At 39.5% G+C, this 144,179-nt stretch overlaps 4 protein-coding genes across 8 annotated transcripts; all 4 read right to left on the bottom strand.

Annotated features, from left to right (window-relative positions):
• Positions 1-53,215: 53,215 nt before the first annotated feature.
• adra2a (adrenoceptor alpha 2A) lies at positions 53,216-69,533 on the bottom strand. Of its 3 annotated transcripts, none has more exons than XM_058063133.1 (3): positions 69,207-69,533; positions 64,062-64,332; positions 53,216-57,363 (listed from the first exon to the last, which is right to left on the bottom strand). In XM_058063133.1, exon 3 carries the CDS (start codon positions 57,341-57,343, stop codon positions 56,060-56,062), a length of 1,284 nt encoding a protein of 427 aa, XP_057919116.1. In that variant the 5' UTR covers positions 57,344-57,363; positions 64,062-64,332; positions 69,207-69,533; the 3' UTR covers positions 53,216-56,059. The 3 variants fall into 3 exon arrangements, with proteins under 3 accessions (XP_057919116.1, XP_057919203.1, XP_057919025.1); XM_058063220.1 differs by lacking the exon at positions 69,207-69,533 and having other exon boundaries at positions 64,062-64,122; positions 64,243-64,265; XM_058063042.1 differs by lacking the exons at positions 64,062-64,332; positions 69,207-69,533 and adding an exon at positions 58,127-58,623.
• A 1,064-nt stretch (positions 69,534-70,597) lies between these two features.
• Positions 70,598-84,420, bottom strand: shoc2 (SHOC2 leucine rich repeat scaffold protein). Its single transcript, XM_058062626.1, is given in 10 exon segments — positions 70,598-71,686; positions 72,812-72,929; positions 74,040-74,177; positions 74,655-74,777; positions 76,644-76,832; positions 77,259-77,389; positions 77,807-77,944; positions 78,098-78,130; positions 78,133-79,132; positions 84,291-84,420. Coding segments are annotated over 9 exon segments (1,746 nt in total). The 5' UTR covers positions 78,800-79,132; positions 84,291-84,420; the 3' UTR covers positions 70,598-71,477.
• A 2,031-nt stretch (positions 84,421-86,451) lies between these two features.
• Positions 86,452-95,957, bottom strand: pdcd4b (programmed cell death 4b). Of its 3 annotated transcripts, none has more exons than XM_058062818.1 (12): positions 95,870-95,957; positions 95,359-95,454; positions 94,127-94,444; positions 92,020-92,114; positions 90,560-90,673; positions 90,269-90,490; positions 88,489-88,586; positions 87,601-87,715; positions 87,359-87,466; positions 87,173-87,283; positions 86,957-87,096; positions 86,452-86,864 (listed from the first exon to the last, which is right to left on the bottom strand). In XM_058062818.1, exons 2-12 carry the CDS (start codon positions 95,399-95,401, stop codon positions 86,807-86,809), a joined length of 1,422 nt encoding a protein of 473 aa, XP_057918801.1. In that variant the 5' UTR covers positions 95,402-95,454; positions 95,870-95,957; the 3' UTR covers positions 86,452-86,806. The 3 variants fall into 3 exon arrangements, with proteins under 3 accessions (XP_057918801.1, XP_057918725.1, XP_057918891.1); XM_058062742.1 differs by having other exon boundaries at positions 86,961-87,096; XM_058062908.1 differs by lacking the exon at positions 95,359-95,454 and having other exon boundaries at positions 86,961-87,096; positions 95,870-95,947.
• Positions 95,958-96,642: 685 nt separating this feature from the next.
• rbm20 (RNA binding motif protein 20) lies at positions 96,643-127,056 on the bottom strand. The gene is made up of 15 exons (XM_058084640.1): positions 127,036-127,056; positions 126,495-126,637; positions 118,096-119,101; positions 117,477-117,541; positions 117,111-117,220; positions 115,959-116,059; positions 106,641-106,787; positions 105,631-105,762; positions 104,286-104,365; positions 103,355-104,030; positions 103,186-103,269; positions 102,540-103,125; positions 101,072-101,137; positions 98,975-99,096; positions 96,643-97,298 (listed from the first exon to the last, which is right to left on the bottom strand). Exons 1-15 carry the CDS (start codon positions 127,054-127,056, stop codon positions 97,239-97,241), a joined length of 3,399 nt encoding a protein of 1,132 aa, XP_057940623.1. The 3' UTR covers positions 96,643-97,238.
• Positions 127,057-144,179: the final 17,123 nt, after the last annotated feature.

Below are 144,179 nucleotides of genomic sequence, written 5' to 3'. Positions count from 1 at the left end.
TGATAACATAGGAAGACGTAATGGACTCAGTCCTTCAGTGGCCTGCCATTATCCACTCGTTAGTCCTCACATGCCTGATGTAAGTCATGTTTTTGTGTGCGCTTGTTTGTTCTGCACATGTTGGCGTGCTGCTCAAATAGATCACTGAGTGGAGGTGTTAATGGGGAGCTCAGGTTAAGAACAGCCGCCTCCAGCACATTACATGACAGAGGCGCAGATGCTCTCTTTTGACATGCCCACTTATTCGACCGATAAAAAGCATCCGGCTTTATATTACCATTTTGATCATACTTCATTTGACTTCCTCAAAATGAATTATTATATCTAAAAAAAATGCGGAATTCACCCAATGTACCTATGTACCCAATGTAACTATTTTTTCCATTCCTTTAATCCCATTTTCTCACAATACTTTTCATTTCAGTTGATAACTAATATCTTCTGTTCAAAACAGTTTTGTCTGTAACGTCTGCTTAGGGTCCTGCACAAAAACAATACCGTTAGCATTAGAAAAAGGCTTTAAATGGTGGTTTCAAATTATGGGGTTAAGGGATAGCAGCTCTTTGTTGTCATAGTAACCATTCACCTATAGGAACAATCACTGTCACTATCATGCATAAAGCTTGATTTTTTTTTTTAAAGAGAATGTGCTTCCCTTTTGATGATTCTTATGTCATCTTAGTTTCATGAAGACTACAGTACTTAGCAATGGGATTGGTAAATCATCTTACGTACCCCTCCAGATCAATGGAAAAATTGACAGACTTAGATTTTGCATTGTTGGATCTTACAGAATTTCTGTAAAAGTATTATACTATCAGCTGTATGTTCTTATGTTCCTTTTTTTAGGAGCACTTTAAACATCAGAGCACATCAAATTCATTCATTCATTCATTTTCCACCGCTTTTTCCTCACGAGGGTCGCGGGGGGTGCTGGAGCCTATCCCAACTGTCTTTGGGCGAGAGGCGGGGTACACCCTGGACTGGTGGCCAGCCAATCACAGGGCACATATAGACAAACAACCATTCACACTCACATTCATACCTATGGACAATTTGGAGTCGCCAATTAACCTAGCATGTTTTTGGAATGTGGGAGGAAACCGGAGTACCCGGAGAAAACCCACGCATGCACGGGGAGAACATGCAAACTCCACACAGAGATGGCCGAGGGTGGGGAAAGACAAAATAAGTAACCAAAAAGTTACCACTTCCACACAAAATAGGAGGAGAATCATTCATTAATTTTCTACCGCTTTTCCTCACGAGGGTCGCGGGGGTGCTGGGGCCTATCCCAGCTGTCTTCGGTTGAGAGGCGGGGTACACCCTGGACTGGTCGCCAGCCAATCACAGGGCACATATAGAAAAACAACCATTCACACTCACATTCATACCTATGGACAATTTAGAGTCGCTAATTAACCTAGCATGTTTTTGGAATGTGGGAGGAAACCGGAGTACCCGGAGAAAACCCACGCATGCACGGGGAGAACATGCAAACTCCACACAGAGATGGCCGAGGGTGGGGAAAGACAAAATAAGTAACCAAAAAGTTACCACTTCCACACAAAATAGGAGGAGAATCATTCATTAATTTTCTACCGCTTTTCCTCACGAGGGTCGCGGGGGGTGCTGGAGCCTATCCCAGCTGTCTTCGGTTGAGAGGCGGGGTACACCCTGGACTGGTGGCCAGCCAATCACAGGGCACATATAGACAAACAACCATTCACACTCACATTCATACCTATGGACAATTTGGAGTCGCCAATTAACCTAGCATGTTTTTGGAATGTGGGAGGAAACTGGAGTACCCGGAGAAAACCCATGCATGCACGGGGAGAACATGCAAACTCCACACAGAGATGCCCAAGGGGGGAATCGAACCCCAGTCTGGTCTGGCCCGGGGTTCGTGCTAACCACTTTTCCCACAGTCTACTTAATTTCTTATTTTCAGACAATTGTATGTAAATATGTATGGCCGAGGGTGGAATTGAACCCTGGTGTCCTAGCTGTGAGGTCTGCGTGCTAACCACTCGTCCACCATGCCGCCCACCACATCAAATTACGACATTGAATTTTTCTTTTTTTTTTTTTTTTTCATCCGACTTGCAGGTCATGTTGCCAGCTAGTATTTACAAAGTTGAAATACTTAGAAAGCAACTGGCGGGCTGTATTCAAACGCTTGGTGGCCTGCATGTGGCCCCCGGGTCGTAGTTTGCCCACCCCTGACTTAGACCCCCTTATCTAGACTTTTTTCTGACTTTTTCTCCAACTTGTCTTAAAATTTTGATCAGGAGTGTGCGTACGTGCGCTGATGCAAATCTGCAGGTGTCATACTCTTCTACTAAAGTGATCCATCTCTTAAAAAAAATCTTCTCATAAACATGCATCCAGAGTGGCAGACGTGTCAGCCAGCTGTTCCACTGCCAAGAAGAAGTGTTGGTTAATTACATTTCATGTGTTTATGTAAAACACTCGGCAGTTGCAGCAGAATAATACATTTAGCAACAAGTGTTTCCTAAACAGCAGTGGGTTATTCAACACATGCAATAAAGCCGATACAGACATTTTAATTTGCACACATTTCTGGAAAATGCTTGATCCTCACTCAAATCTTTGCATAGAAACCAATTCCTTCTCTCACTTATTAGTGCGTCTTCCTCTCAAACGCTTGCAGAAGGAGACGTGTTATTACATGAAAAGGAAAAGTACCAAGACCCTGTGATGAATATAGCAATCCTGCTGAGAATGTAAATAGGTTTCATTCTTTCAGTTGGTAAAAGTTAAACACAGACTTCCCAGCATCCGCTGGTAAATGCCTTTCTCCACCAATCACAACAAAAGCCGATCACCTGTGGCTTGGACTATTGCAGCCGCTTTAATTCAATACGGCATTTGAAGAACAATCCTGTGACAGAATATGGCGAGTTTTCCAGGCTCACTGAGTGATCATCAGTTTAACGGCAGTTGGTGCAGCCAAGTGAACACTCGCCAGTATATGCGCGTGGAAATCAGAAGGCTAGGCAAATAAAAATAAAATAATTAAAAAATAATAAAATGAAAAATAAATATAATAAAAACAATACAAATAATAAAAATAATAAAAAATAATAAAAATAATAAAAACAATAAAAATAATAAAAATAATAAAAATAATAAAAATAATAAAAATAATAAAAATAATAAAAATAATAAAAATAATAAAAATAATTTAAAAAACTCCACACATCTCTGTGTGGAGTTTGCATTTTTGGAAAAAATGGCACATTTTCAAGAAAATAAAATACATTCCCTAGTTTTGGTTTTCCATGTACCAAACACCCAAAAATGTGAAAAAATATAAATTTTTATAGACAACAATTACAGTTTTGAATAATTATTCTAAATGAATAGATGAAACTACACATCTCTGTGTGGAGTTTGCATGTTCTCCCCGTGCATGTGTGGGTTTTCTCCGGGTACTCCGGTTTCCTCCCACATTAAAAAAAAAAACATGCTAGGTTAATTGGCCACTCCAAATTGTCCATAGGTATGAATGTGAGTGTGAATGGTTGTTTGTCTATATGTGCCCTGTGATTGGCTGGCCACCAGTCCAGGGTGTACCATGCCTCCTGCCTGAAAACAGCTGGGATAGGCTCCAGCTCCTCTACTCAACATCTTTGCTATCTTGCAGGCAAAACTAAATTGCTTGGCTTCTTTTTATTGTCAGCATCACATGTGTCAGAGCACTTCGGCCTCAACTAGACCTCATTGGGCTCAAGCATGACTCCTCCATTTGCCAATGAAAATAACTGACCTACGTATAGCAGCCATGCCAAATATGGGCTGCCTAGATAATTAAATGTCAACATAATATACTTTACATTATCCGTTGCCATTAATGCACAGTCACCACTGATTTTATAGTTAGGTTTTTGGAGTAATTTATTCAGTGTGCTCCTGCCATCTCTCCCTAGCCTTTATGGAGCATGGTGACCTCTACCCTAAGTTACCAAGGAAACAATATTGGCATGCTTTTTTTAAAATGTTTTTGTGGCACAAAAGATAGTGTATTGTGCCTGCAGCAAGGTCGCTTGTAAACATGCAATGTTACTAGGAGAAAGAGATAGTACTGTGTAGCGTTGATATACATAAAGTACATTGCTGCTTCAGGTAGGTAGCTATTCATGCAGCCGATATACATCATGTAGATTATTATTGTCTGGATGTTGGTTTAGTACGTTACTTTCAGGAGAGCAAATGCAGCTATTTTTATAATACTATAATTATATACACATGATACATACATTATAAGAATATACTGTATGTTATATAATATTATAATAATATATAATGGAAAATAATAGAATTAAATACAGTATTAATTTAAACTCAAAACTTATTTTTTGCAGTGTTCAATCACCGCCACATGTTTTTAAAAAAAAGTTCATGAGAGATAGTACCAAATAAAACCTTGGACTCCAAACATGCATGTCAGTTATAATAATCGTGATGATTGGACACCATAGGATTTTTAAACTAATACATATTTAATGTAATAATATTTTATTAATATTTTATAATGTAACTTGGCCTAATAACTACAGACGAGCCTCAAGCTTTGTAGCAAGAAGCAAAACAATGCGCTCAAAGGTTATGTTACGTTTGTTATTGGGTTTACAAAGTTCTTGTACTTGGTCAGTATTATCATCAATAACCATTTTACAGGATGCAATTTCAATTACTATCGGAGCCACTAAGAAAAATAATATGATCATGAATCATGAATCAAGAAATGAGAAAGATTAATTTCCATTGCACTTATAACTAACATTTTCAAAATAGAATAAATGGTCCTTGTTAGGATTTCTGCAGGTTTGGAGAACATCTGATAAAATTTTCTAAAAAAGTCCAAATCTTCCAACTGTGATTATGACCCAGATGGAGAAGCAACAAGATACTGGTTACAGGTGCTTGATGTTGAAACCTGGCATTGCATTCAGGGGCACACACACAACTGCACTCTCCATCCAGACACAGATGGCACTAAGGTTTTTTACTTGAGGAGTCGAGAGGACATGACCGCCCATCTAGATAGCGGCCAGACGTTTGTGAGCAGACGTGAGGAGAGAAAGAAGAAGGCGGTCGGCATTGACAGATGCTTCCAATTAGGCCTATTGGGAAGGGCTTTCTTGTCAGGGCTGCCAGAGTCTTTTGGAATTGTTTGCTGTCAAGGTGTTGGAAGTGATGCCAGAGTGGCCTCACACTGACAGATCACCTCGGGGAAACAAAACACATGATGAGCTAGCTCCACCGCAAGTCTAATTGTCTGCAATTTAAATAATGAATAACTGTCATGAAATGAAGTTTTTTAGTTGTCGCATACTTGATACCGATGAGGTGTAAGCAAGCGACAAAAAACAGCCAATTGGATGTCATTGCTCCTAAAGTGGTTTCAAGGTAGAAAATGCATGACCCTCTTAAGGCTGCCAAGGTCAAGTGGCGCGAGCGTGCATCGTGAATAACTGACATCCGTTTGTCATTGTGACGGATGGCATGTTGTTCTCCTCCTATATCGCATTCACATGACAGATGACTTCTTAAAATGTAGACAGTAAATCTGTTTATCGTTGTCAGGTTTAGACAGGTGTAAACAGTAGTGACAAGACTGCTTAAAGCAACGATATGTGCAAGTGTTACGTTACCTTTGGTTCTGTGTTTATTAGTTATAAACTATAAAAAGTCAACGCAACAGGAGCGCGGCAGACATCGCACACATTCCTCATATTGGAATTTGTGTCAAGTTTTCAGGTGGTGAAAAAGATTTTTTTTTAATGCTCTGGATTCAAAGTACCTCCATATTACTGCTTATTCCTCGACTGTTAACTTCAATTGAGCCTCCAGGCTTTTGCTCCGCCCCTCATCCATCATTCATGCAGGCATGAGGGAGATATAGTTCAAATCCAGTCTATATCGATATCAACGATATGGTTGGTTTTGATTAGTGCTTAAAGTCAATATCAATACTGTAAAATATACATTTTCCCACCGCACGCTTCTCTTTGATTATTTATGAACCACATACTGCAGTACATTTCCAATAAAACACTAGCATCAAACCATAGTTGTCAGTACATGTATTAGGAATATGGAAAACAGTGTAATACTGTGCTCAGTTGTTGTCACGTCTTTTAAAAATGTCAAAATTCCTATGAAGCACTGATTGCCTTAATTTGTCATTCTCTTGAGTCCTTTCCAAAATAAAAAAAAATGTTTTAAAAAACAAGAAATATCACAAATAAGCAATATTTAGAATGGATAAAAAATCTAATCAAGCATTCACATGTCCAACCTGCGATTAATCACAATTAATCGTGATTAATCGCAATTAATCACGATTAATCACATGCCTTGTTCTTTTGGGAGCCTCTGTGAGTGGCTGCCTTTCAAGCAACTATCTATATCATCACACATTTAAATCGCGATTAATCATGATTAATCACATACCTTATTTTTTTTAAAGCCTCTGTGAGTGGCTGCCTTTCAAGCAACTATCTATATCATCACATATTTAAATCACGATTAATCACGATTAATCACAGACCTTATTCTTTTTTTTAAAGCCTCTGTGAGTGGCTGCCTTTCAAGCAACTATCTATATCATGACACATTTACCTTGGGTTTAATTAAGTAGACTTTCATCCAAAGGAATACAACAATTGGCTTGAATTTTGTTTTGAGATAAAAGTAGTACAGGCTTGCTGTTTGAATAAAGTATATATATATATATATATATATATATATATATATATATATATATATATATATATATATATAATAATATTTAACAAGCCAGCATTTTAAAAGTGTAACAGCTATATAAAGACACACATAAAGACAATACAACGTCTATTTGCTGAGCAATGCATGTGAGCGACAAGCTCACAACAAGCGCTCGTATGGTAGACTCCTGGCTGCTGTAATCATATTTCAAGCACCATCTGCCCCTATAGTGGGAACCTTGTCCATTATCCCCCACTCCTTGGCAACATCAAGAGACTGACGAGCACATGCTTCGGCGAAAATGTCTTTCTTCCGATTTCACTACACCTGGCGCAAATGAGTGCAGCGCCCAACTATCATCAATCGGAAATGCTGTTACCACAAGGTGGTAATGATTGCTTCCTGTCTGTCAGTGAAACAAATGAAGCTTTAGCCAGCTGGTCCAATCGTTGTATCGTTTTGGTCAAACTTACACTATGTCCACACTGCAGGACAATGACAATTTTGTGACTTTTATCTGACTTGCAACTCAAGCCTCATGCGTATGTGGATATAAATCAAATATGTATGCAACTACAGTATGAACTATCAGGTTGCTTATATCGAACCTATATGTCATCGAAAGACATGTAATGTCATGAGAAAAACGTGACGAATGGAATCATTGGCATCCCAAAAATGATGCTCATACCTTCATATGGATAGTATTTCAACCTACTAATTTCAGCTTATCCCTGTCCATCAACGATGCCGAATACTGCTCATTAAGTTTAGCTTGTACCTGCCCTTTGGCGATACCCAATGCTAAAATTCAAAGTCAGCTAGTACCTGCCTATGACTAGCATCTAAATCCGAAAACTAATTTCAGCTTCTACCAAGATGGTACTGAATCTTGCTCATTAATTTTAGCCTCCACCTGGTAACATATTCCATGAAAACTCTATTGAATAATACAAACCCTCATGTATATTAAACCAGTGTACTCCGCACTGACAACTAGTATCAGCCTCTTGCAGCCTCCCTGTATTGTGCATGGGAGATATTACGTGTTTAATGCTAACCAATGTCAAAAGTAGTATTTGTTTCAGTATTTTCACAGCATAAAAGACGGAGTTCTACTCTCATAAGAAATGGTCTCTCCTGGCCGCTCAGGCCAACAAATCTCTGAATGTCAGGGAAGGAGAGGCAGGAGAAGAAAAAAAAAAAATCCATGATGATCAGTCACAGTCCGCCACAGCTCCAGATGCAATCAACCAAGGATTCCCACTTCTGACACCAACTTGTTGTGGAAAACATTTCATCCCATCTAAAAAAAAAAAAAATCTCTGAAATCAAGCCAGAGCCGTCAGACAAGCCAACGGGTCAGACAAGCCAACGGGTCAGACAAGCCAACGGGTCAGACAACATCCAAAACGTGTAGCGGTTGGTAAATGTCTGACTGGAACCCTTATACTTCATTGCATGCAAATGAATTACACCATTTTTCCGACCCTTAGGTGTCAATGTATGTTTCCCGGACCACCTATTAGCTTTTGTTAGGACAGCATCTAAGGGGCTATGTATATGGAAACGTTTTCAGGTCAAACGTTTCAGCTTCGGCTTACAGAAGCCGAAGCTGAAACAATGACGTCACCGATCAGTCACATGACCAGAAATGAGCTTTTATGACAAGCCAACATCTGAATATTTCGCCAGATATGACGCATTCCAGTCGTCTTTTGCTCCAAAATGACTGGTAGAGGTAAGTCTATAAGACTATACGTTCTTTCTTCTTCTATGGTTTGGTGTGTCACCAAACCAAACCATTATGCTCTTGGTACAGTTTCCCCCAGCTTGTAGGAAGTCAAATATTTTGCCATTGAAGAGACATTTCATGAATTATTAATGTGTACTATAAGGGCCCTGGACATCTGGTGGCCCTAAGCAATATTTGGCCTGGGGGCCTTCGCTATAATGAAGATTTTTTTTGTTCCACACACAAACAGACATCCGTCCATTTTCCATACCGCTTATCCTCACTAGGGGCACTTCAACAAATCAAACCTTATCAGACACCTGAAACACTACCATTGCTACAACACCCAGAGCCCGGGGCTTGTTCCTACCACTGTGGCATTTGAAAAGTGCAAAAAAGCTTTCCAGAGACGACCCGCAAGCTAAAGTGATCTGTGATTTCAGCATGGAAGCAATGTGGCTAAATGACTGGTTGGCTAGTAAACGTCTTGGAACCTCGGTCTGTACTCCGGAGTCTACTTTATACTAGAGTACTGGTGTCAGAGTAGTGGTGTTAGGTTAGTACAAATCTACAGGTACAGTTTGTGGAATCCAACACTCTTTGGGTTGATGTCAACTCCAAGTGTGCACAAACTACACTTCAATTTGAATTTTAAAATACTTTACTGTATACTTGTGTGAAAAATATTTGTTGTGAATGAAGAATGAAGGCAATTCCATCCACACTTGATTATTATCAGAGGACGTGTTGCCTTTTTGTGGCTGTCAAAAAGCAAAAATAAATCCACAAGCACGCCCCATCGAGAAATAACGCCATGTGTGCAGACATAAGAAAGATCTAAACTCTGTTTTCTCATTTGCTGCACAGCTCCTTCACATATGAGTGAAAAGTCATGAATAAGTGAATAAGTGGATAAGTGGAGTTTTACGGCTGCAAGGACAAGGTCCTTTTCATACGAAGGCTGTCTTTTTTGCTTTTAATAGAGATTACTTCACATTTGCATCAGTAATACGCTAGCTTTAACGCAAATAAAAAGGTATATGCCAACAGGATGAGTCTATAACACATTGTGATATCATGTCATGATCGATAACAAATGTACATGAGATACTCCCAGTACTGTAATTGAGTAGTATATACAGTTTCTGTTTCAAATGTATCCTACAGGGCCAAATATTATTATGCTACGTATTTAAATCAAATACCAAGGGTACAAAACCACAGTGGAAAGCTACCTAGTTGTAAAATAATGTAACTTTTCTAAAGTCTACTCAAGGTTGAAGTATCAAGTACTTGGTCTCTGGTCAATACTTGATTGGTGTTGATAAATGCTTCACTAAATTCGGATGAAAAAAAGCCACTTTAATGCATCCATTTGATGTTTATTTAGTTTGATTTATTTTAGTTTTATTTAGTTTATTTAGTTTGATGTTTATTTTAGTTTTATTTAATTTATTTAGTTATTTAGTATTCTGATATTTCGAAAAGAACAACTTTTACACTTGATTTGTGTGTTTACATGGTTTGAAGCTTGTCGTTATCCTGTGAGTCCATAGTTATCGTGCTGTCATCTTTATGTTCTTGTTTTGTTGTTTTTCTGTGTTACGGTTTGTGTGTTTCTGTGGTTTGATGAGGTCTCAGTCGTCCACCATTTTGAAATTTTTCCATTGTTTTTTCCAAGATAAAATTGGCTGATATCCCAAAGATTTTTTTCAGCTTTTTAACAGTTTGTGTGTGATATATGAATGGTATTGTGTTTTGTTTATTACATCATTACAACACATCTAATGGTGAACCGAGCACTGCATTGTGATATTATGGATTATCAAATGTGGTGTGTTTTTTAGAACCTAAAGTGAGGACTGACACCAACTTGTGTGAAATCCATGGGAACTTCCCCGCCTAGTTTAAACTTGGTTTATGCGTGTGGGATTTTTCAAAGACATGCAAAATCTGTCGGTGATGTGTGTGTTGTTTGTCTGTGATGAAAATATTCCTACTTGGACATGCATGAAAGCCACTTTTCTATTAGCACCTGCATATTAACAAATCCTGCAGGTGTTGGGAAATAATAAATACCATATATTAAAAACACATTACTGCCATTTGTGGAGTTGTCATTGAGTAAATTGCTGAACAAGACACTGAAGCAAAAAAAAAAAAACAGTCCAAAACTCCCTCTTGTCTCCCCCCCATCTGTTCTCAGGTGACGGTAACCAAGCAACTGAGGTGAATGTCTGTCATATGGTAATAGATAAACAATTCAGTGCATATTTTGATAAGAAAGGCTGAGTTCAACACACAGAATATGGTCAGTATTATGCGAGAATGACAGCAAATATAATTTTCTGTCATTTTCTGCCTCTGATAGCCCGCTTGTTCATGTAAACATGATGTGTCGGGGTAGTTTTGACAAACACCATCATTGCTACACTGGAATATTTTTGTGACAGAGAATGTCATATGGGCTGATGTATCATTGTGGCGCAGTGGTTTTCACCTTTGACCCATTCTAATAGCTCTGTGTGTCGGTCGGTGCGGTAGCGGTGCATTGTGCCTTATATTTATCCCACAAGGGGAATAATTCCCTAAACAACAAACACCATAAAGAGCAAATTGTTCCTGTACAGAAAAATTCTGTTGAAACTTTATACTCAGTGACACTGACTCTATTGTAATGCAGATGTACTCAATGACAGCTCTGTTTCTTGGAAAGAGAAAATTGCACATTTAACATTATTGCTTGCCAGATTTTTTGATTGATGTCCTCACAAGGACAGGGGAGCTTCGCGTTAGAGATGAGAGAAGATCTTTCAGTGCACTGCTTTGATTCATGGCTTGTATTTTCCAAACATAAAAACTCTTCCTGAAGATGCGTTCAAGGCCACAATGACTTTTATGACGGATATGATGGAAGAGGGTCAGATCCTTTCAAGAGTGCAATGACGACAACATGAGCATTTTAGATGAATCTTATTAAATTCTCATGAGAATACAACAAGCCGCTTTGTTTAAACAGAACATTCCACTGTATTTAACACAGCAGTCACAGCCGGACTAGGAAGTTTGTCTTCAGAATCCATGTGATCAGCTCATGTTTTCACAATTATTACAGTGGTATGAAAAAGTTTGGGCACCCCTGAACCAACTGGTTGTCGGGAATATTTCAGTTAAATATATCATATAGCAGACGGACACATTGATAGATGAGAAATTAAGTTTATAGGATTTACAGAAAGTGTGCAATAATTATTTAAACAAAATTATGCAGGTACCGAAATTTGGGCACCCTTGTTGTTTTATTGATTTGACTAGCTTTAGCACTAAATATTGGAACACAAAATTTGTTTTTGTAAGCTCCCTGAGCTTTGGCCTAAATATACAAGTGAAGCTAATCACGAGAAAGGGTATTTGAAAAGGGCAATTGCAACATGGTAGCCTCAAAACAACTGTCAAATGACTTGAAAGCAAAGATCGTTCGACATCATGGTTTAGGGGCAGGATACAAAAGCTAGGTCAGGTTTTACACTTTCTGTAAATCCTATAAATTTTATTTCACTTCTCATCTATCACTGTGTTGGTCTCCTGTATGATATATTTAACTGAAATTGATGATTCCAACAACCAGCCATTTATAGGAAAGGAAACTCGTAAATTTATAAGGGGTGCCCACATTATTTTCATACAACTGCATGTGTCAGAATTACTTTTATCCCATTAGGATTGCACAGTTGAATAAATACTTTTTTCCTATGTAATGGTACACAGAGGGATAGTGGGTCAAGTCAAGCGAAATGGGGGATATTCATTTTATAATATTTGTTTTGAACTGTCACGGGAGGAAATTGATTCTTCCTATCAGCGTCACCTTCCCACAACCCCTCTTCTCCCCGTCTCTCGTGTCAGCGAGCTGATCAGGCCCGTGAAGTTGACTCAAGAGAAGAAGTTCAAATAGAATTAGCCTCATTCTGCCTCATTAGGTGATATCTCAATATTCCAGCCCACTCTGCAACACTGTATAGCCACATTTCCTAGGTCGACAGATGTAGGTAACCATGGAGATGTCTGATTTGATTTCTGTAAACAGACACTCGTCCTTCATTAACAACATGCCAATATGTGTGGAGATTTTTCCTGTTCCCATATTGGCTTGTTAAGAACAGGGCAAGGCTCAAATAGTGGGCCTTCCTCCTCACCCCCCACCCCCCATGGGGGCAGGGTGAGGTGTCTGTATTTTCAATCTTTTAGTGATAAAATGGTCTGGAAGATATACAAAGGCCATCATGGGTTCCCGTACAGATGAAGTTGGACGTGGACATCTTGACACTTGAATGTCTGATTTAGGAGGCCAGAGCTCACTCTAAATGTCATTCTTTAGGAGTCGTCCATGTGACGCTGGGACAGGCTGGTCTGTTTACCGGGTGTCTTATTTCTTGGGATTTAGTCGTCTGTTGTACTTTAGGTACTGCGGTCTTTAAGGTACCGCTGATAATTGGATTCTATGAACGGTGTGTTGGCAGCTTGCATTTGATTTCACTCTTTTCTTATGTAATAGTGGAACGTTTCCATTTACTGTAACACACAAATTATCTACATGACATAACAAGGTCCAGTGACACAGTGGAACGGTTATTGCATTTTGGTTGACAGAGCGCTTGTACGTGCTATTTCACACCATTTATCTTATTGTGTTTACTCTGGTTAACTTCACTCTGCTGTCGAGAAGGTTTAATCACAGTTCCCATGGAGGCTTGCCAGCAAGGATGGTTGTGTCTATTACTGTGACTATTATTTCCCGTCCAGCCCATTCCAAGAGGTGTGTGTGCATGTCTTCAATTTTGTAATCAGCCTTTTTTTTCCTCCTCCTGAGCAGGTCATTTTCTTCACATTCTTCTCCATGTCCTCATCATGCACTCTTACATACAGGTTGAAACTATTCATCTTCTCCGCGGTCCTTCTCATTCTCTTGACATTTTTACCAGACGACACAAATTACACCTAGTGGTAACGGTGAAGATGTGTCTTTTTTTCCCCCCACCCTCCTCAAAAACCCTAGACTTGTCAAAAAACGAAAATAATATGGCCAGTTTCTCGAGTTTCTTTTCCGACTGCTTTCTCTTGCTGGCTGCTGAACTGAAATAAGCAGAATATAAAACATGGAAAAGCTGCTAAACACAAGCTTGTTAATGGTCAAAAGCAGCAGTAATTTCACTCATGATGTTGCATATTTCAGCATCTCTGTAAGCCTTTATTGAGTAAAGTGAGTCTTCAAAATGGATCACACGCTAAAGCTGAAACATTAATCTCATCCAATAAGCAAAGAAAAGGTGATAGGAGTGTAACACTATATAAAAAAAAACTATTCTTGTCAGTGATGGTAATGATAATGAAAAAATGTCATTTCATTATCATTTAACACACTCATGACTATAAATACAAATAGTGTGTTTTTGAAAAGTACAAAGACCAAGTGGTTAGCATGTTGATCACACATCTCTGTGTGGGATAGGTTCCTCCTGATACCACTATTAGCACATCACGGTTATCCAAACCTACAAATCATACAAAATGAATTCAAAAGCATAAATCATACTCACCACTCATTCATAAGCCTTATGAGAAATAAGACTTACAGTGGATGTCGGGAAACAAACTCAGAGCTGAGACTTGTGCGCTAGCCAGTTCTGGGTTCCGAAGTCTTGTTTATCTGGAAACGTTTGCTTTTAAAGTGGATTTTTAAGCATGTCCAACACCGAGTCGATGATATATCGATGATATATCTATCAATATTTTTTCCATAAACCAAATTCAGACAAAAGCCAAAGCCAAATATGAGTGCAAAGTTACATTATTAAAATGTAAACAATAGTATCGAAAAATAGCCCCTGAAATTCAATAGTATATTGTCTTTTATCTTTTTTAAAAATAAATATAGAAAAAGTTAAATATAATGTTCATCATGCTGCACTCACGCTAGTCTCTCCGCAGCAGGGTTAGCGCCGTTAGCGCTTCCATCTCACGTTCCCCATGACGACAGATGGTAAACATGGTTGATGCCATCTTTTAAGACCTTTATACTGTCTTTTTCACTGTTCACTCCCACTATGCAGCTTCTACATCTCCATATTTCTGCGGGGAATCCGATCATTGGACGTAACTAAGGGATGCTAACAGCTGCAATGGTGCAAGCGGCAAGCTACAAACCTAATAAGATAAACATCCATAGCTGCACATTTGATTAAGGGGTCGGTATGGCACAAAAACAATAAGGAAGTAGTAAATAAAGCACTATTAAACAATAAAAAGGAGACACAGAGCTGTCGTAACTAGCTTACACTTGGGTGGTGCCATCTTGAATCATGAGACCTCCTCATCAAATCCAGTCTATAGCAATATGAATGATATGCTTGTTTTTGATATCGAAGACAGAAATATTGATATATTTGTTTTAAATATAGATATATCGCCCAGCCCTACTGACTGGTATTTATTTCAGTGTGAAATGTCGTTTTTTTTTTTTGCTCGCTGGCAATCAAGCAACTCCAACCACTTCTGCTTGATGCTTGTTAGACCCAAATAAACAGTTTGTGGGAGTCATTGCTAACAGAGAGAAACAGATCTCTGGGGCGGGAGTGAGGGGGGGGGGGGGGGTGTACAGCGTATCTGGACATGCCCATATAAGGACGTCCAGATTGCATTGACGTCACAAAGCTCGGAGTTAGGAAAACTCACTGAAACCATCCCAAAGTGCTCACTTCGTCACTCTTTATCTGAAAGTTTGGCATCAAAAATGCAACATTCTAACTGTAGTTATATGTCAGAAAAAGTTGAAAAAGCCCAATAGGTATCATTTAAATGTGGATTCAGATCATCATTTTATTTACTTGTCGCCATGTCCAACTTTTAATTGGTTCGTTGTAATAACATTGTGTGACGCTTTGGTTGCCAGAGATGTGAAGTGTTTACCACACACCTACGAGCACCACATTGATGAGTCATGGAGCCACGGGGTGATAACTTTTAATGTCACAATTCTTTTTACACAAATAAAGGCATGTTTTGTTTTGATGAACCTGATGATGCCCGGAGCCAGTGTGCACATGTGTCTATGAAGCACTAAGATGGACTGAATTAGACCCAAAATCACAGCACACATCTGCTCACACACTCAGTTGAAGCATCCTTAAACTGTTGAACAGATGCCGTGCTATTTCAGTCACTACCGTTTTTAAAAAAAAATATATATAAAAACACTTTAAAAAATGAGAAGATTTGATTTCAGACCACTTCACCAGCAGAAGGAGCATAAGGATAGACATGTGGTGTACGTCATGTTTGACAGGAAGAGGCTGACAGATAGGGAAGGATATAGAGAAGTAGCTGAACATCTGCTTCATGAACATTGACAGGCATATAATTTTTTTTTTATCATTTATATGAGTTATATGCGAATGCATGAAATAAAACTTGACGATTTGCCTTCCAGATCCCAGTTTCAAAACAAAATATGCCTCCGGTTACTTACTTTACAACATTTATTTACAAAGTTATGCCCAAAACGGCCAAATTGTGAATAAAGTGTATTTTTATTCATTGAATGAGTATCTTCTGGCTGGAAATGACGTATGAAAGTGTAGAAGTTTGTGGTAATAGAAATGAATGAAAACTAGGGATGTTGCAATCAGGATTTTATGCTGCCGATACCGATCCTGATAATCCATGAGTATATATTAGGGGTCATATTATATATTTATGTATATATTAAGGTTTTTTCTTTTGAGATCCACTTTTACAAAATGAAAACGGCCGCCAAGAGCTACACATTTTACTTCCATTTATTTTCATAGATTATTTCAAGCCAATATGCTTATTTTACCCTGTATTCATGCAGATGACTCCAAATTGTCCATAGGTATGAATGTGAGTGTGAATGGTTGTTTGTCTATATGTGCCCTGTGATTGACTGGCCACCATTCCAGGGTGTACCCCGCCTCTCGCCCGAAGACAGCTGGTTTAGGCTCCAGCACCCCTGCGACCCTAATGAGTATAAGCTCCATATATGTGTGCCCCCAAAGTCTCATACATGTTTGAAACCCAGTAATACATATTACTACACCACACTCTACTATAATAATAATAATACATTTTATTTGTATAGCACTTTTCAAAATACTCAGACACTTTACAGAAGAATGGAGTTGAATAAAAGCAAGTAAACAGAGTAGAAGACACACCAAAATACAACATTAATTTGTTTATACACAGTTAAAACATGAGTAAAAGCGGGGCGGGGCACAGCAGTCAGATATAAAAAGTTAGACATTAAAAACAGATTTAAAGAGGTGTGTTTTTAGTTGTTTTTTGAAACTGGGAAAGTCAGGGCAGGCACTCCGTGAATGGGGCAAAGAGTTCCAGAGGGTGGGGGGCAGCGATGGAGAAGGCTCTGTCTCCCCAGGTTCGGAACTAGACATCATCTGGAGCAGTTCGGAATCAATAACATGGCAAAAAAAATACATATTCTTACCAGAGATGTCAATTTCCCCTCTTCTGTCAGCCGTTGTGGCCATAACTTGGCTTATGAAATGGTTTTGTTCTGATCAACCAATCAGAGAACAGAAAAATGTTGACGTTATTGTGGGCTAGCTGGCTGGCTGGCCCTTTGAGGCAAGTCTGAAATCTGATTGGTTAAACCCCTTGCTAATAGTGACGTTCAAAAAATGACACATACGCCACTGGAAGCAGTGTAGCCAAGAGACATGAATACAAACAATGGAACTGGGTACTAGGTACCAGGATTTAAGCTGTAAATGTACGCCGGAGCTAGTGCTTAGGCCAGCAGGAAAAGCTTTGCTGGCCCTGATGGTGCACCACCCATGTAGAGCATTCCCATCAATTGTCTGTACTTTATTATGTGCATTGAGAAGTATGTTTTCCCACTTTAATTTTAATAAGAATGAGGGTGCTTTAAATGTATATATTGACGTTTACCATCAATTTATCATGGACAGTTTGACAATTAGCCGGATTGAATATAATTAGAATTATATATATATAATAAATATAATATATATATATATTATAAATATATTATATATATATATAATTATATTATAATATAATATTATATTATAATAATATATTATATAATAATAATAATTATTATTATTATTATATAATTATAATTATTATAATTATAATTATATAATAATTGAAAATACCTCTCTAGGCAATTAGTGTGTTATATTTGATATCAAGGAAAACCTTACCACTGCTGCTCTTTACAAATAACCAAGTGTAAAAAAAAAAAGCATGCAACCTGATATAAAAACAAGTAAAGTGAATATAAATCTTATCTTAAATGAGCCTGCAGCAAAGGTAGACCATTCTACACTTCTGCTCACACAGCGTAAAAGCAATCAAGAGGAGTTTATTGACAGGAGGTGGAGGAGGAAAAATATCGAAAACCTGGCATTGAAGCGCTCTCAAAAAAAAAAAAAGCATCATTGTCATGGAAACCGCCTCAAATAAATGTAGCAAAAAGGTATGGAAATGCTCCTCCGGGTTGTTGAAGCCTTTTTGTGCAAACACTTTTGAGTTTGATTCATCTGAATGTTAAAGCCGCAGCTTGAAAAATCAATTTTCAAGCTGTGAGAGCAACAGGGAGAGCGACTGTTTTCATGACAATGTTGTATTAAATCAGCGAGCATCACACCCTACAAAAATGACCCGGAGTGCGACTGGGGCTGTTTGTTGATAAAATTTCAATCAAGAAACACCAAACTAATAACTTATAAAAAAAAATGAGTGGCTGCCCACGGTCTGAAGATTCTATTGTATCGCCAACAACATGAGAGAACATTTTTTTTTTTAGAAATATCTCAGTATTATGCATGAAGCTACAAAGGAGTACGACAAGAAAAAACTTAATAATGAACTTGCAAGATTTTAATCATAAATATATACCTTAGTATGAGCATTGTTGAAGTGTTTACCTGATATTACCTGATGAATATAATGGTACATCTATACGCAAATATTTCATCACTGTTGATTTTTTCTTTGCAGTTTGGTCCTAATACTCATGATTTTTTTTTTCTTTTGACATGTCTCCACCTTGCCTTTGAAAGGTTAACAACCCCATAGATGAGTTTGGCATGTCTCATTGGATGTGCTGCATGGACTATTAGATGCATAAAGGCTTAGTCATCTGCCATATTTATGCTAATTAACCTTTGGCTCCTGTCAGTTTCCAGAGGTCCAGTTTTGAACTTGCATGAGAATGAGCGGTTAAGGGGACGTGGGAAGGAGGAAATTAAAGACCTGGAGAGGATATCAGTACTCCTAACTTGTAAGGAGGGCAAGACCCTCATCTGCATGTGATTCGCAGGCTACATGCTGACAAGGGGTCATTCCTTTAGGTCAGGGGTGCCCAAACTTTTTCCACCAAGGGGGACAAATTCGGAAAAATGAAAGGATGCAAGAATTACAACTTTGTGATTTTGTTTGTAAAAAAAAAAAAAACTTTGCTGCTACTAAAATAACATTTTTCCTCATCATAGTCCATGATTTTTGTAATCAGCAAAAATCCGAACCCAAAAATTTGATGTAGATGTACAAAACCACAAAGCTGTGATTCTTATTAATTCTAAATTTTCAAGGTAATAACGTACTGTATCTAATTAATTAAGGTTTGGAGAGGTGAAAAAGATTAAATACATTTGCTCGTAGCAAAATCCACTGTTCATTTTCTGCAAAATATTTACTTTTTTACTCCTTGTCCTTTCTCGATAATAAACCACTGTTTCATTAATATACCAATTGCTACGGGCTGTAAGATTAATATTTTTGAAGAGTGACCACGCAACCTTAATAATTAATCCCAGCTTCTGTTCAACAAAAGTAGATTTCAGGGATGTTTGATACTGTTTACTTCAGTGCAGCATGAGTTCAAGATACTCTCAAAGTAACTGTCAAAGCCTATGAAGCCTGCTCTTATCTGAGTGGCCATCTTTTAAACTATTCGAATACAGTGGCAGTCTAGAAATAAATGTAAACATGCAATAAAACGACTTATTCCTACTGTAATACAAAGATGAATCAAAACAAATGGAAGCAGCCTCATAAACTGCCTTTGTAAACATTTTAGTAGATATTCTTCTTCTGCATGACAGGAAACTCCTGTGCTTTGAGTGATTGCATCCATTTAGTGGCACAACATTACCAACGAGACAGACGAACCCCTGGCAATAATCAGCCATGAATAATCCAGACTGCAGTAATGACATCAGAGGCTTGTGGTGTTTTTTTTTTTTTTTTTTTCAAAACTACGCCATACATGTATAATGAGTCTCACAAAATTCAAATTATACCCACATTAGCTGGATTTGTTGGCAATACTAGGGGGCACAAGCATACTGGAAAACTGTAGTATCGTCGTATTGTCTTGCAAAAAACGATGTGCTCGCTTATTCAACTGGCAGGCACGGAGCAGAAATAATATTCAGCACTGTCTCAGTCCATGTTATGAAGTAAGTGATAAAAAATCAAATAATATTTGATGAATGACTTCATCATACTTTAGAATTGCTACAGGCACCTTTGACATGACTTGTTTCTTTAATACAGTCAGCACTGTCATCCTATTGTATTGGCCAATACCTGCTAACATTTGCATTGGAAAAAATGGCACATTCATTCATTCATTTTCTACCGCTTTTCCTCACAAGGGTCACGGGGGTGCTGGAGCCTATCCCAGCTGTCTTTGGGCGAGAGGCGAGGTACACCCTGGACTGGTCGCCAGCCAATCGCAGGACACATATAGACAAACAACCATTCACACTCACATTCATACCTATGGACAATTTGGAGTCGCCAATTAACCTAGCATGTTTTTGGAATGTGGGAGGAAACCGGAGTACCCGGAAAAAACCCACGCATGCACGGGGAGAACATGCAAACTCCACACAGAGATAGCTGAGGGTGGATTTGAACCCTGGTCTACTAGCTGTGAGGTCTGCGCGCTAACCACTCGACCGCCGCGCCGAAAAATGGCACATTTTCAAGAAAACAAAATACATTCCCTAGTTTTGGTTTTCCACGTACCAAACACCCAAAAATGCGAAAAAATATACATTTTTATAGACAACAATTACAGTTTTGAATAATAATTCTAAATGAATAGATGGAACTTCATTTCTGTGTGGAGTTTGCATGTTCTCCCCGTGCATGCGTGGATTTTCTCTGGGTATTCCGGTTTCCTCCCACATTCCGAAAACATGCTAGGTTAATTGGTGACTCCAAATTTTCCATAGGTGAGTGAGTGTGAATGGTTGTTTGTCTCGCCCAAAGACAGCTGGGATAGATGAATGGATGGATGGATGGATGGATGGATGGATGGATGAATGGATGGATAGATGGAATTTATGAGGATGTTGATGTGGATTGATGCGGAATCCTGACGCTTTGTCTATATGTGCCGTGATTGGCTGGCGACCTCTCGCCCAAAGATAGTTGGGATAGATGAATGGATGAATGGATAGATGGATGGATGGATGGATGGATGGATGGATGGATGGATGGATAGATGGAACTTATGATGATTTTGATGTGGATTGATGTGGAATCCTGACACTCGATAGTGTTTCTCACCTTCTTTATCCGACTGCTGGCCGAGTAGTGGATTATTTAGCAGTCACACTCAATAAAAAATACACAGACAGTACAGGGCATACAGACTAGTTTGTTACAGAATGTGAAAACGAAACTCAGAAATCTTTGACAAAAAAGCGATCATTTGTGTAGGTGTATGGTCGTATTTACTGAAGGGGTAGGTCAACATCAACACATTCATAGTTTGCTATTAATAAGTAACAGTTAAGACAATGCAGGTGGATGAATCAATGCAAGAGGATACAATGCAAATAACAGTAGGTAATTATGACCATGGGCTGTGCAAATGGGCTACATATGGAAAGCAATGAGGCGTTTATGGACCATTAGTGCCATAATAAAAGGGATGGGGGGTAAAATGTCCATGATTGGGAGGCATTATTTATTTATTTTTTTAAGTTTTTGATACATTTTCTTGTATTGGGTGCCATGTGTACCTCAAATGACACATATAACTTTACAATATTGAGTCCCGAAACGTGGTCTTTCCTGAATTGTGAATAATAATGTTATGAAAATATTCAGGAGCAGTAAAATAATATTCATTGAAACTGTTTTAAACTCAGAGTCTATTTGAATATGGACCCAGGGGGGGACCGAGGTGTCGACTGTGAGCATTCTCCTGCCTCATTATGGCTCGGGTTCAGTCAGAGCATGGACACCTAATGCAAGGTTAATGCACTGCACAGAAGATACGCCGTTTTGATACGTGATTCGATACACATTTTCAGTGTTCTCTCGTCTCAGGCTGACCACAGATTATGAATTCATGATCGTAAAACAAAAAAGTGTTCCAGAAAAAGGGTTTGTGGAGCACCCAACAGCAAAACATCACCTCTTGCTCCTCCCAAAATAATGTGCAAAAACAGTTTTTTGTCGACAGACCATCTGTGTTGAACCTGGTTCTGCACAAGTAGGCTCCTCTTTTAATGTGGTAGTTTAGTTTAGTCAGTTGTTTTAATGTCTCCAAAAACTGGAGTCATTTCCTTAAAATTATGTTGCCAGATGTTTCAACAGGGTGGCCCCGGTGGCCCGTGTCCGGGTGAGGGAAAATTAGGTCCTTTGTTTTTGGTCTTCATTAGGGTCTGGTTGAGCCACACTTTGTCTGGTCCCTCCCTCCAAGGGACCCGTTTGTCATGGGTGCCCCTACCTGGGGCGTACAAGCCTGGGTTTGAATATCAGCTACTCCTGTTTCATTCATTCATTCATTTTCTACCGCTTATCCTCATGAGGGTCGCGGGGGTGCTGGAGCCTATCCCAGCTGTCTTCGGGCGAGAGGGCGGGGTACACCCTGGACTGGTCGCCAGCCAATCACAGGGCACATATAGACAAACAACCATTCACACTCACATTCATATGCCAATTAACCCAACATGTTTTTGGAATGTGGGAGGAAACCGGAGTCCCCGGAGAAAATGGAGAGACGGCCGAAGGTGGAATTGAACTCAGGTCTCCTAGCTGTGAGGTCTGCGCGCTAACCACTCGACCGTCATGCAGCCTCACTCCTGTTTCCTCATAGTTTAATTGCAGACTCTAAATCAGGGGTCTCAAACTCGCGGCCCACGGGCCAAATGCGGCCCGCAAGACGCTAGTTTGAGGCCCCCACCTTGATACCAAAATTTAATGTTGAAATGACAGCTTAAAGCTGTGTGCACACCGGACACAATTAGCATGATTTTGCCCCGCCCATAATGTTACCCTACCCTGTTACCCCGCCCTGTTTTGCTTTGGATTAGCAATGAAGCTAAAGGCTTATGACGCTGGGTACAAATAAATGCAGGAAATGATTTGGAATAAAAACGGAAAATACACGTCAAGATAAAGCATCTCATCAAACATGTTGTTAAAGTTACAACGCTGCTCCCAGATGGAACTGAGTACGATGCTAACTTGCTAATTGGGTAAAGTTATTAAGTTTCATTAATGTTCATGTTAAAGGTTAAATAACTGTTAATATTGTACATTTGAATCTGAAAAAAAATATTTCTCTACCAACTGTATGTGGTTTCTTACGTTTTTCTTATTTGCTGTTTTATTATTATTTTACTTATTTATTACTGATTGATTTATTGTCTTTATTCTTAATTTGTTTATTTATTTTTTTAATCTTATTTTGTGTATAGAAAAATAAAAATAAAAATATTTGAGAACAGTGGAATGTTTTATCAGATATTTTGGTGTGGAAAACCGGAACCAAAGTACTGAAAAAGTGTAGGGTATAGCAGAAGCAAAAGCATTGAAGATAGTTTTTTTTATTGATTTTTTTCCCAGTTTTTAATAAATGCGTTTGTTTTTTTTTTTTGAAAACCTGATGCGGCCCGGCTTCACTCAGAACCTAGCTCCGGTGGTTGAACAGTCATGTGGGTGCGTTTGCGAGGCTACTGTATTTCCTGTTAAATTTGAGCAATTGTGTTTCATTTTCCTTGACGTAATGACAACCATCAATTCTCCTGTGGAAAAGACGGGGAATGAGATTCGGTTGTGCTATCTGTGCATGGCTACTAAGGGAATTAAATAGCGTAGCTCGGTATGTGATTAAATATTTCATTTGGCAAACACAATTACAGAATGCTAGCAGAAATTGTAGCTCGGAAGAGCAGAAAATACAATCTGATGCTGCACTGACGGGTTTAAAGCATCTGCCTGCAGGTAAATCGAAGATGTGACTTCCATATTTCACCATTAAACACAGATTTGAAAAAAAAAACATGCCATTTAAAGCACGTTTTGATTTTGTTTCGATGATTTGAGAGCTTCTTCATATTAAGAAATGCAGGAATTCAAATGAGAGCAATAAACCCTCCACAGGGGAAGTTGCGATAAAGAAGAAGGTGGTAAATTAATGAGAGTAAAGACAGTAAAAAAAAAAAAAAAAAACCCAAACAAAGGAGTTTGAGTTGAGTGGAGGAAAAAAAGAACAAAGTGAGCCCTCGTGAGTGTTAAAACAAATGCAAATAGCCTGTGCAGCCACCTACACCTGATGAGAAAACAGCATTGTTTGTGACAGATGGAGAGCAGAACGAGCAAACAATGCCAGAACATAATAAAATCAACACAAAATGACAAAGCATTAATCACTAATTAAAGCTGCTAAGCTTTTGCGACAGTCCACAAACCATTCCAGCTGCCAATATGTCTATTTGTTTACAAAACTAATTGTGTGAACGCTGAGATACTCCAGCTAGCTTGTGACCCTCAACATGATAAGCGGTAAAATATGAATGAATATTGGAAGTTTTCTGCAAAAACTACTAATTATGCTACAGCATCTCTGAAACAGCATAGCATAATAGTGTGCTCTGATGTTATAGGCCAGGGGTGGGCAAACTACGGCCCGGGGGCCACATCCAGCCCGCCAAGTGTTTGAATACGGCCCGCCCAATCTTTCAAAAGTATTTAATTTAAACTCAACACACAACCTGGCATCATGGCCTGAGCCAACCTTTTGATGGTTGTATCAATTCCGTTGTTTGACATGGTCTGTTGTTTACAAAGTGCTCCTGAAAAAAGAGACACAAGCACATAATAATAATAAAAATTAAAATAATAATTATTATATTATTATTATAACTATTATGATTATTATATTTATTATATTAATGCTAATTATTATATTAATTATATATAATAATATTGTTATATTTGCATATTTTACATAATAATAATATAATAATTATTATTTTTATTTTATTTTAATTATTATAATATTTTATTATTTTTAAAATATTTAAATATAAATATAAAATACTAAATAATAATAGCAGATTGCATGACAATTTTACAGATACAATAATACCAGGTGGACTGTTACGTGTAAAATATATAGTCTGCCCCCCCCCCCGGAAATTTTGTTATATCAATGCGAGTCAAAAAGTTTGCCCACCCCTGTTATAGGCTATCTGGTTCATAATAATGCAAAATATAGCACACAATATTTGTAATGCCAGGAGGCATTGGCGGAACCAACAATAGTCCTATTGTTGTACTAAATACCCATCATTCAAAACAGAGATATCATCCTAGCCCAGTAGATTTAATACTAACCCTATGTTGTCTATGCATTAATTAATCGCACTAAATGCCAGTAGCTGCTGGCAACGATACAGAAGGTTAAAGACGGCCATTTTTAAACCGCTTTTGAATCTGATAAGGGCAATTAGCCCACAAGCTGGTGCAGAAAATCAATGCAAAACAAAAGACGAGACCTCCCGGAGATTCCTGGGAACAAGAGAAGACTGGTGAGATTAACAGAAATTGTATGCGTCTGTCGGAAGCCATGAGTTGAAACATAATACACAGCAGTGACATGCTGTGAGGTTCATGGCTGGTGAGGCGCTCACTGACCTTTTACTGTATCTGTATATGAAGGACATGCACCCTATTCTTCTCCAGGAAAGGATCTGATACTGTACAACAGGGGTCTCAAACACGCGGCCCGCGGGCCAAATGTGGCCCGCAGGACACTAGTTTGAGGCCCCCGCCTTGAAATGAAAGTTTAATGTCAGTGCGGCCCGCGCAAGTTTGATATGGATGCTGTATGGTATCATGTACCCAGAAAAAATTATTACGTTTGATTAATGTTCATGTTAAAGGTTAAATAACTGTTAATAGTTATCCTCCCTATCCGTGTGGAAGTGGTAAGTTTTGGCTTTTTAAGTTTAAAGGAAATAACTTGGAGGCTACCGTTTAGGTCGCTAGCTCTCTAGTTTGCGAGTTAGCATGTGTCTCAAGACCCTGCAGTTGCGTAATATGTTGTAAATAAAAAGAGTATAAATGTGACTATAGTCGTGTTTTGTCATGTCTACAGGGCTCTAATAATGCTTTGTTCATTTTAATCTGAAAAAAATAATTTGTCTACCCACCAACTATATGTGGTTTCTTAATTTTTAATTATTTGCCGTTTTATTATTATTATATTTATTTATTACTGATTGATTGATTTTCTTTATTCTTGATCTTATTTTGTGTAGAAAAATAAAAATGAAGATATTTGAGAACAGTGGAATGTTTTATCAGAGCTTTTCTTATAGAAAATCGGAACCAAGGCAAAGTTTATTAATTTTTCAGTTTTTAATAAATGAAAATAAAACTGTCTTCCACCTTTCAATGTCCCATGTTTGATGCTGTCATGCAAATTCCAAACAGGCAATGTTGTGGCATTTGAAGGATGGGGACCATTCTGAGGACCATTCTGCGTGTTCTTCTGATCGAAATCAAATATAACATTTCGGGATGGATGGCATGGGAAGTTTACCTGGAACAACAATCGCACTATCCATCCATTTTCAGTGCCGTTTAATCCTCAACATTCCCGCTAGCCCCCTGGAAACATCAGGCATGCCCAAGGCAACTTTTGAGGTGATTAACAAGAACGGCACAGCTTAGTCCTTTTTTGAACATTTTGAAATTGTCTATTTTAGTGGGCTCTCAGTGTTCCTTTGAATTAAGGTTTCAAACTTGTGATCAGCTGCTGAACAGCCTATTCCAGTTTGATGATTGTTTGAAATAAATCGCTTACTATTCTTTTGTGTCACTCCCTTTCTTCTTACATTTTGAAGCTCTACTTAGAAGTGCAAAATATAAATTCTTGCAATTTGGTCTCAGAATTTGGATTGAGAGCATATTACAACCTTTGGTGCCCATAGAAGCTTCTTTTCAGTGCTGGATGTGTAATCACATGATTTAGATTCAACTGCAGCTGACCATCATTCGCTCCCAATAGTGAAAAGTCAAGTAAGGTAGTGAAAAATGACAGCCATCCTTGCAAATTCATCCTGGAGAGAACTCATCTGGTCTGATGCTCTATTGACACAACTCCACTGTGTGTGGCTCTGCTTCTGTGTACTTTGGCGAGGTCGGCCTCGGATCAAAGTCAAAGTCAGACGTAGGAACAAGCGTACAAAGCTCAAGCCAGCTGAAACGTGAAGTCATGACAACAAGCAAAGCATTACGAGCAACATTTTTTTTTATTTAGCATGTTTTCTGCTTGAGTCCTCGCCACCACCCGGTCCCAGGAAGCGGGGTCCGGCCTGCCCCGGGCAACCCCAAGACTGACCATCGACACAGGGCCGCCCCACCTGACACAGAAGAGGCAAGGCCCCGCTACCCCATGGAAGCCCAGGTGGCAGAAATGGAATACCCAGCGCCAGTCCCCGCAGAGTCCACCCCCATGCACCCCTATTAACAAAAACAAAAATTGGCAAATACTTAATAAAGGTAATGGTAATGGTAATGGTAATGGTAATGGTAATGGTAATGGTAATGGTAATGGTTTTATTTCATTTGAACATGCATCAGATTACAATTGAATGCATCACATAACCAGTTCACAGTTCCACATGTCCAAAAGGAGTAGGAAGAAGCAAAGCTTATTAAATCCTACCCCTCCATCTGGTACTTTTACAATCAGTTACTGTTACATTTGTTCACTTCCTGCTTTCCATAATACAGTTTAAGGTTTTTTTTATTTTATTTTTATTTTTTTAATAATGCACCTCGTACCGAAGTACGAGGTGATATGAGCATCCAATGACATAATGGGTACCATAGTAAGTGTCAATATAGTGATATATATAGCACATCATGACTGGTGTGCTATATATGTATATCACTACAATATATCACTTGTGTCACACAAGCCTTACCATAGTACAGTTGGCAAAAAGAAAACAAAACTCTAAATGCCCATTTGGTTCAATAATGTCACTGTTTTTGCTTAAAAAATATTATTTTCCATATAATAAATGTTAGTGGGCTAATGTGGACCCAATATTGGGCTGGTTAGCTAACAAAGACTAACATAAAATTTGCAGTAAAATTGTTATATTATTATAATATTTATATATAAATTATATAACTATTATTTTAAATAATAATAAACAATTATATAAATTATAATAAATATATATTAATATAATAATATTTTTTTGCATGGTCAGATTCCAAATTTTCCACCCTTTCGGGTACTGAGACAACAGAAAAAGTCTACTCCGGAAAACTGCTTAAAAACAGAACAGATGAACATTTATTGTAGTTTCCTGATAAGGTTTGATGTGTTGAAGCTTGATGTTTTTCTTCGCTTATCCTCACCATGATTGCAGCTATGCAACCATCACATCGCCAGCCAATCACAGGGCACATATAGACAAACGAAACATCTTCCTCTGAAACACCCACACGATCTATTTACTATATTTCGGGGAAGCTACGGCAGGAAAGGAGCGCTTGATTTGCTCATTCATAGTTCCTCCTATCGGCCTGATAAAATTAACGGCCCAATAATTGTGATTATATCAGAAGCCGGGACAACAAGACAATGCGAGGACACCAATTTGCTGTTATATGCCTTAGCATCAGTCACCCTGGAGATGTTTGCCAATAAAATGAACAACATGAATAAAGCGGGAGGAGCAAAGTCAGCCTCCATAGAAGAAAAGGATAAAAGCAAAAATGCAAAGCTGTCAACCTGAAAATGAACTGCCCAAAAAGGTACTCAACACTGCTAAGCAAAGACAAAACGTACACGAGATGTACAGACCAGTAATGTACACATGATGTTCTCAGGTAAACCCATCTATGAAAGAACAAAGTACACTCGGACAGGACAACAGCACAAGGTCAGAGGTCACTGGAGGAGACAACAGGTGAAACTCTAATTAAAATTAAACACGAGCACAACGGCCTGTGTTACGTATAAATCTTGTAAAAAATGCTGCTACATTTCAGTCTATACCAGGGGTGGGCAAACTTTTTGACTCGCGGGCCGCAATAATTTAACAAAATTGATGTGGGGGGGCAGACTATATAGTATTTTACACGTAACAGTCCTATTTTTACGCATATTTTACATGTAAAAGTGTCATGCAATCTTCTATATGTGCACTTCGAAATCATTTATTGATGTAAAGTGTGTTAGAAATTAAATGTATTATTATTATTGTTATTATTATTATTATTTTGTTATTATTTTTATTGTGTTTATTATTATTATTATTATTATTATTATTATTATTATTATTATTATTATTATTATTATTATTATTATTATTATTATTATTATTATGTTATTATTATTATGATGTTATTATTATTATTATTATTATGTTATTATTATTATTATTATTATTATTATGTTATTATTATTATTATTATTATTATTATTATTATTGTTATTATTATTATTATTATGTGCTTGTGTCCCTTTTTACAGGAGCATTTTGTAACAGACCACATCAAATAACGAAATTGATAATGCAGCTACCTCAACCATCAAAAAATTGGCCCAAGCCACGATGCCAGGTTGTATGTTGAGTTCAAATGAAATATTTGGAAAAAACAGGCGGGCCATATTGAAACACTTGGCGGGCCGGATGTGGCCCCCGGGCCGTAGTTTGCCCACCCCTGGTCTATACTTTAAATGAAAATGCTATATATTGATAAAATAACTGCCAATCCCATTATAAAAAGAGACACTATTTCAAACATCCTGACAACTATTGGTTCGTTCCATTATACATAAAAGGTGTTCTATTAGTGCGTCCTGTGTAGAGAGTGTGGAGGGCTCCAAATACAATCCCCCTCCAGGGAGCAATGAATGAAACACGATATACAAAGAACAGGGAGACCGTAGAGCCGCCAAGGTGTCATATGAGGAAGTCGATGCTGCAAATTAGATTTTAAATCATCTACGGTGGGGAACTACTACAGAGAGAAGTGCTAATGTCGATTTACTGCAGGGAGTCGCGTGAGAACGATGTTAAATATTCTTGTCAACACAACCGCTCGATGCATTAGACAACTGTCTGAATCACATTAACCAGAAATATAACAATACATCTCAGAAAAACACGCGTGTCCGAATCAGCTACTATAGGATATGAAGTCGCAAAACCTTCATTATTCATTTATATGAAAGAATAAGTTCTTTAGTTTGAAGAAGTCATTTATCATTCCTCATCCTAACAGAATGAACTCACGCTGATATTACACTCTGTCGTCTTCAAGACACATTTTTAAAAATCCAATTGTCATTTTTATTACACTCATTTTTTAATCCCTCAAAGGGAAATTACATTCACTATTCTACACTGAAGAGTTTTAAGATCACCGTTTGGTTAATTCTCGGTGCAGTAACGGAACAAAATACAAAACATAAAACAGTTTGAGGAATTTTTGACATTTTGAAATAATGTTTATAATTTATATAATCTGCAATAACCGTACTCTAGTCACTTCATTGCAATACTGTACATATTACTGTTATTATATATTGTCACATCCATACTGTTTATAATCTGTATAATGTACAATAGCCATATTATAGTCATTTATATCCCTGTACATATCCTCACTGTATTATAGTCATTGCCTGTTATAGTTTTTTTTTTACAGAGATCTGTCCATTTTTTTTCTACATTTACTTACTACAGTAAACCTCAGATATATCGGATTCAATTGTTCCCACTGGTTTTGTCCGATATAATTGAAATCCGTTATATGCATATACCGGAAAATGTCAGTTTTACGCATATATCGGATTTATATCCGGTATATGCGTAAATCGGATTTTATCCGTTATAAAAAGGCACTTCCTTGACTATGTTTCCAATGTACCTGGACGCGCAGGCAACGCTGCAAACGCTGCAAACGCTGCAAATGACGTCGTATAGCGGCCTGTCACGATTCGGCGAATCGGAGCGCCACGATGCGGCCATCCGATATATGCGAGGGAAATTTAATGGAAATGCATTGGAACGGGACTGGAGATTTTGTCCGGAATAGGCGAAATCTGTTATAAAAAATCCGATATATGCAATGAATTTTTATTGGAAATGCATTACAGAAAAATCGGTTCTTTTTTATCTGTCCGTTGTGAGCGAATTTCCGATATATCCGAGTCCGATATATCTGAGGTTTACTGTACTAAGGTACTTATAAAATTGCACTTCTGGTTGGATGCTAACTGCATTTTGTTGCCCTGTACCAGTGACATGAGCAATAACAATAAAGTTGAATCTAATCTAATCTAATCTAAAGCAGAACCTTGTCGGAGAGACAAAAAAAGCAAGTAAAAACACCTTCATTTAGAACTACAACTGAACTTCATCACTTCATCAAAAAAAAAAAAAACAATGTCAATATTTTATCTCCGCCAGCATCGAGACAGCGTAATTATTCCATCCGGACTCTCCTCCATGCAGCGTCCGCCTTTCATCTTGTAATTAGGACTACTTGTTTCATTTATCACACATCATTGATCACACGTCTACCATCACACGTTCTGACATGCTGTCAGGTAAGCCGGTCCGAATGAGGCTTGAGTGTAATGAGTCGTAATTTAATGAGGATGAAGGACAATTTGACATCAACAAAGCAAGAATCAAGTGTATTTGTGGTTCTAAATGTAATCTAAGTGCTTTTTTGTGTCTCTCTTATGAGATTCTGCTTTTTCCTACAGAATTTTATAGCATCATATGTAAATTAGATTATTACATCTAGTGACTTCTAGTTCATCCAATAGCTACTTTTCTTACTGAAAAGTTGGCAACAGCTAGTACAAGCTCAATTAAGAGAAGACGCTAACTTTGGATCGCTCCTTATTATTTCCCCGTCACGTTTATTGGCTATACAGAGCTCCCTAGCCATATTCCGCCAGGTCCGGTGCCAGTAACACATGCGTGTCTGTTTTCCTTGTTTTTGGCCTCCAAACAGGCAGCAAAATGATTCACTCTGTGAAATTTCAACACCTAGATCAAAATGATGCGACAGAGTACGTAGTTTGATAGAAAAAAAATGTTGCTCTTTCATACAGTTTAAAGAGAAAGAAATCCTGCAAACATTTTACAGACTGTAGGAATTGCCTGTGAGAACATGGCAAACAGCCATTCTACAACTCTCCAATAGAGAGAAAGAGAACATACATGCATTGTATTATTATGACATTTTATTCATAGGACTGTCTAGTCGCGATTAATTCTTCATGATTAGTTACAATAGTCAACTCACAATTAATATATAATACATATATAATATATAAGTTAAGATGTATTTACTGTATTTTTTCCCTTTTTCTTTCACCTCGTAGTATATTATTCAGTATATTATTATTAAATGTTGATACTATGTGGGAATGCATAAAGACTACTGACACAGTAACTTTTATTATTACATATTATTATAACATTTGTGGGTTATTTGGTCTAAAAAATGCTAACAATAATCCCTTTAGCATGGAAGACACTGAAAAAAGGTCACTGAAAAAAAAGTTATCCCAACGCTAATTCATTATTATAAGATGAAAAGTCGAAATTATGAGATAAGAAGTCAAAATTATGAGATAAAATTTAAAATAATGAGATACAAAAATCAAAATTCTGAGATTAAAAAGTCATAACTATGAGTGGAAGTCAAAATTATAAGATAAAAAGTCGTAATTATGAGATAAAAAGTAAAAAATATGAGCTAAAATTTCAAAATAATGAGATAAGAGAGTAAAAATTATGAGATGAAAAGTCAAAATGATGAGATTAAAAAGTAAAAAAAAGAGTCATAACTCAAAATTATGAGGTAAAATTTCAAAATAATGAGACAAGAGAGTAAAAATTATGAGATAAAAAGTCATAATTATGAGATAAAAAGTCAAAATTATGAAGTAAAGTTTCCAAATACTGAGATAAGAGAGTAAAAATTATGAGATAAATGGTCAAAATTATCAGGTAAAATTTCAAAATAATGAAACAAGAGAGTAAAAATTATGAGATAAAAAGCCATAATTATGAGATAAAATTTAAAATAATGAGATACAAAAATCAAAATTCTGAGATTAAAAAGTCATAACTATGAGTTGAAGTCAAAATTATAAGATAAAAAGTCGTAATTATGAGATAAAAAGTAAAAAATATGAGGTAAAATTTCAAAATAATGAGATAAGAGAGTAAAAATTATGAGATAAAAGTCACAATTAAGAGATAAAAAGTCAAAATTCTGAGATTAAAAAGTCATAACTATGAGTGGAAGTCAAAATTATAAGATAAAAAGTCGTAATTATGAGATAAAAAGTAAAAAATATGAGCTAAAATTTCAAAATAATGAGATAAGAGAGTAAAAATTATGAGATGAAAAGTCAAAATGATGAGATTAAAAAGTAAAAAAAAGAGTCATAACTCAAAATTATGAGGTAAAATTTCAAAATAATGAGACAAGAGAGTAAAAATTATGAGATAAAAAGTCATAATTATGAGATAAAAAGTCAAAATTATGAAGTAAAGTTTCCAAATACTGAGATAAGAGAGTAAAAATTATGAGATAAATGGTCAAAATTATCAGGTAAAATTTCAAAATAATGAAACAAGAGAGTAAAAATTATGAGATAAAAAGCCATAATTATGAGATAAAATTTAAAATAATGAGATACAAAAATCAAAATTCTGAGATTAAAAAGTCATAACTATGAGTTGAAGTCAAAATTATAAGATAAAAAGTCGTAATTATGAGATAAAAAGTAAAAAATATGAGGTAAAATTTCAAAATAATGAGATAAGAGAGTAAAAATTATGAGATAAAAGTCACAATTAAGAGATAAAAAGTCAAAATTATGAGATTAAAAAGTCAAAATTATGAGGTAAAATTTCAAAATAATGAGACAAGAGAGTAAAAATTATTAGATAAAATCATAATTATGAGATAAAAAGTCAAAATTACGAGGTAAAATTTCAAAATAATGAGATAAGAGAGTAAAAATTATGAGATAAAAAGTCGAAATTATGAGGTAAAATTTCAAAATAATTAGACAATAGAGTAAAAATTATGAGATAAAAAGTCAAAATTATGAGGTAAAATTTCAAAATAATGAGATAAGAGAGAGTAAAATTTTTGAGATAAAAGTAATAATTATGAGATAAAAAGTCAAAATTATGAGATAAAAAGTCCTAATTATGAGATACAAACTACGCATGGGCCGTGGTGCCGCCTTCTTCACTTGGCAAAAATGGCGACACAATTGTAAGCAAGGTGGGTATCCTACTGAACAAGAATGTAACCGCAGACAACTCATTACACATGTAACATGTACACATAATTGTGACTTTGTATCTCATAAGTATGACTTTTTAATCTTATAGTTTCAACTTTTTATTTCATAATTATGACTTACCATTGGATAACTTTTTTTTTCAGCGCCTTCCATCCTTTAGCTTCGATTTGTGGGATAACTTTTATTATTATATAACATTATTATATCATAACATTAGTAGGTTATTTGGTCTAAAAATGCTGATAATATATCCCTTTGGTATGGAAGCCCATTTTGGTCACTGAAAAAAAAAATTATCCCAATGCTAGTTCATTATTATAAGATAAAAAGCCGAAATTCTGAGATAAGAAGTCAAAATTATGAGATAAAATTTTAAATAATGAGATACAAAAATCAAAATTCTGAGATAAAAAGTCATAACTATGAGTTGAAGTCAAAATTATAAGATAAAAAGTCGTAATTATGAGATAAAAAGTAAAAAAATATGAGGTAAAATTTCAAAATAATGAGACAAGAGAGTAAAAATTATGAGGTAAAATTTCAAAATGATGAGACAAGAGAGTAAAAATTATGAGATAAAAAGTCAAAATTATGAGGTAAAGTTTCCAAATACTGAGATAAGAGAGTAAAAATTATGAGATAAATGGTCAAAATTATCAGGTAAAATTTCAAAATAATGAAACAAGAGAGTAAAAATTATGAGATAAAAAGTCATAGTTATGAGATAAAAAGTCAAAATTATGAGGTAAAATTTCAAAGTAATGAGACAAGAGAGTAAAAATTATGCGATAAAAAGTCATAATTATGAGATAAAAAGTAAAAATTATGAGGTAAATTTCCAAATACTGAGATAAGAGAGTAAAAATTACAAGATAAATGGTCAAAATTATCAGGTAAAATTTCAAAATAATGAAACAAGAGAGTAAAAATTATGAGATTAAAAAGTCATAATTATGAGATAAAAAGTCAAAATTATGAGGTAAAATTTCAAAATAATTAGATAAGAGAGTAAAAATTACGAGATAAAAAGTCATAATTATGAGATAAAAAGTGAAAATTATGTGATAAAAAGTCGTAACTATGGGATAAAAAGTCATAATTATGAGATACAAACTGCGCATGATAACTTTTTTTTCAGTGGCTTCCATACTTTAGCTTCAAATTGTGGGATAGTAAACAACTCAAAACATTGTTTTGTGACTCAGTTAAATATAAGGCTTTGTTTGTCCAGTCCTAATTTTCATTGTACTTTTCTTAATATTTATGTTGGAACCATTCTGGTGGACCCATTCTTATGCACGGTCTCGTCTGGTGAGTTGGGTGACACCCCTCATACATGACCAGAACTGACACCACCTTTAAGGTTAAACAGTGGAAGAAAATTGTTGTAGACTGTAGATTGTATATTATTCCAACAATACACACAAATGCCAGCAGACATAATGCTCCTCGCTATACACTCACTCAAGCAATGAGCTATTGTTAGATGATTGACAGGCCTGTCTGTATGGAAATATTCTGAAGAAATATCCAAAATTGCCATGACATATGCATACCCTGCTGAAAAACAGGAGAAATGATCATTTCTCTATTATTTCTTTGTCACCTACATAGAACTATTGTGTCTTCCTGTGTGTAAGACATGTTCGACTCCCATCCTATAACTACATTGACAACGATACCATCATGGGAGTACGGAGACGATACCTCCGGGAGAAGCCTGCAGTGTGTCAATTATCAGCAGTTAGCAGCCATGTCCCGCTGCCTTGTGTCTGCCTTGTTGTTTTCATATTTCTGCTGCAAGTTCCCACTTAATCTAAAGGTCGCTGGGGAGGAGAGGTCACCAGATTCAAGGGGAGGAAGAGGAGAGAGTGGGAATGACTTTTAAAGGACTTTTACAGGACTATGCTTGGGAGGGAGGTGAAAAGGTGGAAATGACCAAAGAAAAGGTTTGCGTAACGTAAAAGGGAATGAGAATCGCTTACTTGAGAAAGGAGAGTGAAATAAAATGACAAAGGAGGAGAAAAGACAAGAAGATGGAAGTCGGAGTAAAGAAAAAAAACATGCAGAGGAGAAGAGGAAGATGAGCGGGGGAGAGCAGTACTAGAATAAACTTTGCTGTTTATTTTTTAATTCCCGTGTGTGTGTGTGGGGGTCTGGAGAGGGGGGGCGGGTGTTGAAATCCTGTGAGAACTGACTACTGTGGAACCAGGATCCTTGCGGACACACACACACACACACACACACACAGTCAGCTGCGTTTACAACTCAGCGGGGCGCTAAGTGTTACAAACTGTTACACAGCAGTTTGCCACAGCTCAGTCAACATTTTGACCGCAGACATATTCCAAAAATATGTTCCGATCATGAGTTTAATTTGGAGCCATTTTATTCTTCTCATGCTGTCTCAATGTTAATAATGGATGATTGTGCCTGATAGCGTCAGTGTAAACATCCGACTGCGAGGCTCAGACGTAGACGACGTGTCGTGCGTACGTACCGCATGACGATGTTTGAGCATCATGTCACGTAACTTATAAATAAATAAATGTCTGACCATGTGCTGGGAACAACTCTCTAATTCCTCAACATGCTATGAGAGATTGATGTCTGTGTTTCCTTCACTCCACTCCAGCATGCCCCCCCCCCAACAACAACTCCCTAAGAAACAAACAAGAAGACGAAAAACGTGACGGGAGTGAGTGACCGAGCCAGATGTTTGCTTTTTCCCCAAAGCTCATCTTGCACTTTGTGTTCTCCAACACTGCTTGGATTTTACATGCAAAAAAAAAAACAACAAAACAAATGATTAAAGCATCAGCATTCAGCACCAGGCTATCTCCCAAAGCCATTGGTAGCCAGGCGGTCTTATTTTTTTCAGTTTGCACATCTCTTTTCCAGTCCAACTCCCAGTTGTAAGAGAGGCTCGATGTTGTATTAATGCTATGTTATGCAAAATGAAGCCCCTTTGGAACTACTTTAAAATACATGTAGAATAATTTGGAAAAGAAGAACGATGGAGTGAAAACATACAAATATCTAAAAAAAAAAAAAAAGCACATTTTTTTTAACACCAAAATTGCTTAACTCCCCAAGAACATTTTCAATGGTGGAAATAGATGGGGGCCACTGGAGCTAGGGTCTGGGCAAGGCTGGGCCGCATCAGGTTTTCCAAAAAAAAAACAAAAAAAAAAAACGCATTTATTAAAAACAGAAAAATATACAAACTTTTTCAGTGCTTTGGTTCCGATTTTCTACAATAAAAGTTCTGATAAAACATTCCACTGTTCTCAAATATCTTAATTTTTCTGCACAAAATAAGATGAAAAAAAAAATAAACTAATCAAGAATAAAGAAAATCAATCAATCAGTAATAAATAAATATAATAATAATAAAACAGCAAATAATAAAAACTTAAGAAACCACATATATTAGTTGGTGGGTAGACAAATTATTTTTTTCAGATTAAAATGAACAAAGCATTATTAGAGCCCTGTAGACATGACAAAACACGACTATAGTCACATTTATACTTTTTTTATATACAACATATTGCGCAACTGCAGGGTCTTGAGACACATGCTAACTCGCAAACTAGAGAACTAGCGACCTAAACGGTAGCCTTCAAGTTATTTCCTTTCAACTTAAATAGCCAAAAACTTACCACTTCCACACGGATAGGGAGGATAACTATGAACAGTTATTTAACCTTTAACATGAACATTAATCAAACGTAATAATTTTTTCTGGGTACATGATACCATATGGCATCCATATCAAACTTGCGCGGGCCGCACTAACATTAAACTTTCATATCAAGGCGGGGGCCTCAAACTAGTGTCCTGCGGGCCACATTCGGCCCGTGGGCCGCGTGTTTGAGACCCCTGCTCTATGGCAATTGGCGTACCCCATTTCGGGAACCACTGCACCAGGACATTCGTAACCTGTTAAAATTGGGCGCCTCCTGCCAAATCTACCATTTTTGCTGTCTCTTTAGCAAAATATTTCCAATATGCATCCTTTATTTATTAAACTCACTCTGAGGGTGTGAGAAGCCATGCAATAAGTTGTTTTTTTTTTTGTTTGTTTTTTTTTGGTAAATGATCCTCTCTGGTTTTGTATTGAAGGAAATGAAGGCGGTCAGGGCAGCACAGATGCACTGGCACTCACTGGGTGTGACACACAATGAGCAGCTGTTATTTTTTAATTATGCACAATGTTGGGGTATTGTCTGCTTCCAAAATCCATTTGCTCCCATCCGCTCCAGTGATTCATGCCCACATCACTTGTCTGCTGCGTCCATATTGGCTGGTATCATTCCAGAGAGAACACTGGTGGTTTTCCTCCATTTGTTTTTGCCAGCCACATAACCCATTTTGGTCATAAATATGGGCCATCATGTCCATTTTCCAAGGCTGGGCTTCAGCCTAATTTACCACTGGCATTGATGTGAAAGATTAGTCTTGTCTCAAGGAAATCGGATTATTCTTACTGATGGGAAGAGGTGGAGTCACATTGGCTTGTATAAAAAGTGGACTGCCAGTTGTGAGGAAGGGGGCGACAAAGCTTTTTGGGGAGGATGTCATTCTGTTTTTAAATAAAACTTTTTATTAGGGAGAAAAAAATCCAAACCTATATGGTCCTGTGTGAAAAAGTGATTCCTCCAATGCCGGGCTCACACTGACTGCGGTGCAGGTTGTTGACCCGCTGCAGAACCCAAGTTGGTTTCAGCTTGAGGTCAGGAACCGATCAGGATTTTTTGGTAGAATTCATGGTTCCATTTATCGCAGTAAGTCTTCCAGAACACCCGCAGACCATCACACTACCACCACCAAATTTTACCAATAGTATCATGTTAATGTAATGGGACGCACACCTTCCAAAAACTTTGGTTTCGTCGGACTACTGAGTATTTTCCAAAGGATTGAGAATCATTAAGATGTTTTCTGGCAAAATTGAGACCTTAATGTTCTTTTTGTTGAGCAGCTTGTTTGTCTTAGAACTCGGCCATGCAGGCAGTTTTTACCAAGTGTCTTTCTTTGGTGGAGTCATGAACACTGACCTTTAAGTGAGGCAAGTGATACCTACAGTTCTTTGGATGTTATTGTGGGGTCTTTTGTGACCTCATGGGGTCAATTACCCTCTTGGGGTAATTTTGGTTGGCCAGCCACTGCTGGGAAGGTTCACAACTGTTCCAGGTTTTCACCATTTGTGGATCATTGCTCTCCCCGTGCCTTGTGATTGGCTGGCGACCAGTCCAGGGTGTACCCCGCATCTCGCCCCAAGACAGCTGGGATAGGCTCCAGCACCCCCGCAACCCTTGTGAGGAAAAAGCGGTAGAAAATGAATGAATGAATGAATGGCTCTCCCCGTGGTTTGCTGGAGTCCCACAGCTTTAGAAATGGCTTTATAACCTTTGACTGATAGATCTCAGGTGTAACAGGAGGAGCAATCACTTTTTCACACAGAGCCGTGTGGGTTTGGATGATGTTATTGTGGGGTCTTTTGTGACCTCTTGAGGCCAATTACCCTTTTAGGGTAATTGTGGTTGGCCAGCCACTGCTGGGAAGGTTCACAACTGTTCCAGGTTTTCACCATTTGTGGATCATGGCTCTCCCCGTGCCCTGTGATTGGCTGGCGACCAGTCCAGGGTGTACCCGCATCTCGCCCTAAGACAGCTGGGATAGGCTCCAGCACCCCCGCAACCCTTGTGAGGAAAAAGCGATAGAAAATGAATGAATGGCTCTCCCCGTGGTTTGCTGGAGTCCCACAGCTTTATAAATGGCTTTATAACCTTTGACTGATAGATCTCAGGTGTAACAGGAAGAGCAATCACTTTTTCACACAGGGCTATATGGGTTTGGATTTTGTTTTCTCCCTTAATAATAAAAGTTCCCTTTAAAACTGCATTTTGTGTGCAGTTGTGTTGTCATTGACTAATATTTAAATGTGTTTGATGATCTCAAACATTATGAAACATGCAAAAAATAAGAAATCAGGAAGGGGGCAAATACTTTTTCAGTTCAGGTTGTTTCCAAACAATGTGCAAATAGAATGGAAAGGCTTTAGCATATAGATGAGATAGACTTTGTGCTCCCACCAAAGTAGTTGGTGTACTCACTTCAAAGCTCTCAGCCACTCTCTTTCAGCTGCATAAAACACACCTGCGGCCTGTGGATCTCAACCCCTTTGGCTCTTGTCTCAATTAGCAGTTTGTTTTCACAATATCAAATCAGGCCCATGACTTTCCTGTTGCTGTTTTGTCGCACACAGTCTCTTTCTGTTGCCATCTTCCTTCTCCATTGTCTCCTGTATATCATTAGAATCCCACTAACATTCTCATCCACCTGCCTCCCATGAAACAGAAAGGATGTGATAATAACACCCACACTATCCGAGGCAGTTCACTCCTTACACACTGTGTAAGGAATTGTGTGACTGTTGAGGCAAGTTTCCAAATGACTTTATATTCTTTTGTTTGTTAAAAAAAAACACTTATTTTGTGAATGCTGAACACATTGTAGTCGGACATTTTTATCTATTTCTTCCACCTCTTCTTCTTCTTCTTCCTACTTCCTATTCCGCCTAATTTTTTGTTCACTAACTAACACTTTTCCGAAGGATCAATTTTTGGCCTTTTCTCTAATCTGTGGCTGTCGGAAAATCAAGCTTTTTCCAGGCAGGTCCGGAAAGTGGAACCAGACCAACCCAATGAAGACATCGAACGTCCCTTTTTTGACAGGTCACTCTTTGGCCATTTTTTCGGGCCCGCGACTGTCCCGAAAAAGCATTTTTTTCAATTTGCTGAAACAAAACTTTGGTTCCGGAGGTGAACCAAACCCCCATATTCATCAGGGCTCTAGTAGGACCCAAATATGGCAAAAAAACCCTCAAATTTTCCATCCATTTTCCATCCATTCCAATTTTTTCCCCATCATGATCTGGGGTGCTTTTTCTTTTAATGGAACAATGGGCCAAAGAGTACTTTCAATGTTACTGCAGACCTACCAACATGTACACATTTACAGTACTCAACATGCAATTTGATTCATGAATACGCTTGTATGCTGGCCACTTTGTTGCATCTTCCTGGTTTCAGTTTCAAGTGAACTCTATTATTAGTTTCTGTAATATTACAAATTTGGGACATGTGAAAACATTTCTGGCCCTTGGGGGAGGGGCATGACAGAAAATAATCGAGAACCACTGCCGTAATCTAAATCCAATTGAGAACATTTGGGCATGAGCTCCAAAAACGGACATTTCCAAACAATGTATCCACTACATCAAACCAACTCTACCACTTGGACAACGTTCTCACTTGTCTCCTGGAAACACTGGCATCAAGCAAGCCCAAACTAATTTCTGTAGTGATTTAGAATGGCGCAGCGATTCGTTATTCAGTCCTTTGGGGAGGGGTTTTGAGCAATAGTCTTAAACTATTGATCAGTGGATGAATTATCTATTTCAATTTAATGGAAATGCAAATAAATGGCTTTTTAAATTTCAAAAATGATTATTTACATTTTAAACTGTAGTGTTTTTGTATTCTTGTTAAAACTTTTTTGCTGATTTTCCTTCTCCTCTATGTAACAAATCAAAAATTTATTTATTCCGTCATGACACCCTACTCCGCATAACCTTCAGCATGTCAAGAAGTCCAACTTTTTGTGTAATGGTTAGCGTCTTACTCTGCCTTTTGGCTGCAGAACGTGCATAAAACTAGCCAAATTCACTTGTCTTGATTTATGCTTGTAATTTCAAGCTATAATTTCTATGCAGGTACGGGATTACCATAATACTTTACTTTCATTCTTGACAACATCATGTTGTCAAGAATGGGAGTCATTTGCGAGGAAAGAGTTACAGTAAGAGTGAGGTCAGGTGGGGAACAATATCATCTTACAGCTACTGGAAGTGATTGAGGAAATAATGGCTTAGCTCACACAGTAAATACATTGCTTTGAAAAAAAAAAAAACTCCATTTGGACCAGCACATCACTTAGTGAGGGACAATTGCAAAAGAAGTGTGTACAAACAAAAAGGATTGTACTCCAGAAGCAGAAATACAAAAACAGATTACAAAATATCTTCATTTTTGCTCTAGGAGATCTTTTTATATTAAAAGTGAACAAGTGCAAGTATTGTATTTTAAAAATTATTTCACATTTTCCAATTAAACATTTAATTCTATGCATATGTTCTATCAATTTTTGTCTGTTTATCTTTTAGAAAGCAGAAAGTAAGTATTAATGGGGTCTATTTGCAATACCAATCATACTTAATGGAACCACACCTACGTCATCCTAACATAGAAGATGACTCAGAATTAAAACATTCATTTATTATTCCCATTATCTTTAAAGACCACATTAGAATAAAACATTGGCAGTAAGTAAAAAAAAAAAAAAAAACAGTCGTTGTTTTAAATGGTCTTACAGGAGTGGGCGGACTCATTCATTCTTTTGCACTTTTTAGTCTGCTTCTTTGAAGTTATCTCTGAAGTTTGGGGGAACAATTTTAAGTTTCCCACCATTAAAGGAGTCGTATTCCCGTGTTAAATAATGCCAAAGTTTCAGATAATGAGGTTTGCGCATTTGGTAGTGAGCCCTGAAAGACGTTTTAGATGGCTCTGCACGCTTGGTTTTATTAAGCCTTTCTGTTAACCCTATTAACCCTTTCATCTGTTATTATTATTATTATATACTATATTTATTATGACTGTTGACTCTTATTTTAACACATCGTTACACCATCTTATCATTTATGTATTTAAAATTGACAAAGAGTACATTTAAGACACAGGAAGAAAATTATATTGTAACTAATGTGAAAACAACAGCGGTCAAGTGGTTAGCGTGCAGACCTCACAGCTAGGAGACCAGGGTTCAAATCCACCCTCATCCATCTCTGTGTGGAGTTTGCATGCGTGGGTTTTCTCCGGGTACTCCGGTTTCCTCCCACATTCCAAAAACATGCTAGGTTAATTAGCGACTCCAAATTGTCCATAGGTATGAATGTGAGTGTGAATGGTTGTTTGTCTATATGTGCCCTGTGATTGGCTGGCGACCAGTCCAGGGTGTACCCCGCCTCTCGCCCAAAAAGACAGCTGGGATAGGCTCCAGCACCCCCCGTTAGAAAAGCGTTAGAAAATGAATGAATGAATGAATGATGTGAAAACAGTGAGGTAGGATGAAATAAGCTTTGCTTCTTCCTACTCCTTTTTGGACATACTGTGAATTGTACTATGTGATGTATTTCAAGGTAATGTTTACAATAAATTCAACCATTATCATCACTCTTACATACATGCTTCCAGCGTAAAGCTATTTACACAGCATTAAAACATGCACACTGTGACTTCCTGTTCAGTGTAAAGTAGGCTTCAAAATAAAAGCGTGGCACTATCGTGGATTCTAGATTTGACTACAAATTGTTAGCCACCATAAGAAAGATTTGCGCATGTACATAGCTTTATTGGAGGAAAAGGATCCTTTATCACACATTTTCCTATTGTGTTGACAACCGCTTATGTCGAGGTGAGTCACTCAGTCTGAGTTGCGTTGACAAATGGGTTTGACTTGTACTATACAATAATGAGCCTTTGTTTGACGGCTGCCTCATATTTTTTTCATAAATGTTGAATGTTCCCGGGAGGACTTCATAAAAAATTAAATTATGTATGATATACATGTGGAAAATACTTGTACTTAAAGTACTAAAAAAAGAAGCAAGCATGCGGTGTTTGGAGGAATATTACTACATTACTGGCGATAACCAGTTGGCCCCAAAGGTGTTTGGTGGGTTTGAGGTCGGGGTTCTGGGGTTTTTCCCTACAAAACTGTATGATATACCTGTGGCAAATACTTGTACTAAAAGTACTAAAAACAGAAGCAAGTATGCAGTGTTTGGAGTGTTTTATCGGCGATAACCAGTTGGCCTCAAAAGGTGTTTGGTGGGTTTGAGGTCGGGGTTCTGAGGTTCTTCCCTACAAAACTGTATGATATACATGTGGCAAATACTTGTACTTAAAGTACTAAAATCAGAAGCAAGTATGCAGTGTTTGGAGGAATATTACTACATTAATCAAGAAGTTGGCGATAACTAGTTTGCCTCAAAGGTGTTTGGTGGGTTTGAGGTCGGGGTTCTGAGGTTCTTCCCTACAAAACTGTATGATATACATGTGGCAAATACTTGTACTTAAAGTACTAAAAACAGAAGCAAGTATGCAGTGTTTGGAGGAATATTACTACATTAATCAAGAAGTCGGCAATAACCAGGTGGCCTCAAACGTATTTGGTGGGTTTGAGGTCGGGGTTCTGGGGTTCTTCCCTACAAAACTGTATGATATACATGTGGAAAATACTTGTACTTAAAGTACTAAAAACAGAAGCAAGTATGCAGTGTTTGGAGTGTTTTATCGGCGATAACCAGTTGGCCTCAAAAGGTGTTTGGTGGGTTTGAGGTCAGGGTTCTGAGGTTCTTCCCTACAAAACTGTATGATATACATGTGGCAAATACTTGTACTTAAAGTACTAAAATCAGAAGCAAGTATGCAGTGTTTGGAGGAATATTACTACATTAATCAAGAAGTTGGCGATAACCAGTTTGCCTCAAAGGTGTTTGGTGGGTTTGAGGTCAGGGTTCTGAGGTTCTTCCCTACAAAACTGTATGATATACATGTTGCAAATACTTGTACTTAAAGTACTAAAAACAGAAGCAAGTATGCAGTGTTTGGAGGAATATTACTACATTAATCAAGAAGTCGGCATTAACCAGTTGGCCCCAAAGGTGTTTGGTGGGTTTGAGGTCGGGGTTCTGAGGTTCTTCCCTACAAAACTGTATGATATACATGTGGCAAATACTTGTACTTAAAGTACTAAAAACAGAAGCAAGTATGCAGTGTTTGGAGGAATATTACTACATTAATCAAGAAGTCGGCAATAACCAGGTGGCCTCAAACGTATTTGGTGGGTTTGAGGTCGGGGTTCTGAGGTTCTTCCCTACAAAACTGTATGATATACATGTGGCAAATACTTGTACTTAAAGTACTAAAAACAGAAGCAAGTATGCAGTGTTTGGAGTGTTTTATCGGTGATAACCAGTTGGCCTCAAAAGGTGTTTGGTGGGTTTGAGGTCGGGGTTCTGAGGTTCTTCCCTACAAAACTGTATGATATACATGTGGCAAATACTTGTACTTAAAGTACTAAAAACAGAAGCAAGTATGCAGTGTTTGGAGGAATATTACTACATTAATCAAGAAGTCGGCAATAACCAGGTGGCCTCAAACGTATTTGGTGGGTTTGAGGTCGGGGTTCTGGGGTTCTTCCCTATAAAATAGAACCCAGTTTGCCTTTATGAACCTTGCTTTGTGCACTGGAGCACAATAAATGGACAATGGATACAAATGTATATAAACATGGAACAGACATGCATAGCAAACACGGTGATAGGTCCGGTCTTTACACATGAAGCAAACATCATTAAGAGCTGCAGCAGGGGGTGGGGGGTGAGGGGAAAGAGGTTAGTACTCAGGTGTGCTAAGCTCCTTCAAACGCCCACCGGCCAGCCCATCAGCGCACACTAGACAGCCATTACAGACACTAGAGCTTCCCACTTGTACTGCCCTCTCCTGCACGCTCACCCCTGCTGGACTCACCCTGACAAACCTAACTATTCTTCTAGTCTGTCCGTCATCTGTTGGAGAGAGCAGTGAAAAAGAGTTCTACGCTTTGATCTGTGATCATTGCCGAGCTACGCAGTACGCCGCTGTGCTCTGGACGGGATGTTTTTTTAATCTTCCACCTCTGTTAAAAAGTTCTCATGAAACTCTTCAACATTGCCGTGTCAGAAAAGCCCTTGGATGTGTCATTTGTTGGATTCCTGATTGATGTCAGGCATAGAGAGAGAGTTAGAGAGAATGTGTGAGGTTCAAGTGCACCAGGGTTTTTCCACTTTTATTATAGATTTATTGATCCTATGTCTCCTATGGATTTGAAGTAGTTTTGATGCACTGTGCATACACTTAGCAATGTGAGTGGAGTATGAGTGTGTACATGAATTACTAGTACACATTTACTGTACACATGTACTATTTGTGTAAAAGTACCACCATGAGATGTGTTTGGACCAAAATAGTGGGATTAGCGATACTGCAAATCCACGCGCTACCGAGTAAATACCGGGCCAGTATTGCTGATATTTTTCAAGATTATTGAATTATTTTGAGATGTTCTGCCCCCCACAGCCTTGGTGTGTTCAAAGACTTATTCCAAACAATATAATCATCTTTCTCTCTCTCTCTGTATATATATATATGGTTATATATACACATTTAAAATGTAAAAATATACAATACATTTACAGACAGTATACTGTATTGGTATATTGATAAAAACAACACACAGAAATAATAGATCTGAATGAATGAAATATTCTTATAAATACTTATTGTTCTTAATTTTTTGTAATTTTTTTAATTAATTAATTCAATATGTTGACAACAAAGCCACACAAAAATGATCAATGGAAATCCAAGTTATTTGATTTAGTAGAATTGCAAAAAAATGACCCGGTCAGGTTGTTTTCTTGAAATATCTTCGTAATGAATTTTTAAAATCATTTCATATTCCTGGTATTCCTCAAAAAACATATTTTTGATATCATGCCGTTCACATTTTTTACTTATCTTTTATACATTTTAAGAAATTTTTGTTTTTGTGTTACTACCCCAACCTTCCATAAGTGGGTCAAAAATGACCCGGTCAGGTTGTTTTCTTGAAATATCTTCATAATGAAAAATCTTTATAATTTCATATTCCAGGTATTCCTCAAAAAACATGTTTTTGATATCATGCCGTTCACATTTTTAACTTATCTTTTATACATTTTAAGAAATTTTTGTTTTTGTGTTACTACCCCAACCTTCCATAAGTGGGTCAAAAATGACCCGGTCAGGTTGTTTTCTTGAAATATCTTCGTAATGAAAAAATTTTATTTCATATTCCAGGTATTCCTCAAAAAACATATTTTTGATATGATGCCATTCACATTTTTAACATATCTTTTATACATTTTAAGAAATTTTTGTTTTTGTGTTACTACCCCAACCTTCCAAAAGTGGGTCAAAAATGACCCGGTCAGGTTGTTTTCTTGAAATATCTTCGTATTAAAAAATTGTTATCATTTCATATTCCAGGTATTCCTCAAAAAACATATTTTTGATATCATGCCATTCACATTTTTAACTTACCTTTATGCAACACACAATGGATCCTCACATTTTCTATTGTTGTACGGGGTCATTTTCTCTTTCAAAGATGGAAAAAAGTGAAAAATTAAGATGTTTCTAACATGAAATTATTCTTGTGTGGTCCTAAATATAATACTAAATATCATACAAGTGATTATTCCTAACCAAAATGGCAAAATTTGCATAAAAACGCATTGATTCTAGTATGGGTCATTTTTGACCCACTTATGGAAGAGTATAGGGTCCAGTCTCGTGCATCTAAGGGTTAAAACAATAAACAATGTGACAGAATTGAGTGTGACACAATCCATCTTGCATGCTAGGTGAAATAAAATAATGTACATGGCCTTTTTGACACATCCTTCCAGGTATATATTTCCTTACGCTCTTACCTGAATTAAAGCAAGAATATAGATGAGATTTAATTTACATAGCGAGTGAAAGTGAGAAACAAATTCAACATTCACATACCACACGTCAGCTGGTCGGACGTCACCCGTGGAGGAGGAACGTGCCATGAAAGCAGAGGACGGACTAAGTGACTAAGCGAGTAGGCTTATTTCATTTCTGATGAAATCAAAGTAAACAGCATGTAGAAGTTTACAGTGCTGCTTATTAATATCATGCCATCTTTTCTCCCAGATGGGAAGCTGCCTACATTGAAACCAAAAAGTCTCTCTGCAAAAAAAAAAAATATTTTAGGCATAAAACTGACCTATTTTGAAAATTGAGACCCTGCTGCTCCAACTTTGAAAATAATTTCAAAGCGGGACATCAACGTCTTCCTCCTTACGCTGGAATGAATTGCCTCACAGGTCTAATAATCACGTTGCATAATGCAACATGGTCTCCGGGACAATCAGAGCTGATTGCGCTCCATCATAATGAGTTCCATGAAAATAGATTTGTCTAGACAAATTATTTTCCAGGGAAATATCTACTGGGCCCGGCATTGTTTTGCACTTCCAATCATACCCACAGGCTTGACAGCTAATCAGCTCCTCTTAATGAGACTGGGATCCCATTTGAAATGATATCTCGGAGACACTTTTTAAAAGTCCTCTCTGACAGCCAGCAGTGATGCTGCTGCCGCTTGGAAATGTTCTTGGATGTCGCTGGATCATGCAGACAGACCTGGGAAATTGGCACATTCAAGAGCGACAAATAAGTAGGAAAAAAAAAAAAAACAAGAGTGAGTCATCTGTGACTCTGTAAATAGGCATATTGAAGCCACCCCAAATGGGCGGATGTCACTCTGGAAAAACAGATGTACAGTTTGTCGTATGTGGGTGCCACACTCAGCACTCATCATCACTGTGTCCTTTTCACCCCTAACACCTACGAAGCGTTTTGAAAAAAAAAAAAAAAAAAAAAAAGGCGACACGCCCCATCCTCCCACATCCAGGGGGTGGTTTTAGATGTGTTACAAATGAAACGTTCCTTCTTACTTGTCTTGTCCTTGGCTACAAATGACTGTTTGTCCTCTAAGTTTTTCACACCTGCTGACATTGTGTCCCCGTCTCTTTGAATTGTAGCTGCACTCAACCACCAAGCTCAGCCTTCTGGTGACGGATATGCACTCTAACCTGATGATCCATGCTTCCATTCCATTCCCAGAGGCAAAGTGTGCATGTGTGCACGTGTGTGTGTATATGTGTGTGTGTGGGGGGGGTTTCTTACTTCAACAGCTGGCTTGCTCCAATAAGCTCTCTGTAAGTAATCACTGTTGCTTGGTGATGACTGCGTTACAAAGATGCAAACAGATAATGACGGAAAGGAAGGAAAGTAGCAAAGAAAATATACACATAGCATGAAGGAATATCAACAATAAAATGACTTTTTTTTCACAGTTTTAAATGTTTTCATGTTTTGTCTCCAAGCAATAAGCTTAAAATATAATTAATAAAATATAACTTCCATGAATAATTGCCTTAGGACAAAAACAACACAGGCAACATAGGAGTTGAAGGGAAAGTACGTGCAGTCAATATGTAATATTAAAAAATATTTAAAAAAAAATTATATACTGTCGTCAAAGAAGGCAACAGAAGAATTATGTGTTACAAGTGATTAAAGATTAAAGATTAAGATTAGACTAGATTAAATAGGGGATCCAAGCAAGATAGATGACATTTTTTTTACAACTAATATTGGTACTTGCCTAGTATATTTCTTAGCTACCCTTTGGGTGTTAAGTTGCTGTGTGATGATTTTAGCCCTCTATCTAAAATTACACTGCGAGTTCTTATACATCATTATAGTCTCATGTCAAATAAAGTGCTGCCTGGTCCTCACAGACTTGTGTGACCTTTTGTGCGTCTTATATATGTACAAATGTGGTACAAATGTGGTACAGCAAACCTCGGATATATCGGACTCGGATATATCGGAAATTCGCTCACAACGGACAGATAAAAAAGAACCAATTTTTCTGTAATGCATTTCCAATAAAAATTCATTGCATATATCGGATTTTTTATAACGGATTTCGCCTATTTCGGACAAAATCTCCAGTCCCGTTCCAATGCATTTCCATTAAATTTCCCTCGCATATATCGGATGGCCGCATCGTGGCGCTCCGATTCGCCGAATCGTGACAGGCCGCTATACGACGTCATTTGCAGCGTTGCCTGCGCGTCCAGGTACATTGGAAACATAGTCAAGGAAGTGCCTTTTTATAACGGATAAAATCCGATTTACGCATATACCGGATATAAATCCGATATATGCGTAAAACGGACATTTTCCGGTATACGCATATAACGGATTTCGCTTATATCGGACAAAACCAGTGGGAACAATTGAATCCGATATATCCGAGGTTTACTGTACAATTATGTTTTTCCTCTTTAAATTCAACGGGTGCAGCTGCAACACAGGTTCTTTTCATACACTTCAAATTATAACTATTTTATCCAACCCCCAATCATCAGTGATGTGCCCATGAAGAACACAAATTAGTCTTGTACCTGCACCTGTCACAGAAACAGTTCAACATTATGGGCAAGACCAAAGAGCTGCCAAAGGACCTCGGGCGAGATTATAGACCCGCACAAGACTGGAATGGACACAGAGACCATGACGAAAAAACTTGATGAGAAAGAGACCGCTATTGGGGCAATAATTAAGAAATTAGAGAAATAAAACATTTCTTAGCTACCCTTTGGGTGTTAAGTTGCTGTGTGATGATTTTAGCTCTCTATCTAAAATTACACCGTGAGTTCTCATACATCATGATAGTCTCATGCTGCCTGGTCCTCACAGACATGTGTGACCTTTTATGCGTCTTATATATGTACAAATGTGGTACAATCATGTTTTTACTCTTTAAATTCAATGGGCAGCTGCAACACAGGTTCTTTTCATACACTTCAAATTATGATAACTATTTTATCCAACCCCCAATCATCGGTGATGTGCCCATGAAGCACTCAAATTAGTCTTGTACCTTGAGTACTATAGTACTTAGGTCAAATCATGATGTAGATAAAAGGCACCTGTCACAGAAACAGTTCACCATTATGGGCAAGACCAAAGAGCTGCCAAAGGACCTCGGGCGAGATTGTTGGAATGGACACAGAGACCATGACCAAAAAGCTTGACGAGAAAGAGACCGCTATTGGGGCAATAATTAAGAAATTAGAGAAATAAAACATTTCTTAGCTACCCCTTGGGTGTTAAGTTGCTGTGTGATGATTTTAGCCCTCTATCTAAAATTACACAGTGAGTTCTCATAGATCATGATTGTCTCATGTGAAATAAAGTGCTGCCTGGTCCTCACAGACTTGTGTGACCTTTTATGCGTCTTATATATGTACAAATGTGGTACAATCATGTTTTTCCTCTTTAAATTCAATGGGTGCAGCTGCAACACAGGTTCTTTTCATACACTTCAAATTATGATAACTATTTTATACAACCACCAAGCCTTCCGACCCCCAATCATCAGTGATGTGCCCATGAAGCACTCAAATTAGTCTTGTACCTTAAGTACTCCTTTAGTACTTAGGTCAAATCATGATGTAGATAACAGGCACCTGTCACAGAAACAGTTCACCATTATGGGCAAGACCAAAGAGCTGCCAAAGGACCTCGGGTGAGATTATAGACCTGCACAAGACTGGAATGGACACAGAGACCATGACCAAAAAGCTTGATGAGAAAGAGACCGCTATTGGGGCAATAATTAAGAAATTAGAGAAATAAAACATATCGATTTTACCTCGTGGGTAAGACCCTGAATTACAAAAGATGAGCATGATAATGATCTCAGTGGAGTTGGGACCGCAGTCACTAAGAAAACCATTAGTAACTCATTTTGTTGTAATGGATGGAGATTGTGGAGTGCCTGCTAGGTTCTCTTGCTAAAGAAGACACATGTACGGACCCCTTTGAAGTTTGCCAATAAACACCTAAATAATTCAGACAAGGCTTGGGGGAACTGGGTGTGGTCAGATGAGACCAAAATGGAGATCTTTGGCATCAACTCCATTTGACATTTGAAGGCAAAGAAATGTCCTGAAGTCAGCAAGGGTTTTTCCGCCAAGTACTCAGTCCTGTTTCGAATTGGGATTTATTCCGTGTTGAATACGGAATACGGTGTTTTCAGCAACAATAGCTCGAACCGAACGAGCCGAATAACCATCACGGAATTGAACACTTATTCCTGTTGTCGCAGTATCAGTACCTCTGCATTTGTTCTGTAAGGGATGAGGAAATTCTGAAGATGGAAATTAAATGACACATTTCCAACCCATTTTTGCAATGACCGGAATTGAGTCCTGTAGCGTCACATAGTATTTAGAGACAATGCAAAATTTTTGTGTTCTCTCGCAAAACCTTGCAAAAATATGTCTTTTTTTTTTTTTAACCATCATTTTTTTTCTCCATGTCCCCTCCAGGGCTCTGCATAAATAAAATCAGCCGCTTCAGTGGTGTAATCCAAAGGAGCTGAGGTGAGTACTAAGAAGACAAACAAACGTATTGGATCGTAATGACTACTTCAAAAATATCCTAAGGCTGGAAGTATTTTGAAATTGTTAAAAATGACTCCAAAAAGTGAAGTGCAACTTGTATCAGCAGCTTTTTACATCCATTTTTTTTATACCGCTTGTCCTCACTAGCGTCACAGGTATGCTAGAGCCTATCCTAGCTGTCTTCTGGGGAGAGGCGGGGTACACCACATATCACGCCACAACCACACAATCACTGGATCATCATTGAACATCATGAAGGTGAGGCTGTTACACCACCTTCGCTTTTTGATGTGTGCTGACAGCGACCATGTTTGTCTTGTTTTCAGTGTGACTAAATAAACAAAGGTACTGTTGCTGCACAGCTAACATTTGTTTTCTTTAAGGTGAAATGAGTTGCGAATTGGATCTGTTTGTCAGGATCGTCATTAGCTAAGCTAACCATTTGAATCTTGACTGACTATGGACACAAGCTAACATAAGCATAATTCATTCATTCATTCATGGACTGGTCCCCAGCCAATCACAGGGCACATATAGACAAACAACCATTCACACTCACATTCATACCTATGGACAATTTGGAGTCACCAATTAACCTAGCATGTTTTTGGAATGTGGGAGGAAACCGGAGTACCCGGAGAAAACCCACGCATGCACGGGGAGAACATGCAAACTCCACACAGAGATGGCCGAGGGTGGAATTGAACCCTGGTGTCCTAGCTGTGAGGTCTGTGCGCTAACCACTTAACCAACGTGCCGCATAATAAGATTGAAAGCATATTCATTCATTCATTCATTTTCTACCGCTTTTCCTCACGAGGGTCGCGGGGGGTGCTGGAGCCTATCCCAGCTGTTTTCGGGCGAGAGGCAGGGTACACCCTGGACTGGTCGCCAGCCAATCACAGGGCACATATAGACAAACAACCATTCACACTCACATTCATACCTATGGACAATTTGGAGTCGCTAATTAACCTAGCATGTTTTTTGGAATGTGGGAGGAAACCGGAGAAAACCCACACATGCACGGGGAGAACATGCAAACTCCACACAGAGATGGCCGAGGGTGGAATTGAACCCTGGTCTCCTAGCTGTGAGGTCTGCGCGCTAACCACTCATCCACCGTGCAGCATATTTTTGTGGTTTATTCGCCACCCCAAACTTCATGACTGATTGAGTCATTCTGTGCTACATTATTGATGGCCAACTTCCTCCCCCGACTGTTTACATGTTCAAATACACATTCTCACACACCCCTCCCTCTTTCTCACAGACCCGCACACTTGCAAGTGGTGTAAACGTGCAGGGAGACACTCCACTCCACACACACACACACACACACACACCAGCCTCTGGTGTACAAGACACTGGATGGATTAGCAGAGAAACTGAAGGAAGCATCGTTGATCTCGCCGCCGACAGGTTGTTAAAAAGCCTGCCAGACCGCCTGGCTTGGCTGTCAGAAGGAAGACTTTAACTTACACTCCCTCTGCTGGAAAAAAATGAATTTTCTGTACCCGGCTATCGCTCTTTTGTTTTATCCACCAGCCGTGACAGAGTCAGGAGGGACAAGGAGAGGGGGAGACATTCTGGTTTGACAGGCTTGTCACCGTGTGACACATTCCACCACAACACAAAAGTGCAAATGAACCATTACCTCTGTGATTTCTTACTTCCTGTTATCATATTCATCACATACTTTGGAGTTGTTAAGATCAACCCTGAAGCTTCACTGATGATGAAAACTAAACAACCTCCATCTAATCCCAAACGTGATTAATTCAGGGCCCACTGAATATTTACACATGTTTCATAAAGACTCATTAGGAAGACTCTTTTTTTTTTTAATTGCTTGCAAAGGTCAGACTCACTGCTGGGTTTGCTTTTTTTCCTCTTAGATTACGACTGAAAGGTCACTCGTGGTCTCTCATTTACATTTATTCATGAAAAAGCGGAGACACGATAGAGATAAAACATCAGCTTCAATTTCTGGATCTCCGTTACACCGTCAGTGCAGTTTTTGAAATAAATTTATAACATCGAATGTTATGAGTGCTTATCTTTTAAAGTATGATGACATCACCATATTGATACTACAACCTGCTCAGGAAATGGATTTTATTCAAGTGGCGGCATTTTCCTTGTATTTTTGATCACTATCGTTACCAACCAATTTTTATATTGTACAAAATGGCACAATACAGTATCCATGACAATAATGAGGCATGTTTTCGACATCAAACGGCAGTGAAATAAAAGAAACGCAATTGACTTAACTGCGTCTTTATATTAAAAAAAAACAAATAAATGTACAATAAAGTTACTGCCGAGTGTTATTGGGCTCTGTGCTGAAGCGGTTGGAGATGTTTTTTTCCAAATCAATCGCAATCGAGCTAATGGTGCATGTGAAGCTCATTTTGCAAAAGCCTCTCCAACCGTAGCGTAGCATGGCGTAGCATGGCGGGAGAAGTGAGAAGGTTCCGTCACCCCCCGGGTGCAAAGCTTTACAGTTCACGAGATGTAATAAACCATATATATTTAAGCAGTAATTGTAGAAGCAGTGATGAGGATTTATAAAAGTTTTAAGTGGTACTGACAGCGATGGCTGCATCCCTCCTTTGTGACTACAACCCTTACACATTTGACAGCCATGACAGTCTTTAAATTAAATGCAAATTGCAAAGGCCAAAAGCCATAATACTTCAAATACTTCTTTTGTGTCACACTGCCAAACATAAGCTTGGAGTACGGTGGCCCAAAAGGGTAAAAAGGCTAAGAAGGACCGGTTAGATGCAAAGATTGAACTGGTACCCCACGCTACGCCAGTTCCATCCAACCAGTCCCACCAGGATGATTCATTCATTCATTCATTTTCTACTGCTTTTTCCTCACGAGGGTCGCTGGGGTGCTGGAGCCTATCCCAGCTGTCTTTTGGGCGAGAGGCGGGTACACCCTGGACTAGTCGCCAGCCAATCACAGGGCACATATAGACAAACAACCATTCACACTCATATTCATACTTATGGACAATTTGGAGTCGCCAATTAACCTAGCATGTTTTTGGAATGTGGGGGGAAACCGTAGAAAATCCATGCATGCACGGGGAGAACATGCAAACTCCATACAGAGATGGCCGAGGGTGGAATTGAACCCTGGTCTCCTAGCTGTGAGGTCTGCGCGCTAACCACTTAACCGCCGTGCCGCCACCAGGATGATTCATTCATTCATTCATTTTCTACCGCTTTTTCCTTACGAGGGTCGCGGGGGATGCTGGAGCCTATCCCAGCTGTCTTTTGGGCGAGAGGCGGGGTACACCCTGGACTGGTCGCCAGCCAATCACAGGGCACATACGTATAGACAAACAACCATTCACACTCACATTCATACCTATGGACAATTTGGAGTCGCCAATTAACCTAGCATGTTTTTGGAATGTGGGAGGAAACCGGAGTACCCGGAGAAAACCCACGCATGCACGGGGAGAACATGCAAACTCCACACAGAGATGGCCGAGGGTGGAATTTAACCCTGGTCTCCTAGCTGTGAGGTCTGCGCGCTAACCACTTAACCGCCGTGCCGCCACCAGAATGATATTTATAGCAAAATATTGATATTTACAGAAGCAGCAGTCCCATCAGCCATATCTTCTCATGTCCCTCCTGCAAAGTATCTTCTTGAAGGACCTGCGGAAGTCATTATTGAAGATGGTGTAGATGATGGGGTTGAGCGCGCTGTTGCAATAGCCGAACCAGAAGAAGAACTTGAACAGTGTGGCTGGGACGGTACACGACTCGCAGAGCGTCATCAGCATATACGTGAAGAAGAAGGGGAACCAGCAGATGACAAAGACGCCGATGACCACCGCCAGCACAAAGGTGAAACGTTTCTCTCGGTTCTGACGACCCTTCCAACGGCTTCCTTTGGTGCTCTTCTTCTGCACTTCGCCGTCACCTGGTTTGACTTTGCTTTTCCCCTTGGATGATTTCTTCTTCATGGAGCAGGGATTATTGACTTTATGGTCAGAAGAGGACGACTCCTCAATGTCCACTCCATTGATCTCACCTTCTTTGCCTCCTACTCCTTCTCTCAACTCAATGTCCCCCTGGTCCTTAAGTTTGTCCGCCTCACCTGCAGCCAGGCCGTTCTCTTTCTGGTTAGATGGAGCCATGGCGTCTGACTTGTCCTTGCGTTTCCGGTCTCCTGGTGGAGCACGTGTCCTCTTTTTGGCAATCTGGTAGATCCTAACATAAACCAGCACCATGATGACACACGGAAGGAAGAAGGAGCCAATGCAGGAGGAGATGACGTACCACTTGTCATTATTGATCTTACAAACCGGGTCCTCTTTGCTGTTTTCCTTCTCCATGGTGATGAGAGGCGGAAAGGAGATAACAGCGGCGATGACCCAAACGATGAAGATAATGCACTTGATGCGGCGTGGGGTCCTCTTCAGGTTGTACTCTATCGCCTGCGTGATGGACCAGTAGCGGTCCAAGCTGATTGCACAGAGGTGAGCGATGGAGGCGGTGCAGAAAAGAACATCGAGAGCCAGATAGATCTCACACCACACCTCCCCAAAGTACCAATATCCCATCAGCTCGTTGGCCAAGGAGAAGGGCATCACTAAGGTGGCCACAAGTATGTCCGCTGATGCCAGAGATACCAGAAATAAGTTCTGTGGAGCCTTCAGGGCCCGGCTCGTAAACACAGCTATGACCACCAGGACGTTTCCAAATACTGTGAGCAGGATCATGATGCTCACCAGCACCGTGAGCGGCAGGGAGATGTTCAGGCTCATGGGGGTCACCCCTGGGAGCGTCTGGTTGGTCTTGTTGTCAAACCCCATGGAGGCAGATTGTCCCACTTCCTGTGTTAGTTCACACCAGGAGGAAGTACTCATGGTAAACTTACTTGTCATTTACCAGGATTCTTGTCCATCTGAAAATAACAAGAAAAAATCTATTTTTAATGCTTTTACTTGACTTTATTTCATTAAAACTACTATGCACGGTATAATAATCATACAGGCATTTCACACACACACACACACACACACACACACACACAGTAGGGGCAGTGCAACAGTGTCGCATCCACGAGCGTGTGTGTGCCTTGCTTAAGGATACCTCAAAAAGAAGACCCACCGCCATTCAGCCTCATTTTTCCACCCATAACCCTCCGTTCCTGGTCACTATTCATATATTTATTATCCACCATATAATTGCTACTATCAGAATGAATGAATAAATCAAAATTACATTTCCCTCACAATATTAATAATGCGGTATTTTAATAAGTACTCTTTTAACTCAGATATTGTGTATAGGACTAATGAGTTTTTTTTCACACTGTACTGGCATTCAAATCACAATCTTAAGTATGATATTAGGAAATATATTAGTAAAGATACAAATATAAACAGTTTGGATAGGATGAAATTGCCATTATATGTCCTTTTATTCACTGTTTTAGTGTCAAAATGACTGCATTGATTAAAACAAAGCGAGTGATGACTTAATTTACACATTAATTACAAATTTATTTGAAGTGCAGACACAGTTTTTCATTGGTATTATATTAAAATCCATATATATGGGAAATATATGATTGGAAATATATGATTAAATTACAATATTTGCAAAAGTCATCTTTTCCCCCCCGCAAATGAGCATTAAAGCATTAAAGTGCAAACAAACGTTACCTGAAGCAGTAGTGATCGTCCCGGTGGCGGAGTGACATTAACAACTGTCAGCGTGTAACTTCTTCAAGCGGATTGTTAGAAAGCCAAGATCCATCCAAGAGGCGGCCATCAAGTCCTTCCTCGTCGGGCCATCCTCGATGGGCATGCGGCATGCACTTGCAGGCAGCATCAGAGCCACTAATGCAGCGGTCATGTTAAAATGTCAGCGATAATTGCACTACGTGTGTGTGTGTATGTGTGTGTGTGTGTGTCTTGCTTCCACTGCTTACTAGCTTGACGCCGCCACTCCCTCGCTTTATATCCCGCACGCTGCAAGAAGTGACGAGCTGACAGTGGTGTGCCACACACTGTTACAAATAATATGAAAAAAAAAAAATAAAACACGCGGTCCGTGCACACAATAACAAGAGCAGCTGCAAGTGTGTGGATTTTTTTTGTACAGTGTGTGTGTTTTTTAGTATGTTTATCACCATGACTCCTTGGAGCAGAGGGCAAACACTGGTAGAAGTAATGGCATTAATGGACGTGTTGTTCCTGCCCCCCCCCCCCCCCCCCCCCCCAACTAATATGTTTACTCTCCCATACAGACAACAACTCCCAAATCTCAAAGTGCACATTTGTGGTCATTTTTCAGACAATAATTATTTATTGGATTATTATGGATTATTTATTTATTCTATTAAACTATTTTAGTATACCTGTAGGAGCTATTTATTGGTGTGTTCCTAGGTTTTTGATATCTGTTGATTTATTTTTTGTTGTTGTTGTTTTGTTTGGATTACTTGATAATATTTTCTTGTTATTTATTTTGTTTGTCTATCATATTTTGTTGGGGTTAATTAGTAGTTGATTTGTGGGTTTGTTTCATTGGATGGCACCCTGGGCACCTGCAATATATTTGGGTAGGCGGTGCTCACAGGACCAGCATGCACCGGGATGGGCCTATGGTTTTGTACCAGAGCAAGAGAGGCAATAGGAAAAGGCCCTTGTTCCTTTTTTATTTTGTTTGCTTGCTTGGTAATAAAAGGAAAGAAGAAACGGAACAGGATAGTTTGGACAATGACTCTTTTGCCTGCGTGAAACAAAACCCATGGTGCATCAGTGGCCGCTTGATTATAAGTTACGTTTATTATTTTAGAGAAGGACAAATAGCCACTACAATACCCATTCTGTGTTATTTTATTTACCTATTGGAAAATGGTAGCATGAGACGTTAAAAACTTTTTAAAAATTCATTCATTCATTCATTTTCTACCGCTTTTTCCTCACAAGGGTCGCGGGGGTGCTGGAGCCTATCCCAGCTGTCTTTGGGCAAGAGGCGGGGTCCATACCTATGGACAATTTGGAGTGGCCAATGAACCTAGCATGTTTTTGGAATGTGGGAGGAAACCGGAGTACCCGAAGTAAACCCACACATGCACGGGGAGAACATGCAAACTCCACACAGAGATGGCCGAGGGTGGAATTGAACCCTGGTCTCCTTGCCGTGAGGTTTGCGCGCTAACCACTCCACCGCCGTGCCGCCCTATTTATTTGATTATTATGGATTATTTATTTATTCTATGAAACTATTTTAGTATGCCCATTAGTGTTATTTTATTTCCCTATTGGAAAATGGTAGCATGAGATGTTAAAAACTTTTTAAAAATTAATTATTTTTCTACCGCTTTTTCCTCACGAGGGTCGCGGGGGATGCTGGAGCCTATCCCAGCTGTCTTCGGGCGAGAGGCGGGGTACACCCTGGACTGGTCGCCAGCCAATCACAGGGCACATATAGACAAACAACCATTCACACTCACATTCATACCTATGGACAATTTGGAGTCACCAATTAACCTAGCATGTTTTTGGAATGTGGGAGGAAACCGGAGTACCCGGAGAAAACCCACGCATGCACGGGGAGAACATGCAAACTCCACACAAAGATGACCGAGGGTGGAATTGAACCCTGGTCTCCTAGCTGTGAGGTTTGCGCGCTAACCACAAATTTAAAGTGAATATTTAAGTGTACACATGCACTGTTTCGTCGTATAACTTGTTCAAAAAAGTACAATTCATGTTATTATCCTGTCCCAGGGTTGTCAAAGATGTTGTCTAGGGCCATTGTGGCCCGCGGTTAATTTTTTATTGCCCCACTGCACATTGGAGAACTAAAATTAAACCCCCAAAAAAGACAAAAATATGATGGTTAAGAAATGCAAATCACAGTGGACTAGTGGTTTGCCACTTGTTGGCCACACAGTCAGATGATCCGGAAGGCTTGTATATCTCCTTTTGGCGTCTGTGTGAGGTTTGCATGTTTTCCGTGAACACAGGAAAAACTAATTTTCATTTCAGAAAACACATGAGCAAAACACAAAACAAATAAAAGTACTGCAAAATAGAATGGGAATGTACCAAAGCCTATGCAGATTGACAGAAATGGACGCATGTCGTTGAAGCAATTAGCTCTGAACGTGTGAGTAGTGTGTTGCATAACGACATGAAATATTTAAAAACAAGGCAGTTAAGTTCTAATCTTATGACATCTTCTTTACTTAAGAACTACTAATTGTTTAAATACTGTGCCGCTCGAGTCAGTGAGGAGACAGTATAACAATATAACGGTCTGAGTCAATTTAACACTGAAAAGTTAAATCTAAAAAAAAATATACAAACATGTACCAATTCGAGTTAAAAACACAATTCTTTTTAAGTTTTCCCATAATGCAGGACTTCTGAGCAACACATTGACACATTGGGGTGCTGCAATGACATCAGCCTCCCTCTGGGCTCCGGGCACCATTTCAGCACCATCCATCCATTTTCTATGATGCTTGTCCTCCAATGAAATGCTTTGCTCCAAAAAATATATATTATGGGAAAACTTAAATTTGTATTATTACATGTTTGTATATTTATTAGGTATACCTTTTGTGTATTAAGTTGTGTGATGAGTTATTGTTTCTAAGATGACAACGTGAGACAAACTGTTATATTGAATAATGACCTCCTGCAATTTCCAATGGGTTGACAAGCTCGTTTTTTCATAGCTCGTAATTGGCTCCGGTCGAAAGAAGAGCCATACCACAATATGTCATGTCCGGCTTATAGTCCGGCATGGCTTATATATGTGCAAATGTGTTTTTTCTCTAAATGTAGTGGATGTGGCTCATATACTAGTGCATCTTATACACTGGAATTTACGGTAAATTCAATCACACTGGTATTGAAATCAGAGGAACAACCGGTATGTGTGTCTCTATCTATAAGAGTTTATGAACAAAGAACCCACTCCATATACTCTAATACTCTGTATTACAATTCCAAATGCTCCGTGATGAGGAAACAAACCCGCAACCTTCAACACATCAAACCTCATCAGCCACCTGAAAAGCCCGCATTGCTATGATGCCTGGGGCATCGAAGCAAAAACATTTTTTTTTTTTTTGCCTTTTTACAAAATTAAAAATATTAAAGTGACTCCCGCATCCTTTGATTTTATATAGTATGCGGAAAAGGTTTGGGTACCCACTGTGTAACTGTCAAAAATAATATCTAGCCAGTCCTGATCAAGAGGTTCAGTTTGTTGTTTGCTAGAGTTCTAAGGAATGGTCGTGCTGCAGTGCATCCATGCAACCTTGGCTTTGTTGCCAAATAAGATTAGTGTTTGAATCCCTCAGCAGTAGAAGAAACAGTTCACATCTTTAAAGCTAGAGGGCTTTTAGTTTTGGAAAAAGATGATATACAGCATAACAAAAAGTTAATGAAAGTTTAAAATACAACGGAATATGGTGTTATCAAAATTCAGGAAGTGTTGTTTTAAATCTGAGGTCTAATTATTGTTGGTGTATATACATACTGTACATTCTGTACATATGCAGGGATTTACAGGATATTTCAATGACTTTGTGCCAACAGGAGCAATAGAAACAATTGTATTGTTTATACTTCAGACTGTTCTCTTGGGAATTTGATAACCAAAAGGGTTGCATAAAAATGAATAGAACATGTGCATAAATCAGGATTTCTTGATGAGCCATTCATTCATTCATTCATTCATTCATTTTCTACCGCTTTTTCCTCACGAGGGTCGCGGGGGTGCTGGAGCCTATCCCAGCTGTCTTCGGGCGAGAGGCGGGGTCAGGATTGCTTCAACAATCTTTATTGTTAATTCATTTTAGAAAAACTAATTGTTGTACCCAGAGGCGGGGCATGCCAACAGGCAAATCTGGCATTTGGGGGGGGGGTGCCCTGAGAGACTGAGTGCCCCAAGTGCTAATACATGTACTGCACAGAAACAACAACAATGGGAATTTACTATGCAATTATGAAATAATGATGCAGCAAACCCCCTTGGGGGTGCACAGATGGGGGTGGTGGCCCCTTGAACATCTTGCTTTGAGCCCCCCAAGGACCCTTGCCCCGCTGCTGGTTAGAACCCACTGTTTTTCAAAGCGAGAGTTGGGGTCTACTTTGGGAGGCACCGAAAGACTTCAGTGAAGGTGAAGCAGCTAGAAAAAAATCAAGAAAAAGTAGTCATAAAACCTGTAATGCTGATTTTACAATGGTAGAAACACAGCCTAGACTGAGTGGAATAGGCATTTTATAGGCCATTATTATTATTATATTTAATTACAGGTTTGTGAAGGGTGGCACGCAGGACTAAATGATACCTAAGCAATGATTCAAGGATTCTTAAATCATTCCCTTAAGAGCATATTTTGTCTAAAAGCAAGTCCCCCCACAGTGGTAGCAATTTCTTACAGTGTGCAGCTGGGTTGCTTAGCAGCAGCAGGGGCTTCACAGTGTGTGTGTGTGTGTGTGTATGTGTGTGTGCATCGAATATATCACCATCAGGATGTTGATTATGCCACTACTTCATTCATTTACACACATTCTATTTATGACAGGTGCAGTGTGGAGACTTCACATATGCACCATCTTGCTTGTCAGACAAGAGAAGCCTCACACTCCGTCATCGGGGTCCTCAAACACATCAAGACTCATAAGTACTCATAAGTGTTTGGGCTCATCAGCATGTTGGAAAACTGACACACGGCACTGTTTCCCAAACGTATGCTCTTCTTACAATGTGACAGTCCATGTTGGAATTCATGTTTACGTTCAGGAACCGCAGCTCCCACAGTAGCAGGGGTGCTCATGCGGCCTCAGATGCTATCACTATTTAGTCAAAAATGCCTTTCTTTTGTATCATTTTCAGCAGATAGTAAATATATGCTAATGTACAAGCTGAACCCTGACTACACTAAAGTAAATCCAAGTTCCATTTGCATACTATTGTCCATTTTAAGTAATGAAACAATACAAATAAAATAAGAAATATAATACAAGTACACAATATAATTCAATATAAGTATATATAATTCAATAATAAAAATAGTTGCTGAAACGTGAGGGGTGTGAACTACTAAAGAAACAATTGCTTGTGTTTCCAATGATAAGCGAGGTGTAACAGTCAAATATTGAAACATGAACAACACCTATTTGCCTGCGCCACTTCAGCGTATCAAACGTTGTGTTCCAATGTACATTGCGTCTGCGAAACAAAACACATCGAGCATGTGGCAGCACAACCATATCAGGAATCGAGTTCTAAACCAAACAAGCTGATTAGACTACATTCCTTTAACACAAATATGAAGGAGTGATGATTGCAATGCAACACTGTTGCTAAATGACATGGCGTATTTCCAGTGATTCAAAATGTGTTTTAGCCATTTAACGCCCATGAAAGCAGGAGTGTTTATATTTTTTCAATTGGCCAAAAATGTTAAATCCAATCCATGCAAGGTCAAGAAATGAAATATATTTGCCTTTTCTCCTTCATAATGTTTGTTTGTGTTTTATTTTCATATTAATGACAAACAACAGACAAGACTTGCTGCATATAAAGTACTTAAAGAAACCATTTCCATCCAACTTCAGCTCCTACCTGATCAGAAGACAGCCCAGCAAGATCTTCTCCATGGGGAAGTTTCATACAGTCCCACACTCTGCATGGAAAAGAAGCCTCTCATTACCACAAAACTAGACTACCGTCGCAGACTACAAATCCCTCTAGAGTCATTAGATGAGAGAAACTTCTTGAGAAACTGTGGGAGAACTTAACTTACTCAAAATGTGGTCAGGTTCTTTCCATGAATCGACTCCAAGGACCTTCTGCATGCAGCATAATGATGGAGTGAAGGGTAGACTCCCATGTGCTATTGTTATTTGGGGAGAATCATCATGGAGAAAGGAATTAAATAGTTCAATTTCAAAAAAAGGGCTGCACGGCGGTTGAGTGGTTAGCGCGCAGACCTCACAGCAAGGAGACCCGAGTTAAATCCCACCCTCGGCTATCTCTGTGTGGAGTTTGCATGTCTCCGGGTATTCCGGTTTCCTCCCACATTCCAAAAACATGCTAGGTTAATTGGCGACTCCAAATTGTCCATAGGTATGAATGTGAGTGTGAATGGTTGTTTGTCTATATGTGCCCTGTGATTGGCTGACCACCAGTCCAGGGTGTACCCCGCCTCTCGCCCGAAGACAGCTGGGATAGGCTCCAGCACCTCTGCGACCCTCGTGAGGAAAAAGTGTTGGAAAATGAATGAATTTCAAAAAAGGGCTGCACGGCGGTCGAGTGGTTAGCGCGCAGACCTCACAGCTAGGAGACTCGAGTTCAATCCCACCCTCGGCCGTCTCTGTATGGAGTTTGCATGTCTCCGGGTACTCCGGTTTCCTCCCACATTCCAAAAACATGCTAGGTTAATTGGCGACTCCAAATTGTCCATAGCAGCTGGGATAGGCTCCAGCACCCCTTGTGAGGATAAGAAAATGAATGAATTTTTAAAAAGACATAATGACACAACTGCAAACCACTTTCGAAGCAGTTTTAAGCCATAAAAACGACCACAAGATGGCAGAAGTTCCTTTGATAAGAGCTTGGATTGCGTCATTCCCTTGTAAAAACACACTCGACAGCGAGGAGGAAGTGGAAGAGCACGGAGGAGTGTAGTGTGCAGAAGGTTGTGCATTGTAGGGAAATGATCTGTCACAAATGCAAATTGTGTCAAAGTGTCAAAGTTATGCTTGAAATGAATCTTTTCACAAAAAGCCGCTTTTCTTCGTTTTGTAGTTGGGAACCAATATTTACTTACCTTGTGTCATCTTGTACACATATTTCTATCCTACTTATGATATTAAAAATAAAGGCTTGTACAGTAGATGTGATACCAAAAACTAGCAAATTTGTAAAAAAAAAAAAAAAAAAACAAACAGATAAATATAAGTCAAGCACACCGTTCAAAATTACATTCATGCAATTTGATTTTAGAGTGGAAATAATGACACACTATGATCACTGTGTGCAGCTCCCTGGTGTGTGACCAAGATATAATGATAGCTCAGTGAAGTCTCTCTCGCTGTCTTTCTCACATGCAAACAAACAAGCACTACATTACAGTATGTGACAAAGTAAGTAGTTGATACTGTATGCTCACTGTAAGGTGGCAATTTGTGACCTGGCCTGCTGTGTTGCTTAAGAGTAGAGAAGCTGAAGTGAACTCACTGGTATTTTGGGCTAAACAGTCATCAGTTGTGACGCTGCTACTCCATACATGGGGGCAGAGATCAACTGATACAGTGACATCTGTCGTCTGCTACAGCACGTCCAGCTTTCAGCAGCAACTTGTGTATTTGCGCATGTGACATCCAATAGAATCCAGGATAATAATAAGGCTGAAATACTGGAATACTGGAAAAACAGTACAGATGCCTGTAGTTTGCATTGCTGAAGTCTGTATTGGCTTTAAAATTGTTCTTTTCATTGACCAGCAGAGGGCAGTGTTACACAGGTACATGGCTTCACCTCATAATGCTGTGGATTACACTACAATAAATCGTGACAGCATGTGACTTGGAATAATCATTAGAATTATTTGAGTGTCTATTGCTGTAATGGGTTTTAAATTAAAATACTGAGTAAGAAGATTAGTGATGGCCAGTACTTGTAGGTGCAGGAATGTACTGTATGCATTATTCTCATCTACTGTATTTATTTGAGCTTTAAATGACAGAATAAATATGCACCACCTTTGAATAACGAAATAATACATTTAAGATGTTAGTTTATTTTAGGTGGTCAACATAAACCTTTTAGAGAGGTTTCAAAATTGGATAAGACACTCGCAAAAGTGGAAGAGATTCTTCTTTAGTGAGTTTATGAAAATGTTTGTGTGTAATCCTGCAAATTGTCCTTCTAGTAATTATTTTAGTGTGTCAAAAATGATTGTATTAAAAAAGTTAATTAAAGCAATACAAGTGGCTGCTAAATTACTTTATATTAAAACAAATATATCTGACATCTACGGTCCGACTCATGGTGTTTTCTTACAAATAACACTAAACTCAACACACATCAATGTAACACACACAAAATTGTAACATTTATACCTATTAAAAACAAAATTAAATACAACATTTAAAGTTGTCCCATAATCGTTACAGTGAAGCATTTGATTGGAGAACAAGTAGCATAGAAAATGGATGGTTGGTGCTGCTACCTCTGTCCATTAAAAGGCGCCAGGAGCCCAGAGGGAGACTGACGTCATTGCAGCGCCTCAATAAATGCAATGCGTCTGAGCATGCAGTCATTGAAAACTTGGGAAAACTTCAAAAGAGTTTTTCATTTTAAACTTGTATTGGTATATTTATCAGGTATACCTTTTGAGTGTTAAGCTGCTGTGTGATGAGTTCACTACTCTTAGTAAGATGACACCTTGAGTGTATACTGTTATATACAATGACCTCCTGCAATTGACAAGCTCGTTGTGAGTGCACTCATGCACTTGTGATTGGCTCCTGCCAAAGAAAGAGATAGTATTTCCTCACTGACTTATAAGTGGCAGAGTATTTAAACACTTAGGAGTAGTTCTGAAGTAAAGGATGAGTCATGAGATTATAACTTAGTCATAAACTAGTTGCACTGTGTGAGCTGCAGGAGTCAAAGTTCAAGATATATTAGAATTTACGGTACTATGCAAAACTACACATCCAAATATCACATTAAGTACTTCTGCAGCATTTAGGATTTTCTGTCAGCTAATTTGTCCCTGTTTAAGACACTTATTCTGTGTGCATGGACTGATCTACTATAAAGCTCTAACCGCAGATTTTCAATTTGGCGAGTGACTGCGGGGGCCATTCCAAAACCTTCTGCTTGCATCCCTCAGGGTAGTACATGGTGGATTACCAATATGTTTGGGATCATTATCCATGCTGTAAGAGGGTGATATTGGATTTTGGGATGAGGAAATAGAAGAGCTTTGCGTAGACTGAGTGCCCGAAGGTTGTGTTTGTCAATGTGTCAGCGCACTGTGGTACACAGCGTCACCACTCTTGGGGGCAGTATTTCTCTCTGTGGTTTTAAAAAGGCAATCAAATGGGAGTTTTGTCACCACTCCGGCAGGCAGTGAAGTGTGCACCTGCTGATACATGCTGGTTAAGATGTCGTAAAAAGAATGGGAGGCCATCCGTAACAAAGTATAAATAAGAAATTTCATGGTCAGTATGACGAGGAGGGGTCGTCAAAGCAAATGTATTATTGCACATATGCACCTGGGGCCATACCTGTAAAACTGAGTGGAAATCTGACTGAAAGTCTGCGTACCCAGAAATCCAAAATGTACGTACAGACATAGGTAAGGGAGGTAAGGGCCCTGATCTTCTAAAGCTCATCATGCAATTATGTTAAATCCTCTCTATGGGAGGTGTTACTATGCTAAATAGCCATTTTACAAGAAAAAATATATATCTGAAAATGTATGAATAGTAGTGATGAATTTGCAAGTCAGCTCTTTGAAGTGAATGAGGAGTCTTGATTTTCTTGTCTGTTTTCCTGATAAAGTCACACATGATTGGTCAATTTTCCAGTTTTGATAGTTATAAATATTTCTCTCATACTGTATATTTAGCAATATTTGGATGTCAGTTAACAGTTTCATTTGAACTGACTTAATAATTGGAGCTACTTTTTTGGTAGAATACAATACAATGATACAATACAATGTCATAAACAACTGGAAGATGCCTGGGAGATGCATTATGGTTGGATGACTTTCCCATTACCCGTAAGAAAAGTAACACTTAAGGGAGGTCATTATGGCTGTCTGTCATTGTGCACTTAAAAGAATTATTGTGGCAAATTCATTTGACATGCTTTGCATCGTACTCAAGGGCAGCATTTGTAAACATGCTCAATGGCCACTAAAGCGAAGTCATGGTTCATATGAATTCTGTAAACCGGGCGTGTCCAAAGTTGTCCATGCATGTCGTATAGAAATAAAATTAAGAAACAAAAACCCCTAAAACCAACCACCACCCTGGAAAACAAAGCAAAAAGGCACAATGTAAAGAGAATGCTTAAATGCTGATAATACTAACAAAGCTTGTCTTTAAATAATCTCCACCATGCCTGTCTAAAATATAGTTGGCAATTTTCTGTCACTGAATATTTACCCAAAAAACACAACTTTACTACCTTAATCTAGCACAATGAAACCTGGTCGCGGGTATGGTGGCACCGCAGATGTCCTTTTCAGCGAGAGGCAGGGTACACCCTGTACTGGTCCCTAAAAGTCATAAAATTTGGAATTCAACCAATGTCAAAAACCTTGTCTCAAAATTCACACAAAAGCTTGTACAGAACGACATCATGTTATTTTTAATTGTTGTATTTTATTGACAATCTTGTACCCTGCGATTGGCTGGTAACCAGTCCAGGGTAGAGCCTGGCTCAGGGGTGGGATAGGCTCCGGAATACCCCGTAAACTTAGGCATGATAAGCGGCATAGAAAATGGACCGATGGATGATATATAGATTAGTCAATAGCAAGACTCAGTGAGCATCTAAAATAAGCAAAAATGTACAAAATAAAGTTTTAACTGTTGCACAATAACCCTTTAATTCAGACATTATGCCTGTATTTAATGACAAAATGCCATTAAAAAATCAGAAAGACAAGGACCACAGTTTGAAGTGATCCGCTTTGTAAATAAAGTCTAATTTAAATGTTGCCAGTCATAAATAAAAACTCACCTGTCCTCTCTTTCCATCAAAGCAGCTCACATAGTGATGAAAGGTGGAGACCCCCAGTCTAAGAGATTAAGTCCCCGTTTTGCTTTTTCTTTGGCTTGTGACGACACCAATGAAGGCCAGGACCACTGTACAGGCAGGGATTAATTATCTCACACAGTTGTGGTATCCAATAGAACAGTCCCCTAGCACTCCATTTTTGTCCCGCTCACCTCCTCTCTCACTGCCTGCTGCCATTCACCACCTTGTCAGATGTACAGTAGCAGCTTGACAAAAATAAGGAAAATCATGGTCTTCACACATGCTAAGCTAACTTCGGAATTCCTTACCAGATTAGATTCTCTCAGCGGAGACTCACTGTGCCACACTTCAACAATTCCTGAATCAGAGCATTGTTTCTTCCTTCTTCTGTTTCCTAGACATAGTCAGCCGGGGGGGAGGTGGGGGGGATACAAAGACACCCTCAATGCAAAACAAAAAAAATTGTGTTTGATTACCATTGTTGGTATTTTTAATGTACAGTCACTTGAAATAATACTAAGTGAATACACATATCATTTAGAAAAAAACATTCAATGATATAAAATAAAAACGCCAAGCAGAACAAGTCATTTCACTTGCCATGAAGAAAGAAGAAGCAGGATATGGGAACTTTTGCAGTTCAATAGTTCCTTTTAACATTGACAGGATAAAACCACAACAGAGTGTTCTGACTCAGTTCTATCCAAGTGATGCAAATTTATAAGATAAAATACTTCTTAATGAAACAAAATGCCCCCATTCAAAAATAACAGATGAGAGGCTACTGCGTTTGTTTTCAACAGAGGATGCCAATGTATTTATTCCAAAAAAGTGCATAAGAGCAGCAGCATTACTGGGACAGTGTGGGACAAAATATCATATAAAAAATTAAGTTAAAAGGGAACTTTGTTTTTAAGGGAACTCTGTCAAAAACAAAAGAAAAATCAAGGATTTGAATATAAAAAGGTGTTAAGTAGGGGTTACCTGCCAATGTTTTGTGATCAAATCTTTTTTTTTTGAGGCTCCGATACACTCGCCAACTTAAGTCCTGTAAAAATGTTTGATATGTTGGTCAATGATCAATGGATGACAGCGATGTAGCCCAACACTGAAGAGAATATCAAACAAGTAAACTGAAGTAAAATTGCACTCAAGGCAACAACCAGGATTTGTATACATATATAAAAACGCCTCCCATCATTTATCCCGTCACCTATGTATCTTTTAGCACACGATAACAGATGGGGGGGCAGGGTCACACGGCACCACCCACACTGGAGGAAAGTCCAACTTGCTTTTTTTTTGATTGGTATTTCTCATATGTATACATTACTAGTTTTACATTTTACAACTACTGCTGCTATTTCTTAAAAAAAAAAAAAAAACACACCACCAATCACCCTATTTCCTAAGTGATGATATCGCTGGAACAGTTAAATCCAACAGCAACACAAAAGTTAAAAACAGCAGTAATAAAAAAAAAAAAGAATAATAATTTATGTCTTTGTATTCTCATGGACAATAGTGTTTAGAAATGAACCACTGGATCATTCTAAACATAGGCACAGTTTAGAAAAAAAATAAATTGTAAAAAAAGAACAAAAAGAAAACAAAAAACCCCAAAAAGTACAAAAAATTATACACAAGCCATCATTAGACCTTTGTTCATTATGGTGGAGAAGTAATCAACACAAGTTATCTCCAGGGAGAAAGGATGATGTAAAAAATAAAATATATATAAAAAAAGATGACACGTTAAATTATGGCAGCAGCAGTAAATGTGAAGTTCCAAAGACTTTTGTTTGTTTTTGCATATAGCTGTATCCTCGCTCACATAGTAGATGCTTGTAATTACTGTAAATACATTGGCAATGAGAGCACGCTTATGATTAAAAGACTTGCCACTTAGCTCACAGTTACTCAATATATATAAATTCATATATCTTCAGTTTTGGCAAAGAGATGGAAATATTTTCCTCCTGTACGATTCGGAATGAAAAGATGAGTGGGGACTGCAGGGTCCGAGAATGACCGTAATAAAGTGGAGCAATGCAGAGTCTCCATTGTTTCTCCTCGTATCTGCCCTAAGACTGTGAGAGAAAGAGTCTCTTTTCCGCCCACCACTTCTTCTTCTTCTTCGCCCCCCCGACACTGGTCGTGGGCGAAACGACTACTTTACAGTGTATGATACACAAAATGGGGCGGGCAGGCAGGCGTGAGGGTGCAGAGCAAGCGGAGGGGCAGGCTCTGGCCTCAAACCATAGCACGGTACGGTCCCTGCATCTTGAGGAACTGGATGATGAAGGAGGGGCCCCCGGCCACAATCTGGGGCGGCAGGTGGCTGAGGGGACAGTTCTCGATGCTCATGATGGACAGCTTGCTGCACAAGGCCAGCTCAAATGGGAGGCTGTGCAGGTTGGGGTTGTCATTGAGGTACAATTCCTCCAGGTTCTCCAGTGTGCCTGAGAGTGGAGACCACTGTGTTAAAATAAACATGTACACACCTATGGAAAAAACATACCTCAGAGTGACAACAACAATAGACTTTCAGGAATAAAAAGAAACCGATAGATGCTGACATCCCGTGTAAATTAATTTATCAAAATGGCGATTTTGATTATAAATTTATAAAGTGATTATATTGCAATCTTTTTTACATATCCTCTGTCAAAACTATTTATCCAAGGTAGAATTCAAGTAACACTATTAAGACAAATATCTAATATACATCTAGCTTTAGATTGGTGCAGGAGGAACTTTAGTTTTGTGCGGGGCTGAGTCCATGGTGGGTGCAAGTCAGTGCCTGCACTGTCCAATGAGCACGCACAGCTTGCGTGGATCATGACGAGTGAGAGTTTGCGCCGCGCTTGTGTACAATGCAGTAGTGCTTATATCAAAACAATAAAAAAAAACTAGCTTTTGATAGCTTATTAACTACATGACTGGCACCCACCCGGCACTGAGGGCTTCGGTTTTATCTTTTTGGTCAACGAAAACTTGCACCAAAGTCGTCAAAGACCCATCTCTAGCTTTTCATGTCTCGTTGTCATCTTGCGTTGTCAACAAAAACAATACTGGTTTCAAACATTAACCCCAACAGGCCTACTACCAACACACTGTATCTTTAAGCCAATGCAAACCCAGTCTCAATGCAATGCTAACACCTACAGCTCCCTCCTCCACCCATGTTAATCTGTGGCTTAGCACACAACTTCAGCAGTAACTAGCCAACACCAATTGAGCACTGGAGGGGTCAAAAGTGGAACAAATAGTGGACTGATAATCTCTCAAACTCTACTGGTTAACTCTAATGTCGATGTAGATTTAAGTGTGGCATTGTTTGCTGATAAAGAGCCACAGACAAAGTTGATTCTAGGTTCCAGCCAGTGACAGAACATGTAGCAATATGAGCAGCTCTGAGTACCATTTCCACATCAGACATGTGTCCAATTTGGAGTTGAAATGTCAAGCAAAATTCAACCCAACAGTAAATCATTGACCCCTATAAAGCAGTGGATATTTATGTGCAAAAATATAAGTGTTCATGAACACTTTGTACATTTGCAGTACAATTAAGATGGCTTTACCAATCTCTTCAGGAAGATGTTGCAGCAGATTCTCCCCCAAACCAAGATGAGTCAGGTTGGTGAGGTGGCCAATTCCTCTGGGTAACGTCGTCAGCTGGTTATTTGTCAACACCAATTTCTAATGACAATGAGAGGGCAAGTCGGTTACTAATTGGCTATCCTCAATCAGTTTAAGTAGTGTAAAGGTAGCTCTGCTGCACATTGGAAACTCATTACAAGTATAAAAAAATATATATATATATAAATTCCACTTTGCACTTTACCTTATAATGTATTTTCCTCACAATAAGGTGCACATAAAAAGCCTTACATTTTCTCAAAAATCGACGGTGCGCCTGATGCGTGTAAAAATGCTGTGCGACTTTGGTGAGGGTTATGCTTGACTGAGAGACCATTTCCGACTGAGACAGGGATGTAATACGTACGGTGGCAGCAATAAACCAATCAGAGAACAATACACAATACGTACAGTACATACGCTGACACCGAGAACATGTAATACGTACAGTACGTACACTTAACCTTCGCCACACCTCTGGTAAGTATACTACTGGTATGCAGCAAAACAACATTGCGCCCATTTCTCCACTATTGTGAAAAACCAAGTGAAGCAAATGAATTTGGAGATTGCCATCATCCAGGAGGAGTACCAAAACAACTCCAATCGACACTGGTGTAAACAGTGTGTTATGAAGCTGCAAGCGGCGTGGCAGCGATGAGTGAAAGACGGCGAACACGGAGGCAGCAACAGTTGAGTTACGGCATCATATGTGAATGGATTGTGGATGCTTGGGATAAAGTATCTGCTTTAACTGTTGTCCGAGCTTTGGCGAAAACCAGCATCATTGCTGACCCGGACAACAAGACACCCGACAATGATGAGAGGGAACACGGCATGTTTGATGGCGAAACTGCCCGGCAATTCAGATACAGAAGATGAAGACTTTGATGGATTTCTGGGAGAAGATCAATTAAAAAAATATGACGAGTGTATTGTTCAATAGTAGAATAAAGTTCAACTAAACTCACAGTTTTGCTTCTGTTGCCTTTTTATAGACCGTATGTATGTGTTAGCATGCGCCTTATAATACGGTGCGTCTTGCATACGGGTCAAGTACAGAAACAGACCCTGTAATTATAATCCGGTGCGCCTTATGGTACAGAAAATACGGTACTTCTCATAGTCTTTGATTGCGACTCAACACGGAACAAGCATCAACCAACTTGCCTGTAAATCTTTGAGATAAGCAATTTCATTGGGGAGCGATTCCAACTTGTTTTCCTCCAAGTCAAGCTCTCGGAGCTTTCTCAAATTGCCAATACCGTGTGGTAACTTCTTCAGAAGGTTATTTGACAATATTAACACCTGTGAAGAAAAGAACAACAGTGACATTGGTCTCATGGCATAATCATTGTACCATTTTGGACATGGCATTAAAATGTTGACATGATGTCTTGCCTTGACATTAAAAAGGGACTGATTGCAGCAGATTCAGACATACTGCATGCAATATATCCCGCTGTCTTCCTGCTTGACTAAGTGAGCTACGCCAACGAAACATACACACCCACACTGGTTATGTTGGTTATCTGTTAATAATGGTGATGTGGCCAGGTTTAGCTACTAAAGTTGGACAGTTGGGATCTCGAGCCAGTTGCAATCAGTCTCTTCAAGCTAATAACACAGAGATCACAATCTTCATGCCAAGAGGAAAATGTTACTTTTTAATGACCATGTCAATGGCAAATTTAAGCCTTCCACCATGAAATGTAGACCCTGAGATTGGAATAGATACACTACATTTTTATTATACGGAGTCTATGCGTCACATTTGTGGCTCACCTCCAGAGACACCAGGCCACAGACATCCTCTGGGATCTTAGTCAGCTGATTGGTGGCTAGGTTAAGCTCCACCATGCTGATCCATGTTCCGAAGTCCAATGGCAGAGAAGTTAACTGGTTGTCCTGAGGAAGGCAAAGGCATGAATTAATTAGTTAAATGCAAGACCACTCCGAAGGTCAATACAAGGAGCGCACTGTTGTGTGCACTTCGGTAACTGTGTTAGCTGGAAGCAAAATAACTTTTTACAGAATTAAATCCAAACGGAAGCTAGTGTAGGATGTGCCTGTAAACAACGTCAATATCGACTGAGACCTCGGTAGAATAGTTGTTCGCATAAACTGGGAAATAAATTATTGGAAATAAAAAGGAATTGTATTTACATGTGCAACATTTACTTCAGGATTACTGTGCCAATGAGGAATTTCTCACCTTCCTCCATGTTGTGTAACCAGTAGAGGAAAAAAAATCATATACATTATTCTTGTACTTTTTTTTTTTAAATACTTGTTATTCTTTTGGCTTTGTTCTGATTAGCTGTGTGAATACATAAACTTTGATGATGAATTACAGTAAAGCAAATCCGTTTCATGTGCGGTTAAGCCTGACAAAAACGGGACTTTCCACCAGATTCACATTTCATACAACTTATGAATTGAGTCAATCAAAACCAACTTTATGGCTGTGGTATTTTTTTCCTCTATGCTTTGCTATGTTGTTATAGGAAAGTATAACTGAAATTTGTAGCCAAAATAATTACATAGTTAAGACAAATGACACAGTATAATTTTCAAGTCATAGTTTTAGAGCATAATTCTAATTTCATTGCACTAACCTCCCAATGATCATTTTTGGGCCAAAATAAAACCTCAAAATATATTGTTCCGCATTATATTGAAAAGAGCTTCAAAACATTTCACTGGTTGTAAAGAACTGAAATGTTCATTTGTTGAATTTGCAGCAATAGGAGGTCATATTGACTGGAAACATCAGCTATTTCAATCAAAAATAGGCAAAGTTGCATGTTAACACAAGACATTTGATATATAACCTTCACAATTCTTGCATTTGCATTTGAACTTGTGAGTTTGCGGAAGTGTTTCTGCTAGACTTTCTTTGCAAAATGTGTCAGCTTCAGCTGCTGTTTTGGTGGGAACTGTCAACCCCCCTCAAGAGTTTTTATTTGACTGATGATGCTCAATTGGTTCCCATTTTGGTTGAGGTCAGGGGAAAATATTACATTTGCGTTTGTCACCAACGCGTGTATGTCACCCATGCAGAGAAGGAGCAGGAAGCGGGTGTTTGAAGACGTGGGAATATTAAAGAGGCTAGAGAAAGCTACTAGGCAAAGAAAGAGAAGGAAAACAACAACAAAAACAGAGAGGGGCTAAACAAGAACTTCAACAACGTGACATGTATCCGTTGTGTCTGCAGCACTATTGAATCGGCGTCGCCGCTGTATCGCAACAATGAAATCTCAGCATGAAACCTCTGGAGTATCCTCAACCTTGATGTTCATGTGACTCCAGAGGAACCAGCAGCTTCAAATACCCGTTTTTTAACGTCTTTTTTTTGCAGCGGATTCGATGAATTTGTCTGGCAGAAACCATCCTCATGGCGCAATCCTGGCTGTGCAAAATATCCGAAATATGTCTTCACATGACATCATGCTTTAGTTTTGGGAAATATATTTTTTCAAGGCTCCAAGGCATCCCGTTTTGCTCGAAACCTGTGGCACGCTTAATGTGGAACATCATCTTTAAGTAGTTTTCCTTTAAATCAGGTTCACCTGGCAAACTAATTATGTCTAAGATTGATCTCCATAATCTCAGCCCAGAGACACAATGCCATCCATGAATTTCAATGAAAAAATGTTTATGATACTAAAATCATATTTGCATAATAATTTGGAGCACAGTGTATATGACAGGACAAATTTCAATGACATCAGGCAGACAGGTGCAGAATAAGTGCAAGACGGGTGTGTATACCTTCATGTTAAGCTTGCTTAAAACTTTGGCCCTGGAGAAAATTCCGAATGGGATCTTATTGATACGGTTGTGCTCCATGTTGAGCGAGTAGATGGTAGAGAACTGGGATGGTCCACCCACAGGATATGACTGGAAGCAGTTCCTTGCTAGTGTCAGGCTAGTCAGTTTGACCAAACTTGAGAGGAGGCCCTAGATAACAAGGAAACCAAATATGAGACAAGTTTTTTTTATACACTGAATATCCTTTGACAGACTCTTAAAGGGGACTTATTTGTACTGAGTTGAGGAGTCCTACAGTGCAGCTATACACAATAACGAGAAAGCTATCCAGAATCTGCACCTATTCCAGCTTCTTAGGATTCCTTTGTATTTCGAGCTTCCCGTGAAAATCCGCCTCCATGCAGGCTCCATCTCCATGCACGCCCACTCCAGTTTGGTCACACCCCTAAGTGCTACTAAGAAGGACCTCTGGTGTTGTGCAAATAGCTGCCTAACTGAATTCTTTGCTACTCCGCTTAAATATTCTTCATGTTTTGAATTGTTTGTCGTCGCCATAATTATGACCATAATTTCCTACATTGACATACTGTATTTGTTGAAACAAGTTGTACATACCTCTGGTAACACTGAAATGTTGTTGTTTTCAAGATTTAGCTCTTCCAATTCTCGACATTTAGCTAGCGATCTGGGGATGGCTGACAATCTATTGTATCGCAGACCCAAGCGGTTTATGCTGGCAAAGTTTCCTAAAATAGAAAAGAAGAAAGAACAACTTGCATAATTACTCTTAAAAGTATAGAAAAATACTATGAAGCCGATATGTTAGTTAAACAAATACTATAGGCACAGTAGTTCAATTAAGGAGGTGAACATCTTATATTCGAGAAATTCACTTAACAGAGCGAAACATTTCAAGAAAGTGTTTCTTAATAATCGTATAATGATTATAGTTTCACTAATACAAAACCCCAATTCAGTTTATCATCAAGTTTAAATTTAACAGACAGACTGAGACCAACATTGTCAAAAAGTTCAATTATGTAAACTACTGGTTCACGCTCTAAAAAATTACTTTTTGAGCCTTTAATTGCATTCTTAATTGTACTCCTGAAATCAAATGCATCTATTTAAATTAGAATATGGTGCAAAATGTATCAATATACCTATAGTCTCTGGGAGGTCTAAGAGCTCATTGTGCTGCAAATCTAGGTTGGTTATCTGTGTGCAATTCCCAATCTCCTTCGGTAAGTGCTCCAACTGATTATGGGCGACATCCAGAGTACTGAGGTTGCAAAGTTCTCCTGCAAAAAAAAAATGTTATTCATATTAAAAGTATAGCATGATTCCTAAATGTATTTTAAAGATTAAAAACTACGCTCTACATCAGGTTACATGTAGTTAAATGCTATAGACAAACTTCAATCGAGTAACTTTAATTTCATGTGTGAACCCACCGATCTCCGCGGGAAGCTGCTTGAACTTGTTCCCCGGATGCTGAGTGTTGTGAGCTTGGAAAGGTTTCGAATGTCCTTCTCCACCGTCGTGATGCGGTTGAAGCGTAGGTAGAGTGTCTTCAGGGACTTCAGCCGGTAGACTACTGGCGGAATCTCTCTCAGCTTGTTGTGCCGAAGATCGAGCATTTGAAGCTTCTTAAGAGAGTCCAGTGAGTCGGGCAGGCTGGTTAAAGAGTTCTCACTCAGGGCTAAAGTGACCAGGCCTGAGAGGCAGCCCACTTCCGGCGGTAGGCTCTGCAATTTGTTGCTGTATAGGTACAGTTCTGCCAGCTGCGTCAGCTCCTTAATGGAGGTGGGCAACATGTGAATAGAGCGTTTAGATAGATCCAAACGCATGGAATTTTCCTCCCGGCACTTGTTAAGCTCCTTAATCACCTCAGCATTGCTGGACTTTTTGCGTGTACCTGGTGCTGGGTTTGGCCGCTTTATCGTATTGTCAACGGAGAAGGCAACACCCGGTGCAGAGCTGCTGGTGTCCTTCTTACCTTCTTTGGCTTCTTTCCCTTTGGTCTTAGTTTCTTTGCCCCCATCCTTTCCCAGGCCTGCCAGAGCCTTGGCCTCCTTGTCCCTTTCTTTGCCTCCCAAACCACTTTTAAGGTCCTTTTCTTTTGAATCTTTTTCTTTGCCTAAAGTACTACTCATGTCGACGTTATCGGGCGTCCTGCAAAGTTGCTCATGGGACTTTTTTTCGTCAGGTTACTTATTCAGGGAAAAAAAGGACACGGACAGTTGAGGAGGCTTTTAAATAAAGCATCCCTGTGCAGGCCCACACATTTACCAGTCTTTGAGAGAGTGACCACTTTTCAAATGTTTCTTTCAGAGTAAAAAATCCTTTGAAGAAGCTGAACTGTGGCATTCATGGGCCACATGCTTAAGCGTTGGAGCTGCATGCAATCCCAGGACTTTTAGGTAAAACTTGTGGAATTCCTTATGGCTCAAAGGGTCATCAAGGTTTTGTAATCCCTTAACAGTTTGCTGTAAAAGACAAAAAAAAAGACATTTTTACAGTTTCAAATATTAAAATGTCATTCCCAGTTCCAACAATTGTCAGTGTTATACTATAATCATTTTAGGGTGGTGATACCCAGGCTGTAGCCCAGCAGGTACCTTGTGGGTTTTTTATGCACAGTACAAAAAGTGAATTAAAGCATAATCAGAGGGCCACGTGGTGGTTAGCATTTTGACCACACAGTCTGCAGATCTGGAAGATCTTGGTTCGATGTTTTCCCTGTGCGTGGGTTTTCTCCAGGTACTCCGGTTTCCCCCACATTCCAAAAACATGCATGTTAGGTTAATTGGTGATTCTAAATTGTCCATAGTTATGGCGACCTAGGTACGGTAGGTATGGTGTACCCCTGCCTCTCGCGCTAAGTTAGCTGGGATAGGCATTACCTCACGACCCTTAATGAGGATAAGCGGCATAGAAGATGGATGGCTGGACAGAGGAGAGTGACAAAAAAGGAACTCTCGCATTCTAGGGGATCCAGTTAATTAGTAGAACTAGTTAAAATTGTTGAGCTGGGAATGACAGGGCACCACTCGATACAATACAATTCACAATTGGACCAACTACCAAGTTATTGTAATGTACTGTATATTTTACTTAGAGAGTTTGGATTAAGTCAAACTTAAAATGTAAGATGTTTGCATGGTGGTTTCTCTTCCCTCTTTTCAGCAGCAATTCCTCTTCTGGTTTTACCGCAAATCAGTCGTGCTGCTGCCTTTATATTAACCAAGATAACCACAACACAGATGTTAAAATTACCATAACAACAGTTTTATGTCACACTAAAATATGTATCGCACAGCATTATCTCCAAGTGATGGTTCTTTGCAGTCAGGCTTGTTGACTAAACAAATTGCTGAGAAAGAATTCTGCCACCCACATACTGTACTTTGCATCAGTGTTGTCCCGCTCAGACAGAGAGTGTGAGCACAGCAAGGTGCTCCATGTACCTCTCACTAATACACATGTCAAGTGTAACCTCGGTTTTTGTAGGAGTTGGTCTGCCAAAATTTATTTTTATCAGTTATTGTACGGCCAAACAATGAACCTACCAAGCTAGTCCATGGAATCAAGTCAAGTGCCCAAACAGAAGAGCCACAAGTTGGTGAAAGTCTCAAGTGGTGAAGAATGTAGTGTTTCTTTAGAATTGGGACACTATAGGCAAATTCCAGCCAGGGAATCCTTTAATCATCTTTAATATCAGGGTGTGTGTGTGTGTGTGTGTGTGTGTGTGTGTGTGTGTGTGTGGTGGCACCGCCTATCTGTGTGTGTTAGAGGAAACTGCAAAATAATTGCAAGGGCCAGAAATGTCTTTCAGAAGATGACAAACACGACTGAATTAAATAAAAAACTTGTAGCAAAGTACAACTGTAGCATCTGTTACAATAGAATTGTAATACAAAGGTGCATAGTTAATACATGTTGCAGACGGAACGGTTTAAGAGAGACACTTAACAGAAACTGAGCCAGGCTAGTCTGTGTAATGGTTGTACCTGTTTACGTTTATTTTGTTTTCTCTCTGTGTAACTTATTTTTTCACTATAAATTGCGTTTTGTATTAATAATTATGGGTGTCCTGAACAGATTCACTTTTATTTTGAATGCATCTCCGTCTTAGATGTAAATAGAACATTCTCCACAGACTGAACACACTTCTGTGACTGCCCTTCAAATTAAGAGCGCCGTCTGCCCCATGTCTGTGTAAACAAAGCAAGTGTCATAAAGCGAGTGTCATAAAAATATCTTCCATATGCACTTGGAATTTCATGGGTGACAACATCTACCTTCATGACAAGCACAGGCATTACAGTTTGCTGAAGATGTAGTAGCAATGTGTGGAGAGGCTGACATCCCATTAGAACAGGTAGCGAGTTTACAAATAAATTCATGTTCTTTACCATTTGAGACAAGTTTTTATACAAGACTTAGCTGAATTTAAATTGTATAGCGTTTTATATCATCATATCATGATACTTCCCAAACATATTGTGATACATGTTAAGGTCCATATTCCCAACCCTAGTGTTTTTGTACATTTTGGTTTTCAACTGAACTTTTGGAACTAATTCATGACGAAAACCAAGGTTCCACTGTATGCGAGATTACATTTGTGTTTTTATTCAATTCTAACAACCATACACATTGTACAGTATATAGAAAAAGGGGCTCAAAAGGTTTTAAGTTACATATCAGGTGAGCATTCGCAATGCAGCATTTATATATAGAAATCTACATAAAACAGCATATGAGCACAATGTTTGTTTTTTTGTTTTTACAAGGTGAAAGGCTGAAGCAAACACTTTAAACAGGTTTGGTGTGTATGCTGTAGCATCGGGTACATGAAGTTATGTCAGTTAATGCCAGCAAATCTGTTGAATGTACTAAGCATAACCTCACAGCAACTTTCCGCCACTAAATAAACATGGCCCATTGTGTGTTGACATTACCTATGTCAGTAACAAACTGTTATTTGAAAGTTATGTTATAAAAGACATTCAGGCAAACATTTCTTGTCTTTAAATCTTTTTTTAACACAATGGTGGTTTCATTTCTTGTGGTTCTTCGCTTGTTTAGTCTCTCCTGCTGTTCAGCCTCAGTGCCTGTATATAGCTCGCTTGCACAAGTTAAGCCGCGGCAAAGAGAGACAGGTTTGGATCAGGATCAGAGCTAAGAGAAAAGGTTGGGACTGCTGAGAGTAATCTATAGAAGTGGCCTTCAAAGCATGGAGCCCCAACAGCAAGAGGTCATGTGACCTTTAGGGGAAAATCCCCTTTCACCACCTAATGTTTGACAGAACATTCCCCAAATTAAAACATATTCTACAGTCTGACTGACACGCGTGTGCGTAATAGAATTATTGCCCTAAAATGAGAAAAGCCAGATCAGCCGCACTGTCATCTAGTCCAAACTCTACAAGCAACTTCCTTTTATGGTTGTACACTTTATCTCCCTGCAGGACAACATGCTGCTACATTACTTAGTGCAGACAAGATAATCTTTTTGTCTAAAGTCTAATCTAAACGGAGACCAAAAAAAACATACCATCTAAGAAGCACTAACAACCAATGCTGCAAGATGTATTCTCATCTTAAATGTGCAAAAGCATGTTTTGGTGAAATAGTACAAACGAATAAAGCCCAGGTGACCAAATAAGATCACATTTCAGGGGAAGAATTACAAAATAAACAATATATAACAGCAGTGTTTTTAAAGGAGAATAAAGAACCTCATAAAATGTTCATTTTCTGTGGTGCAAATGTCCTAGCTGCATATGCAAAGAATATAAGACAAGTCTGTTGCTAGTTTAGTCATATGGTCTGGTCAAACGTTTGACATTGGTATCTGCAACTCTTCCCAACACTCAAAAAGTCATTCTTATTGGTATGATCTTTTCAATTGACAATATCTCCTTTCCTGCCAACAAATTGGCTACTGTAGCTAGCTTGTTGCATTTCCCTCATTTGCCCCCTTCATGTAGAACAGCAACACTGAAAGCAAAAAAAAACAACAAATATCTGTTTCCATTTCAAGCTTCAGCCAGCTGATATCAACAGGCATATGCATCCCTCAGTAAACAAAAGCTTGTGCTTGCAGTATCCATCTTGCGTAGTTGGTGCATGGTCATGGTCATAGTTGAAAAACAACATTGTACATAAGCAGTGTGGACATTGTCAAAACAATTGCGTTCAGTGTTGAAATCTGACAAAACTGCTGACAGGTCATTTTTCTTTCATCTCTTACAACAACATGCGGGTTCATCAGCAGTAACAATACGTCAATAAGTTTTATTACACGACAAAAAGGCAAAAACATCTAATTTTCAATGGAACTGATAGCAAACATATGTTGTAATTTTGACATCACAGTGAGATGTTCCTGTTAATTAAATATACTTAAAAATAATGCAGAAGCAATATTGCAGGTGTGCATTAATTATGTTAAATTATCGTTAAAAATGCATTAACGTAGTTTTATTTTGAGAGTGGAAAGGGGCTCTCTAACACACTAGGTCGTGGGGTTCCCATAAAATGAACTACATTGGCTGACAATTCATGTGTAAGTAGACAAGATACTACCTAGCAGAGGTTCTAATAGCGAAAATGAAAAAGCACCTGTTGATTTACCCATTGTTAAAACGTTGCATAAGACTGCAAATCCTGGGAATGAGATTAACGACACATCAGTCGCAAGTCAAGGATGTCATGTCACGTTTCTAGATGATTTTATTTACATTAAATAACAAATATGCATAATGAATTTTACGTCATCTATCAGAGTGGATAATCAAACATAAAATAAAATAGCTATTGTAGTAGGGAAACGTTCCAATACTGAATGTAATAGTGAAAATCGTAATGCAAGCTACACCCAACTGATGGTGGCTGGGGTAGCATATTTATTACAAAATAATTTAGTCATCTTAACAAAGAAGGTATTTCTGTGTGACATGACTGGCGAGAACACAGGAAATAAATTCAGCTATGCTAAAGATCAACAGCTAACGTCAGTTTTGCTAACATCTGCTAGCAAGCCAGGCAACCTAACATACTTCCAAGACATCCAATCAGTCAAAATATGAGGTACAGTGATATAATAAAATTATAATTTGTTGTAGTTATTTGCAAGAAATGTGGACATCTGAGATTGTTTTCCTACTGAGTGCTACCGATTAGCTTTCCCTAAAGTGAAGCTAACTGTGCGTAGGCCCAAGCACAACCGTTGACTGTCGCGGACCCTCCAGTCCGCCTTGACTTGGACCGTGAAGAGAAGCTTCTATTACGGCCAGCTGAGGGCCATCGATGGGTGAACAGCGAATGTAGCAAAACGACATGGCAGCACAACAGTCGACGAAAAGAGAGTGAGGGCTCATCTTTAGCATAGCATCCGAGCGCCGCTGTGCTCCAGTATTGAATGTTAGCCGAAGGGAAAAAAGAAAACACTCCAGAAACAGCGGCCATTCCGAAGCTGAACAAAAGAGTGCGTTTGTAGTCATTACATTAAAATGACACTCATGCGTTACGTAAGTTTTTGCATGAGCCTCATTCGTGTATAACGTCGGGGCTTTGGTGACACTGCGTAATGTTGATGAAAAATGACATTGTAAATGTGATAATATAACTGTTTTACCTTCAGAGGTGTGACTCCGCCATCCTCGCTGCTTCCTCCTCTTTTCCTACACTGCTGCTCTCCGCTCCTCCGCCCCGCCCTCCCTGACACCAACATGCGTCATTTGTTAACTGACCAATCACATCGCTCAACACCAGCTGCGCCTCGCCTGCAAAGCGGGCATGCGCAGTGGGCTCCAGCGCCAAGAAGCGACAACAAACCAAGACCAAGGAAAAAGCTTTCGAAGAACAACAGGAAGTTCAGAAATAGCTGTTTTTATGAAAGATCAGACAACCAATCGTTTCGGACGCCGAGGTCATCACAATTACGAATAAAAACAGTTAAAAGGTTATTAGAAGTCAATAATGATGAGGGAAAATCCCAGTTGTATATATTATCGTTTCTGTGAATTAGTATATTGACTCATAATCTAAACGAAAACAGCGTTATCACAACACTTTTGGAAGTATTCCCCGTCAGCCTTGTTCAGTAAACTTTCTTCATGATGTAACACATTACGAAACAGAGATTTAGAAACAACAACATGCAATGGAAGCGTGAACTTTGACTACATTACCAATTTAAAAAGTTTCTTTTAACAAAGGTTGACAAAAGACGAACTGGAAAAAACAAAAAAATGTGTTCAAGTTAAGGTTGTTGAGTCATAAATAAAACTTTTTTTATCAATTAATCTTTATGTGCATCAACAACAAATTTGTTCAACATGTATGCTACCCCGATAACAGTGGAAAGGTCACATAACTTGTTTGTGTTGTTGTAAATGATCCCTATAGGGGGCAGCAAAGCACACTGAGAGTGAAACAGCGAAGAAGAAAGTGACGTCATCTAGTAAGGATGTTGTCTGGGCAACTGCTATAATCCGAGTGATTGTTGAGTGGTTAGCAATTGTGTAGAACACATCGAAGGCTTTATTGCTGTGCAAAGTAAGAACCATATTTAAATATCAATGCATCTGTGTGTTACATGGCACGGATGTGTGTAGTCAGTTTGGCTACATGCTAATCTTAGCGTATAATCGATGAGTTGTCTGCTAGCATGCTTTTTTCCTGCTATATCCCAATTATGGCTTGCATGTAACATCACATGGAATTGGTGTGTTTACTATTTATTTCATTGCTGCAAGCACGTCGACAGTGACACATTTCAATTCTACGTTGTATTTCTCTGGTGTGTTTAAGAAAAATCCCAACTAAATCTTAATTTTACCATACCAAAAATACGACATCATGGATAACATTTTCACTTTTCCCATAATAATGACTTATTTTGCAGTGACGACGTTTTGGTTGTCATTGTCATAAAGGTTTTTGCGGTGGTGTACAACATGCACTGCATCGTAGAGCAGTTTGTGTCACAAATGACCGCAATTAAAAAATAATATCAATATTTATCTCTCAGCAGTAGGACACAAAGAGGACACAATGCCGGAAGTGAAGTCAGTGTTGAGAGAGGTTCTGCCTAAGCAAGGTTTGTACTCAGATATAAACACTAGTATTTTTTTTATCTTTAGACATCATGAATTTTAAGTTATTATTTTTTTTCCTTCAATAACATCCACAGGGCAGCTTTCTATGGAAGATGTCCCTACCATGGTTCTTTGCAAGCCCAAATTGCTTCCACTCAAGTCCGTCACCCTTGAGAAGCTGGAGAAGATGCAGATGGAGGCTCAAGAGGCTGTCAGACAACAAGAACTTGCCATGAAGGAGCAATCTCAGTAGACAGGCGGATTTGCAATATCAGACATTTTGGATATACTGTAAACCCAACCTGTTCCATCGCCATGATTGGCTTTATTTAGAATTGGAGAGGTTGGGTTCAAATTTTGTTTTTTCACCCTAAGTTATTAATATCTGAGGTTATCTTCCGCTGTTGATCTGTGGTAGCCTAAATGCTTCATAATGTGACAATAAAAAAAATCCTGATTAATTATTGTTGTTTTAATGAACAAACATGGCGCAACACATGATAAATCACTTACACCAGTCAATATAAAAATAAACGCTCTAAACCTCAATGCTTTAATGCGGAACTGCAGCATTTCGTGGACCTTCAAAAATGACATCTTTGTGGTGTAAGAAAAAAAGAAAGTGAGTCAAACACAGCATAGAAAGAGCAGCTCGTAAGAGGGTCAGTTTTGCAAATACAAACACAAACCCCTGTATTTCTGTACAGCCTTTTATAAGCTCTTGTCTTGACACAAACCAGTCTTGTCTATACAAACAGTTGCCTTCTGGAACACACAAAAGGTGTGGCAGTGAAATCAGAATACTGTACATAACATGGAATGACTGACACGGAGGTGTGGCACTTTCAGGGTTAGCTTATGTAATTATATTGAAACACTGGAGGAAACTAACAAGTATCTGTTGCAAAAGTGCAGTTTTGTCGCCCTGCCTGAATTTGAGAACTCTTGACTGTTATAAGAAATGCACCCAAATATTTTGGAAAATATGTTTTTTTTAAAAAAAAAAAAGTACTGTTGCTTTATCTAGGAAACCGAGTTCCTCCTCAGCTCCTTAGCTTTCAAGCTTGACGACACCCCCGTCTCCCTCACTGACAAATCTCTTGCGGCCCCTGGCGAGAGAAAGAAGAGGCATTAATCACAACTTTCATACACAAAATAATATCAAATATTTCTGAAAGTAAAAAAGGCAATGTGCACTAACCTACAGGGACAAAGATCTCGTAACTTGACACCTATGACACCCATATTGAAGCTCTTTTCCACAAACTGCTCAAGGATGAAGTACGCACGAGGGACATCTATATTAATTTCAGCTACGTCCATATAAACTCTTTCATAGCCCTGAGGAAGACAATGAGATTTGAGTGAGTGAGCTCCAATGTGCAGTACATAACTAAAACACCAGATGTCGCCTTACCCTTTTCATTTGGTCCACAGTGATGATGGATGATACAGAGAGTGACCTCAGAAGCTGCAGAAGCATGTTGAATGTTTTCTCTCCCTTAGACTCCAATACCATGACTATTGCCTGAAAGAAATAAGTCAAGTGTAATAAGAGTAAGGTCTGTTGGTAACTGTGTCTGCATGCAAACACGCTGCTTACCTCATAGACAAACTCATGGTGGAAATGAGGAACCTCTAAATCTCTCAAGCATCTTTCAGCCTCCTTGCTGTCTCCAGACAGGATGTATTCCTTCAGTAGCAGGTTCATCTGATACAGAACATGACCAACATTAATTGCCTCTTTCTCTAACTTGGAGTGTCTTCGACAATTTGGCATGTTCAAATCATTAAAACAGCTTTTAAAATGTGATGATGCAATGATTTTTATTTGGAGGACTTTACCTCTTTAATGAGCTGTGTGACAGGTCTCCGTCCTCCACCTGAAGACCATTGGTTGTCTACACGAAGACCCCCTTTACTCATTTTCAACAGTACTGTTGCCCGGTCAAGTGCTGCCCTGCAAAATTATATTACATGCACAATCAATACAAGTTCATTACAAGCACTGGAACAAAGTAAAAAAACAAAAAAACAAAACACCTCTAAGTCTAATTCAGTACAGTCATCCCTCGCTCTACCGCAGTTCCAACATTGCTCCCTCACTCTATTGCATAAAACAACATGTAATAAATATGCACTGTTTTGTGGTTGTCTATGGCCTATACACGCACCAGACTCCAATGACGAGCTTTTATTATTTTTTAAATGATCTCACAACAGGCACAATAATAACATGATAATAATAGTTCATCATCAACACCATAATAACACGGGACACTGGTATGGCCATACTCCAGCTAAAACTCGACTGTGAATCACTTCCTGTCCGCACAGACGGAAGACATTTATTGAAACACACACGAGCGAGTCTTATTTAGGCCTCAAATGGCTTATTTTGTCTGATTATATCCACTATATTGGATAATATGAGTACAAAGGTGACTATTGTGGTATTATTTAATGTCCAGGGGGCTCTAATAATGGTAAGAATTGTATTTAAAAAGTAATAAACTATGCTCTAACTACAAAAATATTCAGTTTATTAATACTGAATCCTACTTTACAGAAAGTCACTTATTGCTGTTGGGTCTGAAACTAATAAACATCAATAAAGGAGGCATTACGGTTCTACACAAACTACACCCACAATAATAAAACACTGTGAAATACCTTTAACCACCTCAATCAAAACAAAGTATAATTGATGATTCATAAATGTTTTACTCATACCTTGTGTATTCACAGCCAACTCTGCCTTTGTAGCTTTCAATGTAGGTCTTTGACAATATTTGGTCACTCACAGCACGTGCAATAAACAGGCCCATCAGCTGTGAAAGAATAATAAGAAAACAGTTTGTAATCATGTGAATTACAAATATACTGCATATCTGTACTCTGGTTTCCTTCTGCATTCCAAAAACATGTTAGGCTAATCGGTAACTCCGTATTGCCCATAGGTATGAATGTTTGTCTATATGTCTACTATATATGTGCCCCGCGATTGGCTGGCGACCAGTCCAATGTACCCTGCATACAGTTATGCAGGCTTGTAATTTTGAGCAAACAGAAGAGCTGGCTTTGTTGCCTTCCACAAAAATCATGCAGTCAGCAGTGTGACTATTGCTCCTGTATGACAGACAGCTCACTCTGTTGGCTTGACTGGCTGCTGCATGAAGAACAACATAAATGTGTGTGTATGTGTGAGAAATTGACAAAGTCACACACAGGGAACACAGAGAGGTAGTTTTTGTGCGGGGGAGGGTAGATTTATAATACCCCATAAACACACACAGATCTGTGAGAAAGAACCAGTGAGACCAAATTAGACTAGAGAGGGAGGGGGTCATGGGTAGAGGACGAATAGGCCTTTCAGAGAGCTGTGCTGAGTTTGCATTTTTAGAGTGCGGCCAGACAATGACCAGAGATCTCATGTCTGTGCTGCAGAGGACAGACATATACACACACACACACACACACACACACACACCACATTCAAAAGCAGTATTGCCCCCCTCTGCTCAATCAATAATATACCAATAATATAGTTGAAACAGAAACTGCAGTATGCAACTTTAAGAGGCAATGGTTACCTATAGTAGCTACTGTGTGCTCAAGGTGTAAGGAATTTTAATGACCATTTTCTGCTTATTAACTCCTGCAAAATCCATTTCATATGAGGTAGTGAACAGCATTGTGTTTGGGATTTGGAATTTTAGAGTGTACTCAACACTAAAGTCATGCATACTTTGTCTGACTTGGATTTGAGTCCCCTTGCCCTAGGCCATCTTTTCCAATCGACCGAAAGAGAGGGAGTGTTGAAATTAAGCACGGACCAAAGCACTCATGCTAGCCAAATGTACCAGACTTGAAGCCCAAACGTGGCCAAATGTGAGTAAACGCTAAATTAAAAGCCATAATTGCACTAATTGCAATAGAAAGGGAACTGAAATGGGCTTTTATGGCCGTGTGTTCAACGCATACACACATAAGGTAGAGATTTTTGTCTTTCAAGATGAAAGTTTTGGAAAAAAACAGCAGTAAGAAACACCTCCTCACAAAGCAGCGCTGGTATGTGGACGGTTTTTGTGCCAAACAATCTCCATTATTTGAAGAGTGTTTAGCATGTGCTTTTTTTCAATATACTAAGTTCTATGTGAAGTATTTCCATAATGCCTCATATTAACTCTCTAACAAGATCTCAGTCTATAGACTGGTCATATATCTCATCTCGTTTCATATTATCTACATACTGTATTGTATAAAACTGTTGATTTTGTTAATACTTGGGTTGTTTATATTGTTTATTTTTCTATATTGTGTATTTTGTACTGCTTAACTGATTCTGTACTCTTGCTGCTGTGCAATGCAAATTTCCCCACTGAGGGACGAATAAAGGCATATCTTATCTTAATCTTACATGTACTGATATTGTTTTGTGCAATGGTATGAAATATGTTGTTTTTTTCTTCTTTTAAATATCCTTGTGTGTGCATATAGTGAGCACACTTACCTGAGGGGCTTCAGGTGTGTCCAACACCAGCTCAGGGAGCTCTCTGAGGAGTTTGTCAAAGGACTTTTCCATGTCACTGCGGAACAAGACAGGCCCGCAGAGATCAGCCAGCAGTCTGGACGTCAGCTCCCGCTGGCTGGCCTTAGCCTCCAAGGCTAACGATACAGCTAGCGATGGCACCTCGCTCCTCATGGGTCCCAGGTTCAGCTCCGACAGAAGCTCCTGAATGTTAAGCGAGATAACTCAACTGTTTGTTTATTCATAGACGCTTCTCCGCTTAGTCCTGCTTACCGCTACTTCATTTGTGTCTCCATGTTCAAAGTACTCTTGCACAATGGGCGTGACTGTCTTCTCAAAGTCCCTCTCATCCAGCGGAGGAACCACAGTCTCATATACACAGTTTTCCTGGTAAAACATTCCAGCTCTCATGTTCAGGATATACATGAATACATGTAACATTATTGCTTTGGATATTTGTGGTACTATTATGAGTGCAGCAAAAGTGCATATGAAGAGCTTGCAACCAAAAGGCGCTAAATCCATTTTGACTGATTTCGAGAAAATCAATGATTTTTAATTACGCACATATCAATCTATTTGGTCATCAAGTCTATATTGCAAATGAAAGAGCTATCAATATAGGTCATAAAAATGCATGCTATAAAAATCCTGCACACACCATGTATTTTATATATTTTTTTATTTTTTATTTTTTTTCGGATTTAGCGCCTTTTGGCTGAAATAAATTTGAAGTCACCTTTAACTTCTTCAATGGCATTGTTGTAAAAGAATGTAAGGTGCTTTAATGTGCTATGCTAATAAAATAATTACAACACAGAAGCCATTCTCAACATACAATACAAAATAATTATTATTCATTAAATTAATAAAAATGTTATTAAAAGCAGTGCTCATATTTGACTGCACCATGAAGGTGACAGTGACAAAAATCATCTCATTACAAACTCTTTACATTGTATGTTTTTTAGTACAAGTAAAATAATGTTTCTCATGAAAATGCCTTTTATGGCGTAAAAAAAACTTCCATGTTACAGAATACTGTAAAAACACAATTTGTGTTCTCCTGAATTGCATAACATACTGTAACTATCATACGTGTACTTAATGTACACAAACAAAACAGGATGCGCACTGATACTGGCTTTCTGTATGTACAGTGCCAATTGTATTCTTCTCTCTGATTGGTCAGATTATCAATAGATGGGAAACTTGGGCCAATCAGAATAAAGAATAAAGAAAGGGATTTAGCTCCTTTTGGTTGAAATCTGAAATGGAAATAGCGCCTTTTGGTTGAAAGCATACATTTCATATCACTTTTTTTCATATTTTTTAAAATGATTTCAAGACCAAAATATGTGATTTGGATACACATGACAGAGGTCTATTAAACTCATGAAAAACATGCAACTTAGTGAAAATTGGATTTAGCGCCTTTTGGTTGCAAGCTCTTCATATACTCATACACAGATTAGATCCAATGCAACAACCATTTATAAAAGCATCAGACATATATATTCAATATTATCCATCATTATTGTCATTTCCTTAACAATACCCTGTTAGTACATATGTATTAAGTAATTCATCAAGTATTCATTTAACAATGCTTATTATTGTGGTTGTCATTCACAGTGGTGGAGAACTTCACAGCATCATGCTGTCTTGTATCATAAGGATTTATCATCATCAGAAAAAGTTGTATTGACTTAATATTTGAGAGCAGACTGTACCTGAGCTTCATCATAGTTTGGGTCTTTCTGATCTACTTGCTCTGGTTCATAAACCTCACCGGATCGGCCCCACACTCCTTTGCCTCCAGCGCCACCTGAGGACAAGGTTAAAGTACAATGTTTGAAACCATTCCTGATATCAGATCCTTAACCTCGTAAGTCCATGTATGTCAATGTATTTTGGACACATGAGCTGTAGTTGTAGAAGACCCAAAAAAAGGTTTAATCATTTCTTTATAGAGAAAGCTAAGTAGGAGAACATGACTGATCTCTGCAATATGATTATTGAAAACAACTTTTCAACACAAACATAGCATTGCAGTGGTGACCGGATGATGTAATGTAACAAAACACTGAAACAAAAGGACCATCTTAAATCCCTTCAAGGGTTTATAACACCTGATCACACAAGCATGAAACCAGTTCCAGAAACATCCCACCAGTAGGACCACCCACAAGTCTGCTTTGATAAGCCAAAAACTACACTTAAACAATATATGTGAGGTTGAGTTCCTTTTAGAAGACCACGTAAATGCACCAGCAGATTGCAGACTCTTTACAAAGTCCTACAGCAAAAGCAACTTGTGTGCCAAGATATATTTGCCATCCCACTATATTTAGCCCAACTGCAGCCTGCTGCAACCGTGCACAATCACTGCCCAGATACATTTTAATTGCTTTTAAAGTGAAGGGCATCAACTTTTAAAGCCGGAGACCTCATACCTCAAAATTGCAGGTCATATAAAGAGAAATGCTGCACAAGTATTTGCCCCAAATCCCGACCCAGAAGTGACTTTCATTGCATCTAGAAAAAATCTGAATGTATATATTATGTTTGCATCGAGTAGGAGAACATATAGTAATGAGTAACTGGTCTCTTATGCCTTCATGTTCAAGAAAAAGACAGGACAAAGGTGTAATCAACAAGAATAAAGAAACACATACTAGACAAGACACTAAGTACAACACACCCAATGTTTTAGAATTGATGAAGTTTGAACTGCTCTAAAGTATGACGTCATGCGCAAAATCGGCAATCTATTAAGTAGAAAATCATTTGCCCTTCTTTTTTCAGGACACCAAAACAATGACCCACACCAACAAGAACAATATAATCTTCAAGTTACATCACCCTGACTGTTTAGGCCGAGTGTCCTGCCCATAATAGCAGAGGTTTTTGTAATTAAAAACTGAGCTTTTGAAGTGTGTGACATTATCTCCAGTTAGAATGTAGAACACCAAAATGTTTCTTAGCCTTTTTTTCTAAAAGAAAAAAAATATAGAACCAAATCTGCTCAACAATAACAGCTGGGTTATACTTTCTGCTCCAACAAGCCGTGCAAAAAAAGAACCGCACGGAAATCTGCTCCAGAGACCGTGTGTGACTCTATACCAAAGCGTGTGGGGCAGTGTATTGGAAAAAAAAGTTTAAACTAGAGCGGAAGAACTTAGCCACTGTTTACTCTACTTCCAACATAGCAACACTTGGCCATCTACTTCTTGAGAAAGAGGAATTGTGCTGTATTTATTTGCTCCTGCGACAGACAAGGAAGAAAGAGTTGTCCACTCTTCCTTTGAGTAGAAATGCTGCAATCGCAGCTCGTCATTCTTCCCACCACAGGAACTTGTACCCCGGCAGGAGAATGTGTCTACAAAAGGCATGCCGAAGGGCACAGGGCACAACATCTTGTATGTCTCAAGTATATAACATCAATTAAGTAGAAGCAAAACAAAAATAAATATTTAGTAGAGAATAGTAGTAGTGACGTAATCACTGGAAAGACATGACAAACACATGTCTCTTAAGTACACAACATTTAGCATTTGAAGAGGAAAATCAACATTTATCTGACTGGGCACAGTTTTTTCTGCGAGCAAAGTCACAAACGAGGTGGCTGGGTGTGCCTGTATTTTAATAATAATGAAAAAAAAAACGATACATGGCACAAGCGTATCAATAATCCATCACAAATATTGTTAAATATAGTGATAGTTTGATACGTCCATATTTAGGCACATCCCTAATAATAACACTTGTCTTTGAAATAAAGATTAAACAACCGTCACAACAATTTCACTCCATGTGTCCCTCAGATGAACGTCTTACCTTTCTTTGGCAGACCTCTGCCCTTTCCCAGTCTCGACTTCCTGTCCATCAGCTTGCTTTTCGGGCTGGTGGGGGCCACCGCTGTTCCCCTAACCAGATCCCCATTATCGCTGAGGGAGTCTCCCCTACCAGAATCTCGAGAGGAATTCTTCCTGAGTCTCCGCTTGGCCTTTGCTTTGAGACGTGCCTCGTGGATGCTGTTGCTAGACGAGGACAGCCAGTTGCCATTGATCTCGTTGGTGGTGTTCTTGTTGTTTGTAAGCATTCCACCATTGCTTTCGTCTTCAGACACAAACGAGTCACTCAGATTGCCAGCCTCTGTCAGTGAGATTAGCATAATAATTAAATGGAATCGATTGTTGAATCAAATGGTGTCCACCTGTGGAAATACTGTTGATTTGGTCTCAGTTAGTTGGCAGTTTAAACAAGCTCATCATGACATCAGCTACGCTTTTAGGCTATACTGCATTTAAGGTAACATTTTTAAAACAACAGTTGTTAAATGACTTTTCATAAACTATGTATATTTAACCATTGTTATTGTTATTACAACAACATTATAAAAATAAATATACCCAGTATGTGGAATACTGGCTTTTCTTTGTATTTTTTTTTTTACTATGAAAATAATAATGCAGTAATTTGACAAATAATGAATCATTAGAAAATGTACTGCTATATGCCAGGGGGTTCTAAGAGCGGCCTTGGTCATTTTCAGACCACAGCAATTTTTTAATGACCCTCAGTATATTGTACAAATAAAATAAATTGTTAATTACTTAAAATACATACATCACTATATATTACTGAATTAGACATATCTTGACCTACTTTGGATTAGTCTTAGCATCTTCAAAATGATCCTCTCATCCTTAAATCTTTCTGTATGTGACCCTTTCTATTGAAATGTGGACACCCCTGCCAAAAGTACGCCACTCCTATGACGTCCTGACATTAAATCACATGACATCATGCATATGCAGAAACGTTTGTAAATAGTATGGCTGCCACCTGTTAAGATTTTTATTTACACCATAAAACTACACGACTCTGGTTCAATAAAGCCTGACAAGCATAGAAAAACATTATTATTATAACCTAATGTAATTGCACCATTGTAATTCTGCATATTGTGCAACGAAAGGGGAAACTAGACCACTTCCGTGTTTAAAGACCCAGTTTATACACAAGTGATGGTGCATTTAAAGTCCCTCGGACTGTTTCACACTCACCGACGGGGTTGGAATTCAACCAGGCCTCGCAGTCAGCTGCCATTTCCAACAATAGGGAATATATGTTGCAACGCAAAGGAAGATTTAGCGGATCCCCTGCAATGTTAAGGATGCGATGCAGCCATTAGACGAAAAAACAAGCCCAGACATGTAGCTACGCAACAACCCACCCCTCCCCTTCTGTTCATTCAAAGTCTCACTGTTGATAAACAATGGGTAGCGCTTTAGCCTAGCTTGACTGCTCACTCTCAGGGGAAGAGCAGAGCACATTAACAAACAGCAACGACACTATAATATAACACTAATGTAAAAAAAATACACGTAAAATACGCACGAAGCAACCAGGGTACGTCGTTTGAATTAGCGGAGACGTGACAAGAGAATACAATTGCTCAAGAGCGCGTCAGTCAGTGCCTTATATCTATATCAAAACATTTTACTAAGGAACAATACATTATTATATAATATACATTACGGTCATTATGGTGAGTAAATTGTGTAAATAACTCACAAATGAGTCAGTGGTCGTCTGCTGGTTTAAAGCTCGAGTCTGACTTGAACGACGTTGTTTTGGATTGATCTACCCAGCAACTCGAACACGTAGGTGTATGTTTTGTTATCTGATTGGCTGATAGAATTGGGGGGTTGAGAACACCCAGCCAATGAAAAACCGGATTTCATTGTCGCAATTTCCTGAATACTGCCCCCTATAGTTGACTTAGTTTGATTGAATAAATTCAATACAGTACTGTATTGTCAAGTTAAGTTTCAGTCTCGTCAGATTCTTGTCACTAAAATAAAGTAAATAAATATAACAACAAAAATAAACATATGCGAATAAACTTGTATGGACTTAAGATGTTTGTAATACATGTAATATCCACTAATAATTACTTTTGTGCAAATAAATGAATAAATAAACAGTTTTTGTATTTCCATTTTGTGCTATCGCATTTTTGAGTGTTAGCCAACTTTGAAGTACTCTGCTTGAACACTTGGTGGCGCTCTTTTCCAACAGTACAATTCATAGTCACGCTTGGTCTTAAAAAGAATGAATTGTGCCATGTATATATGTTCTATGCGATATTTGGCACATGACTTAAAATGACAAAAATGACAATTTTTTTGCACATTTGTATAATAAAACCTTTTTAAAAAAAAGTTATTCACATAAAAAGTTAAATAAACAGCACTAATATCAACACAATGGCATCATCTTGTACATTATAGAAAGAAAAACAAATGTCCATTTCACTAGGTAAGCCAAAAAGTCTGGGGTTGCGAATGTCAAAATTTTAATGTGACATTTATAAATGGAAGAAATTGTTTGCATAGACATACAAAGGATGTGACCTTGTATCTGAGACACAACAGTAGTGCACACAAGAATAGAACCAACAAAAACAATTAAAGCAGTACAAAGACTCAAGAAATTGTAAGTAGGAAACTGAAATCTATTCCAACAAATACGATGACCCTGAGAATCTGCCTCAGTTTTATCTGAGGAAAAAACATTCATTGGCATTTTAAATAACTATTCAGCCCTACAGCTAATATTGTCATTTGGACAATTCACAGACCAAACTGGAAATCAGAGTCTTCAAAGCGGTTGAATTAGTGACACATTAAACATGTGTCCAAGAATCCAGTTCACAAACAGTCCAAGAATAAGAAAAAATACAAATAAATACACTTACTCTAATATGTACAAAATTCAAATGATTTTTTTTGTTTAAATTGTCAGTAACATTGATTATTCAAGTTTTATTCCACCAATATCCTAAATCCAGCACGAGTGTCCACTTGACTCAAGTTTGTTGCATGTATTGTACATTAAACACATTACACTTGTGTCGCTTGGTATACAAGTCCAAGTGATGTCACTGCGTAGTTGAAAATCCCAGGTTCAGACTCTCTTGTGCAAGCTGTGACAGGTATTTCTGCACGAGGGGACATAACAAAAAAAAAAGAAAAGCATTAACATTCCAGAAATCAGGAGTTGGGGGACAGTGGGGACAGAATCCCCTGATGATTTTGTAAATGTCCCCCTGAAAAAAACAAACAAAGGTTACACAAATGATCATGTGATCCTCATGGCTTGGTACATTTCTTGCAGTTGGTCAGTTTTTTATACTTCTTATAGGCATTTTGGTTCAGATACTTTCCAAAGAGCAATGATTTTGAGGCAGTCACTGAGCAACACAAAGTTTCTTCTCTCTCCACATCATTTCTAGAAGATAACATCCGGACACTGGGACTTAATGTGCTTCCACAACCCATTTTTGTTGGTGTAGCTGAGGCCAAGATATTCTAATCCATGTGGTGAAGAAACATCCCCAAAGCAGGATTTTTCCACCTCCTTGTATGACCGTACGGATGTTGTTGTGGTCATATTCAGCAATTCTGAGCCTCCACACACGACAAGTTGAGTTGATGCCAGAGTGCTTTGTTTTGGTCTTAACTGACCACATCACCATCTCTCAAGCCTTCTCTGAACACTTTACAATAAAGTACCCAAAATTACAGTAATTAATGAGGAACGAAGCTACCTAATCCTAACCCTAACACATCAGTTCCTCATCAGTTCTTCATTATAGGGCTCCCAACTCCCTTGACATCATCAACCAACAAATCCCTTGTCATCCTGGGTTGTTCATCACCCATTTCAGAATCGTGCTTACTCCACAAATCATCATGTATGGAGCTGTATAAAGAATGTGATTGATTATCTTGTATTTCTTCCATTTTCAAATTTTGGTGACACCATAAATGTACCATAGAAATTGTGTACTGTCCATGACTTTGTAAGTGAGGAAACGTAGAAAATCAGCAGCGGGTAAATTCATTATGTTCCCCATTTTACAGTATTAACAGATGAGTTGAAGTTACATCTGTGATTAAAATGTTTATTTCACTATGAAGCGGTGACTTTTTCATTTTGCAAATCTAAACCATTAAACGGCATCGTACGCGTATCGGCACAGACATACCACTTTGACAGACAGCACAAATGTTAAGACCATTTTTCTCGATGGAATGTCACACATTGAATGTTAGGGAATCGTTTCTCCCGCGACCTGCGTCAGCTGTGCTGCTGGCCAACAGAGAAATATGAAACGACTTGCTTCTGCATGTCCAATCGTTTAAAAAAAAAATACAGTGGCTATGAATCAAGACAACATGCAGTGTTTGTGTTGTTAGCATTTTTTTCCACATCTGTCATTATTTGCACTATGACCCATTTATCATTGCACTAAAATGAATATGTCTGCTCCTGCATATGCTCCTGTGCAATACTATGTGTATATTTTGGATATCTTGTATATATCTTGTTAAATTGTCGTTTTTACTCTACTTTTATATACTTTTTTTTTTTTTCAAACTTGACTACTGCACTGAAAGGAGAAGCTCTCCAATCTTGTTGTACATCTTGTATAATGACAATAAAGGCCATTCCATTCCATTCCATTCCATTCCACATCTGAAAACTATATTTACTATTGCGTTTTTACCGTAAGTGAAACTTAAGTGTAGTCCATTGGAGTGAACTACAGCCACATGTTCATAGAAATATGAGGTAAAGTGGTTGGAGGTAGGGCATTCACTGCATACACACCTGCAGGTTCCTGTAGTGTACCGTGCTGCGGCAATGACTCATCTTTGCAGTCTCCTCACTGGTGTAGAATAGCTCACAAAGTTTACAGAAGAAACCGGTCCTTGGCTCAATAAACTCCACTCCTGCAAAGTCCCAGAGAAATTGAATGAAGGTTAAACTCTGTAAAGGGAACTTTATGAACTGAATTTTGTTATAAGTAGACTTTGGAATATCACAATACCTCACGATATGATACAATTTGAGAATTACACTAAGGGCCGCTTTGTGGACTAGTGCAGTGTTTTTCAACCTTTTTTGTGCCACGGCACGTTTTTTACATTGGAAAAATCTTGTGGCACACCACTAACCAAAAATGCGCCGTGAAAATCAAACAGAAGAGTCAATAGGGCATGCCCAGTAAAACGTAAACATCAACATCATGTGATACCGGCTTCCCCAAGTTTTTCTTTCACTTGTTGGAATAATTCCGTATTGCCAGTTTTTCGTCTGTCCAGTCTTGAAATTTAGTTTGAATCAAAAACAAACTTTGCTTAGTCCAGTGCCGATTGCTGGCCTCCATTTTTAAAAGTGAAGAACGTCTGGATCTGCGTGTTACGTCATATCTGAGCATGCCCGGGATCAATTTAAACAGGAAAAGATCAAATTCAATCTTGCTTATATTCTATAATTAAACTCAGGACATGTTTTAAATATAGATATATATTTTCTTTTTTAATAAAACTGCACTTGTGAATAAGGAATAGAAGGGTTTAGATTCTGTTCCACAGATGGCGCTAATGCACACGAAAGTTGCTTGCCAACCGCCAAAAAACAACAGAAGAAGAAAAACACCACAAAGAAGAAGGCACCCTGACAACTTTCCGTTTGAGCGGGTACAAGATACCTCAATCGGATTGGTTAAAGGAATATTCCATTTCCTGTTCAATTCTTTCCGTTTGAGCAAATAAACCAAATGCTATTGGAATATTTGGGTCCATGTATACTATTGACATAATGGCTATTGACATAATATTTGCAAATGATGATTAATAAATGTTAATTATAAAAAGTGATATTGGGTAATTCCTCACGGCACACCTGACGGTTTCTCAAGGTACACTAGTGGTTGAAAATCACTGGACTAGTGGTTAGCGTACCCACATTCCAAAAATATGCTAAGTTGGCGACTCCAAATTGTCCATAGGTATGGATTGTGAGTGTGAATGGTTGTTTGTCTATATGTGCCCTGTGATTGGCTGGCGACCAGTCCAACGTGTACCCCGACTCTCGCCTCTCCAGCATACCCATGACCCCAGTGAGGATAAGCGGTATAGAAAATGGGTGGATGGCTCACAGTAACAAAAATATCTCGATACGTGATCGAGTGAAACAAAACAAACACCCACCAGAGATATAAATAGGGACAGTCTACAATTAAAAATTTAGAGCTGAAGAAGCCTTTTGGAGATCTGCTGTGGCGACTCAGTAATCAGAAAAAAAAGTTCAATCTTTGTGGATTACCATGACCTGGATGACTAAGACATATCAAGTTTATTTGTGCTGATTTATAGCCTTAGAATGATTAAATGATTAGGAAAATGTACATAATTTTTTTTAGATTTTCAAAGATGTCATCTCAGTTGTTGTGGATAAAAACACCGAGATAGAGGCATCACGCAGCCCAAATAGTGAGATTACTCATGGCAGACACAGCCCTCATGTCTGCACCGTGATCTATTGTTGCCACACAGCAGCGGCTTATGTAAGTCCCCGAAGCAGCACACCCACCACCACTGCCCCATGTGCTGCGGCCGTGTCATTCCTGGGCTAATAATAATATAAATACTCATCTCTCAGGGGTGCAGTTCATAAGGAGCTCACGGAAATAGGTCAGCAAGTGGCTAGCCAATTCCAGTCAATTAGAGTGCTAATGCAACAGGTTGTCAGTACCGTTATTAGCAGTGGACATGATAACGCTTTCACGTTCACGCTAAAGACGGACGATGCTGAGGTCTATGATCTTGAGACGGTTATAATGATGAAATATAAATTGCCTCAAGGACGATACAATAGAATTTCATCTTCGACAGTCATACTAATAATATTTATTGTGCTTACCCAAAGGGATGATGTGTTCAATGGCAACTTTGTCTTGCTCAATGGACAACAAGGGGGCTTCAATCTCTACAGCAAAGTAGAGGAAATACAAAGTCAAATCAAATCAACTTTATTTGTAGAGCACTTTTCCCGCAAAGACATGCAACACAAAGTGCTTTACAGAATTAAAAACAATTACCACAATTAAAAGGAAAAACAATTACAAATTTAAGCCCCTCCCTCCCACCCTCCATACTAGACACACACACACACACACACACACACACACACACACACAATCTCACACAGTAGAGAGACATGGCATGGCACTGAGGAACAAGGAGACGCCACCTTTGGGGCCGTCCACACTGAGAGGAGCCGCAGAGCGTGCCACAGATGGGCGGACCCCCACATTAAAGGGAGGAACCCCCAGCCGGCCGGGTCGAAGGGACCCAAGGATGGCACCCCCTTCGCAGACCCGAAAGTTTTAAACCAAAACAATGTTTTTGACCTACCAACCTGGATTTTTGTCCCCTTTGTGGGTATTCCTCTATCCCAGGGGTCTCAAACACGTGGCCTGCTAGTTTGAGGCCCCCGCCTTGATATGAAAGTTTAATGTTAGTGCGGCCCGCGCAAGTTTGAAATGGATGCTGTATGGTATCATGTACCCAGAAAAAATTATTACGTTTGATTAATGTTCATGTTAAAGGTTAAATAACTGTTAATAGTTTTCCTCCCTATCCGTGTGGAAGTGGTAAGTTTTTGGCTATTTAAGTTTAATGGAAATAACTTATGTGGCAATATGTTGTAAATAAAAAGAGTATAAATGTGACTATAGTCGTGTTTTGTCATGTCTACAGGGCTCTAATAATGCTTTGTTCATTTTAATCTGAAAAAAAGAATTTGTCTACCCACCAACTATATGTGGTTTCTTAATTTTTTATTATTTGCCTTTTTATTATTATTATTATTATATTTATTTATTACTGATTGATTGATTTTCTTTATTCTTGATTTGTTTATTTATTTTTCATCTTATTTTGCGCAGAAAAATAAAAATTAAGATATTTGAGAACAGTGGAATGTTTTATCAGAGCTTTTATTGTAGAAAATCGGAACCAAAGCACTGAAAAAGTTTGTATATTTTTCTGTTTAATAAATGTGTTTTTGTTTTTTTTTGAAAACCTGATGCGGCCCAGCCTTGCCCAGACCCTAGCTCCAGGTAAATTGAGTTTGAGACCCCTGCTCTATCCACTATCCGATTAAACTTAGGTGACAATCCACACAAAAAAATCTACTGAATGACAATTTGTAATTAACAAAACTATAAAAAATGTTCTTGCAGTGTCATAAGCTGTAATGTCAAGCCAAACCAAATTCAATCTGTATTTAATCCAGTTTAAATTGCCGTATTGTTCAAACAACAGATGATGATGCTTTTAACTGCTACATGGGATTAATTAATCATTATTTATCTTGTGTGAAGTACCTTTTTTCACAATGTTGTCCTGATGTTGTGTCACCTTAGAGCTGGTCTCTGTGACCTGAACTACATCCTGGACCTTGCATTCTTCCTCGGATATTTCAATATGGTTCTTTACTGGTTCTTCTAAGGGCCCACTGTCTGTGATTTTGTCCTCAGCGGTGGTCTCCTCCAGTGCAACCTTGAACTCTTCATTTGGAAAGTCACTCAGGTTGGTGGTAGGTGGCTCGGGAGTCGTCATACACTGTACTTGTTCGTCTACATTGGTGTCAGCTAAAACTGCTTTCTCAGCTTCAGGAGTTTCTGTCGGGACTTCTGGATCCTCACAGGTTTGTTCCTTGATCGATTCCTCGACAGATGTGTTCTGCTCCTTCAAAGGCGGGGAAGGCAACAGTACAGACTCCTGTATTGTTTGTGTTTGTTCCTCTGCAGATTCTTTAGAAGTAGTCAAATCCTCTTCCAGCTCCGGAAGGTCAGGCTCAATAATGGAGTCATCTTCTCCACCTACTTCATCAACTGTGAGAAATTCCTCGATGTGCTTGGGATACCAGGACTCGTCATCAGTGTTTTCTTCACTTTCCAACGCCTTCTCCTGATAAACAGTTATGAGAAAGTTAATTTTCTGAAAATAACCATCTTTTTTTTTACTTACAATTTCCTTGACTTTGGAAGAATCAGTAGCATCTTTTGACTTGTTGCTGCTCTGAGGTGACGCACGTTCCTTAGATGGACCATCCTAAGAAGAAAAGTGACTTTGTTTTTGGAATAATATGGTGAATATACTGTAACATCATTGTGTCTTCCTCTTGTATGTAACTCACAGTATGTTCTGTGGGGCTGCCATGTTTCTCCACACTGGCGCACCTTCTGCTTGGCTTCCTACTCCTCCCTCTGTTAGGGGAACCCTGCTTCTTTTCCTCTGACGTTCTGTGAAGCACTTCATCAGTCATCTCGTTCTCCGGATGCCGTGACCTACTGTGGTAATCGCCACCATTCCTCCTCTTTGACTTGGTATCTTGGTGTCTTTGGTATGGAGATCTGGTGACCTTGTCGGACCTCACGTAGAAGTTGTCATCCATGTTCCTGTAGGAGTTGAAGACATTGCCTTGAGGGCTCCCTCGTGGGAAGTCTCTGTTTGTTCTCATCCCTTCATCTCCTCCTCGCTCATCCACAGACCGCGGGATGACATACTCGGAAGGTTTCCCGTAGGATTTCCAGCGATCAGACGGTCTTTCGTTGGGTCGGTCGCTATCGGCGCTGCTGCCATTTCTTCGAGATTCATCCCTTTCCTTTTCATCGTCCGCTCGTCTAAAGTGTGATGACCAATCCCAAGAGCCTCGACGTTGGCCTAGACCATTGCTGCCTCTTTCGTGACCCCTGCATGGTGCTGCCTGGGGGCTGTGGGCCGAGCTGCATGAGGTAAAACTGGGACTGTGCGAGTGAGGGCTCAAGGAGCGACTGATGGGGCTGCGGGAGCGTGCTCTGTCTGGCATGTAGCTGGAGGAAGGTGACAGGAATGTTACACGAATAAACCATCTAAAGCTGCGTTGTAAAATGTAAAATGTCGCAGAGGTTTGACTTAAAGCGTATCCTTCTGAACAGTTTTCTTTTTCTACCTTAGATAGTGGAATGTCACAACTTGCTGCAGTGATGTACAAGTCAACTTTAAGACATGAAGGGCAGCAAACAGACATTTATTTATCAGCGGATTAAGCTACTTGGAAGCAATAATATGGGAAATCATTTTCTTACTGTTGAAGTTCTTGCATTTCGTCTCTTTCCCGCTGAGAAGCAATATCTTGTATGATTGCCTGAACATCTTTACCTGGTTTCTGTCAAAATAAAAATGATATTATTAAGTCATTACAATACTATGGTTTATACACTGCCTGGCCAAAAAAAAAAGGTCACACGCTCTAATATTTGGCTGGACCGCCTTTTGCTTTGCATGGTTGTGGCACACATTCACTGTGGCTTAGTTTTCACAACCTTCACACAGGATTGTCAATGGTAATGGTAATTGTAATGGTAATGGTAATGGTAATTTGAACATGCATCAGATTACAATTGAATGCATCCCATAATCAGTTCACAGTTCCACATGTCCAAAAGGAGTAGGAAGAAGCAAAGCTTATTAAATCCTACCCCTCCATCTGGTACTTTTACAATCAGTAACTGTTACATTTGTTCACTTCCTGCTTTCCATAATACAGTTTAAGGTTGTTTTTTTAAATAATGCATATGCATAATGATATGAGCATCCAATGACATAATGGGTACCATAGTAAGTGTCAATATAGTGATATATATAGCACATCATGACTGGTTCAAGACTCTTCATCCTTGTATTTAGCAAACATCAACTGCTTGTATTGTTTCTTGAATTGGCTCATCGTTGTGCATTGTTTGATTTCCTTACTCAATCCATTCCATAGTTTGATTCCACATACTGAAAAGCTATGGCTTTTTAACGTAGTCCTAGCATATAAGTGTTTCAAATGTAGTTCTTCCCTGAGATCATATTGGATATCGTATTGGATGACATTTTTAGGTAATTGGTTGTTTTTAGCTTTATGCATGTCAATGGTAATTAGTTGGACAGTAATCTAAACATCTGCAAATAACAGAGACAAGATCATAAGGCCTCTAAACTGTGCCTTGAAATTCTGTCCATAAAAATAATGAACAGAATCGATGACAAAGGCCAGCCATGACGGAGGCCAACAATCACCGGAAACAGACTCAACTTGCGACTGGCAATGCGAACCAGGCTTCTGCTCCGGTTGCACAAGAACCGAATGGCAGGTAGTAGCGCACCATCAATCGGCCACAGGACGCTGAGAATGCCTTTTCCAAATCCACAACAAAGCACATGTAGACTGGGTTGGGCAAAAACTCCCATGTACACTCCAGGACCGTTGCAAGGATGACCAGTGTTCCACGGCCGGGGACAAAAACCACTTTGCATTTCATACCCTTCTCTCCAGCACCAAGGAATAGACTTTCCCGCTCATGCAGGAATTACCTACTTGCTTCAATTCAGGGGGTTACCTTTTTTCGGCCACACTTTGTGTGCATCCACACTTTGGCGGCTTACCTTCAGCTGCAGCTCCTTGTACCGTTTAGACATCCGAATGAGAAGTTTCTGGTTGTTTATCGTAGCTGGTGTCAGTTGATAGTATTGAACCATGGCCAGAGCTGCTTCGATGTAGGCCATCTCCAGAAAGGCCTGATTGGAGACAATCAAAATCAAAAACAGTTTTTCCTAAGACTTTTCAAGACAGTTTAAAGGAGCTGTATCGATATGATTTAACACAGAGTGGCTCTTACTGTATTTTAAAGCTGAATATGAAAAAAAAAACCACAAACTCAGACCCCACTTAATCAGGAGTAGGACTAGACCCCTTACTTCCACCGAGACCCAACTACAGTAAACCTCGGATATATCGGATTCAATTGTTCCCACTGGTTTTGTTCGATATAAGCGAAATCCGTTATATGCGTATACCGGAAAATGTCCGTTTTACGCATATATCGGATTTATATCCGGTATATGCGTAAATCTGATTTTATCCGTTATAAAAAGGCACTTCCTTGACTATGTTTCCAATGTACCTGGACTGGGCAATGAAAAGAGACGTAAGGTAATGAGAATTTAACTTTATTGGACTCTGAGCATAACAAATTGTTAATTAAGCTAGGCCCTGTTACGCCCGTCAGGCCTACGTTATTTCCAATAGTGAGGTTAAGATCTCATTCACTGCTGTGCTAGTATTATTGACGTCACTCACTTTTATATTTGTCCTAAATCTGGAGCCAGGAGAAAGACAATAGCCAGTGACATCAACAAGATTAGCATAACGATGCGGCCATCCGATATATGCCAGGGAAATTTAATGGAAATGCATTGGAACGGGACTGGAGATTTTGTCCGAAATAGGCGAAATCCGTTATAAAAAATCCGATATATGCAATGAATTTTTATTGGAAATGCATTACAGAAAAATCGGTTCTTTTTTATCTGTCCGTTGTGAGCGAATTTCCGATATATCCGAGTCCGATATATCCGAGGTTTACTGTACAAATAAAGATGCGTAAGAAATTTACCTGATGGGTAGAGCGCATCAGGATGTAATTGGTTACTTTGCCAAAGGGAATTCCCAGGTTTATGACGTCATTCTCGGTGCAACTGCCTTCAGGGAGGTTGCAGATGTGAACGACACGTCCGGTGGTTGACTTCCTTGGTGGAAAAGACTAAAAAACAACAACAAAAATGTCAGCTTTGGGAGGAAAAAAAAACCAAGAATTAACAACAGTAGCTCGGTTTTTATGGACTTGGACAGGTTGCTGGAGAGATTCCAGCTCCAGAGCACAGCCAAGGTGGCCTCAAGCAATGTCATAACCCCCTCCAACTGGTCAGGGGCGTGACATAGTTGCACAGCACCCTGACTCTGACATTTCTCCTTCAGAGTTTAAAGAGAATTTCCCCTTGGGATTCTATAGCGTGTAATGTTACCATAATTGGTAACTTAAGCAGGTGTTCAAAACTGAGCCACGATAACTATGTGATTTCTACCTGTCAATCAGCCAAGAAAATGAATTACTGTTTCAGGTTGATCAATGTAATGTACTGTGTAATTAATTATATTTACATTACAATGTGTTTATAGAATTTGTGTGGCATTGATCCTGCAACACTATCACACAGTACATCCTTGATCCAACTATAGCTCTATTAATAGCGGCGGTAGAAATGTAGCAGTGATAATGAAAGGTTTTCATGCTTAGATTGTCAACTTACTGCCAAGAGACATTTCTAAACATTGGATACCGCCAAGCATTGAATTACATTTCCAGCATTGGCTTTTAAAACTGGGAGACGTTAAGTCATACCTCAATAAACATAGCAGTGAAGGTATTATGTACCTGCTTTGGGTGTTGTATTTATGCACCATTTTCAATACGCTGCTAATTAGAGTCACATATCCTGAGCTATTTACTTGATCTAGGGAGCTATTTTCATTCTGCGTAAATATAGTAAAGTAATAACAAATAAATAAGACAGTGTTTCACTATTATGAAGCATATAAGCGTGTAGAAATAGTGTTTAGATCCGGGCGCTCTGTTGTTTTCCATTGTCCAAAACAATTGGAATATGAGGAGTTATGAAATGGTTTCCTCACTGTTATACAGTAAACCTCGGATATATCGGACTCGGATATATCGGAAATTCGCTCACAACGGACAGATAAAAAAGAACCGATTTTTCTGTAATGCATTTCCAATAAAAATTCATTGCATATATCGGATTTTTTTATAACGGATTTCGCCTATTTCGGACAAAATCTCCAGTCCCGTTCCAATGCATTTCCATTAAATTTCCCTCGCATATATCGGATGGCTGCATCGTGGCGCTCCGATTCGCCGAATCGTGACAGGGCGCTATACGACGTCATTTGCAGCGTTTGCAGCGTTGCCTGCGCGTCCAGGTACATTGGAAACATAGTCAAGGAAGTGCCTTTTTTATAACGGATAAAATCCGATTTACGCATATACCGGATATAAATCCGATATATGCGTAAAACGGACATTTTCCGGTATAAGCATATAACGGATTTCGCTTATATCGGACAAAATGTCACGTCTGGGCTTCGGCATTGTCTGTGTTGCGGTGCGACCCCAGGATGCAGAGAGCCGGACCAATAGCAGGTAAATAATATTTATTGCGTGCAATAATTGCAGCAGCAGGAAAAGCAACTCAGGTAGCTGACGGACAACTGATACAATGATCCAACCCAGGGAGACGCACACACCTGAACTAAATAGACACAAATTAGGGACAGGTGTGGATGATTGGGACAACGAAGGAAGACAGGGCAAAAACAGGAAGTCCAATACAAAATAAGAGTGTCCCAAAAAGGAAACCAAAGCCCAGACAGGGAACATACATAAACTGTCACGCACGAACCCACACAGGGCGTGACAGTACACCCCCCTCAAGGACGGATCCCAGACGTCCAAAACCATTCTCAGTCAAAGAGGGATGGGTGGTGGGGGGACCGGAGGTGGGTCGCAGACGGGACCCTTCTGGGGGCCGGCCGGGGCGGCAGGCCCGGCGGAGCCAGCAAGACCCCTCCACGTGATGGAGGGAATGGTTAGGTCGGTAAACACCCTCCGGGGGGCGCCCTCGACCAAGCGCAAGGTAGGCGTCCTCAGGGGGGCGCCCTGGGTGCGACGGCGAAGAAGCAGGCGTCCGGCCCTGACGCGGAGACGGCGAAGAAGCAGGCGTCCGGCCCTGACGCGGAGACGGCGAAGAAGCAGGCGTCCGGCCCTGACGCGGAGACGGCGAAGAAGCAGGCGTCCGGCCCTGACGCGGAGACGGCGAAGAAGCAGGCGTCCGGCCCTGACGCGGAGACGGCGAAGAAGCAGGCGTCCAAGCCAGAGCCTCATCATCTGCTCCAGCAAGCCCTGCTCCTCGTCTTGCAGGTGGAGTGGGCTGTGCCTCCTCACTCCCCCTGCAGGTGGCTCCATCCCCCCTCTCCATAGGCGGGCTGGGCTGTGCTTCCAGCATAGCCCAGCAGGTGGTACCACCCCCCTCTCTCGAAGGCGGATCCCAGACGCCGTCATCCGAGGGAGCCGAAACCAGGGTAGGGAGGAGGGAGGCTTGGAGGAGGGTCACTGGCTCCTCCAGGTCAGCGGTCCCGGCCACAGCCACTTCTTTGGGCTTGAAGCTGCGCGGCTTGGGCACGGGCGGGATCAGGGACGCCGCGCAGCTTGGCATGGGAGCCGGGTCTTGAGAACCCCTCGGGCTGCGCGGCTTGGGCACAGGTGGAATCCGGGACACCACGCAGCTTGGCACGGGAGCCGGGTCTTGGGAACCCCAGGGGCTGCGCGGCTTGGGCACTGGAGGAATCTGTGAGGCCACGCAGCTTGGCACGGGAGCCGGGTCTTGGGAACACCTGGGGCTGCGTGGCTTGGGAACTGGAGGAATCTGTGAGGCCACGCAGCTTGGCACGGGAGCCGGGTCTTGGGAACACCTGGGGCTGCGTGGCTTGGGAACTGGAGGAATCCGTGAGGCCACGCAGCTTGGCACGGGAGCCGGGTCTTGGAAACCCCTGGGGCTGCGTGGCTTGGGAACTGGAGGAATCTGTGAGGCCAAGCAGCTTGGCACGGGAGCCGGGTCTTGGGAACCCCTGGGGCTGCGTGGCTTGGGAACTGGAGGAATCTGTGAGGCCACGCAGCTTGGCACGGGAGCCGGGTCTTGGGAACCCCAGGGGCTGCGTGGCTTGGGAACTGGAGGAATCTGTGAGGCCACGCAGCTTGGCACGGGAGCCGGGTCTTGGAAACCCCTGGGGCTGCGTGGCTTGGGAACTGGAGGAATTTGTGAGGCCACGCAGCTTGGCACGGGAGCCGGGTCTTGGAAACCCCTGGGGCTGCGTGGCTTGGGAACTGGAGGAATCTGTGAGGCCACGCAGCTTGGCACGGGAGCCGGGTCTTGGAAACCCCTGGGGCTGCGTGGCTTGGGAACTGGAGGAATCCGGGGAGCCTCGCCACTTGCCACGGGAGCCGTCGGGGAACGCACGACGGGCTGCGACTCGGCAACAGCGAGAGGGTAGTGCTGTGCAGTGGCGTGACATGGCGAGGCGGAAGAGGGCGGCCACACCTCTTGGCGCCGTGCCGTGCGCTGGCGACGCCGCCGCGTCGGAGGGTGTGCAGCGTGTGAAGCCATCGGCACTAGCGTGTAGTCCGGCCCCCATACCATGGTCTCCAGCTCCTTCGGCGTGTACCTCGCGCACGCCTGCTCCAACTCCTCGAAAAAATGGCGGGTCCACTCGTCGAACTCGAGATCTCCGTCGGGTTCGTCGCAGCCAGCAGAGTAGGAGGGCGGGGGTACGTCGGCTCGCCGTGGAGAGGAGGACGAGCAGGGTTTCTCCTTCCGACGCCGCGGCTTGCGTCGGCGTCGTGGGCGGTCTGGAGTGTTGTCGGTGGGTCCGGGATAAAACCACGCCATTGAGACGAGCGTGTCGTCCGGCCCGCGCACCATGTCCTCCAGTTCCCATGGCGGTCTCGCCATTTCCTCGTCTTCCATGGACTTGAGGAGCTGCCAGGTCCAATAATCGCTCTCCGCGAGGTCGTCGTCACTTGGTTGGATCATTCTGTCAGGGTTCGGCTTGAGAGCTTTAAAGTTCGACCCCAGGATGCAGAGAGCAGGACCAATAGCAGGTAAATAATGTTTATTTGCATGCAATAATTGCAGCAGCAGAAAAAGCAACTCAGGTAGCAAACAGACAAACGATACAATGATCCAACAAAGGGAGAAGGGCACACCTGAACTAAATAGAGGACAAATTAGGGACAGGTGTGGGTGACCATGGCAACGAAGGCAGACGAGGCGAAAGAGGCAAAAGAGGAAGTCCAATACAAAATAAGAGTTCAAAACGGAAACCAAAGCCCAGACAGAGAACATAGACACACTGTCACGCACGAACCCACACAGGGCGTGACACAAAACCAGTGGGAACAATTGAATCTGATATATCCGAGGTTTACCGTATAATGACAATAAAGGCCATTCCATTCCATTCCATTACCGAGGCTTTGAACCTTCCATGTGGACGATGGATGAGGGACCCCGGCAGCCAGGGTGTAGTCAGGTAATTTGACCAGCGAAAACCCAAAGACCGCCTATCACTTAACATGTGTATATTGCACATACACTAAAAAGAAGTCTTGCACGATATGCATTCCTTCTTTTTCCCGTCTTTTTAGGTGGCTTTAAACCTCCCAAACCAGGTCTTCTTGAAAGATAACCGGAAAGTCTGTGCTCATGTGCATTTATTTCTCAAAAAGTGTTTAAACGTAGCATTTCTGCAGCATCTTAATGGTTTCTAGTCAGCGAGCTGACATTGGCAATTTGAGACATACAAGAGCGATAATTCTATTAACAGCTCTATGCCAGTGCCACTGTCACTCTCAGAGCACATAAAGGTCAACACACAGTGGGCGCAATAAACAGATCCCATTATAGGCTGTTAATGTTCTCCCAATATCGAAGAGAACAAGCGTCTTGGGTGTTGCTTTCTGCACTGGCGGTATTTGACCTGTAAAAGTCACGTGCATGTAACGGTCCCGGGGCGGTTTCACCACACCATTGGGATCGCCGATGAGGTTGACTCAGACGGTTAGACCAAAGACCACAAACCATCAGTACGTGTCAGTGACTTAACACTGCAAAGGCGGACATACAATCATGTCATTTGTCACTCATTTTGATAACATAAGCATGAATTCTAGATGGAAGACATCTTGGCTATGTGTTGCATTATGACTTAGCAGGAACCTTTTTTTTTAATTGACCTGAATAATAAGACCTTATTTCCTTTCCCTAGGAAAAAGTCTAAAATAAATGGGTGGATTTTTATAGAGGGTCTAGAGCAGGGGTCTCAAACTCAATTTACTTGGGTGCCACTGGAGCTAGGGTCTGGGTAAGACTGGGCTGCATCAGGTTTTCCAAAAAAACAAAAAACAAAAACGCATTTATTAAAAACAGAAAAATTAATAAACTTTGCTTTGGTTCCGATTTTCTACAAGAAAAGCTTTGATAAAACATTCCACTGTTCTCAAATATCTTAATTTTTATTTTTCTACACAAAACAAGATGAAAAATAAATAAACAAATCAAGGATAAAGAAAAGCAATCAATCAGTAATAAATAAATAAATATAATAATAATAATAAAACGGCAAATAATAAAAACTTAAGAAACCACATATAGTTGGTGGGTAGACAAATTATTTTTTTCAGATTAAAATGAACAAAGCATTATTAGAGCCCTGTAGACATGACAAAACACGACTATAGTCACATTTATACTCTTTTTATTTACAACATATTGCGCAACTGCAGGGTCTTGAGACACATGCTAACTCGCAAACGAGAGAGCTAGCGACCTAAACGGTAGCCTTCAAGTTATTTCCTTTAAACTTAAATAGCCAAAAAATTACCACTTCCACACTGTTAGGGAGGATAACTATTAACAGTTATTTAACCTTTAACATGAACATTAATCAAACGTAATAATTTTTTCTGGGTACATGATACCATACAGCATCCATATCAAACTTGCGCGGGCCGCACTAACATTAAACTTTCATATCAAGGCGGGGGCCTCAAACTAGTGTCCTGTGGACCACATTTGGCCCGCGGGCCGCGTGTTTGAGACCCCTGGTCTAGTGACTTATACATGCAAACCAACAACATCTACCGAATGGTAGACACTCATGCAAACACACACCAGTGACCAACCAGAGGAGTTATAATGCCTTTAAGTATGATTTTAATATAATATTGATCACTCAAGCTGCCATCAAAAAATGTCAAGCAGCTAAGAAATATGATGTATCAAATATAAACACTGAGATACAATTTCACCGATATTAAAAACATGGTTGTCTTCAGTTGTGTCTTATTATGCTCATTTTCGACTATATATTTCAACTATATCATCAGTGCTCAGTCGTTTCCACCGGTGCTGAGAACTTGAACCCACCCAACACAGACCAAATGGTACACAACTATTTAACATGACGCTTTGTGGCTTGGTGACCGACACTAGCTGGAATCTGTCCAGCGACATATGTTCGTTTATATATACGTACAAAGCAGGATCCGTGTTGTTGGTCCAAGGAGTTGGTCAGTCTGCTTTCACATTTCTTGCCAATGTTCCCACACACACATACACACATACACACACACACATACGTATTCTGATCCCGGGGATCACTTTACCAGGGTCTGCTTTGCTTTGTAGCTTTACACAGCTGCCTGCTGGTCGTTAGGTCTGTGCTGCTAACAGCATTAAACCGTAATCCTGTGTTTATCTCTTTTTATGTTCTGCTTTTCTTTACTTGGAGCTACCATCTTAGTTCAGTAGAGACGGCTGGAAATGATACTTCAAAGAAATGATTGTGTACAGTCTGTAGTGTATAGTACAATATTGTATAGCATGTATACACACACACTACAGCCATGCATTTTCTATGCCGCTTATCCTCACCAGGGTCGTGGAGGTATGCTGGAGCCTATCCCAGCTGACTTCAGGCGAGAGGCGGGGTACACCCTGGACTGGTCGCCAGCCAATCACAGTGCACATATAGACAAACAACCATTCACACTCAAATTCATACCTATGGAGAATAAAGTATGTTTTGGAATGTGGGAATAAAACTCACACACGCACGGGGAGAACTTCCAAACTCCACACAGACATGCCCAAGCAGAGAATCGACCCAAGAAGCCCATTTCTTCCTGATCTCCTGAGTGTGTCACCAACATCCTAACCACTTCAGTACCGTGCGGCCACTAATAGTTTCTCCTCATTCTTCTTCATTCATTCATTTTCTGCCGCATATCCTCACAAGGGTCACACGGCTGCTGGACCCACCCTGAACTGTTCGCCAGCCAATCACAGGGCACATATAGACAAACAACCATTCACACTCACATTCATACCTATGGACAATTTGGAGTCACCAATTAACCTAGCATGTTTTTTGGAATGTGGGAGGAAGAACCCACACATGCAAACTCCACACAGAGATGGCCGAGGATGGAATTGAAACTCGGGTCTCCTAGCTGTGAGGCCTGCGCGCCAACCACTCCCCGCTGTGCAGCCTCCTCACTCTTAATTCATTTACAATGTTTATTTAAAATGTTGCCAAATATTTAATATATCTGTTTTTTATGTAGAAATTCCTTTCTCTACAAGGCATTTGTCTTTCATTGAGCACACACATACACACACATTGACACAACACTTGGCTGAAATGCAGTAAAAGGCCACCTGTTCTACTTAGACAGGTGTGTGTTTATAGAAAGTAACTTTAGCGTGTGTAGAATAGCCTATAAATATTTCCACACTCAGCCAATAACCAACATATGAATCATATGGCTTTCCCATCACATGGGGTCCAAGGTGCTTGGTGCCGAAAGGAGCATATGGCAAAACACGTGAAGACGAAGTACTTTTACAGTCTACTCCAAAAAGCACCTGTAAAGCTCTCTGACAATACATTAGACACCCATTATGAACTGGTATGAACTGGTATGATTTAACTGGTTTGATTTATTGGCACACCACCCAGTTCGGTACTAATGGTTATCAGCAAACCATACAGAAAACGTGGGTCGTCATCCAATAATAAGTCATGTTGTTTTGTTGCTTGAATGTCCTATGATTAGCCACAAACATGCATATCTAAGCATGACAAAAAATGACAAAATATTTCAGTATATTAATTAAATGCTGAGATAATAAATCCACTTCAACAGTGTGGCGTACAATATGCTAATTATGGCACAGGTGTGCCATAAAATGAGTGATAATATGTATCTCCGACTTACAAACACATCTCTAGTCTGCCACTGAACGGCACTTCCTCATTGCCACACACTACCACAAGGTGCATTCAGGGACACTCTGAACATGATAGTGTCTTTATTAAACGTATATTTGTGGTCTAAATACACAGAAAGACAAAAAAAGCCACTCGTAGAACCTATATTGTGGAAGAACAATTTGCTGCATTTTGTGATTAAGAGCTTAAAATAAACTTGACTAAAATGAAATAAACTTGACTTGGAAATCCCGGAAAATACATCTACACCAAACGTATCAAAGTCAGCTTCAAGGGCCAAACCTGGCCAGCATTGCCATTTGTCCATAAAATACCATATGAAAAGCATATTTCACACATAGTTACAGGTTGGGATTAGTCATGATTAATTAGTTTGAAAACTGTGATTAATTGGATTAAAATCATTCATTCATTTTCTACCGCTTTTCCTCACGAGGGTCGTGGGGGATGCTGGAGCCTATCCCAGCTGTCTTCGGGCGAGAGGCGGGGTACACCCTGGACTGGTCGCCAGCCAATCACAGGGCACATATAGACAAACAACCATTCACACTCACATTCATACCTATGGACAATTTGGAGTCGCTAATTAACCTAGCATGTTTTTGGAATGTGGGAGGAAACCGGAGTAACCGGAGAAAACTCCACACAGAGATGGCCGAGGGTGGAATTGAACCCTGGTCTCCTAGCTGTGAGGTTTGCGCTCTAGCCACTCGACCCCTGTGCAGCCCTGGATTAAAATTATTTAAAATATAAAAAAAATAATCACATAATAATAAAAACAATTGAATAATAATAACAAATAACAAAAACAAGAAAACCTGGTGCATAAGATATAAAAATAAACATGACCGTCACCCTTTTATAATATAATTAAAAACTCAGCACTAATTAGTCAAGGTTATGACAGCCATAAAATCTGATACAACTGCAGCACATTCCAAGATGGCAGCTGCTACTTCTTTGTAATATGTGAAATGTTTGTGATATATGGGAATAACATTCATCTTACCTTTGACTCTGGCTGCAGTGGCGTGAATCCCGTGTTTGGCAAAGGGTAATTCTTCATGGCTGCAGCTGGCAAGTACGAGGCGTTGACTCCTAAGGATACATCTGTGGAAACCGTTTGAGGTGAGAATACTGGTTTAATTCCTGCATCATTCATTTATTTCTTCATCCATGATAGGCTCCGGAATGCTACATTAACACTGTAGTTCTCAATACAATGGTGCATATTGTAAGACTTTATTAGTTGACCATGTTAAAATAAGGATAAACGATTTTTTTGAGTGTAAAACCTTTGGTAATGGTAATAGTTTTATTTCATTTGAACATGCATCAGATTACAATTGAATGCATCACATAATCAGTTCACAGTTCCACATGTCCAAAAGGAGTAGGAAGAAGCAAAGCTTATTAAATCCTACCCCTCCATCTGGTACTTTTACAATCAGTAACTGTTACATTTGTTCACTTCCTGCTTTCCATAATACAGTTTAAGGTTGTTTTGGTTTTTTTTTTTTTTATAATGCACCTCGTACCGAAGTATGAGGTGAGATATGACCATCCAATGACATAATGGGTACCATAGTAACTGTCAATATATCCTTTTCCAAAATTTGATGTAATTATCGTTGTAGTTGCACATCGAATAGTTTACCACAAATAGAACTCCCCCCTATAAAAAACTTATTTCTATCTGCGATTAAATTAGATTAATTGAGTTAACTTTGGACAAAAAAAATGCGATTAATCACAATCAAAGTTTTAATCGATTGACAGCCCTAGTTTGTACATATTTTTTTCTCTTTTGTCTCTCACATGACAACTCCTATAATGCACCTTGTACCGAAGTACTTTAATAAACATGATATCCAATGGGTTGGAATCAATGTTCTACATTGATTCTATGTTGGTGCTGCCATCCCTAGTAACTACCGTATATAATATCATACATATAATATTTGTAATGGGAGAAGGCTTGACAACATTTTAGATGATAAAATCCTACGGCTGGTGTCTATTTATAATACCTCGTTACCTCATACACCCGCAGAATTTACAGCATACTCTGTCAGCTCCCTTCAATTAGTCTCATTTACATATTCACAGCACCGGCATCAACACAAACAGGCCCGCTTGTGACGAACCCTTTATATCTTACCTTGACCTGCAGCTGCGTAGCTCAACGAGTTTGTCTCCCCTGCGTTAAGAGCTCCATCGGAGGGCCTACCAAGCGCGTAATGAGCAGCCCCGGCGGGTACCACTGCCGTACTGCAACAATCAGACAAGGCTGAGTTTAGCTGTCTTTAGCCGCCCTGCCCAGCATGCTCATATCTTGTGACAGAGCTCATATTCATGGAAACGCTAAGACAGCTGAAGGTAGCAGGAAAGAAAATCTTTGCAAAGCGTACAAGATACATTTGAATGACTGACTTTTATGACAAAAACTATTATAAAAAAAATCAGGCATAAATATTGACAGGTCATGTGAAGAAGAATAGCTCTGGATGATGATTGGACAACACACCCTTCGTTGATGTACAACATTCGGTTCTGCAAGTGTAGTTTTCCTTTAACGTGCTGGTCCCAGTCCTGAAAACACAGACACACACAAGACACACACAGACACACATTTACTGTATGCATTTAATGTATGTTCATGTGAGCATAACGGTTAGTGTGTACATTATTGGCCACTGTACAGTATAGCCACAGAATGCATTTACTATATTTTCCGGGCAATAAGTCACTCCGGAGGAAGTCACACCAGCCAAAAGTGCACAATGAAGAAGAAAACTGGACTATAAAATTAATTTTATAAAATCAGAGACCAAGCACTGAGAGGTAATAACAATAAAATGGAGTACCAAAAGAGAACAACAAGCTAAATAGTCTGTTAATGTAACGTAAACAGGTATTCAGATAACTATAGCCTAAATAGCAGAACATAACTAGTTTACTTGCAGTTTGTAATCTGCAGAATAGGATTTTCCATAGCGCCTTCTTGTGTCTTCAGTGTTAAAACCACATGTACAATTCGCTCTGGAGTATAAGTCACAGGACCAGCCAAACCATGAAAAAAGTGCAAGTTAATAGTCCGGAAAATACGGTTCTTCATTGTTTTAATTAAAGAAAAATCAACTTACCTTGAGGTTATAAACTTTCTTGTCACAGATGCTGCACTGGTGTGGCAGTTGAGTGGGTGTGACAGCGTGGTAGTCATTGACTTGGTAAGCCTGAAGAGTCCTGGTACCTGAACATAGCGTGTCCTCAGCGCCATGTACGGTTTGGTAACCCTTATAGCCTTGAATGTCGCTTGTCCCGAAAGAGGAAATCCCACTCTTGGGATTGAATTTGGGGTCAGAGGTCGGCTCCTCTGGGTTATACAGTTCCTTTCTGGATCTCATGGCCTGCCCGGCTGCGGTCCAAACGGTGGCCACATCAGAATTCATCGCCGCATTGGCAGTTTGACTCAAGTTAGCCGGACCTTTCCATTGCTCCTTCTGTCCGGTACAATTATAGAGGTTCATGTTCTGATCACAGAGACTAAATCCAGCTTGTTGGCCAGACATATCCTGTCGATAGAAATCTTGCTTGAAAGCAACATTGTTCAGTTGTTTAGTGTTAATGGACGAATAATGTGTTTCACCAGCAGGACTTGAAGATACAGGCACCCCTCCCAAGTTGTACTGAAGACGCCGGTCAATATCTGATGGGTATGTAAGCCCAGATTTTTTACCAAAATCCACGCCCTGTTGTCCCACTGTGGTCCCTCCACCGTGATGGTTCAGCCTCACGTTCCCTGCGTTTTGGTTGAATCCCGTTGCCCCTAAAGCTGAATTAGACGTGGGAAAACCAAGCACCCCAGTGGGGAAGCCAACCTGGGGGTTCCGCAGTTGATTGAAGAGGGGCTGGGACATCGCAACATTGGAAAGAACCTGATTGAGAACAGTGGCGGCGGTGGCAGTGTTGTTCCCCTGAGCCAGCTTGAGGCGATGGAGGGTGAGATGGGCCTGGAGTTGAGCAAGCTGGAGGCTGGCTGGAGTCAGGAGGAGCTGCTGGTTCTGCTGCTGGGACCCCACTTGCAGACCACCGGAAAGCTCGCCACCCACTTGAAGGCCCTTCTTATCGGCGCTGGCCAGTGGCACCGTACTATGAGAAAGGTGGGGGGGGGGGGGGGGGTGTAATAAAATACATTACACTTATGAACACTGGTCTGGATAGCTTCCAGTAGAAGTGATGACAAATAAAACCCTTTCCCACTATTTGAATAAACTCATGTATTTATTCATTCATTCATTCATTTTCTACCGCTTTTCCTCACAAGAGTCGCGGGGGGTGCTGGAGCCTATCCCAGCTGTCTTACCTAGAAATGCTACTATGGTATTGTTAGCATGCTAGCATTGCAAACATTAGCATGCTAAGACATAGCATGATAGTGCTAAGTGTTTCTATAATGTCAAACCCAAAAAATAGCTAGAAATGCTAGTATGCAAATGTTAGCATGCTAGGAATGCTAACATGCTAACACCTAGTATGATAGCTGAATGTACCGGGAAGGCTTTGAGTTTTGAATTTTGACTTTGGAGTGGTCTGAATCGGTTGTGAAATGTGGAAGTAGTTTGAACTCTTTAGATTTTGGATTCCGGAAGAAAAAATGTAGGAATGTTTGTGCTGCGTCTAAATCTAACAGCATGAATGTCCTGAAAGAGGGGACATGTTTGAGAAATATGGCAGTAGTAGCAGGTAATTAGTTTCAGGGAAAAGGGTGAATCCAACATTTTGGATCAAATGTAGTTAATTTTTCCATATCCCATTTCTGACAATTCCTGAAAATCCAAATTCAGAACTTTATTATTGTAATAAAAAACCTTTTTAAACTGCAATAAGAAATTATTATCAAACTAATCCCTCTGTGAACGTATCAGTATCTTGGTAAAGGTTGACATTTTTTTTTTAAATATACAACTCCTGTAATGGATCTTAAGTCTACTTCTCACATTCGTAAAGATGCGGTGAGAGAATTGCTTGGGAACAAGTCGTTCCACGATTGCCCTGACCCACTTTAACTGGTTTGGCCTTTAGTTTTCTGACAAATGCTCTCACGTACTAATCTAAACATAGTCCACTCAACTATTCATCACATCATCTGTTAAGTTGTGGACAACGTCCTATCTTGCCACTGCTCCCGCTCGACTCGCTGAAAGGTGGTGGACCAGCAAACTTAGAAAAGGAACATTTATCATTAATCAGGTTAATGTGTATACTGTACTGTACTGTACAGTATATATATATATATATATATATATATATATATATATATATATATATATATATATATATATATATATATATATATATATATATATATATATATATATATATATATATATATATATATATATATATATATATATTTTAGCCCACATTGAGGAAATTCCACAAACACAGTATATAATGTATATATATAAAGTAAACAGGACATAAATAAACATTCATTCATTCATTCATTCATTTTCTACCGCTTTTCCTCACGAGGGTCGCGGGGGGTGCTGGAGCCTATCCCAGCTGTCTTCGGGCGAGAGGCGGGGTACACCCTGGACTGGTCGGCAGCCAATCACAGGGCACATATAGACAAACAACCATTCACACTCACATTCATACCTATGGACAATTTGGAGTCGCCAATTAACCTAGCATGTTTTTGGAATGTGGGAGGAAACCGGAGTACCCGGAGAAAACCCACGCATGCACGGGGAGAACATGCAAACTCCACACAGAGATGGCCGAGGGTGGAATTGAACCCTGGTCTCCTAGCTGTGAGGTCTGCGCGCTAACCACTAGACCGCCGTGCCGCCCCATAAATAAACATGGTGAAAATAATAATAATGAAAGAAAATGAAGGTATATATGTGCCCAGTGATTGGCTGGTGACCATTCCAGGGTGTACCGCGCCTCCCGCCCGAGGACAGCTGGGATAGGCTCCAGCACCTCCATGACCCTCGTGAGGATAAGGGGTATAGAAAATAAATAAATAGAAAATATATAGAATAAATATATAGAAATAAATAGAAAATAATAGTCAATAAATGACGCTATATACATCCATCCATTTTCTATGCCGCTTATCCTCACGGGCAGAGTACACATAAAAACATCAGACATGTGATCCTGGTGTACACTCCGTGTTAGCATCAAACTAAAAAAACATTTTGTTTACTAATACAGCTAAAAAAAGTCAATAAATCTATAACACTGTCATTAGGATATCTAAATTATGTAAAAAAATCAATATTAAAGTTCAACAAGGCAATGTGAATGTTTATATTAATAACCAAAAATAACTTTGTACACATGTCCGTGTGCACACAAACAGTAAAGAACCATTAAAATGTGTTTACATGCTATAAGCTTGATAAATATAAACCTGTAAGATGAGCTTTGGAAACAGCATTCCACAGTTAACCGTGGAATTACGACAAGCGATTTCACTGACAATGGGAAGTTACCGTGCACATCGTCCACAGTAAACACTCTTAAGTGAACATGCATGCTGATGGAGAGCGATAGCCTTACACCACCTCAGCCTATGACTCAAAGCTATAAATACTAGACTTGCCCTCCGCCATCACAACAGAGTGTCCTTAATAGACCAATGGAGTCTCTGGGTTGGTTAGAACACTGAGCAACAACAATTTTGGGGGTGGCAAAATTCAGCTTTGAAAAGATTCAGCCACGTTCCTCATGAGGAACTGTGCAACAATCATTCATATATGCTTGCAACAAACACAAGTTATTTAGTTATTATTATTATATTTCTTTAGATAAGCAGTTTCTATCACAAAGTAGTTAATGCTATCAAAAACAGTTGAACCACCAAAATTGGTTAAAGACCCGACCATGATAAATTCATTCATTCATCCATTTTCTACCGCTTTTCCTCACGAGGGTCGCGGGGGGTGCTGGAGCCTATCCCAGCTGTCTTCAGGGGTGAGAGGCAGGGTACACCCTGGACTGGTCGCCAGCCAATCACAGGGCACATATACACAAACAACCATTCACACTCACATTCATACCTATGGACAATTTGGAGTTAGCCAATTAACCTAGCATGTTTTTGGAATGTGGGAGGAAACCGGAGTACCCGGAGAAAACCCACGCATGCACGGGGAGAACATGCAAACTCCACACAGAGATGGCCGAGGGTGGAATTGAACCCTGGTCTCCTAGCTGTGAGATCTGTGCGCTAACTACTAGACCACTGTGCCGCCCCATGATAAATCAAAAAAAAAAAAATGGATTTATAAATGAAATATTTTCAGTTACAGCACAGAAACCTTGTTTACTACCTTGTAAATATATTTTTTAAAAACATTATTCCAGCCTTCTAGTCACTATAGTAAACATAATAAAAGTAAATAGGCCAGTTAAGACATAAATAAAAGGTGTGCTCATGTGTGTTGCTATAAATGTGTTCCCCAAGGGAGCTGAGTGGCGAGCGGACAAGAAGTGACGTCAGGGATTCAGTTGAGTTTCAGCTTGGCATGGGTGACTGCAGCAACAGTAGCCTGTATTTTTATTAGGGACTGTTGGACTCTATTGAGCCACAAGGGAAACCGTTTGGTTCCAGTAGCTAAATTGCAGGCAAAATGGTGTGCAGTGCAATATGAATGAAATATAATAAATGTATACTTTTATAGATATATTTAATGTATTATTTACAAACAGTGTGTAAAAATATAAGTAAATACAAGTAAATGTACACTATGATGTACATTTAATGGTCATTGTATGGTCATATCACCCCGTACTTCGGTACGAGGTGTATTATTTAAAAAAAAAAAAAAAAAAAACCTTAAACTGTATTATGGAAAGCAGGAAGTGGACAAATGTAACAGTTACTGATTGTAAAAGTACCAGATGGAGGGGTAGGATTTAATAAGCTTTGCTTCTTCCTACTCCTTTTGGACATGTGGAACTGTGAACTGATTATGGGATGCACTCAATTGTAATCTGATGCATGTTCAAATGAAATAAAACCATTACCATTACCATTACCAATACCATTACCATTACCATTACCATTACTATATACAAGGGAGGGTACAGCGCAATAATGTTGTGAATTATCTTCTTCAGACAGGTGAAGTATTGTACAACTGGATGGCGTATGGAATGAATGAAGTCTTTACTTAGAAGTGTTTATTGTGGGAATTATTATTAATACTAATATTAATTTTTAATACTGTATGGCGAGGAGAAAGCTACATCATTATGTGAAGAGACTCACCTCCACCAAAAAAAAAAAAAAAACATAGTACGGTAATCTCTTTCCACCACACATCAAAAGACCTCACAGCTAGGAGACCAGGGTTCAATTCCACCGTCGGCCATCTCTGTGTGGAGTTTGCATGTTCTCCCCGTGCATATGTGGGTTTTCTCCGGGTACTCCGGTTTCCTCCCACATTCCAAAAACATGCTAGGTTAATTGTAGACTCCAAATTGTCCATAGGTATGAATGTGAGTGTGAATGGTTGTTTGTCTATATGTGCTCTGTGATTGGCTGGCGACCAGTCCAGGGTGTACCCCGCCTCTCGCCCGAAGACAGCTGGGATAGGCTCCAGCACCCCCGCGACCCTCGTGAGGAAAAAGCAGTAGAAAAGGAATGAATGAATGAGGACGCCAAAGCGTCAGACATCAAGGTTTGCACATTTGTTAGTGAAAGAGGTTTTGTACGGCTCTGTAGGCCGGCTTTACAGAGTTCTTTCTAACACCAAGTTCCACTTTATATGGACTGCAGATTGCCTGCACTGACTAAACACGGACAACTATATGCATCTGGAAGTCCTCTGGAGCGCTTGGGAGTATGACCAATTACAGCGGAGTGAGTGTGGAGTAAATTAAAAGCAGGAAGTCCATGGAAACACTGCGGGAAGAGGTGCAGAATTTGGAAGCTCAAGAAAGCTATCTGTGCGGGTTATCGTGTGAAACTGCTCGATAGGAGACCACAACTCAAAACAACAAAAAAAAATGGAATTGAACATAATAGGTCCCCTTTTATGTTTAGAAGCACAGTAGTTTTTTTTTGTATCATTTCAAGAGGCCAATTAAAAGCTCTTAAGGTTTTGCAGTTCATTTGCTGATTAGAGCGTAAACCAGTAGTTTACAATATTCACCTTTTTTGACAATTTTTCACATTTTATGAACTACTGATATACTTTATGAGACACTTTTTTTGTGATTCCTGTGTGGATGGAGTGACCGCTCTACAACAATATCAAAGTTTTTAACTATTCTGACACTTTTCCTGTTCACAGAGCTCCTGTTTATTGACTGACACCAACATCTTGAGGAAGTAAGTAGATCGAGTCCTGACAATCGTTAAATTTTTGCTAATGTCTGATCTTCAAAGGTATTGATTAACAATGTTAATAATGCCTGCCTATAAAAGGGATTCTGTTTCAGGCTGGCAACAACAGAGGAGAACAACATGGAAGGAAGCCAAGAACCAGATTCACTATGGGAGATAATGGTGATATTTAATTATATATAGGAAGGAACTAAACAGTAAAATCCCTAATCACTTTGTAAACGCGCAGCGTGGATGATTTAGAGCAGTCGACACGCATGAACAATGTAATTGTGATCTTAAGCCAGTGCTGTTCACAATGGAAGAGGACACAATGTCGACAACAACAGTCGAAGGGGTGGATGCGGATGTGGATGCGGATGTAAACAATATGGATACCTGCATCCCAATGTCTCGTCATCATAAAATTCAGTGGTGCAAATGTAAACGTTGTTCTAACTTGTGATGCAAATAAACATACAATAGCATACTTTACTGAATTATAAAAGATAGTTACCACTAACGAATGATACTGTAAGATTGAAGTTACGGTGTAGAAGTTATACGTAAAATGGACCAAGTGCGAAATCTCACTCCTGACAATAACACAGTGAAGCATAAAGACATAAATATGTCTAAATTGTGGCCTTTTTCTTGTACAGTGATGCATGTTTGCTATACATTTCACCTATATTATCATATACTGTATTCATAAACTGTTACAGACTTAGAGTGAAGGGTGTTTTATGTGGAAAAAACATTTTTTTTTTTACCAAAAAATCCTCAAAATCGTATGGTCACGAATGCTTTACGATGTGTATTCTGAGATCCACTGTATTTGGGAAACTTAAGGAGAACGTGCAAACAAACTTTACTGTAACTTTACTGTAAAAAGGTGAGGAACAGGAGGAAGGAATTGATGGCAGTTACGTTCAAGAAGAAATGAATGAAATGAGGAGTATTAAGGCTTGATCAGGGACAAAAACCATAAAGAAGATTGGACTGAAAATCCAAAATGGAAGCATTGTTAGAAAAGAACAAATAAAATAATAATAACATAGTTTTTTCAATTTTCAATTAAAAAAACAATGTCATCACACAGAGCAGTGAGCTATAGTTTGACCGCATCCACGAGGATTACTCCTGAATACGACTGTCTTATCCAAAGTATCTGCAAAGTATCTCACAAGCATTGTGAAGCCCAACAATGTCGGCACATTATCAATCAACCAAAATAAAAACACTAGTGTCATCCATGTGGTGAAATGATTTAATACGTCAAGCATTTATTTAGACCAGGGGTCGGCAACCTTTACTATGAAAAGAGCCATTTCACCCACTTGCCCACTAAAGAAAAATAGCCTGGAGCCGCAAAACGTTGTATGTTTAAAACAACATTGGAGGGGAAAAAAAAGACGAGTTGGAGTACTCTTGCTAGTACTGGAGATAAACTTTTGTTTTTAAATGAGCTCTAATTTATTTTTTAGAATCGTCAAATAACTCATTAATAATAATTAATAACTCAAATAACTCAAAGTATTACTCATTTCCCTTCATGTTAACCTGTCAGAGAGAACTGGATAGCATCCTGTCTGCTCATTCAGTCACCAGTCAGAACTCAGTCAGGATGCATTCATGGTCTCACACAAAGTTGGATTTTTGTAAACTCATAACAAAGACGTGCATTTTCACCACACGGGTGCTAAAAAATATTCAAGCATTGCAAAGGGAGCCGCAACAAAGAGGCTGGAGAGCCACATGCGGCTCTGGAGCCGCGGGTTGCTGACCCCTGATTTAGACCATTCACCACTAATCATAAAAACTAAATCATCACTAAATCATAAAAAAGGTGAATTTTAAATCTTATCTATTGTGTTTATATGAGTTAACTTTTATTTTGCAGAAAGTTAATCACCATAAAGACAGCTAGATAATCACCACATCAGTCCGCACATCCTCACTGCAGGAAGCAACCAATTTGATGAATAATTCCAGTCTAAACAAAGAGAAGCTGTGGAGTGATTGATTCCGTGCTACAAAACCCACCCTCAAATATCCCCACACATTTCAGACAGCTGCACGTCTTGCCTCTTGCTATACTCAGTTCCAATACCTTCACAGGAGACAGCATTTTAAATCCACAGCAAAATGAATGAGAAGGAAAACTGGAATAAGAATTGGAATAAGCACACAAACCTTCCGAGAGGTGCGGCAAAGGTCCAAATGAAAGCAGTGACAGGAGACGGCAAACTGCTTTTCTGCCCGGAGTCGACCTCTGCTCGCAAGCTGACGCATGACTCGCCCCTGCGATAAGACGCCAGCACATGTACACTAGTCCACTAGTCCACCATCACAGACCGTGCTCTTCACCCGATGCGAGGTGACGCTGCGAGCCTCTGTTATTAACCACCAGACAGGCAAAGAGGACCCATGTGATGAAAAGTCACAAGTGGTCAGTGTGTGTGTGTGTGTGTGTGTGTGTGTGTGCAGAACATGGGGCTTGACCGCCACATTGTGACAAAAGTATTTTCAGAGGAGGCCCGGGGGTCATTCTATGCCATCTACAGTATGAGCTGCCGGTACACTCCAATCTATGAGGTCATTTGTAATGAATACAGAGTAATACATACATATTTACACTGCCTTGTTGTTCTTTCTATTAAAATTACTGGAAAGATGTGTTGATTGATTAAAATACACACACAACAATAGACAATACACTGTATAACAGTGATACACAACTGCTGTACTGCGGCATATTAGCGTATCGTGATAGATAGATAAAGCGAAATTGCCAACGAAATGTCGTTGCCTGGCTCCCGCATAATAAAAATGAAAATGAAAATGAAAATGAAAATGAAAATGAAAATGAAAATGAAAATGAAAATGAAAATGAAAATGAAAATAAAAATACAAATACAAAAATAATTAAAAAATAAAAATACAAAAATAATTAAAAAATAAAAATTAAAAATAAAAAAATAAAAAATAATAATTGGAGAATAAATAGATGACATCAAATATGAACAATGTACAGCGTAAACAGTCATTTGTAATTTAAATAATTTTGAATAAATAATTAATTCATTTTCTACCGCTTTTCCTCATGAGGGTCGCGGGGGGTGCACGAGCCTATCCCAGCTGTCTTCGGGCGAGAGGCGGGGTACAGCCAATCACAGGGCAGATATAGACAAACAACCATTCACACTCACATTCATACCTATGGACAATTTGGAGTCACCAATTAACCTAGCATGTTTTTGGAATTACATCAATACCACCAACACACACACATTCAAATGACATGATTATGAGCTATTGTTCAAATAGGTAGGTATTATTTTCTGACCTGTATAACAGGAGAGGTTTTTATCTATTTTATCTATTTGTTTATCTATTTTATATGCATTCTCAGACAGTAAATATGCCAAATAGTACAATAGTGTGATTTTAACCCATCTCAGATCAAAATGAAAAAAGTGGCATGCAATTCTTCAAACCCTCACTAGATGCCGCCCTATTTCATCATAACTTATTTGACAGGCGTTAGCAGACATGCAGACATGTCAGCAGCAACATTTTCAAACTTTTTGTTTTTAGCTAATTACCAACACACCCTACCCTCCAAAATATATATATATACATATATTTTTGTGATACATGGAATAGACAAATAGACTCCTCTTCAGCTGCCTCAGGCCGATGACAAACAAGCATGTAAAAAGTCAGTTTGACGCCAGCAGTCTGACGGTGTTCCTCCAAGTGTGACATACTGTAGCCGCAGCCTGCCAAGTGAACATGCAGTACTGTACGTCCACCATCATGCAGTCAAGAGAAAGTTACATATAGGTTTGCATGATGAAATAGAGTCAGCTTCCCTTGCACCACATTTGGCATATAAGTCATAGGTAAGGGTGCCGCCAGGAATTCAGAGCCCCAGGAAAAAAAAAGTCAGATTGCGCCAAGGCCAATGGGGCCCCTGTCAGTCCGGGGCCCTTGGAATTGTCTTAACTTTACCCCCTTATATGGTGCCTTTATTCTTGGGTCTTGATGAGACCCACATGAGGCCAGAGAAACACAGTTGTATACGTTTATACAGAGCTAAAAAGTGTGCTAATTTATTCAAAAATAGCCTACACATGCATGGCATAATTTTAAATATTCAATTACATGTGCTAAATTTATTTCAGAACATTATAGACAATGTTATGTGTTATCAGTTATTAATATCAACATCATCAGTATTCCACATGCTAATAACAGACAAGTCATGTGCCGCCAGTGGCCCATGGGCCACATTATGGACACGCACGTCAGGTGCATGACATGATGTCAGTTCTGTGAGCAAACCACAAGATCTCTTATCAACTATTTAGCTTGTTAGCATCCGTGAGGACCAGGCAACTGTTGATTTAACAGGAGCCAATCATGAGAAAAAACTCACAACAAGCTTGCCAACCCATTGGAAATTGCAGGAGGTCATAACTCAATATAACTCGTGGTGTCATCTTACAAAGAACACTAAACTCATCACACAGCAAATTAACACTCAAAAGGTATACCTAATATATATCCAAACTTGTACCAATATAGGTATAAAACTCCCATAATGCATTTCACCTAAGCAAACATTTAATTGGAGGACAAACAACATAGATAGATGGCACTGCAATGCTGCCTCTGTCCACCAGAGAAATTCAAAGGAGCCCAGAGGGAGGCTGACGTCATTGCAGTGGCCGCAGGCACCAATGAATACGTTGCTCAGACACAATGCATTATGGGAAAAACTATTTCATTAAATTTTAAACTTGCATTGGTACATGTTTGTAGATTTGTCAGGTAGAACTTTTGAGAGTTAAGTTGCTGTGTGATGAGTATAGTATTCTTTTTAAGACTGTTATATTGTTATATATAATGACCTCCTGCGATTTCCAATGAATCGACAAGTTTGTTGTTGGTGCACGGATGGCTAGTGAAATAGCTATTCTTTCCTCACTGACTCGTTAGAGGCATGGTATTTAAAAATTCTCAAAAATTCGCATATACCGCAAGGTTCAAAGTAGCATCATACACATTGGAAATTATAGGAGTTGTCATGTGAGAGACAGAAGAGAAAAAAATATGTACATACTAGGGCTGTCAATCGATTAAAAGTTTGATCGTGATTAATCACATTTTTTTGTCCAAAGTTAACTCAATTAATCTAATTTAATCGCAGATAGAAATAAGTTTTTATAGGGAGGAGTTCTATTTGTGGTAAACCTTGTACTTCGGTACGAGGTGCATTATTAAAAAAAACAAAAAAAACTTAAACTGTATTATGGAAAGCAGGAAGTGAACAAATGTAACAGATTGTAAAAGTACCAGATGGAGGGGTAGGATTTAATAAGCTTTGCTTCTTCCTACTCCTTTTGGACATGTGGAACTCTGAACTGATTATGGGATGCATTCAATTGTAATCTGATGCATGTTCAAATGAAATAAAACCATTACCGCTATAATGTGTGTATGAAAACATATTAATGATTAGACATGTGCAACTCCACCCTAATGTGCTTACACCGGAGAAGGACGTTCCCGTCTGATATGCTCACACTTGCTGACAGTGATATTGTTTTGGTCATTAGGATGGTGTAACATGGCTACTGGGGGTCACTGACAAACATGCCAGTCAAAAGGAAACCTTCTGCCTTGACAGCTGCCTTCCAACTGTGAAACCTAAAGAGCATTCCAACAAATACAAGCCCTCGCTGTATAACTGCAATTAGTCGTAGACGTCTGCTGACGCTGTTCCCACTTGAGGACTTCACAGTGGCACCTGTTTGATGGCTTTGCTGAGGAAATTAAATACAGCATCACTAGTGGCTCCATGCCAAATGCGTGGCTTTGTGATTTGTGGAAATTGTGTAATTATCCAAAGGCATACTAGCTATGCATTTTGATGTTAGTTACAAATTCCTCCTTTTCGAACACTTTATCAACACTTTCGGGTGTTCTGTGGTTAGTTGTATGTTGAAAGCAGTGACAAGGGTCTAAGAAAAGCAGCCTAAATGAGCAGTGATCTGCCGAGCGTCTAACCGGGTGCTGAGAGCTCTGTGAGGGCGTGTCCAAGCATCCGACTCTTCATAAAATACCATAATTCACGTCATTTTATTTATTTACACAGACATTGCATAAAAAGGGTGGTTATGTAAATGCTGAAAATTCACGTATTTGTAAGTTGGAATCAAAAAATAGCAAAAAAAGTGTGAATTCAAGAATGAGAGGTGAAGTAATGCGAGGTGTGGGGGAGGACAGAGTTGGCTGTGACAACTGAGGCTGAGCAGCCATTTTTCAAACTGTTATTTATAGCCTGCTGCCTGCTGCCTGCTGGCCTCACACGGTTCGTTTCTCTCTCTTCTGCTGGCTGCAGGGGTGTTGTCCTGTGACACACTTGGTCTTGACAGCATAAATAGTCATAAACGCATCATGTCTGCAGATTAGAAGAATGGGCAGGTGCGGTATACGTTAAGGAGGAGCCAGCTAGAGTCTATCCCAGTGTGGTCAGCAACATCAGAGCTAAATTGGTCTACAAGATGAGGCATCAACAACATCTTTTTGTTGTCCTTCTTACCTCACAACCATTCTATCCCAGCATCATCAAATGCAACATTTTGGGGATAGCCTACAACAGGGGTCTCAAACTCAATTTACCTGGGGGCCACTGGAGCTAGGGTCTGGGCAAGGCTGGGCCGCATCAGGTTTTCCAAAAAAACAAACAAAAAAACGCATTTATTAAAAACTGAAAAATATACAAACTTTTTCAGTGCTTTGGTTCCGATTTTCTACAATAAAAGCTCTGATAAAACATTCCACTGTTCTCAAATATCTTAATTTTTATTTTTCTGCACAAAATAAGATGAAAAATAAATAAACAAATCAAGAATAAAGAAAATCAATCAATCAGTAATAAATAAATAAATATAATAATAATAAAAATAAAACAGCAAATAATAAAAACTTACGAAACCACATATAAGTTGGTGGGTAGACAAATTATTTTTTTCAGATTAAAATTAACAAAGCATTATTAGAGCCCTGTAGACATGACAAAACACAACAACATTTATACTCTTTTTATTTACAACATATTGCGCAACTGCAGGGTCTTGAGACACATGCTAACTCGCAAACGAGAGAGCTAGCGACCTAAACGGTAGCCTTCAAGTTATTTCCTTTAAACTTAAATAGCCAAAAACTTACCACTTCCACACGGATAGGGAGGATAACTATTAACAGTTATTTAACCTTTAACATGAACATTAATAAAACGTAATATTTTTTTCTGGATACTTTCATATCAAGGCGGGGGCCTCAAACTAGTGTCCTGCGGGCCACATATGGCCCGCGGGCCGCGTGTTTTTAGAAATGCAGGTTGTAGTTTATCAGTGGTTTCATACAAATGTGATTAATTATGATGAAGTCAAATTCAGGTCAGGTCAAATTCAGGTCCTGTACATTTTTTTCTTGCACTGCAGTCTCAGTGTAAACATAAAAGGAATGATTTATATAGTATTCATCTTTTCTTCATGGACTAAGCATAAACCATGAGCAGCGCACACTGATACAGCAATCATGGAGTCTGCAGGATTGTTGCCGTCCATCTCCAGACCAACAACTTAGTGGCAAGTGTTTATCTGAGCAGATCCAGACACACAAACAAACATGATAGCACTTTCTTTTCCAACTAAGCAACCCCCTCCCCAGTGTTCGAGATAGCAGTACCGACAACAATCTGACATGGAAGACCTAAAGCCTGCACCTGTATCCTGTCCTGAGGAACATTCATTGACAGGATGTTTGATGGTCTGGCTTTTGGCCTTGTGAAAAGTTCTAATTCATTTTCATTCATTTCTGAATCCAACTTGGAAACATTTGAAATCATCACAATGGTGATGCAGCACCTATTTTTATGTAACAGTTATAGTATTATGTAAGGTAATCGTGACACACATTTTCATGACTCAATGAAATGCTCAGATACTAAAATTGGAACTCCTGCTGATCTACGTTCTCATTTGGAGATGACGCATTAACACTCCTTAAAATCGCCAATATCAAAGGTGAAAACAAGCAGGAGAAAACTTTTTATTAACACAATCTCCAATCTCTCCCAGAAAAACGTATTTAATTTGCTGATGAAAATGGCTAAAAATGCTACAATGCTAATATTTGCATGCTAGCAATGCTAACATGCTAATACATAGCATGATGGTGCCAATTGTTTATATACTGTATGTGTCTAGCTATGCAAATACCTAGAAATGCTACCATGGTTTTGTTAGCATGCTAGCAATGCTAACATGCTAATGCATAGCATGATAATGCCAAATTTTTATATATACAGTATGTGTCCAGCTATGCAAATACCTAGAAATGCTACTATGGTTTTGTTAGCATGCTAGCAATGCTAACATACTAATGCATAGCATGATAATGCAAAATATTTATATACAGCATGTGTCCAGCTATGCAAATACCTAGAAATACTACTACGGTATTGTTAGCATGCTAGCAATGCTAACATGCTAATGCATAGCATGATAATGCCAAATGTTTATATACAGTATGTGTCCAGCTATGCAAATACCTAGAAATGCTACTATGGTATTGTTAGCATGCTAGCAATGCTAACATGCTGATGCATAGCATGATAATGCCAAATGTTCATATACAGTATGTGTCCAGCTATGCAAATAACTAGAAATGCTATTATGGTATTGTTAGCATGCTAGCATTGCAAGTATTAGCATGCTAAGACCTAGCATGATAGTGATAAGTGTTTCTATAATGTCAAACCCTGAAAATAGCTATAAATGCTAGTATGCAAATGTTAGCATGCTAGGAATGCTAGCATGCTAACACCTAGCATCAATTTTCAATGCCACTTGTTCTCACTAGTGTCGCAGGGGTATGCTGGAACCTGACTGGGAGAGGCGGGGTACACCCTGGACTGGTCGCCAGCCAATCACAGGGCACATATAGACAAACAACCATTCACACTCACATTCATACCTATGGACAATTTACTACATGCAAACTCCACACAGAGGTGCCCAAATGAAGATACGAACCCAGATCTTCCAGCTATCCTGAATGTATTAGCCACAATGCTAACCACTTGGACAACCTGACATCAAAATCTCGCAGCCTCGGAACCCAACTCATATGTAGCTCAAGCGCCACACTTTTCATAACCAGGGGTTACATATACATAAACTCATTGAGCATGGAACCAAGGTGATCGTTCTCAGCTGTCGACAACTCTGCAAAATGTCAGCGGTTCCATTCACCTATTCCGTCTAATGACAGACGCCAGTCACATGACCTACACAGCGGATACCTGACATTTGTATTCGTTAACATTGGTCTACATTGTGGGGATGCTGGCACTTGCCGAGCAGTAAGGTCATAGTGTAATCCCTACCGCTACCCAACAAGCACTTGGAATGCAGGCAAGCCTGATCGTTTTTCACCCCCCACCTGGTACCCCCTCTTTCTCACATAACCTCTATTCAGAATATTCCACACGGGAGCTTAACGCCCAGCTCTGACTTTAGACAGGTGAAAAACAAAGAAAAGAGTCAAACATGAGCAACATGATCCAGAGTGAACTCTTTAACGTGTCTCAATGCATTACATTACCAGCACTACACACCAGGCTTTCATTGATTGACACACGTGCACCAAGACAAATAGAAGTGTGAATAATTCCACCTCATAAAAAAAAGTCATGTTTGTATGTTTGTGGGGGACAACTGTTTTAGAATCCACACGTGTTGCTTTACTGGCTATAAGCAACAAGCAAGTACAGTCTGCAACGTCTTTATGTTTGCATGAACACCAAAACTGTGTTGAATCATAATAGTCCAAAAATGACTGCTTCTGTGTCCAAGTACTACTGTATTAGTAGTAATACTGCAGGGGTGCCCATTACGTCGATCGCAAGCTACCGGACTGACTGCATAAATGTCAGCCCCCCTGCTATACTATACTTTATCACATACTACAGTATTAATTGGCCCTGTACCCTAGAAACCGCCCATAAATGATACGGGAAAAGGCCGAAATGATACTGTGTCAAAGCCCAAGGCAGTGATACTGATAAAATATAGAGTTTAACCATGTCCAGTATCAGCCCCCGTATCTGTCCACTCAGAACGCGCTGCTCTGGTATCGTGCCCGTGAAACAACCAATCAGAGAACAGCGCATGAGTGCTTAGTGCCTAGTGCTTCTCCAGTCACCAAAAAACCCAAACTTGATTAATGGAACTTTAATTGTCAGACATTGATAAGATATTATTGATAAAATATTATTGTTGAAATATTTTTGCAATTATTGTGTTTACACTGTTTAGATATAATACATGTAATAAACTGATTTTTTTCTGGAAACAAAATGGTCTTTTGATTAAATAGTACGTGATAATAAGCTCATGATTAAATAGTACAGTAAACCTCGGATATATCGGACTCGGATATATCGGAAATTCGCTCACAACGGACAGATAAAAAAGAACCGATTTTTCTGCAATGCATTTCCAATAAAAATTCATTGCATATATCGGATTTTTTATAACGGATTTCGCCTATTTCGGACAAAATCTCCAGTCCCGTTCCAATGCATTTCCATTAAATTTCCCTCGCATTTATCGGATGGCCACATCGTGGCGCTCCGATTCGCCGAATCGTGACAGGCCACTAAACAACGTCATTTGCAGCGTTGCCTGCGCGTCCAGGTACATTGGAAACATAGTCAAGGAAGTGCCTTTTTATAAGGGATAAAATCAGATTTACGCATATACCGGATATAAATCCGATATATGCGTAAAACGGACATTTTCCGGTATACGCATATAACGGATTTCGCTTATATCGGACAAAACCAGTGGGAACAATTGAATCCGATATATCCGAGGTTTACTGTATGTGATAATAAGATCATTACATGGTTTGTCTGGTATCAGGCCCAGTATCATGCCCCCGCGTGCCAGTATCAGCCCGAGACCACTTGGGGGCATGATACCTGGCCTGATACCAGACAAATCAGATAGATAGATATATATATATATATATATATATATATATAGTATATGAGATACATAAGTAAGATATATAAGTATATGAGAACATAATGTAGATTACCCTGATCTCTCTCTCTCATTGACACCAACAAACCAATGATGGTACAGGTAAACACTAATCAAAACAACATGGTGACATGACCCTACATCAGACATGAGGTCAAGGTCAAAAACATCGCCTTTATTTGACCCCTAAAGCACAGCCTGGGCAGTCTTGTACAGCTGTTGCCAAATTATTGGTCAGGAAACAGTTTACCACAGGGTTAACTATAAAACCTGGGTCGAATACCAATCTTTTATCACCGGTAACCTCGGACACCACATGTTTCTTCCACGTAAAAAACACAAATAGAAGTACAAACAAGACAAGAGAAATTAAATTAAATGTCGTGAATCGGTATATAAAATACACAAGGTTGCGTTAATACAGGTTGTCCATGAAATAAATGGGGTCTATCGTTTTATATGCAGATATACCATGCAATATGCAGAGTCAGCAAAACTACAGGATTACATATGGAAGATATCCATAAATTTGTGCACAATATAAGAAATTTATAAACACCGGGACAGGACGAGTGAACGACCAAGAAGAATTGAGGAGATTGTACAGAATCTTCATGTACACTTTCTAATTAACATAATATAATATCAGTTTTTCCGTAATTAGTGGTGGTTCATTTTCAGAATTTATTAGTTTTACAAACATGCATCAAACAATTCTAAATATGTATAAATGACAAGGAAAATGAACATTTAAGGTGGAGACCAGGGTTCAATTCCACCCTTGGCCATCTCTGTGTGGAGTTTGCATGTTCTCCCCGTGCATGCGTGGGTTTTCTCCGGGTACTCCGGTTTTCCTCCCATATTCCAAAAACATGCTAGGTTAATTGGCGACTCCAAATTGTCCATAGGTATGAATGTGAGTGTGAATGGTTGTTTGTCTATATGTGCCCTGTGATTGGCTGGCCACCAGTCCAGGGTGTACCCCGCCTCTCGCCCAAAGACAGCTGGGATAGGCTCCAGCACTCCCGACAGATTAATTGGATTTACATTTCCTATGTGAAAAACTGATTCTGTTAGCATCTGTTTTGGATAGAGTCAGACAAATGAATGCCACTAACCAAGGTTCCATTGTATATACTGTGTGATTTAAGAGGAAGCTACAATATAAAGCCAAGATTTTATTAAGTTCTGAGCACAAAGCATCACCACGTCTATCCGGCGTCTTAACGCTTAACAAAGTTATGAGTAGGCTTGACATCCAATTAACCATGTAATCTCTCAAAAGCCCAAACCAGATGACTTTTTATAAGCTTTGAGGGAAGGCAAACATGATCTAAGGCAGGCATCAGAGACTGCCTCAACTTAATTACACCATTTAGAAGGAGTCACGTTTCATTCGTGGATCGTTTATCTAGCCATTAGGAATAATTAGATGTTGGTAATTATCCACCGTCATCTCCTCTCAGCTTGTTTTGGTGTTAATTTAGGAGCAGAGAATGACTTTCTGGACAGAGAGTCGGGTCCTGCTAAACATAGCCAAATCCCCACTCACGGGCTGCAGGGTCACTCGTCCATCCACGTATTGGAAGTGACAGAACTTTAATTCAATAAACACTGAGAGATTTGCTCTTTAGGGTTAAGCCTTCATATATAACTAAATGTAAGTCGCTGCCTCTGATTTTGTGTCTGTCAGCCTTTAATGCGCTCAGAAATTCCAAGATAAGGAGGGATCGTTGCGTAGATTATCACCCTGCAAATTCAATGCATAGAATAGTCTGAGCTAGGTTTAGTTTCATTTGAAAATGCCATCAGTTCAAGACGGCTCAATAAAGCCAAACTTAAGTTACTTATTGCCTCTATGTGTGTGTTTAGCTAAACAATTATGCTAAGTTAAAACAATACAAACAGTAATCCCTCATTTATCACAGTTAATTGGTTCCAGACTTGTAGTTAAGAGCATAGAAAACTAACTTCTAAATACGGTTTTTAAGATTATTAGAGCCTCCTAGACGTGACCTAACACCCCTATGGTCACCTTTACAAGCATATTACCCAATATAGTAGACATAATAAGAATACATAATACATTTTAGATATAAATAAGACTTGGGATCATGTGTGTTCCCAAGAGGAGCTGAGTGGTGGGTGGGCAGGATTTTGGGTGTTCCTGTGGCATGGTGGTACAGCCAGTACAGCATAAAGAGTAAATAGTACAAATAATTTACATTTGATAATAAATAAATGTATTCATTTTCTACCGCTTTTCCTCACAAGGTGCTGGAGCCTATCCCAGCTGTCTTCGGGCGAGAGGCGGGGTACACCCTGGACTGGTCGCCATCCAATCACAGGGCACATATAGACAAACAACCATTCACACTCACATTCATACCTATGGACAATTTGGGGTCGCTAATTAACCTAGCATGTTTTTGGAATGTGGGAGGAAACCGGAGTACCCGGAGAAAACCCACGCATGCACGGGGAGAACATGCAAACTCCACACAGACATGGCCGAGGGTGGAATTGAACCCTGGTCTCCTAGCTGTAAGGTCTGCGCGCAAACCACTCGACCGCCATGCCGCCCTAGAAATAATATTCATTCATTCATTTTCTACGGCTTTTCCTCATGAAGGTCGCGGGGGTGCTGGAGCCTATCCTAGCTGTCTTCGGGCGAGAGGCGGGGTACACCCTGGACTGGTCGCCAGCCAATCACAGGGCACATATAGACAAACAACCATTCACACTCACATTCATAACTATGGACAATTTGGAGTCGCAAATTAACCTAGCATGTTTTTGGAATGTGGGAGGACGCATGCCCACGCATACACGGGGAGAACATGCATACGGAATTGAACCCTGGTCTCCTAGCTGTGAGGTCTGCGTGCTAACCATTCGACCGCCGTGCCGCATAATAAATAAATAATAAAATCAATAAATAAATGATGCAGATTGAAATATGCGGTCATATATAGCACCTGTGAGGTAAAGTAAATTGGATTTCCTGTCAGCTTGCCGTCACATTGTGTTAAACACGATGCCATTTGGGTGAGCACACGTTCTTCAATGTCCCCTACCTCAGCTGTCAGTGCGGGGCTAACACCAGAAGGAGGGGTTTATGTGCCGCTTCGCCACCACCATAGTCCGTCTATTAAGCCTGATGGGCGATACGCACGCATTCATTCACGCTGCATTCAAGTTCATATCAGAGGTGATTCCGTGAGCTCGGAATGACTTTGATAAAGTAGGACATACCGGCAAACAAGCGACCGAATGTTGCCATGACTATAGACTTGATTTGTGTTCATGCCATTTGAACCTTGAGCCTGCATAGTGCCATGCAAGTGTCACATGTTTAACTTCAAGATTAGCCTCAGTCAGCGACATGTGTCAACATAGCAATGAACACATCCTTAAGTTTGCGAGGATGGGGCATAAAGGTTGCAATGCACCAGGAGGTGACGCACACTACATGTATTATTTTTGGAAGCAAAAGTTGAGAAAAAAACCCTCAGTAAGAACACCTTGAACACATCATGTCGTAAATATTAAAGGGGACCTATGATGCTCATGTTGTGTGCTTTGGATTCCTATAGATCAGCTACACACAATAACCCGCACACAAAGCTGTCTAGATCTTCCATGGACTTCCTGCTTCGGATCCGAGTGAGTGCAGGCAATCTACACCCCATATAAGGAAGTCCAGATCGTCAGTAGTGGGTGTTAAAAAAAAATTCAAAAATTTCAGACCTCACTTCCAAATATGCAAACCTGATTATCTGACACTCTGGCATCGTTTAACATGAAAATATAACATTGTAACAACATTTACAGTTCAGAAAAGTGGTAAAAAACATAAGAGGTCCCCTTGTACATATTGCACTATTCTACATATTACTGTAATATCTTGTTGCATTCATAGATCATACTGTTTATAATTAATATAATCTGCAATAGCCATACTCTAGTCACTTTATTGCAATACTGTACATATTACTGTTATTATATATTGTCACATCCATACTGTGCATACTGTTTATAATCTGTATAATCTACAATAGCAATATTATAGTCATTTATATCCCTGTACATATCCTCACTGTATTATAGTCATAGCCTGTTTTTTTTTTTACATAGATCTGTCCATTTTTTTTCTACATTTACTTACTACTAAGGTACTTATAAAATTGGACTTCTGGTTGGATGCTAACTGCATTTTCTTGCCCTGTACAAGTGACATGAGCAATAACAATAAAGTTGAATCTAATCTAATCTAATCTAATTTAAGTTGTCGTGAAACAACTCTTGAATGCGGTAAAGTAAGTGCTTTCATTTTGATTCAAACCAAGAGCGTTCATGCTGTAAGTTCGAGTCACTTATCAGTCGCAACATCATCGTTATGACAACCATTTGAATCCATGAGGTTAACAACCGGTTAACACGAGTAGGTTGGGTAGAACACGGCATGGCGAACACGATTTTGTCTAAGGATGGACGATCATTCAAACCACCGATGAAGCCTTTTGTTTTCACAGAGTCAATAAAGAATAATCAATGAATCAATCAAGTATCAGAAATATTTGATATCATTAAAGTCCAGCTACAGCTTTACTACACTTAAAAACATCATATTAAATACCTAAAATGCAACTTTCATTTTTTCATTCCAAATGCAAGCTGATAAGGTTTACCTGTCCTGAGGCATGGTGGTAGGTTAGTGCTGAAGAACAACAGTCAAAGAGACCAGGGGAAATCCTTTTAGAAGTTCTGGCTGAGCAAAGACATTAAGAGTGTGCAAGGACGGAGTTAGCCACAGTGAGACCATCAGTGAGGCCTAGTATGAGGTCAGAGGCAACTTTCCCCGTGACACGCTACTACAGTGATTTAGAGTTGGCAGGTGGGACAGAGGGGGCAAAGGTGAAAACGGGAAAGTGGTTAAAGAGAGAGGGGATAATTTCAAATGTTGGAATAGGCACACATGAGCGCTTGTTTTGTCCACTTGACCAACATGTCAAAAGACGTGGATAAAGTCAGAGATCTCATTGTTCCACATTCAATCATTCATTCATTTTCTACCGCTTACACCCTGGACTGGTCGCCAGCCAATCACAGGGCACATATAGACAAACAACCATTCACACTCACATTCATACCTATGGACAATTTGGAGTCGCTAATTAACCTAGCATGTTTTTGGATGTTACTATATCTTATTATTGCTTATCATATCTATTATATTAGGTAATATGAATATAAAGGTAACTATAGGGGTGTTATTTCTTGTTTACAGGGCTCTAATAATGTTAATTAAATGTTGTTGGAAGGTCAAACAGGTTTTCTATGTTCTAATTACAAAAATATTTTTATTAATATTGAACCCGGCGATCAAGTGGTTAGTGCGCAGACCTCACAGCTAAGAGACCAGGGTTCAATTCCACCCTTGGCCATCTCTGTGTGGAGTTTGCATGTTCTCCCCGTGCATGCGTGGGTTTTCTCCGGGTACTCCGGTTTCCTCCCACATTCCAAAAACATGCTAGGTTAATTAGCGTTAATTGCAAACTCATGACCCAAAACCCATCAGTACCGTAAAACAGTGTCATGAGGCAACCTACTCCATCCAACGGGAGTCTGACTGAAACCGTGGCTCTGCATGATTTTATTTAGCTGACAATTTGACTAGGCTACCATCTTATCCAGTAATAATCAGGTTTTGGTGTTTGACCAGGAATATATCGATTAGCATTGGAAGGTTTTACATTTTCAACATTATTTTTAACCTTGTGATTTATACAATGTTTTATTGTAAGCACAAAAGCCACATGTGGCTCCCCAGCCATAGGTTCCCCACCCCTGATGTAAAGTGTTGCAGCACTAAGCTGAAACCGCAATGTTTTTACAGCCAATAGCATTAAAATAGCTTGTACTGATACATAAATCGTTTAGAAAGACGACTTCTATTGCTGGAATTTGATAAACATTCAAGCAAACCGTAATAAAAGCATCTTATTCCATAGTATAATTAACTTTAACAGAATATATCAATCACCTAAATTTTTTATTAAAAAATGTAGTTAATTGCATTTAAGATGAGACAATTACATACATAAAACATATTGTGTGGTAGAACTCTGCATATTTGCATCATAGTAAACATATCATTCCCTATTTTTTATCCACTTGATGATAGATGATTCAGGACTGTATTTTTTCCAGGATTTGCAAACACACAATATGTATTTTTAGAATATAATGTCTGATATATTTCATATCATATTTGAACGTGTATACTTAATATTAAAAATGATATGATGTATTCAGTCATACCTTTGCATGACTTCTTCAGATGTCTCGTATCCACCTTTCCCAAGCATTGTTCAACGGCCTTCCTGAAACCTTTCGGGCAACCGCTCCCCGATCCCCAGCTCGCTGCAAGGCGCCAGGCAAAACAAACTCCTTAGCACCACCTGCAGCTTTAACACCTTCTAACCTAGAACACGACCACTAGCCCACGAGCCAACTTTCTCTTGGCTGCTCAGTTGTTCTCTTGTTGCCAGGTGGGAAGAGAAAATGACTCCTGATATCAGAAAAAAAAAAGTCATGGACCAATTTGCCTTTCCCGCTCCTACTTCCTATATTTGAAACTCCTTTAAAAACTTCTAGGAGAGTAGAGTGTCTTCCAGTGGGCACGGGAGTTTGAGTGAGTGGGCTTCTGGAGGGGGTTGGGGGGGTGGGCTCTCTGGGGACGGCAGCAGGGCGTTGAGCAGCAAGGGGAGTCCCTGGCTGAAACTGTTCAGTGCAGCGCATCAACAGGGACATGAAAGCCCCTCAGGCCATGACTGATTATCACCTTTACGCTCACACACACACACACACACACACACACACACACACACACTCCGGCACAGAGGCTGGCCAATGGAAGGGTGCGCTGGGGTTTCTGGGAATGCCAACAGTGGCTGGGTAGGTGTTGGGGATTAATGTAACTGATAAATCATTGGGAGTCTTGACTCCAGCACAGTGTCATATTGTTCACATGTCGTAACGGTCTGGCAGGCTGAGGTCTGTGAGCGAAAAGGTGAGACTTGTTTGGTAATCACACACCTCGAAGACACAGACAGGCGGTAATTTATGTGTTCCCTGGTTGGATTTATAAATTCACAAATCATTTTCGGGAAGATAAGCACAGTCCATTAACAAAGGGTCCTGAATTGATTTTACTCCATGGTAACAATAAACCGAGAGTTGGACCTGTTTGCTGTTACAGAAGCAAAACAGGGGAGTTAAAATATTAATTCCTATAATGCTAATGCTAAAGATAAAAATAGCCATGCTACATCTTGCACTGCTGCTTGAAACCTGATGCTTGTACGCTGATATAAACATATTCTAAACAAGAAACATTTAGCAGGTTGGTGCAAAATTCCACTTCAATTCCATGAATGGAGGTCGCAAACAGGCAGTCGGATTGCGATTCAAATTTGAATTTCAGGATGTAATTGATCATTTTGGTGTATTCCAGGCTCATGGTGTATATTCCACACATTTTTACATATTTCATAGAATTTTTATTACTATAAACCCCATGTACACATTTTCTAAAATTAATGAATGATCGCTGTTTTGTGGTTGATTGAAGCCTATTATTCAGTGTGGAAGTGGTACAATCTTGTCTTTTTGTTTTGTCCTCACCCTCCCATTCGGTTTTAACCCTAGTTTAGAAAACAGAAATTGGAGGCTAACTGGTTCGCTCAGTAGATTGCCGTCTCTTGTGTCACGTCAGAGATGTTGTAGCCTGGGGACTAGCGATGCACAATGTCTGAGTGACAAAAGTCACTGAGGATGGATGATGGGCTGATGGCCGTCTTTTTTAAACACTATTTGCGATCCATCCAGATTCAAAATACAACAGGAAGGAACTTCACCAATGCTAACAGTGAGTTATTATATCTTATTATTGCTTATCATATCTATTATATCAGGTAATATGAATATAAAGGTAACTATAGGGGTGTTATTTCTTGTTTACAGGGCTCTAATAATGTTGTTAGAAGGTCAAACAGGTTTTCTATGTTCTAATTATAAAAATATTTTATTTATTAATATTGAACCCGGTGGCACGGCGATCGAATGGTTAGCGCGCAGACCTCACAGCTAGGAGACCAGGGTTCAATTCCACCCTCGGCCATCTCTGTGTGGAGTTTGCATGTTCTCCCCGGGTTTTCTCCGGGTACTCCGGTTTCCTCCCACATTCCAAAAACATGCTAGGTTAATTGGCGACTCCAAATTGTCCATATGTATGAATGTGAGTGTGAATGGTTGAGCCTCTTGCTCAAGCCCTTCTGAAATCTACCCATGTGCCATTGCAAAACGGTCTACATAAAACGATGAGAAAACTATCAATCAAAGGGAGGCAATCCCTCCCATCCTCACAATGTCTGTTTCAGTGACGAATGGCACACGTCGGTAGATATCCGTTTCTGTGCTGACAACTATCAGGAAATGCTTACACACACAAGTATTCACTTTGCGTAAACACATGCAAACATTCATGTGACAAAGCTCCATAACAATCCTTCCATTTATTTTTGGCTCACTGAGTGTTGACAATAGGGCAAGCCAAAATGACGGACAGCATAGCACGATAATGGAGTAATAGATCCTCCTATCCCAGCATTGACAGATCCTAGATATAGCATCATTATCTGGACCTCACCAAGTTCATAAGAAAAAAACAATATGGGAGATACAATGC

The sequence above is a fragment of the Doryrhamphus excisus genome, chromosome 1 (assembly GCF_030265055.1).
Source record: "Doryrhamphus excisus isolate RoL2022-K1 chromosome 1, RoL_Dexc_1.0, whole genome shotgun sequence".
Taxonomy (NCBI): domain Eukaryota; kingdom Metazoa; phylum Chordata; class Actinopteri; order Syngnathiformes; family Syngnathidae; genus Doryrhamphus; species Doryrhamphus excisus.
This window is presented reverse-complemented; position numbering and strand designations above follow the sequence as displayed.

Coding starts and splice junctions, on each gene's coding strand:
- adra2a (XM_058063133.1), bottom strand. CDS start 57,343: ATGACAAGTAAGTTTACCATGAGTACTTCCTCCTGGTGTGAACTAACA.
- pdcd4b (XM_058062742.1), bottom strand. CDS start 95,401: ATGGCAGCTGACTGCGAGGCCTGGTTGAATTCCAACCCCGTCG. Junction 92,115..94,126: donor CAGAGGTCTGCCAAAGAAAG/GTAAGACGTTCA, acceptor CCTTGTCCTCAG/GTGGCGCTGGAGGCAAAGGA. Junction 86,865..86,960: donor GTTACGAGATCTTTGTCCCT/GTAGGTTAGTGC, acceptor TTCTCTCGCCAG/GGGCCGCAAGAGATTTGTCA.
- rbm20 (XM_058084640.1), bottom strand. CDS start 127,056: ATGCCGCAGTACAGCAGTTGT. Junction 126,638..127,035: donor TGCCGCAGTACAGCAGTTGT/GTATCACTGTTA, acceptor ATGGTGGACTAG/TGGACTAGTGTACATGTGCT. Junction 105,763..106,640: donor TGATGCGCTCTACCCATCAG/GTAAATTTCTTA, acceptor GTCTCCAATCAG/GCCTTTCTGGAGATGGCCTA.